The sequence below is a fragment of the Talpa europaea genome (genome assembly GCF_964194135.1).
Source record: "Talpa europaea genome assembly, chromosome: 11".
Lineage (NCBI taxonomy): Eukaryota > Metazoa > Chordata > Mammalia > Eulipotyphla > Talpidae > Talpa > Talpa europaea.
Window position 1 is genome coordinate 41,055,021 of NC_140078.1, and position 144,179 is coordinate 41,199,199.

Genomic DNA, 144,179 nt, shown 5'->3' on the forward strand with positions numbered 1-144,179 from the left:
TTGCATATTTACTCAGAGTCTGCAATTTATTGATAGTATCTTCATGATATTTTTCAGCTTTTTCCTCTGCCCCTGTGCTTCTTATAGACATACAGATGCTTGATCAGATTCAGATTCTTTTTCTGGTTTTGTTTGAAGGTGTCCTTCAGAAGTGATGATGTATGTTTCATCAGAAAGGTCATAAATTGACCGGAAGTTGTACTTGTGTCCAGATAGCCATGCATGATTATTTCCTGGACTCACTAATGTGTGTGTCAGGAGGACACACTCTTTTTTTAAAATTTTGTTTTATATATTTTTATATCATTTTTCATTTTTGCACAATGTAGCATTTTTATCTTGGTTATAGTCCCTATACAATGCCCACCCCACTTGTTTTGATCCTACTTCCTTCTCCCCCACCCCGTAGTGTGTCTCTGGTTTATAGTTGCTTGTTGATTTTGATTTTTACTTTATTATAATTAGTCTTTTTCCTGATCCCTTATTTAGGTTTTCTAAATTCCTGCTCTGAGTGAGACCATCCAATATTTTTCTTTTTCTTTCTGCCTTATTTCACTGAGCATGATCCCTTCCTGCTCCATCCATGTTGCTGCAAATGGCATGAGTTTATGGTTTTTGATTGCTGAGTAATATTCCATTAAATATATGTACCACATCTTCTTGATCCAGTCAGCTATATGGGGGGGGGAGCATTTGGGCTGTTTCCATAGCTTAGCTATTGTACATAGTGCTGCGATAAACATAAAGGTGCAGGTGCCCTTTTGATTTAATGTTTCTGTGAGGACACACTCTTGGCTCTCTTCCTAGCTCTCTGTTACCTTCAAATGGCCCTCTGGACACAGGGCCCCACACGTGTGGGTGACATCAACAAGGGCCTATGAGATCATGATCAATAGGGTTCTGTGTGGTTTTCTCCAGCCATGCTCAAAGGGCAAAACAGGAACCCCTGCATTCCTGTCAAATTCATCATAGGTTGAAACACTCGAAACCATCGTTGTTTCAAAAGGGTACAAAACCACAATATAAAGCTTGTGATCATGATTTAACACTGAGATTTTAGCATATCTTTTGGCTGCTGCTTTGTTCTTTCTGTCTGCTGAGGTTACATGTTGTGATGTCACTTCGCTGCCCATTGTGATGGCTTACCTTCCTTCACTACCCTTGCCTTTTGGTAAGACTTGGAAATAATTTCTCTTTCCATCCTTGACCTTGAAATATCTGTTGCTATCCTTATAGAGTCATGTCTGATTGAATCTGCCCCAAACCCTGTTTCAAGCCATCTTGTCTATAGTAAAATGTGACTGCCAAGCCTATGTGGCTTTTGTCAGGTCAATGGGACAAGTGAATGTGATGATGCTTGTCAAGTGCTTTGCCCCAGTAGCGGTTCGATAAATGATCAATGGTCTTATTATACATAAGAAATGAAATGCACTCAAGTGAGAGCTTCCCCTTGGTACATAAGTTTAACCTGAAAAACATTCAGCAATCATTGCCTCTAAAGAGAACAGTCTCCCTGCATGGCAGGGATTTTGCACTCAGTCATCCAGAGTCCCCAGGCAGACCACAGACTGTGACAAAATGTGTGGAGATTTGTACAGACTGGAATTTTCACAAATTTACAAAGTCAATAATTCTAGATGAAGTGATTCAGTCTTCACCTGCAGATCATGAAAAGTATCGTGGGGGTCCACAACACCCTCCTAAGCAGCATGTTGTTACCAGAACCAAAAGTAGAAGACATCCACAGTGGGGAAAGATGTCTAAAGATGCTTGCATTAGAAAAAGCACCTGACACTCAAAGCTCATAAGAACATCCCTTCAGTGAATGTGAAATTGAAAGCAGTTAATCATTTAATAAGGATCAAACCTCTGAGGATGCCACAAGGACTCCCAGCAGAGGAGGGCTTGGTGACACGCGCTTCCATGGGAACCAGCAGTGGGGTGGCACCTAGACTCTCTGGGCCACAAGGCAATTAAGTCCTAGGGCCAGAGCAGTTTCAGTTTCAGATTAAAAACTGAAAATCATTTTTATTAAAAAAAAAAAAAGGAAATGCACTTAAACGTCTAAACCTATCAAGCGTCTGAGAGCCTAGAATAGAGTGTGAGGATTCAAGTTGCTCTCACCCTTGCGGATGCCTTTGGGAACTTTACCGGTGACTCAGAATATACTAATTCTGAATGAAATACCACATCTCTGGAGGCGCTGGCTGTGGGTTCAGTGTGTGTGTGAAGCTGCAGCCAGCTCTGTGGAGCAGCACCCAACTCCCTGCTGGAGGCCTATGATTCTGGAAGAACAGGGAAGTGAGGCTCAGAGCTTCAGGTTGTGGGAGTTATCAGGGATGGATAGACAGCTTGTTTTTGCAGTCGTAACCCCTTTCCTTTCTCTTCCCTCCTTCCCCAGACACCTGGCTTCTGATTTGCTGATTTCTTAGGTCTGTTCTTCCAAAGACTGGTAGGACAATTGAGAGATTCTGGTATTTTGCAAACACGAAACATTCTTCATTTATTAATTTTTCCACTTGACAAAATAACCAGGCTTTCCATAAGGGACAAAATCACCTAATAATGGTATTAGGTGACAAAATCACCTAATAATGGTATTAGCAAGGTAATTCAAGGTGAGAAAATAAAAAAGACACCAGAGTAGGCCTGAGGGTGTTTAGAATGGCCAACAGCTCACCATTCACTAGCACCTGAATCCATGGGTGACAGCATGAGGTCACGGTGAGGTCAGGGTGTAAAGGGAGAGTGCCGTTCTGTTCTGCCCTCCACATGATGGCTGCCATCGTGGGGCAGCCCGGACACATTGGGAAGGGTCTCAGGAAAATGAAAACCCTCTGCTAGTCCCTGACTCTTCTACCTCCTCCCAAGTTCTGTTGGCCCATTCCCATAAAGAGCAAAATCAAGAGGGGGAAACAATCGCACGTTTTGGGAAGTTCAAAGCAGAGGAATGGGTGACCATGGCTGAGTAGAGGGAGGTAGGTGGGAGGGAGAAGGTGCAGAATGAGCATCCAACAGCCAGGAGGGCAAGAGGTCCCTGCACAGACAGGTCCAGAGAAGTAGACTGGCACACCTAGGGCTCTGGGTGGCAGTGTGGAGCCAGTCAAAGGTCAGGCCCCAGCCGGTCTCCAGATGTCCTCCTGTACCTGCCCAGAAGCCTCATGGCCCCACGCCTCCCCTGCACAACACTGGAGGCTTCTTTTCCAGAGAGTTCTGGACACAAGTTCTAGTTGGGGGTCCAGGCCTGTCTAATGAAGGCTGATTTCCAGCTCACTCTCTTACTCCCTTCTGCCACCTGCGGGTCATCAGCAGAGACTGACAGTCCCAGACGTTAGCCCAGTGTTTTTGCCATTGAAAGAATCAGAGAGATTACCAACACGGACCAGACCCACCGTAGGCCACAACTTCGGTTCCCCTCACGACTTTGCAGCTTTGTGCAACGCATAACTAGAGGGTCTTCTGATATGAAAAACAGAAACTAAAGTTTAAAAAACAAACAAACAAATCAAAAAACCAAAGCAGGAAGAGCAACTCAAAACGATTAAACTAAAATGCAAGCTGAACATAGAGGAATCCACACAAAACCCCAACTGGTTACACTTCTGTTCACGACCCCTGGAGCCCTGCTGCTGTCACCCACACCTGCAGGGCCCTGTGTCCAGAGGGCCATCTGGAGGTACCAGAGAGCCAGGACGAGAGGCAAGAGTGTGTCCTTCTGAAATGTGGATTTCCTAGACCAGCAGCATCAGTAGCACCCCAGACTTGTTAGAAATAAATTCCCAGGTTCCACCCCAGGCCCGCCAGAATCCACATGCCCCCAGCATCCTGCACTCAACACACCTGCAGAGGGATGCCGAACCCCATCCTCCCTGCAGTACTCACTCTCTCTTCTTTCTTCAGATCCAACACCTCCTCCTCCATCTTCAGTCAGCAGATGCTGCCTCGCTTCCTACTTCACTAAGAAAAAGCAGAATCCAGAAGAGAAATTCTGCAGCTCCCTACACTACCACCCGCCTACCAGCATCTGTGCATCCACCACGAAAGTAAGTCTTCCGTTGCCTCTACCTCAGACATCTCTGCCCCATCTCCTCAGCCCCTGTACTCACAGCCCTGTGGCCTCCCCCTTTCCTATCCTTTTTTTTTTTTCACTGCCCTTTGAATCATGCCAACCCATTTACAAAAGCATGCTTTTTTCCCTAAACTTAAGATTTCCCTTCATTTTCTTTCTCTTGCTATGGCACCACATCTTTCCTGTCTTTTGCCACAAAACTCCTTTAAAGTGTAGTCCATACTGCTGACAACTCCACCAATGACCTCCAGGCTGCTGAATCTCATGGTCAATATTCAGGCCTCCTCTTCTCAGAAGCATCTTTAGCTGTGGGTTCCTGCCTTCTCCACACGTTTCCCAGTGACTTCCAGGAAAACGTCCCCCTGCCTCAGTGACTAATCTGACCCTCCTATGTTGATTCTTTCTCTTCTGCACTTCCACTGCTGAAAAAGCTCTGTTGTGCCCCTTCCCTGCCCTGTGCCCTCACTCCCTTGATGAGCTCCATCAAATCTCTTGCTTTCAAATAACATCAATATGTAAATGACACAAGTGACAGGCCCCAGATTTCCCCCCAAACTTCAGATTCTCAGATTTGCCATCTCAAGTCAGTGTGCTTAACACTGAGCCCTGATCTTCCTGCCTCACCCCTCCACCCACAGCACTTTAATATCTCAGCACCTGGCAACCCCCACTTAACACTGTGCATCTATCTCTGTTCAGGAGACCCCTGGACCCAACACACCCCGTCTGCTGCCCTGCTGCCCACTGTACCAGGCGGTGCCCACCACATTTCTCTCCTGAATGAGGCTGCTGCTTTCTCTGCTTCTACCCATGCGCCCAGGATGACCCTGTAAGTCATAAATGAGATAATATCCTTCCTTTGCTCAATGTTCTTCAATTAATTCTACTTCACGTAGAATACAAGCCAAACGTCTTACAACAGCCCTCATGGCCTGTATGATTCCTGGAAGGCCTGGTCTCTCTCCTCTCCTGATCACTCTCTCCACTCTCCATCCCAGCCATGCCCCTGCCTTTGCTTGAACAGAGAAGGTGCTCCCATATGGGCCTTTGCACTGCCATCCTTCTTTCTGATGCTTTTCTACCAATATCCATTTGACCAACTTCACTTTCTTCAATGTTGGCTCAAACTTTACCGTCTAGTCCTACTGTGATCATCCTGTTTAAAACAGAAGCCTATTCTCTCCACCACCACCAGTCTCCTTTCCCCCCTTTTTTTCTGTGTTCCTTGCTGCCTTGTGACGTAAGAGGAAACTGCTTCACCAACATCTGTTGTTCGTCTCTCCCTGGCTATTGCATACTCCATAGGTTATGGCTGTTTGTTTCGTTCCGTGAAGGTTTCCAAGTGCCTAGAATAGTGTCTGCTGTTAGGTAAGCTCTTAATGTTTATTGAAAAAATGAATATCCTTAGAGAGAGAATATACTGAAATCAAGAAATGAAAACAAGATACACACATATGTTAACGTATATTGAGAATAAGAAAAACTCCTAGAAATAAACAGATGAAATACTCAGAAGGAATGGAAAGTAAAGATGAAATCTCTTAGAAAGTAAAGCAGGAAGACAAAAAAAGTGTGAGATAGAAGGAAAAAATTAGGGACAAGGAGGATTAACATCCAAATAATAGGTGTCCAAGAAAAAGACACAAGGACGTCAGAGGGGAAAAACCATTAATAATTCAATAAAATTTCCTAGAATTTCAAGACACAAGTTACCAATCTCTGTGAGGCCAGCCAAGAACCCGGGGTTCAGCCCACTGTCAAGGGTGGGGGAATACCCTGCAGTTTGCAAGTGATCACATACAGGACATGATATTTCTTGCAAAGAACTAATCACAGTGGCTCTGATGTTCTCAGAGGCAACACCAGAAGAAGACAGTACAGTGACACCTTAACATTTTAGTAAGAAAGGGATTTCCAGTCCACATTTCTATAAACAATCTATGAATTAAGTTTCTGGGCAGAACAGAGACATCTGCCATGCATGCAATCTTAGAACATTTAGCTCAGCTGCAATTTAGCTCAGCTGCAAAGAGCGTGTGTGGCTTCCTTCCTGGTCCTGAAGAGCCTCTGGGGACTCCTTGGGACCCATCAGCAGGACTTTCCTTGTTTGTTGTCCCTATTAGTTCTGATCGGCTGAGCATAATGTCTGTGATAGCTTCCCTACAGCCTCCCTAAGGAAATGGCCTGAAAACCTGGTCTCATCAGTTCCTGGAAGGGTTAACAACATTTATATGATGTGGATGGATGTACGGACATGTGAGCAGCACTGAATCTGGTGAATGATCCCATAAAAGCCAGAAAGTCTGCTGGCATAGAACCAGAAAAATCTTTGCTGGATACTAAACCAGGAATAGGTCATAGGAGGAGGAGTGTACCCAACTCCTCCAAACCTTTGTAAGCTTAAAACTGCTGCTTGGTTTGTCCTTGCTCTGTTGTTCTCTTTTCCCCATGAAGGATGCTGGGCGTGGCTAAGCGTGCGTGTTCACACAGACCTGCACATACACAGACACGACTGGCTGAACACCCGGAGCAGTCAGGCTCAAGTGATACCGCATTGTGATGAGGCGTGAGGTTTTGTACCTGGGTCTGTGCTTGTCATTGTCTGAAGACCACACTCCATTCTTCACCCTTGTGGGGTAAATGGTTTTCAGGCTTTTCTGCCCTCTGACCATTGGGATTGCCCTGCCTGATGGGGCACCTGCAGTTGTTACATTGTTGCAAGCTGTCTTACTTTTGTGGGCCAAGGGAGGAGTAAGGAGTCACCAGGAGAAGCAGAAGTAGGAGAAGAGGCAGGAGAGAGAAAGGGAGAAAGAAAGCCAGAAAAGAGAGAGAGAAGCCCAGAGTGAGAACTTGCTGGGGGCCAGGAGGCCTCCTGGCCCCCAGGAACCCCTGCCTGCCATGTACCTGGTTGCTGCACTACATGTAAAAGCTCAATAAAAGCCTGAGAAAGCCACCGAGGGCTCCAGGACCCTCCTTTACCCGTCTGCTCGGATTATAGAAACCTGCTCAGCGGCCTTCCTGCCACTACAACCCTGGAGGCTGCTCATTCCTGTCAGTGTTACTGGAGCCAGTCTGGAGTTGCGTGACAGGATCCACAACTTTTTATCATTTTATTCTCAGCACTTAGCATAATGCCTGGCACATTATAGGTGCACAATAAACATTTACTGCATGAAGGAATCAAACTTCCTGTCTGCAAGTGGGCGAGAGCATGTCAGAGGTATTTGTGCAGAGAAAGGGACTCATTATGTCCCCAGGTGCTTCCAGGATCTAATACCAGTGGCTGAGTCCTGTTAATACTGGACTCTGACTGGGAGGGGCAGTGATGCAACCCACCTTCCGAGCCCCCCACAACGGCAACTGATATGAGGAGGAGGCTGAGAGGCAGCTGGAACGGGGACTGGTTCTCCAGAGAGTGTGATGTGGAAGAAGTGAGATCTGCAGTTAGCATTTCCCTAAGGAACGGGTGTCTGCAGCAGCTATCATGCCCTGGTTCCGCAGCACCCCTGCTCCAAGGCCCTGTTTGCCAACATGTAGCCACAGACTATTTTTGGATCACAAATACTTTTTCTTTTTTACATATTTTTTTTTTACTTTCATTTATATATATATATATATTTATTTATTTATTTACTCATTGTTCATTTTTAAGCAGTACTTGCAATACTTGCTTCCCCCCATCCTCTCAGGTGTAGTTCCTGTAGTTTCCTTCACCAATGCTCCCTTGCACCATCACCTCAGTCCCCTGTGCTCCTCCCTCCCTGCCGCTGATCCCTCTCCGGCCTCCTCCACTGCAGTATGTCTCTGATATATAATTGCCTTTTTTTTTTTTTGCTTTGTTGTGTTTTGTACTTTTTTTTTTTTAAACACTGATGTCTTATGTGGTTCCCCTACACTCCTGCTATAAGTGAAACCATCCAATATTTTTCTTTTTCCTTCTGGCTTATTTCACTGAGTATAATTCCTTCTAGCTCTATCCACGTTGCTGCGAATGCCATGAGTTTATCTTTTTTGATTGCTGAATAATATTCCATTGTGTATATATGCCACATCTTCTTGATCCAGTCATCTATTTTTGGGCAATTGGGTTGTTTCCAGATTTTACCTATTGTAAATAGTGCTGCAATAAACATAGGGGTCCAGGCTCTTTTGAATCAATGTTTTTGTGTCCTTTGGGTAGATCCCTAGGAGTGGAATTGCGAGGTCGTATGGTAGCTCCATTTTTAGTAGACTGAGGAAACTCCACACAGCTTTCCATAGTGGCTGGACCAGTTTGCACTCCCACCAGCAAAGTAGGAGAGTTCCTTTTTCTCCACATCCTCGCCACCATTTGTTGTTGCTTGTTTTTTTGATATGTGCCATTCTCACTGGTGAAAGGTGGTATCTCAGTGTAGTTTTGATTTGCATTTCCCTGATTATAAGGGATGTTGAACATTTTTTATATGCCTGTTGGCCATTTGCATTTCCTCTTTGGAGAAATAGCTTTTAAGTTCTTCTGCCCATTTCTTGACTGGATTGTTTATTTGTTTTTGTTGAGTTCTTTGTATATCTTTGTGATCAGTCCCTTATCAGTTGACTGGGGTGCAAAGACTTTTCCCAATCAGTGTGGTGTCTGTTTTGGTTAATGTCTCTTTTGCTGTGCAGAAGCTTTTTGGTTTGATGTAACCCCAGATGTTTATCTTTTCCTTGATTTTCTTTGCTTTGGGTGATGGGTCTTTAAAGATGTTATTGCAATGTATGTCTTGTAATGTTTTATCTATATTTTCTTCTATATGTTTTATGTTTTCAGGTCTTATGTCCAGTTCTTTTATCCATTTTGAGTTGATTTTTGTGCATGGTGAAAGCTAGTGGTCTAGTTTCACTTTTTTTGCATGTGGTGGTCCTGTTTTTCCAGCACCATTTATTGAATAAACTGTTCATGTTCCATTGCATATTCTTTGCTCCTTTGCCAAAGATCAGTTGTCCATAGAAGTGTGGTTTTATTTCTGGACTCTGTTCGGTTCCATTGGTCTGTGGGTCTGTTTTTGTTCCAATACCAAACTGATTTAATTATTATGACGTTGTAGTATAGCTTGAAGTTTGGAAGTGTGAAACCTCCTTTCTCCTTTGTTTTCATCAGTAGGGCTTTGGTTATTAGTGGTTTTTTAGTTCCATATGAATTTCATCAGTATTTGTTCTATTTCTTTGAAGAATGTCATTGAGATTTTTATTGGAATAGTGTTGGATCTGTATATTGCTTTTGGTAGGATGGCCATTTTAATAATGTTTATTCTTCCAATCCATGAGCAGGGGCTGTCTTTCCATTTCTTTGTGTCTTCCTCAATTTCTTATAACAGTGTTTTATAATTTTCTTTGTATAGGTCTTTCACCTCTTTTGTTAGGTTTATTCCCAAGTATTGATTTTTTTTGGTTTCAATTATAAAAGAGATGGTTTTCTTGATTTATTCTTCAGATTGATTGTGTAAAGGGAGGCTACTGATTTTTGTGTGTTGATTTTGTATCCTGCTACTTTACTGAACTGGTTGATTATTTTGAGTAGTTTTTCTGTGGAGTTTTTAAGATTCTGTATGTATATTATCATATCATCTGCAAATAGTGATAGTTTGACTTCTTCTTTCCCTATTTGGATTCCTTGTATGTCTTTCTCTTGTCTTATTGCTCTGGCTAGGACCTCCAGTATTATATTGAAAAGCAGTGGTGAGAGAGGACATTTTGCTCCTGATCTTAAAGGAAAGCCTTCAGCTTTTCGCCATTGAGAATAATATTGGTTGTGGGTTTGTCATATATGGCGTTTATCACATTAAGGTATGTGCCCCCTATCCCGATAATTTCAAGGGCTTTCATCATAAATGAATATTGGACTTTGTAGAATGCTTTCTCCGCATCTATTGATACTATCATATGGCTTTTATTTTTCTATCTGTTGTTGTGTTGGATTACACTGATCGATTTTTGTATGTTAAACCATCCTTGTGCCTCTGGTATGAATCCCTCTTGATCGTGGTATATTATCCCTTTGATGCATTGTTGGATTTTGTTGGCAAGGATTTTGTTGAGGATTTTTTTTAAAAGATTTATTTATTTATTTATTTATACAAGCACTGGGTACAGTCAGAAGTGTGGGAGGGTGAGAGAACCCACCAGAGCCAGAGTGGGGAACAGAACAGGCAGACCAACGAAATACACTGCTGAGGGAAGCAGCGGGTGCGGCAGGAGAGGCCTGCGCACCATGTAGGACCCTCGCCGGCGGCCAGGGATCGAATCGGCGATGTAGAGGCTGCGGGCAGCCTCGCAGCCCAGCGCTCAACCGTTGCACCACCAGGGGAGACCCTTGTTGAGGATTTTTGCATCAGTGTCCATTAAGAGATTGGCTTGTAATTTTCTTTTTTTGTGCTGTCTTTGTTTGGTTTTGGTATTAGTGTAATATTGGCTTCGTAGAACATATTTGTTAGTATTCCTTCTTTTTCAATTTTTTTAAAGAGTTTCTGTAAGATAGGCACTAATCCATTGCTGCACGTTTGGTAGGATTCATTTGTGAAGCCATCTGGACCTGGGCTTTTGTTTTTGGGGAGTGCTTTGATTACTGCCTCAATTTTGCTGCTTGTAATTGGTCTGTAGGTGTTCTATTTCTTTTTTGCCCAGCTTTGGGTGATCATATCATTCTAGGAATTTGTCCATCTCTTCTAGGTTGTTGAATTTGTTTGCATGTTAAGTGTTCATAGTAATCTCTGATTATTCTTTTGATTTCTACTGAGTCTGTTGTGATTTCTCCTCTTTCATTTATAATCCTATTTATATGTGTTTTCTCCCATTTTTCTTTGTGAGCCTGGCTACAGGTTTGTCTATTTTGTTTATTTTTTTGAAGAACCAGCTCTTGGTTTCATTGATCTTTTGGACTGTTTTTTTTTAAATTTCCATTTCATTTATTTCTGCTTTGATTTTTATTATTTCCTTTCTTCTACTGACTTTAGGATTTTTTGTTCTTTTTCTAGCTCTTGAGATGTGAGATTGTTTCTTTGAGTTCTTTCTTGTTTCTTGGTGTAAGCCTGTATTGCTACGTATTTTCCTCTTATTACTGCTTTTGCTGCATCCCATACATTCTGGAAAGTGGTGTCTTCCTTGTCGTTCAACTCAAAGTTTTTTTTTTTTTTTTAAAGATTTATTTATTTATACAAGCACTGGGTACAGTCAGAAGCACGGGAGGGTGAGAGAATTCACCAGAGACAGAGTGGGGAACAGAGCAGGCAGACTGACGAAATACACTGCTGAGGGGAGCAGCAGGCGAGACAGGAGAGGTCTGTCGTGCCATGTGGGACCCTCGCTGGTGGCCGGGGATCGAACTGGCACTGCAGAGGCTGCGGGCAGCTTTGCAGCCCAGCGCTCAACTGCTGCGCCACCAGGGGAGGCCCTCAAAGTATTTTTTAATTTCTTCTTTGATCTCATTAGTCCAGTGGTTTTCCAGTAGTGTGGATATCAATCTCCATGAAGTGGGAGGGTTCCTTGTTTTCTTTTCTTTTTTCTTTTTAAAGGAAGCTCTCTCTTTTTTTTTTAAAGATTTATTTATACAAGCAATGGGTACAGACAGAAGTCGGGAGGGTGAGAGAATTCACCAGAGCACAGAGCAGAACAGGCAGACAGATGAAGTACACTGCTGAGGGGAGCAGTGGGCGGCAGGAGAGGTCTGCACGCCATGTGGACCCTTGCTGGCGGCCGGGGATCGACCTGGCGCTGCAGAAGCTGTGGGCAGCTTCACAACCTAGCGCTGAACCGCTGCGCCACCGGGGATTCCCGGGTTCCTTGTTTTCTTTTCATGATTTATTTCTAGCTTGATGTCTTTATGATCGGAGAAGATAGTTGGAATGATTTTGTTCTGATCACTAGGTGGCACCAGAGCTCTTTCCTAGTATCTTTCCAGAGCTGTGCTTTTTCCCCCCTGGGTCTTTGGGGAACTGAGTGGGGATGGCGTGGAATGGCTCAACGGTGTGGGGTGCTGCCCTGTGTTGCGTGTCATGGGGATCCCACACCCCAAATTTTGTGCCCTGGGTCTCAGTTCCAAAGCCCTCAGATCCAGGACGTGGGTGGTAGCCCAGTTCAGTGTCCGCAAAAATGGGCGCCTTTTGCACCTCGCTCCCATTCCGGAGCACCTGGCTTTTGGTTACTCAGTGAGGGTCATTCACCTCAGTGATGGTTCCCAAGTGTATCCCCACTAACCTAGATTGCTGGCATGGGGATTTGGGCAGCCGTGACCTGCATATACTTTTTGTGTGGACGCGCTTTTCAACACAAGCTTACAGGTTGGCCTTGGGCTATTTGCAGGTCTCTGCAGAGTCCTTATCCTCCCCTAATGGTGCCCAGAGATGTTCACTCACCTCTGTGGCGACTCCTGCATGGTTCTCCACAGTTCCCGTTCATGGAGTGCGATGCCTGCAACAGTTCCTTTCCACACACTGTCCCACTTGATCTGTAGTTTGTTCTTGTTGTTGCTTTTTTTTCTTTCTGTTGGTTGGTGTTTACCAGCTTTGTGGAGTGGGGGGAGGGTAGCAAGGTTCTGAGCTTTCCTTTCTTTTCATCCTCTTTTATGGCAACTTTCCACTTCGGGCAGTTTGCCAGAGTTGCCGTGTATCTTCCATGTCCTGGTTTTCACAGGGACCTGCTACTTTTCCTATTAACTTTTTTTTTAATGGGAGGACTTACTCCCAGGGTTTCCCCACTGCCATGTTGATCTCCTCTCCCCTGGGTCACAAATACTTTTAAGCTCTAAAGATAAGGACCCCTCTCACCACACAATATCATATACATAGTATTCTGCCACATTTTCCTGGGCTTGCAGCTCCTGAAGCCCACCAGGGCCCTTTCATATTATGTAGCCAGCCTGTGCCAGACTGCAAGGCCAGAAAATAAGGCCCTTAAAGATGTCCCAGCAAAGTGCTTGGGATGGGGAAAGGACAAGTGTGTGATAAACCTGAACTTTAAACTTGGGTCATTGCCATTGTGAATTCAGCATATGAAGTAATAGACATGAAATTGCTTCCCAAAATTAAAATGTCAATCAGTGTTTTTTTAAGGTTTCTCGCAACCAGGAAGGCAGTGAAGCTTGGAGACGACAAGGTAGACACCCTGTGCCAGTCCCTACTCTGCCACCATCTGGTCATGTGCGCAAGTCGCAGGGCCTCTTCCAGCTCTACTCTCTTACCTCTGCATTGGGTTTGTGGGGAAGAGGTGCTAAGAGCAGGTTGGAAGTGTGACCCCAACTGTCCCTCATTCCAGCAGTGACCTTGGGCAAAGTCACTGGCTTTTCTGTTTGTAAAGTAGTGTTAACAGTGTGCCCATCCCCAGTAGTGTTGTAAATACCAAGGGTGGTTGCAGTGCCAGTTCTACACAGCTAGCTGCTCCAGTCACCATCACCTGGGTTTTGGAAGGGCTGGGAATAAGGAAAGGATGCATGTGTGCAGTCCTTCAGCTTCCATCCTGATGGAATGTCTTGTAACTATCATGTGAAAACTCCAACCTGCTTAGGTGCTAAGTGACATCTTCTGGACAGAGACCAATGACTCTGCCCAACATAACTACTGCAGACAGAGAGCATAGAACAAAGGAAGATGCATAAGTTGTTACCACAAAACTGTCTTTTACTAACAAGACCAAAGCACCCAAACACTTTTTGTGCACACCAACTTTTCTTTCAAATTTTAAAATGTGCATACATTTATTTTTAAACTTTAGACACACTTTGGAGAAAAAACCAACCCAGCTATTCTTATAAAGCATGTGAGATGTGAGATTTACATTACTACATTGACTTCTGCACACTTGCTCTTGGGAGTTCAGGCCACTTTCCCTCTGCCTGCAGGGACTGCACACTGGAGGAAGGTTACACAGCTGTCTGTGTAACAGATGCTGGGAAGTGGGTTAAATCAAAGAACTGCACATCTCTTAACATCTGGTAGATAAACAGGAAAGTGTCAACACATCTGGCTTAAGAAAAAACTGTAAATAAAATCTTCCACATTTACCCCGCCAGTACCTTTCTTTCAGAATTAGTAGGAATGCCTGACAAGGACTGTATCGGGGGACTCAGGGTAATTCCTGGGCAGCTGCTCCGGCTTCCCTGAGAAACTACAGTTTACACAAAAGATTTCTGCCAAGCCAGGAGGGCAGCCTGAAGGAAGCAGGCAGACATGGTTGTAAGCTGCTGTGTGATTGGAGAAGGTGGCACAGGAATGAATGGTGCTTTCAGATGAGCTGTGGTTATCAGTGGATCTCTCAGCTCAGTCATGATGGCAGGTCCTGCCTTCAGGTAACAGGGTGCTGAGCTGCCCAAGAAGTCCATTAGCAGCGCCAGGAAGTTGGTAAAAATATAACTATAAGGATCTGTATCCAGAGACATCATCAACCTAACTTGAAAGAAAATAGTAAATTAGAAACAAGAGTGTCTGCAAAGAAAAGGCATCATTTAGCAACAGAATGTCACATGTTTAGGGTGTTAGCCCCACAAGTAAGGTTCAGTAATTGCCTAAGTGATGTATACATATGAAGGGGATTTGTCTTCTGCATCGATATTCTTCTTTCTCCTTTGTGAAAGGAGTAGAAACTAGGGATGATAAATACTTAGACAAGTCCCCGAGTGACCTATCTTATGGTACATGGCACATGCCTGGGCTCACAGGGTAAGTACATAGATGCCTCAGATCACTAACCCCACAACCACAAAACGCTTCTTAAAACCTAAGTCTACATGACAGACTTGAGGGTATGCTAATCCAAATAAATGCCCATTTTTTAAAAAATAAAACGTATCAGACAAATAGCACATATCCCTTGGTTGGAACATTATGTTTCTTATGTGTATAAATGTACACTAGCATTTCTATGCTTAGTACATTTAATCAAATGTGAGATTTTCTTCACCCAAATAGTGGACAAAAAAATGACTATATTTACCCAAATTTGTATTTTGATAACTCACCAAATTTTGAAATAAGTTTAATTGCAGGGACATGGGTTCAGCTGAGTTTCTGTTTCTCACCCATCTGAATTATATCCACTGAACTTACAATAAATTGAGTGAGGGCAGTCTGTTTTTATTATATACACCTGGCCTATGCTCTAGAATTGCCAACCTTAGCCATTGCTACTTGCTTTAATTTGTGCTCATAAAAAGGGACACTTGATTGTCACCCCTGAAGTCATGCAATCCGCTCCCCAGAGCAGGAGCTGCCTCCGACTGCAGGAGCCTTTGGAACTTTACACAAAGTAGTAAAACCTCTGCTGAGAATGGGGGCCATAGAACAGCAATGCACCTGCTCTAGCTTCCTAAAACCACTCAGTGTGCACAAAATATAGAGCGGGTAAATGCACAAGGTCCAACCACTGGTGGAAATGTTGATTCTCCAGGCATTTCAGCAAAGCCCTTACCTATCCTGCTTTTTTTTTCAGTTTTTGGAATGTCTTCCCCCATGTGCATCTGAGAAAATGTGGCAAAATCTGTCACTAGGATTATCACCTTAGAATCTTTCTGACTGATGAGAGGCATCCTTGGTTGGAACTGTCTGTCTTTGTGTGTCAACATGGAAGACACCCACTTTCAATATTATGTACAGAAAAGTGGCTGCCACCAGTGCCATGCAGTCAGCTCTGTTTAGAAAACTTAAACCTACAGACAACAAGCACCAAGAAACATGCAAAAGCTACAGAGGCTCTGGATGTGAAGAATTCATATTTTACATTAGAGAGAGGAAAACTGCTACAAAATGGTGATGGGATGGATCTGTCACTCATGCTCTAACTGGAGGGTCTTTGCAACAAGGGACTGTGAACTTGTTTATTCTTCTTGTTCCTCTTTCAGGATTCACAGTTGGTTCTGTGTCAGGCATCAAGTAACTTGGTGACTTTTGGTCCAAATGGGTTCTTAGTCTTTTTGCTCCTTTTTGTCTCTCTGTGAAGAGCCAAGTTCAAATGCTGGAAACCGTGATGTCTCTGGGACCAGGATATCAGACAGAAAGTGAATTGCACCAGCCATGCCTGCAATGTAAAAATAAATGCTTCATGAAATGGTGAGGGAGGTGGTGATCCCAAAGCAGTGGCATTCAGTCTTTCTTTAAGGCCTGTGAGGATTTGGGACAGGGTGCTGAGGATTTAAAATTGGCTTCATTAGAAAAAAAAAAAGAAATTCTTATATTAGCATCCAGCAGGTTTTCCTCACTCTTATTTTTTAATTTTATTTATTTATTTATTTATTTATTAATTATTTATACAAACACTGGGTACAGTCAGAAGCACAGGCGGGTGAGAGCATTCACCAGAGCCAGAGCGGGGAGCAGAGCAGGCAGAAGGACCGAAGTACACTGCTGAGGGGAGCAGCAGGCAGCAGAAGAGGTCTGCGCGCCATGTGGGACCCTCCTTTGGTGGCCGGGGAGAAGCTGGGGATCAAACCAGCACTGCAGAGGCTGCGGGCAGCTTCGCACCCAGTGCTCAACTGCTGCACCACCAGGGAGGCCCATCACTCTTATTTTTTTAAAGATTGGTTTTCTGGGCTTTAATCTTGTATCTTCAAACTTGAAGATGATCTCACAGATCTGCTACCAAAAAAGTCACCAAACATTTATACCAAAATTAAAACTAATTGTTCCACAAGTTAATACACAATCTTTTCTAGAAAAAAGCAGAGAGGATACTATTTAATATAGTTGATTAGGCTGGTATTACCCTGATAACAAAACCAGACAAAGACAGTACTAAAGGGGAACACTACAGACCAGTATCTCTCATGAATATATACAGATACAAAAAAACCTCAAAAAGGGCGGATCAACATGGCGGCGAGGAAACACTGCGAGTAAGATCTCCCATTAAAAAAAAAGTTAACAGGGAGGAAAAGCGGCAGGTCCCAGTGAGAACTGGGACACGGAAGATAAATGGACAACTCCAGCAAACTACCCGAAGAAGAAAGTTGCCATAAAAGAGGACTATAATAGAGGAAAGCTCAGAACCCTGATACCCTCCCCCACCCACAAAGTCGGCACTCTCCGACCAACAGGAAGGAGGAAAAAACAAAAAAACTAAAACAACCAACAAGAACAAAATACGCATCAAGCAGGACTGAGAGTGGAAAGGAACTATTTCAGCCACCACACGCCGTGAACTGGAGCTGTGGAGAACCCTACAGGATTTGCCAAGGAGGTGAGCAAACGATTCCAGGCACCATTAGAGAAAAACAAAGACTCCCAGAGACCTACACACAGCCCCAGACCAGCTCGTAAGCTTGTGCGGAAAAGCAGCGCGCTTGACAAGGATACGAGGATCACGGCTGCCCAGGTCCCCGCACCTGCAAGGCCCCTTCTGGTCTGCAGTCAGAGCCCAGAGGGGGAGCTGGAACCCACCGCCAGGGCAGACCGGGCACGCAGGGAGTACGTCCTGCATCGCCATTTTAGAACAGGGACATTTCTTCAGTAAAGACTGCCTGAAACCAGCAGAAGGCTCCCGGAGGAGCCAGAGTTGAGCTGGGAAGTTCACCCACGCCAGGCCCCTTCTGGCCTGCAGTCCCAGCCCAGAGGGGGAGTGGGAACCCACCGCCGGGGCAGACCAGGCACGCAGGAAGTGCGTCCTGCATCGCCATTTTAGAACAGGGACATTTCTTCAGTAAAGACTGCCTGAAACCAGCAGAAGGTTCCCAGAGGAGCCAGAGGTGAGCTGGGAAGTTCGCCCACACCAGGCCCCTTCTGGCCTGCAGTCCAAGCCCAGAGGGGGAGCGGGAACCCACTGCCGGGGCAGACTGGGCGTTCAGGGGAGCGTGTCCCCGCATTGGCATTTTAGAATAGGGACCTTTCTTCAGTGAAGACTGGTTGAAACTGACAGATGGCTCCTGGAGGAGCCAGAGGGGAGCAGAGAAGTTCACCCAAGATGCCTGCCAGTCCCAGGAACACAGTATCCCAATGCATATGGCAAATTAGAAAACAGACAGTAGGGAGTAGAAGAACCACACGCAACCTAGCAACTCCTCAGGAAAAAAACACACCACAAAAAGAAAACCACCCCCCAGATTGCAATGACAGTAACTTGGAAGAACTTCTGAGCCTTCCATGATTACAGAACTGACAGAAGTGATAAAGGAAAACAATGATAAGGGAAAAATAATCAACGTTCAGAAGAATGAAATTGAGTCCCTAAAGAGGGAAGTAAAAGAAATACAGGAGATCAAAGAATTAATGGAGGTGCTAAAGAACTCTGGGAAAAGCAATGAAAGCAGAATAGATGAAATGGAAGAACGGATAAGTACTCTTGAAGACACAGAAATAAAAAGAAACAAAACAGAAAAGGAAAGAGAAGTATGAAGGAAAAAGACCGAAGAAAGACTTCGGGAACTATCTGACTCCATGAGGAAAGGAAATATAAGAGTTATAGGAATCCCAGAAGGAGAGGAGAGAGATGTAGGAACAGAGAAAATATTCAAGGAGATAACTGAAGAGAACTTCTCAAACGTGAAGAAGGATCTGAAAATTGATACACAAGAAGCAAGAAGAACACCAAACTTCCACGACGAAAGGAAAAATACAGCAAGACACATAACAGTAAAGCTCCCAAGAATCCAGGACAAGGAAAAAATAATGAAGCTGACAAGAGGGAAGAAACAGATAACATTCAAAGGAAAACCAATCAGACTGACATCAGACTTCTCCTCCACGAAAACAGATGCTAACCAAGAATACTCTATCCCGCAAAGCTCTCCTTCCTCTATGAAGTAAGAATGAGGACCTTCCCAGACAAACAGAAACTCTGGAATTTCATTATGACTAAACCCCCACTCCAAAAAATACTACAAGGAGTCCTAAAGCCAGAACCTCAGAGGGACGAATAACAATGAAAGAAGGCCAAAAAAAAAAGTTATTAAAAGAATAAATAAAATCAAAGGAAAGACAAACACAATGGCAAATACAGATGCTAACATATCAATATTAACTCTAAATGTAAATGGACTAAACTCTTCAATAAAGACACAGAGTCGCAGGCTAGATCAAGAAACAAAACCCAACGTTTTGCTGTCTCCAGGAAACACATTTACCTACAAAAGATAAAAATAGACTCAAAGTTAAAGGATGGAAAACAATCCTACAAGCAAATGGACCAAAAAAGAAAGCAGGAACAGCTATGCTTATATCGAATAAAACAGATTTCAAACTCAAAACAATAAAAAGAGACCCCAACGGCCACTACATTATGATCAAGGGGACAATACTTGATCAAGAAGAAATAACACTCATTAACATATATTCACCAAACGAAGGAGCACCAAAATATATCAGACAACTATTGTCATCTCTGAAACAGACATCAGAGAAAACACATACGTAGTGGGGGACTTCAACACACCACTATCAACAATGGAGAGATCAACAAGACAAAAAATAAGTAAAGACACTAAAGCTCTAAATAAGGATCTAGAGCGCTTGGGCCTAACAGACATCTATAAAACACTAAACCCCCAAAAAACGGAGTACACATTTTTCTCAAGTGCACACGGATCATTCCCCAGGACTGATCACATTCTGGGACACAAGACAAACATCAACAGGTACACCAAGATCGAAATCATACCAACCATCTTTTCTGACCATGAAGGCATCAAACTAGAAATAAAACATAAAAAGAAGGCAAGGAACTCTCCTACCTCATGGAGATTGAAAACCACCCTACTGGAAGACCACTGGACTAATAAGGAGATCAAAGAAGAAATTAAAAATTCTTTGAATTGAATGACAAGGAGGACACCAATATCCTAAATGTATGGGATGCAGCAAAAGCAGTAATAAGAGGAAAATATATAGCAATAGAAGCTCTCATCAAGAAACAAGAAAGAACTCAAAGAAACAACCTAATCTCGAAGCTCAGAGATCTAGAAAAAGAACAAGAGAAAAACCCTAAAACCAGCAGAAGAAAAGAAATTATAAAATCAAAGCAGAAATAAATGAAATTGAAACTAAAAAAACAATCTGAAAGATCAATGAAACCAAGAGCTGGTTCTTGGAAAAAATCAATAAAATAGACAAACCCCTAGCCAGGCTCACAAAGGAAAAAAAGGGAGAAAGCACAAATGAACAGGATCATAAATGAAAGAGGAGAAATCACAATGGACACAGCAGAAATCTAAAGAATAATTAGTAACTACTATGAACAGTTATATGGAAACAATTTCAACAATCTAGAGGAGATGGACAAATTCCTACAACTCTACAATCACCCAAAGCTAGATAAAGAAGAAATAGAACACCTAAACAGACCAATTCCAAGCAGCGAAATTGAAATGGTAATCAAAAACCTCCCCAAAAACAAAAGCCCAGGACCTGATGGATTTACAAAAGAATTCTACTAAACATTCAGAGACGAATTAGTGGTTATCCTTCACAAACTCTTCCAAAAAATTGAGAAGGAAGGGACAATACCAAACACGTTCTATGAAGCCAACATTACACTAATACCAAAACCGAACAAGGACACACAAAAAAGGAAAACTACAGGCCAATCTCCCTAATGAACACTGATGCAAAAAACCTAAATAAAATTTTAGCTACCAGAATCCAACAATGTATCCATAAGATAATTCACTACGACCAAGTAGGATTCATGCCAGGGACACAAGGACGGTTCAGCATCCGAAAATCAATCAACGTTATCCAACACATCAACAAAAAGAAATATAAAAACCATACGATAATATCAATAGATGCTGAGAAAGCTTTCGACAAAGTGCAACACCCATTCATGATAAAAGCCCTTGAAATTCTTGGGATACAAGGAACATAGCTCAACACATCAAAGGCCATCTATGACAAGCCAACAGCCAGTATCATTCTCAATGGTGAAAAGCTGAAAGCATTTCCATTAAGATCTGAAACAAGACAAGGATGTCCACTCTCACCACTGCTTTTCAGTATAATACTGGAAGTCGTAGCCAGAGCAATAAGACAAGAGAAAGTCATACAAGGAATCCAATTAGGAAAAGAAGAAGTCAAACTATCACAATTTGCAGATGATATGATAATATACATAGAGAACCCAAAAAACTCCACAGAAAAACTAATTCAACTCATCAATCAGTTCAGTAAAGTGGCAGGATACAAAATCAACACGCAAAAGTCAGTAGCCTTCCTATACACAAACAATAAATCTGAAGAAGAAGAAATCAAAAAATCCATCCCTTTTATTATCGAAACAAAAAAAATCAAATACTTGGGAATAAATCTAACAAAAGAGGTAAAGGACCTATACAAAGAAAACTATACAAAACTGTTAAAAGAAATAGAAGAAGACACAAAGAAATGGAAAGACATCCCCTGCTCATGGATTGGAAGAATAAACATTATTAAAATGGCCATCCTACCAAAAGCAATCTACAGATTCAATGCTATTCCAATCAAAATCTCAATGTCATTCTTCAAAGAAATAGAACAATTATTGATGAAATTCATATGGAATCACCAAAAACCCCGAAACAAAGCTCTCCTGAAAAAAAAAGAAGGGAATGGAGGCATCACACTCCCAGACTTCAAACTATAGTACAAAGCCATAATCATCAAAACTGCTGGTGTTGGAACAAGAACAGACACACAGACCAATGGAATCGAATAGAAAATCCAGAAATAAACACACAGATTTATGGTCAACTAATCTTTGACAAAGGAGCAAAGACTATGCATTGGAGCAAAGAAAGTTTGTTCAATAAATGGTGCTGGGAAAACTGGGTTGCTACATGCAAAAGAATGAAGTTTGACCACTACCTCACACCATACACAAAAACAAACTCAAATGGATTTAGAACTAGACATAAGACCTGAAACCATAAAATACATAAAAGGAAATATAGACGAAACACTATGTGGTATGCACATCAAGGACATCTTTACAGACACATCACCCAAAGCAGTGATAGTAAAGGCAAAGATAAGCAGCTGGGAATACATCAAATTAAAGAGCTTCTGCACAGCAAAAGAGACAATAACAAAAACAAAGAGAAACCTCACCGACTGGGAGAACATTTTTGCACACAACACTAATGATAAAGGTCTGATCACAAAATCTGCAAAGAGCTGATGAGACTCAACACAAACAAAGAAAATAATCCAGTCAAAAAATGGGCAGAAGAGCTAAAAAGAAACTTCTCTGAAGAGGAAATGCAAATGGCCAACAGGCATATGAAAAAATGTTCAACATCACTTGTAATCAGGGAAATGCATATTAAAACTACCATGAAATACCATCTTACACCAGTGAGAATGGCACATATTAAAAAAACTAGCAACAACAGATGTTGGCGAGGATGTGGTGGGAGTGCAAACTGGTCCAACCACTATGGAGAAGTGTGTGGAGATTTCTGGACCTACTAAACATACAGCTTCCATATGATCCAGCAATTCCACTCCTAGGTATTTACCCAAACGACACAGAAACATCAATTCCAAAGAGCACCTGCATCCCTATGTTTATAGCAGCACTGTTTACAATAGGTAAGCTTTGGAAACAGCCCAAATGCCTAAAAATAGATGACTGGATCAAGCAGATGCGGTACATATACACCATGGAATATTACTCAGCATTCAAAAAAGATAAACACATGCAATTTGCAGCAACAGGGATGGAGCTGGAAGGGATAATGCTCAGCGAAATAAGCCAGAAAGAAAAAGAAAAATACCAGATGGTCTCACTCTTGGCAGGAATCTAGATAACTTAAATAAGGGACCATAAAAAGAATAACTATAAGAAAGAAAAAATCAAAATCAACAAACAACTGTGAACCAGAGACACACAATGGGGGGTGGGGGGCGGAGAGGGGAGGGATTGGGGTCAAAATAAGGGGGTTGCAATTGTATGGGGAATATAAAAATAAATTTTTTAAAAAAAATCATTAATAAATTATTTATTAATCTTGAAAACTAAAAAAAAAACCCCTCAAAATATTAGCTAATACAATTCTGCAATGCATAAAAAGAATTTTCTAACATGACCAAACGAGGTTTATTCCAGAGATGCCAGGTTGAATTAACACTGGAAAATCAACCAATATAATCCACAATATTACTAGGCTAAAATAATAAAGGAAAATAATCACGATCTTATTGATGCCGAAAAAATGTAATGAAATTCACCACCTATTTATTTTTCAAAAAAATTCAATCATTATTATTTCTGAAGTTTATTTTGAATAAGATGTAGCTGGAAATTAAATTATTGCCAATTTAGCCTAACACCATTTAGGCTTTGCACTTTGATTTCTGAGAGTTATGTTACAAATTATCCAATTCATACACACCCCCTAACACACCCCTACACATACAAAATATGAGTCTCAGTAAGACCCCAATGACCCCATCCCCACCAGCAGAGGCCTTGAAACCTTCGCAAGACACTGCCAATGCCCACCCAGACTGGCAGAGGCTTTGTGACTTTCTGTGAGACTCCACCAGCACCTGTGCAGACTGGTAAGACCCCATAGCCATGTTGGGGAGCGTGCCAGAGCAACCAGAGCCCTCACAAGACACTGTTAGTCCCTGCCAGGACTGGCAGAGGCCTTGTGGCCTTCTGAGGGATCCTGCCAGTGCCTGTCTAGACTTAGAGAGACCTTGTTACTTCCCATGAGATTCCTGACAGCCCCTGCACAGAGAGGTGATAACCTAGACCTATGTCAGAGAGAGAACCAGAGTGGCCAGAGGCCTTACAACCTCCTGTGAGACCTTGCTAGCTGCTTGCTCAGATAGGTGAGACCCCTATCTGAGGCAGGGGCAGGGAAGGAGCCGTGTTGGGGCAGGGGAGGAGCCATGTTCAGAGGAAACCCCACATACAGAAGCTGGGTAGGGATATGTATTAGACTGTTGTTGTCATTGTTATTGTCACTGTCAGCTGCCAACAAATGGCAACATGACTCCTCAAGGGAACAGTACAACATAGAATAAATAAATCTTCAGAATCCAATTCATACACATGGAAGTTATGGTCTCCCTATTAAATACAGAATTTAGAATTGTAATGATAAATTCAAAGAAATGGAAGAAAACACAGAAAAACAAATGAATGTACTTAGACATAAAAAATCAAACAATGGAGACAGAAAAGGAAGCCCTAGATAAGATAAAAGTGGAGTTTCAGGATTTCAAAAGAGAAATACAGGAGATTAAAAATTCAGGAGGAAGTCATGGAAGTAGAACAGACCAAGTGGAACAACGAGTCAGTGAAACTGAAGATGAAAATATACAAAGAACCTGGGTGGAGAAGGAAAGACAGTAATTAAGTAAAACAACAACAATAACAACAACAAAAAACCCAAAGAAACACTCTGAAAACAATCTGATTCTATTAGACAAGGCAACAAAAGAATAATGGGAATACCAATGGGGAAAGAGAGAAAGGAATAGAAAATGCACTTAAAGAAATAATGGAGGGAATCTTCCTGAACCTGGAGAAGGGAGTAAATGTATAAATCCAGGAAGCCAAAAGAACCCCTGCCTACCTACATAAAATGAGATCAATACCAAGATATACAGTAGTGAAATTTATAAGAATTCAGGACAAAGAAAGAATATTGAAGCTGGCAAAGGGGAAGAAGCATGTAACCCATAAAGGTACTCCAATCAGGCTAGTATCAGACCTCTCTGACAAAATACTCTAAAGAGAAAAACTGCCAGCTAAGAATATTATCCTACAAAATCCTCCGTCAGATATGAAGGAAGAATAAAGGCCTTTTGAGACACAGAGGTGCTCAAGGAGTTTGCAAACACTAAACCATCACTCCAAGAAATATTTAAAGGTGCTTACATATTGAAACTGAAAAGAGGAATATACAATAGAACTAAATAGGAAAATAGACTGCCCACACAAGTTAAGAATGAAATGACAACAACAGTCTAACATATCTCTTTAATGTAAATGGACTTAATTCAACAATGAAAAGATACAGAGTACTGGTTGGATCAGGAAGCAGAATCCAGCCTTCTGTTATCTCTGGAAGACACACCTAAATTCCAAAGACAAACATAGGCTCAAAGTAAATGGTTGGAAAACAATCCTACAAGCAAATGGGACTCTAAAGAAGGCAGGGACAACCATACTTACATAAGACAAAATAGATTACAGTTAAAAAAGATAACAAAGAGGCAAGGAGGGACACTATATAATGATTAAGGTAATGATACATCCAGAAGACAGAAACATAACAATTATTAAAGTATCTGCACCAAATGAAGGAACACCAAAATATATTAGGCTTCTATTATCAACTCTGAAAAGAAACAATGAAAAAAACACATTTGTGGTAGGACACTTACCTACTCTTACCAGTGGACAGACCAACTAGTCAGAAAATAAACAGGGATACAATAGCTTTAAATATAAAATTAGACCCTATGGACCTCATAGACATATATAGGGCACTGCACCCCAAAAAGCAGAATAGGCATTTTTCTCAAGTGCACATAGGGCATTCTCCAGAATAGACCACATTCTGGGACAAAACGAATATCAACCAATTTACAAAGACTGAAATCACACCCAGCATCTTCTCAGACCATAAAAGTTTCAAACTAGAAACCAACTATCCAAAGAAAGAAAGGAGGGAACTCTTCTAATATATGGAGATTGAACAACACACTACTGAAAGACCACTGGGTTAAAGAAGAAATCAAAGAAGAAATTAAGAAATACCTCAAGACAAATGAAAATAAGCACACAATCATCCAAAATTTATGGAATGCAGAAAAAGCAATAAGAAAAAGGAAATACACAGCAGTACAGGCCCACATCAAGAAACAAGAAGAACTTACACAAATAACTTTCCCTTTCAACTTGAGGAATTAGAAAAAGAAGAACAAATAAATTCTAAAGTCAGTAAAACCTCTAGCAAAACTCACCAAGAAATAAGAGTGAAATCTCAAATAAATAGAATAACAAATCAAAAAGGAAAAATCACAACAAATGCTGCAGAAATTTAGATGATAAGGAGAGATTACAATGAACATCTACATGGGAACAAATACAATAACCTAGAAGAGATGCACAATCTTAAAATTATACAATCATCTGGACTGAATAGGAAGCAACAGAAACCCTGAACAAACCAATCACAAGTAGGGAAATTGAAACAGTAATCAAAACACTCTCAACAATTAGAACCTAGGACCAGATGCCTTCACAAGTGAATTCTACCAAACTTTCAAAGATGAATTAACACCTCTCTTGATTAAACTCTTCCAAAAAAAAAAAAATCAAAAAAGGAATACTTCCAAATATGGAAATATCTTTCATGAAGCTAACATTATTCTAATGCCAAAACAAAGACAACACAATAAAAGAAACTTACAGACCAATCTCCCTAATGAACACAAGACACAAAAATCCTCAATAAAATTCCAGCAAATTGAACACAACAATGCATTAGAAGGTCATACACTATGACCAACTGGAATTCATACCAGGAGCACAAGAGGGAAGGAAGGACAATGGTGTATGGTGGTGGAATATGGGTTAGTTGGTGTACTATGGTGGTAATATCTGATGGGGTACCACAATATTACCTCAGTTAAAGAAAAGGGAAAAAAATCCTCTTTGTAGGATTTCTATTTTGTTTTCCTGAATTACATTCTATTTACTTGCCTGTAGCAAAGTACTAAGATGTATTTGCTGATTTCTTATCATTGTTCTTGTTTTTCAAGAACTTTTAATATTCTTTTATTTGTTCTAGCTACTAATATTTCTAATTACTGATACTTTTAAGTATTTAGACTACTTTATATAACTTAAATAATTAAATATGTAAATAATCATCCAGATCCTGTATATACATCAATATTATCTACGCAACATTACCGATGAAATGCAGATGAGTAAACATTATTTCTCCCATCACTGAGTGCAAACATTCTATGTTCTGTTGCATATGCATAATTTACAAGAGATGAAAAAAACACTTGAAAGACATTCTTCACAGGAGTATGCAATAGGCAAAGAGACTCAATGTAATTTTCAGCAACAAACTAATTTGTTCAGTTATCTTACAATGGTGGAACTGTTACCAAGTCAGATGAAACAGAAGAGCATTCCATCCATAGAGACAGGAGGACCAGACCCATGAGCCAAAACACTTAATTGAGTTTTTCTCTCACTCTTACCTTCAAAGAGCGAATAGGGCCTGTCGGGGATGCGGCAACCATGTGCTCCGTAGTCTAGGCACCACTCTGCAAACTAAGAAGAAAGAGGTTTTTTTTAAGAGTGGTGGTTTCACTTGGTGAAAAGACAACAAATAAAGTCATGGCAAGGATTTCACCAAGAATCCAAGCAAGAAGTTTCTTGCAACAGAGATTAAGTCAGTGGGTTCAACTGGCTGAGACCTGGCAAGTTGTGTCATGCTTTACTCTGTTTCCTCACCTGTAAGGTACCAACAGTTGTAGGGAATACTTGTAGGATCCTATGAGCTGGCCACTCGTGGGTAGTGTGACCTATTTGCTATCTGTAAATCACAGCAGAACATTCCTTGACTACCTATGGGCTATCATATCTTGAGGCAGGCCTGGGAATGCCTAGGCCACCGTTGTCCTGATTTCGTGACTAAATCCATGGCGGTCTTGGGATAACTGCCTGCGATAACATCAGCACACAAACGTCTCGATGTCCCCATCTCTGTTCCTTGTAAACCTTAGTCCCCGGTGCCCTGGACATTGTACCTCATACCACTGTACCTTGCATGATCAACTTTTACTAGCTTGTATGCTTTCAATAAATGGCTTAAAAACTGCTCAGGTAGCAGTCTTGCCTTGCAAACCGGCTCCACGATTGTTGTGTTCCTCATCTACTTCTCCCTGCAAAGCTGCAAAAAAGTTCCTGAGGCAACAAATACAGAAGTAGAAAAATAATGATTCAACAGTCATTCTGGGGCCCTGCCTCCTGTTTCTCCATGCTGAAATTCCAGAACAAATTCCAAACACTTGCTTTGTCCACATTCTGCCTTCTGGGCCTCCCTAACTTGCCTCTGGCATCACTTGACTTCAGCAGGGCCCACCCTTCTCAGCTCCACTACTGGGGAGCTGCACTGTCATTTCATCTCTCCCCAAGCTCCCCCCACCCCTCTGACTCTCCTGCCTGGACACTTCTGCATCTCCTCATCCCTTCACTCTCCTGCTCCTTTCTTTGAGTTTTTTGAATGACCCTGTCCCTTGGACCTCTTCAGTGAGGTTTTTATAACATTTTAATACATCTCCCTTTTTAGCTTAAGCTAACTTTTGTTTTCATTACATATAAAGAATTGTAAGTAATAAACACAAGGAATATCAAATTCGGCACATATAAAATAAAACATATTGTGCTGTACTCTCTGAATCTGCTTCCTACATGTCTGATCTACTTGATTTTCTCAGTAGACTATAGGGAGACACTCAGTAATTTACATTTTCTCCACATTAAAAAAAAAAGAAACCCTACTCAATTCTGTAGTCTTAATATTCTAAGTCCTCTTTGTTATCACAGTCAATACCTTGGTCTATAAATAAACATTTCTTGCATTAATTATTGAACAAGAACTTTGGGAAACTCAATCTCATTGTCTTTTCTAAAGAGTCTGAATTGAACTAAGTGGGGTCCTGCATGAATTTAAGGTTCCCCTTGATCCTAAGGTGTAACCAAGGTTGAGGACTATTGATTAAAAGGAAAGGACTGACTTTCCTGGCATTTGTCTACCCGTCTCACTTGGTCTTTACCAGCTGCTCCTCCACTTGTGTTCCCCAATACCTCCTGCTGATTCAAGAAGCCACTGCTGTCTATGACCACTCTCCCCTCAGGAAAGGCTCCACCTCCCTACACCAGCCCTCCTGGTCTACCTGAAAGGCTTCATCTTTAAAAATTTAGCTTGTGTCTCACTTTCACAAAATCCTCCCCAGCTCCCACAGATTACTTTATCATCTACTATTATAATTATCATCAAAACCAACTGTGCCCAACTCTCCCACTCTCTCCTGCTCTGCCCTGGCCACATGGATATCGCGTGGTTCCACTGAGAGTCTCACACCTCCAGGCCTTAGTAAACAGTTTCTTTGCTTTGGAACATTTCCCCATCCTCCTCTGCCTCGTGTCTAGCTGTCCTCTGGTCCATGCCTACATCACTTTCTGGCCTCCCACTGCCCTCTCTGTGCCCCACAGCACCCTCCTCTGGGCGTAGGTGTCATATCAGGCATGTGTATGTCCCAGACATACTGAGATGGAAGGGGTCTATGTGGATTGCGAAGAGGTTTCATAATATTAACACATACTCACTATACAAAAAATATGCAGACCATGTCATCCATGATGTCTTTATCTATAAAGTGTCACTGTAAACTTTTTGGTATATTTTCTTCTAGTCTTTTTCTGTGTCTGTATAACTATGATTTGCGAAATGTGTATCGTAACAAAACACTAGTAAACATTTCCTGAGTCTTGCTTTGTGCTGCTCATTTTCACATATTTGATTTTTATTAGCATGTTTATTGAGTTTCTACTCATGCCAGGTACTGTTCTGGACACTGGTGTAGAGTAGTGACCTGACGAATAGGATCACAGAATTTACATCCTACAGATGCAATGGTCGGCAGAATCAAGAGGAAATAGGAGTGACAGTGATCTTTTACTTGGGAGACCTCAGAGGCCCTTTCTAAGAATATTACAGTTAAGCTGAGATTGGAATGGCAAGGTGTTGCCCTGCGAATTTTAGGAGAAGAGCATTCTTAGTGGAGGAAACAACAAATAAAAGGTTCAAAGGGAAGAGTGTGGCACATTTCTTCAGAGAGAGTGGGCTGCAGAGTGTCGAGTATTGTGGGCTAGAAGATGGGAGGAGATCAGGAGAAGAGGGTGGGGAAACTGGCAAGCTCTGAGGTGAACAGGGCTCTGTAAACTTGGGGAGTATGATGGAACTACTGGAGGCCTTCAAGAGAGCTATTAGAGATGATGTACATTTTATCTCTATTAATCTTTCTGGAACAAATTTAGGAGGAAGGTCCCATTCCCCCCCCACCCATTTTCACAGATGAGGACATTAACACTGAAGAAGAAACATACCCAAGTCAAAAAATCAATAAAGGGCACAGGTGGAGTTCTAATCAGGTCTTGTGTCCTTGGGACCTCATTTCTATGTCTTGGCTCCATTTTACAGATGGGGTCCCATGGCTCAGAGAGGCGAGGCACAGGCTGTGCCAGCAGAAACAGCAGAGCCACAGCCAGGAGACACAGGTAACAAAGTGAAGAGCTGCACTCATGGGCTTTGTGCATGTTCTGGAGGGTTAAGGAGTGTTTGGATAGCGATATGCTTACCTTGCAAGCACGATACAGGTACTTTTTATCCTGGGTGAGATGGTAAAGGGACAGGAAAGAGTAGCCATTTCCAGCAGTTCCATGGCAGATCCCGTAGCCCTTCCGGAGCAAACCTCGCTGCCAAATCACATCACTACACTCCATGGCATCTTTCAAGTATTTTTCCTCCTTAAAAACCTGGGCAATAAAAAACAAAACCGTATTAACAAGATGTTTTCAATGAGGAGTAAGCACAATATTTTCCCTTTTGGTCAGAGAATTGCATATTAGAAAACGAGAAATGGTAGTGGGGTAAAAAACAAACACCACTATGTTTTTGTAAAAAAACAAACACCTTCATACAGAACCTTACAATTTAATGCTATCTCTTTGCTTTGTCTTTTTTCCTAGCTCATGGTTTTATGAAAGTAATTCTATTTTTCAATTTTCTTCATGAATTTTTTAATTTTTTACATCACTGTTCATTTTTAAATAATATTTGCTTCCCCCACTCCCTCAGGTGTAGTCCCCATAGAGTTTCCTTTGACAATGCACCCGTGCACCATCACCTCAGTCCCCTGTGCTCCTCCCTCCCTTCCTCTGATCCCTCTCCCTCCTCCTCCCCTATAGGATGTCTCTGGTTTATAACTGTCCATTTTTGCTTTGTTGTGTTTTGTACTGTTATCATTTTTTACACTGATATCTTATTTGGTTCCCCTATATTCCTGCTATAAGTGAAACCATCTGATATTTTTCTAGAAAAGTAATTCTAAATTGTTAAAACAATTAAAATTAAAGCTTCCAGATCTCTTTGGTAAGATATCTTGTCACAAATAAGCCATACTATGCTTCCTGAGATATATATCTGAAAAGCTAAAACCTCTGTTCATGTAGAAGGCAACAGAAGGGGAAGTGATGATTCCAAAATTCATCACCTGGGTTAAGAATATTCATGTATCAAGACCCCAGTGACCTGGCACAACCAGGGCTGGGGAGCTCTGTCACAGCTCACCTGAGGCAACCTGCACATGCTTCCTGCAATCCCAGAAGCAGGCACGCCTGGGCTGCAGGATTAAAAGGCACCATCTGCAATGAGTGATTTACACTGACAGTGGCACAGACATAAGAGCTCAGCAAAGAGAAATATGTGGCAGGAGAGAGCTGTCTGTTTTTTCTCTCCAGATCCTTTTAAATTTTCTTCTCTTTCTCCTTACATTTCATTTACTTAATTTCCCTGGTCCATTCCTCATAATTTGTTATTAAAATTCTCTACCTGATCGAATGTTAACTCATTTCATTCTACTACAAATGAGTCTGAGGCGATGAGGTGCTCTCCTCCGGGGTGTCATCTACCTGACTGATTAGTGACCTCCTGGGACCAGGGCCCTGAGAAGGCCTGTGGATGTAAGCAAACAAGAGGCTTGTGTAGGGAGTGGCAGGTGAAAGAGAGTAGCCCCTCCTGCTGATCAGGACCAACTCACTGTCACAAGACTGTTTGTGACAGCCACTGAGATGTGGGTGCTGGGGTCAGACTGCCCAAGTATGATTTCTGCCTTGTCACCTTAAAACTGAAGGCCTTGGATGCATCACTTAATCTCATACATTTGAGCTTTTTCATCTGTGAAGGAGACTATTTCCTTATCTCAGTGACATATTGGAGAATTAAAATGAAATAATGTACAGGAAGCTTATGAACAGTGATTTAGTAGCAGATTCATCTTCTCTATATTGTAGCAATTATACTTAGCCAGAAAATTGATTTAGTTATCCGTAATACTTTTCTCAAATAATAAATTTCCCTCCAAAGTGCCATGACAAAAAGTTTGGAGACACATTATAATACGGAAGAATATAAGGTATTGGGTCAGAAGACATAAGTTGAAATCCTCTTCACAACTACTAATGACAGTTGGGAAGTCACTGTTAACTCCCCTGAACCTGCTGGCTTGATGCTGAGATGACCCAAATATCAAAAATAGAGTAAGTACTTTAAGCAGTTATTAAAATTCTTTAAGGACAAAAAGAAAGTTATATTCATGATCAATGAATGGTTTGGGACTCTCAAAGAAAGTTTCACAATGGAAAAGAAAAATAAATATTCTAACAATGGAAAAATACCAATAGGTGAAATAAAAAGTTTCTGGGAAGGCTTAATAGCTGACTGGACATTAGTGAATATGACTGCGGATAAATAAAAAACTATCCAATCTGAATTACTGAGAAGAAAAAATATTAAAATATAAACCTCAGGGACCTTTTAGAAAGCAGAGGTCAAATGTTTACCAAATGCAGTGAAAGACATAAAGTTACAAGTTCAAGAGACTTAAGAGGGCCAAGCAGGTAAAGTACAGAGAGAGACACATAAGCATGTGATAAGGTATTAAAACCAAAACTAACAAAATCTTGAAACCTTCTTGAGAAAAAAACACACATTATATACAAGGGAATAGAGTAAATTCTTGTGAGAAATAACAGGGTTAGCAAAAAGTATCATTAAGGAATGAACAAATTTAAAATAAATGAGAGTGAATTACTGTCACTAAACTTGGACTATAAGAGACGCTAAAGGAAGTTATTCAGGCTGATGAATAATGCTATATAGAGATTAAGAGAATACTGGGGAATAAAAAGGAAAAACAAGTAAATATCAAGACTATCCTTCATACATTTGTTTTAATTTCTTTAAAAATACATAGGACTATTTAAAAAGCAAAAATTACAATGCTATATTGGGGGTTTTATATAATGTTAAGAAATGGGGTAAATGGAGCTAGATACTTAATATTTTCTTTTCTTACATTTTATGTGGAGTGAAAATGTTAATTCTATGTAGATTGTGAAAAGTTAATGATATATATTGTATTTGGTATGCTGCAGTTATAGATATATATTTAGGAACCACTAAAAAATGTACAAAGTGGTTCAATTAGTGTCAACAGAGAATTAAAATGGAATTCTATAATATATGTAAATGTTATCTCCTACCTCCCTAAGAAGGCAAGAAAGAGATAGGAAAAAAAATTCCAACCTGTAGCCAATAAAAACAAAATGGAAAATAGCAGAGCTAAAATCTAATCATACAAATAATTACATTAAAAATACATGAGGTAAACATTCCAAATTAAAGGCTGAGATTATTAGACTAGATATAAAGAGACATCCTTTAAATTTAAAGACATTAAAAACTATATAAGCCATGTTGATGGAAATTAAGGGAAATACAAGTAAATGAAAAGATATATCAATATCTGAAGATAAAGTGCTCAATATTAAGGTGTCAATTCTACTAAAACTGATTCAGTGCCATCTCACTCATAATCCCAGTAAGACTCTTTTGTACAAGTGACAAACTGATTCTATGTTTTTAATGGGAATACAATAGACTTGGAATATTTGAAGCAATTTGAAAAAGAACATAGTTGAAGTCAAATTTTGAGGCTTCAAAACTTACAATAAAATTATAACAATCCAAACAGCATGGAAGTATCAAATAAACAAACCCAAGTAACAGAAAAGCAGAGAAATAAATCCATGTTTATTTCACCTGATTTTTGATGAATGCACAAGATCAATCAGTGGAGTAAACGAAAGTCTTTTGAACAAACAATGTGGGAACAATCAGGTATCCCTCTGGTTAAAAGGAAAAACCTCACTGCCTCACATACTGTATACAACTTAATTTGAAATGGATCATGAGTCTATATGTAACATCTAAATCCATGAAGCTCATAGGAGAGTATTATCTGTGTATGCTGGGGTAAGTAAAATTTCCTAGCTATGATACAGATAATTACCATAGAAACACTGATAAAATAGATTTGATCATAATTTACAACTCTCTTCATCAAAAGATTCCATAAAGAATATGGCTAAGCCATCCACAGACTGGAATAAATTGTATGTAAAACAGGTATCTGACAAAAGAACTTGTAATCAAAACTTACAAATAATTCTTAAAACTCAAAAAGACAAAAAATAGTATGATTAAATATGAACAGGCCCTCAACAAAGGTGGCTATTCAAATGGGTATAAGCACAAACAAAATTGTTCAACATCATTAATCACCAGAAAGATGCCAATTAAAATGACAATACCCAACAGAAGAAAATGAAAAAAGACTCAACACCAACTGTTGGCAAAGACATGGAGCAACCACAACTATCTTACACAACTGATAGAAAGTAAAAAGGTACAACTGTGTTACTTTTGAAAAAGATCTATTTCTCCTAAAAGCTAAATATATACCTGTCCTCTTATCCAGAAACTCCACCTGAAGGTATTAGCTCCAAAGAGGTAGAAACATTTATATAAAGAGACCTGTACAAGAATGTGCATACTAACTTATTCATACTGGTACAAAAACTAGAAATAACTGAAAAATGTGATAGATAAATTATGGTATATTTATATAAAAGTGCCTAAATTTAGGAAGATGTCCGAAAGATGGAAACAAAGTACAGTTTGAAAAAAAAAAAAATTCTCCAGGTGATTCTGACACAATACTCCTAGAAAAACAGAAGTTCCGCATGCTGAACAATCAACTTAGAAGTGAGTTTTTGGAACATAACTTATATGGAAATTTTATCTGATGTAACAGTCAACAGCTGGCACCAGGGAGCATTTCTAATGTAGTTCTAGTCTAGAATTTTCATAGGTGGTTTGTGGGTGCCAGAGGGCATGTTGTGGTTGTTTCACACATTTGACACAGAATTAAAAAACTGCACTGTCACCACTCTGGTATGAATTACATAGTGTTTTGGGGCAGCATATTTGCCTTTGTAAATGCGTTTTCATTTGATCAATATTAATTTGTTATAGTGGCTGAATCCACACAAACTGCTAATATCATAGAGTCCAAAATGTGTGGTTAAAGAAAGTACAATTTGCTACCACTATTTGTAATTTACTGTCAGATAATCAACAGATGATTGATGGGGCCTGCCTGGTGGCTCATGGGGTTAAGTCTCAGCACTGTGAAGCTAACCGCAGCTACTGCAGCATGAGTTCGATCCCTGGCCAGGGAGCTAACCCCAAATGGCACACCAGACCTCTCCTGTTTCCCCCGCTGCTCCCCTCAGCTGTCTATTTCAGTCAATCCTCCTGATTCCTACTCTGTCTCTGGTGAATCTTCTCACCACCACCCCTCCACATCTGATGTACACCTGGCTCTTGTATGCATAAATAAATAAATCTTTTTAAAAAATCACAGCTGATTGAAATTACTTTTAAAATAGCTTCCAGTTTTGGAGTCCATAAAGGTGACTTTAGAATATCATTTGCAATTAACATAACTCCGAATATGCCAGAGAATATTGACTTTTTTTTCAAGACCATATAAAATAACATATAATTCTAAGTTAAAAATATCCATAGAAAGCTGCCTAGTTTTAAAAGAAAACTTCAATAAATGGAGAGTTGCTTAATTTAACAAAAACTTGAGAGACAATATAGTCTAAAGCTTTGCCACCATGCCCCTGCCTCTGCCTTGTCTAAACACAAACTTTATGCTCCATTCACTGACATATACTATTGCAGACACATTTTTACCCTAAATTGTAAAACTACATTATATATGCTCTTTCAAAATTACTACTGATGACTTTCAGACTCAGAAGATTCTGATATTCCTCCTTTGTCACGTTTGAGAATCTTCATGGAAATGGACAAAATAAAGTATTAGTGACTAAGTATAGGATCTCAAGGTTGTTGATTCCATGCTTTCTGGAAGACAAGAATTTCTGTTTTGTGATTAGCTGTGTAGGGAAATGTATTTGAATAAAAATTTTGAGCAGAAGCCTTGTAGGGAGCTGCTGGCCTGAGTCACTTCTGTGCTTGCTCTTGGCATCCAACAGTAGTAGACAGAAGGTGACAACTATCAGCAGGGCAATGGAAATAAAAGTGCCCAGGGTGAGGGGTCAGTGGAAAGACCCCAGAAGCCAAGATTATCAGTCAGCCACTAGTAGTTCTACAAAATGAAAGGGAAAAGTAGTCTGACAAACAGAAGCTTTTACCTTTTTACAGAGGCCTCCACCTATTCTGAATATCAAGGAGTCCTTATTGGTGCTGTTGATAGTAAGCTCAGATGTCAGGGCTGGATATTTAAAGCATTACAGACTTACTTTGAAGTCACTGAAGTTACATTTGCTCTAAAACATTGAAATATGGGAGGCAGTGTTTTGAACAGATTGTCTTACTTAAAAACTGAGATATTAAGAAGATGAATCATTAAGAAGATGAATCATTAAGTTCTGTTTTCAAAGAGATTTTGCTGTGCTTTGCTCTCATCAAGTATCTAAACTTTCTCAGTTATTTTTTTTTTGATGTTCATACCTACCTACCTGATTTTTGGATTACTGGAATGTTTTTGGTAACACTGTCATAAGAATGCTAAAAAATTCTGTTAGCTTAAACCATGAGAGATTATTTAGAATAATTTATTATAATTAATTACAAGGGAAAATAAAACTAACTCAAGGATTAGTTCTATTACTATTTTGGGGAAGAAATACAACTTTTTCTCCATTAATTCCATCTATTTCTAAAACAATTGGAGACCTTGCCAAGACTAAGCAATCATTGTGGATTTTTAGTTGTATACTTTGATATAGAGTAATAATTTTCAACATCAAATATTACAAATAAAGATGCATTAAATAAAAATAACCAGAATTGCAAAAGAAGCATTGTATGCTTTCAGCTTATAAAATAAAGCTTAGTCCAGAATGGATATCAACAGTATTTTAAAACTGTGCCCAAATAAATCTAAAGTATGCCAGAATTAATCAGTGAAGACACTACCTATTTTCCGATTATATCCCATGTGTTAAATATTTGACACCACATCTGTCATGAATAATTTTAAACTCCAATTTTTAAAAGCTTCTGAATCATCATTATCATCATCTGGCAATAATAGTTTAGTCATGCAAAAAAAAAAAAAAAGATGCTAAGTCCAGTAAACAAAAAGGTATTTTGGTTATAAAACTGCCTACTGCCTTACTGGATATCCATACTCAGTAGAATAATAATCATTACTATGCAGGGGCCTCCCTGGTGGCACAAGGGGTTAAGCACCGCATTATGAAGCAATCTGCAGCCTCTGCAGCACGAGTTCGATCCCAGTCGGCCAGGGAGCAACCCACATGGCGCAGTAGACCTCTCCTGACTCGCTTGCTGCTCCCCTTAGCAGTGTATTTCAGTCAATCTGCCTGTTCTTTTCCCCACTCTGTCCCTGGTGAATCCTCTCACCCCCTGCACCTCTGGCCTGTACCCCAGCTCTTGTATGCATAAATAAATAAATCTTTAAAAAAAATCACTACTATGCAGTCATTAGGTTTTCTTCTATACATGAACACAATCCCTGTTAAAACACAAATACTTCTATCATCAGTTACAGAGTGAAGAGTGAAAAAGAGAACATTTTTTAAAAACATGAATTCTCTAAGGTTTTTAGTTTGTGATAAAATGTGCTTAACAAAATCAAACTGAAAACTTGGTGGTGAAAGCCAGGAATGTGCACACTGGGTGCTCATGACTGGAACCAGTGCACTGACCTTGTGAGCTTGGATCAGCATGTGGATGACACCCGAGGCACCGTGGCACCAGTGGACCAGTCGGTCTGTTTCATTGCTTAGTGATGATGGATAATTCCCAGATCGGAATTTTTTATGGCGTACATAATCAATACTAGGTTTCACCATTTCTGTCAAGGTTTCTTGGTCCACTTTTGCTGCTGGCTTTGGACAATGAAAAGAAAACAAAATCTTTAATTGATTTTTTTTCTCAAGGTGTTTGTTTGTTTGTTTGTTTTTAAAACATCACCATATTGTGGCAGTAGTTACCTGGAGTGGTACATTAATTTTAGTGTAATTAGAATTAATTCTATTGCCTGTTTATTTAAGACTAATACAGACTTCTTTTTTTGTTTCAATTCTTTTTAATGTTTGCAGGGGAAGTCTGACAGTTATTTCTTGGAGTGCCCTCTTGCTCAGGGGCAGCTGAAGCACAGTAGAAAGACATTCTGCTTTACTGACAGGGCATCCATTTAAATGTAACTCTTACCCAAAAACACCCTCACAGAAATACCTAGAATAATGTTTGCCAAATATCTGGGTCCTTTTGCCCAGTCAAATAAACCTCAGAATGAATCACTGCAGACAGCTTTTTGTTCAAATGCCTGATCTTCCTCTACTTGGGAAGGGGTTACGTCCTGATAAACCCACCAGAAGTTGAAAACATCCTAAGTCAAAGACGCATTTAAGGGTCCTTCCTGGTGGCGCAGCGGGTTGAGCTCCGCGCTATGAAGTTGTCAGCAGCCTCCGCAGTGAGGGCTCAATCCCAGCCGGCCGGGGAGAATCCCACATGGCACGGCAGACCTCTCCTGTCGTGCCCACTGCTCTCCTTAGCAGTGTATTTCTGTCATCTGCCTGTTCTGCTCCCTGTTCTGTCTTTGGTGAATCCTCTCACCCTCCTGGGCCTCTGGTCTATACCCCAGCTCTTGTATTAAAAAAAAAAAAAAGACGCATTTAATATACTAACCTACCAAACACTGTGGCTAGGCTCAGCTTAACATACCATTCAAGGGCTGAAAACACATTATTAGCTTATAATCAGGCAAAAATCTACCACAAAGCCTATTTTATAAATAAAGTGTTGACTATTTCAGGCATGGATATTCTGTCGACACCATGGGATGTGGAGTCACAAACTCAGAACAAAGGCCACACTGTACACTGCAGAGTATTGGTTGACATGGTTGTCATATGATTATGTTCCCCTTAAGGGTATTATTACTTAAAAAAGAAAAGGGTCATACCTCATTTTAAAACATTTTTCTGAGAAAATGAAAGAGACACACAATTTCTTAGTTGTCTAGACTAGCAGTACCATTTCAAAATGAGATCTGGAGGGACCTCCCTGTTGGCGCAAAGGGTTAAGATGCAGCACTATGAAGCTATCTGCAGCCACTGCAGCATGAGTTTGATCCCTGGCCAGGGAGCTGCCCATATGGCACAGCAGATCTCTCCTGTCTTGCCCGCTGCTCCCCTCAGCAGTGTATTTCAGTCTGCGTGTTCTGTTCCCCACTCTGTCTCTGGTGAATCCTCTCACCCACCACAACTCTGGCCTGTACCCCAGGTCTTGTATGCATAAATAAATAAGTCTTAAAAAAATAAAATGAGATCTGGAATGCTGTGGTTTTTTTTTTTCTTTTTTAGAAATGTATGCTGTAAAGAAAATTCATGAATTGGAATACATGCTTATTTTATTTTCTACAATGATAAAGACAACAAATTACCAAAAATGGGGTTTTAGTTCTGTTACAGGCTTCCCCACTATCTGAAAGTACAGTGTTCCTATGAAAGTTTTCCTAAGTCAAAGGGCTTAAAGAAACAACTACCATTACTTTATATGGAAAAACTTTTTACTGTTCCTGGACCCCCAAATAATTTACCAAATCATACCAAGTAACATATAAAACCTAAAATCACACTAACATAATATAAAAGCAGCAACGCTATGATATTGCAAATACATAGCCTTTATAAAGTAGTTCCAGGGAAGGAGCTTGGTAGGGTCACTCTAGTGACCTGAGATGCTGCTGTAAAACAAATGCTGAATGCTATTTTATTTTCACTTTTCACCTTTTGTCATAAAAATGGTTTGTGAAAAAAGAAGTACTAGTGTAGGTCTTTCACAAAAGTGGCATAACATGAACTTTCAAAAAAGTGGAGGTATACTGGTATAATTAAATTTTCTATTTTCCTTTAATAAGCAGCAGCAAGATGCAGTGGATAAAAAAAGTAATCTGAAAAACTTTAAAAAGGATATATAGGCTTCACTGTCAAAAAGATCTAAATTCAAATGCATGATTCTTAACTTAGTAGTTTTGTGATTCTGAGGAAGTTATCAAATGCTCCATAATGGTGATAGTAGAATAAAGAAAGTCTTAATTTAAAAAAGGGTCATGAACAGACTAGGGAAGGGAAGCAAGAGCCATAAGGCTAGAAACAGGCTGAAATAAAATTTGGGGTAGGGATTCTAAATGACTCTAAAGAGTCAGTACTAAACCCAGTAAATGTCACGTGTGATTGAGAGGCAAGAACATAGCCCTAACAATGAAATTAGTTAGCAATTTATAGCACAGCTATACGGGGGCATGTGAACATGAAAGTCTGCCCCAGTCTGGATTCTGGAGGCCCTTTTTGTTGACTCCCTGCAGGTTTTTCCCACTAAGTAGTGACAACTCCAATCACCAGGGGTACATGGACTATAGCAAAATGTGGGTAACAGATGCCTATTTTGGTTTAAAACCACAAAAGGAATGTGCTCTTGGGAAAGCACTTCTGGTTCACAAAACAGAACTTAAGCTTCTTGATTCCAAGTAGGAATCATATTTCTTTCTCGTTTGTTGCTTTGAACTACAGTTTCAGTTGCCAGTTCACATTTGATCTAATATCTCATAATATGTGGCTATGCTGGGATTCCAGAGTGCTCTTACTTACTTACCTGCATTAACATGCAGTATATTCCAGCCATGCCATGTGCTGCTCCGACATACTGTTTCCCGTGCCACTGATACAACAGGGGACAGCGCTCAGTCTTCCTCTCTTCCCTTGATAAAGCCTTGCCTGATTCAATAATAGCACTGACTACCTACAGAGATAAAGAGATGGACTTTGTCTAAAATACTTACAGGTATCCTGTTGTATTCTAATTTTTAAGATGGATAACTTGAAAATCTTCCACCTGTTAGTAGTTAACATTATTTTTATTATATATATTAATAAATACAGGCAGGAAAAAATCAGAAGACCATCTCAAAGTAAAAAAGAGCATTAAGAATTTGCGTCAAGGGGCTTCCCTGGTAGCACAGGGGTTAGTCTCAGCACTATAAAGCTATTGCCAGCCACTGCAGCATGAGTTCGATCACTGGCCAGGGAGCTAACCTACACAGGGCAGCAGACCTCTCCTGTCTTGTCTGTTGCTTCCCTCAGCAGTGTATTTTGGTCAATCCGCCTCTTCTGTTCCCCACTCTGTCTCCAGTGAATCCTCTTAGCCCCCACAGCTCTAGCCTATACCCCAGTTCTTGTATGCATAAATAAATAAAAATAAATCTTAAAAAAAAAAGAATTTGAGCCAAGAAATAAAAAAATTCTTTGCATGAACAGTTTACTGGTATCTAGATACTGGTAGCCTATAAAAATTGCCCTGGATTTCTTCGTTTCTTTGTAATTGCAATGGTTTACCCAAAAGACTAGCAAGTACATCTTCCAAGAAAAGCAGGAGGAATTGGATATATTTATGAAGTCTAGAAAAATGAGATCTGTTGTGAAGTGCAGGGTTTTAATTAGGTTAAAATAAAAATATCACTGCTGGAATGATCATGTAGCAAAAACCTTTCCTCATATCTGTTCTCCCCTTGTACTTTTGGTAACAGTGCTCCAGCTACAGATAACTGGACACAGTCATTTGAGTAAATTCTAGTAACAGGATGAGCAGAACTGAGATGGGCAACTTCAAGGCCTTGATTTTAAAAAGAAACCTGCTCATTCTCCATGCCATTACCTGTCCCCCAAACTTGGTGCTCAACTAGCTTTGGTGGTACAGATATGGATGTGGTAGAAGTTAGAAGAACCCGGTCCCTAGACATGCTCACCTGGATTGCCAACTAGCTCAGGCAGCTCACGGAAGAAAATAAAATTTTATCTTTTTGATACTGTTTGTGTTTGGTTCTAGTAAAAACAGTTAATACAGACCTAAGAGAAGACCAAATTTTTAAAAAACATTCCTAGAAAAGAAAATAGGTACGATGTATAATATCATAAGATATTTAAAGAAATTACTCCAACCAGAAGCAGAGTTCAACTACTAGCAGAATTCAGTGCTAACAGACAGGTTCAGGTACAGAGATGAGAGGTGCCCAGAGCTGTGGATAAGTCCACAGTACCTCTTTAATAGCTGACTCACTCACGGTGCCTGGACCTATCTCCGTGTTCAGGTAAAGTAAGGCATACAGATAGCCTGCCCGGCCGTACAGCAGCTCATCAGGAAGGTCTGAATCTCGGCAGACAATGGTTCTCTGGAGCTGTAAAAGTCTACCCAATAAGAAAAATGCTGTTTAGAGAATGTCTGAAATACCTCTTCCTGGAACAGTAAGTGCAACCTTTCATTTTAGGAATTATCTATTATTTATTTTTAACTTAAAACCAGTAACAAAAAACTTCACTAATATATCGCAGATGTCAAAAAAATAATGAAACTTCTTTCTTTTTAAACTTTCTAACTTCATATATATTCTAAACTATTTTGAGTAAATACTCATTTTGAAATCCAGAATTAAGAGAAACTGATTTAAAGGTCACAGAAAAATGATGTTAAAATATAGCCAATGTTGGGGAATTAAGTTGCATTATTCCATTTTCCAAAAACATTAAGGAACCTGACCTGTCTGTGCCTGGTATTCTACCAAATCCTTGTCTTTATCAAGCAAGACCATAAACCAATGGGTGCAAAAAAATTTTATACTTCCTAGTTGTTCTGTAGTAAGCGTCTCTAATCAGTTATTCAGAGATTGAACCTACAGGTAACTTAGTTATTTTAGTGGACTTAAAGCATTTAAGTAAATTTTCATGCAGGAAGACAACCAAAAATTACTTAGGAAAAATTAAGGTAACTCAAAGAAACACGTTTCCCCCAATTAAAGCAAACACATGATTGGACATAGTGGGAGATACGGTCCCACTATTATGCTTAATATTAATAAACAAATCTCTTCACTTATTGGAGAGATCCGTTTGCAAACAATGGATAATTAATAAAAATAAATTTCCTTTTTGAATCTTTCTATAGCAATTCTTTCAACTGAGAATTTGGAGAAAATATTTCCAGTTCTAAAAACTCACTTTGTAATGCATTCCTGGGACTCACAGTCACTTTTGAGTTTATGATACACCACAGCTGCGACGGCAAGGGGCCCAGCATCGCCACAGAGGAAGGTGACCCTGCGGCCACCCAGATTCCGAAGTGTTCGCTTTACGTAATCCAAGGATCGGAGAAGGTAGGTCTGGTCACACGTGACCCGGTATAATTGTAGGTACAAAAGGGCTATGCCTGGAATAATCCCCACCCCAAAAGAAAAATATTACTACCATTTTATTTCAGGACATTATTTTACTTTCAGGATATTATTTTGATTGCATGAAAAACCTTCTTTATATAAACCCTGTTTCTGAAAGGGAAACATCAAACAAATTATATATTATGCATTTTCTGAACAAAAAATTTCTAAAAAAAGAACTTAGGGTAAAAAACCCACAAGTTTAAATATATTGTGTTGCTAACTGTTTTGACAATGATTCAATCCTTAGATGAGGGAAGATAAGCCACTTCCCACTTTTAAAATTCATGTAAAGTTTTTATTCACTCTTATTTTAAGTTAACCTGGGTGTTTTTCTTTTTACTTACATATTATCATTTCTTCCTATCTTATCCCATATTAAATGATTTTTCTAGATTTTATGCCCTTTTCTTTCTCATGACTTTTCAATTTTCTTTGACCAACCCATCCAAATGACAAACTAATCGGTGAATCAACTCAATATTTATGGAAAAGCCATGCTGTGCAGTTAGGGTAATAGAGAAGATATAGCTTATCACCTACACAATCTTCCTACTATATAGCACAGACCTGACACTGAAGTGAACCAGAGGTCCCTTCTGAACCTAATATCCTGATCTTTGTCTAAAATCCTACTCTCACTTGGGGCCTCCCCTGGTGGTACAGTGGTTGAGCGCTGGGCGCGGCAGACCTCTCCTGCCATGCCCACTGTTTCCCTCAGCAGGCATTTCGTTGGTCTGCCTGTTTTGTTCCCCGCTCTGGCGCTGGTGAATTCTCTCACCCTCCCGTGCTTCTGACTGTACCCAGTGCTTGTATAAATAAATAAATCTTTAAAAAAAAAAATCCTACTCTCACTTTTTCTATTCTTCATTTTTTGAAGTTCTCTAATTAGGTAACTGCATCTTCCTTTAATTTCCCTATTTAGGGTATTCCACTTACCTTTCAAATACACCTTTATATATCTTTATCTTTATCCATATTTCCAATACTAAAGTAGTTTAAAGTAAATGACAACATGTAAAGTACTTTAAAAAAATGACATTTTGCTCCTAAACATTTCAGTATGAAAATGCAAAATACATTAAGCTTTTCCTACAAAATCAAAACATCATTATAACTATCAAAATAAATAATTAATGACACTGAGTTGGGGTATTATTTTGGTACATCTTCATTGGTTTTGAATACCAGTATTATCCATGTCTCATAAATAATGGGAAATATTCCTTATTTTCCTGTTTTCTGCAACAGTTCAGAAGTAGCATTAAGATTTTCTTTCTTTTTATTTGCTGCTTTTTTATTAGTTTTGTTTGCTTTTCCCCAGTTTTACAACATACAGCTGACAAATTATACATATTTAAATTGTACAGTGTAATTTGATGTATTTAGATACTGCGAAAACATTACCACAATCAAGCTAATTAACATTTATCAACTCACATAGTAATCTTTTTTTTGTGTGTGGTAAGAACAATTAAAATCTACTCAGCAATCAAAAAAGATAAACTCATGTCATTTCCAGCAACATGGATGGAGCTAGAAGGGCTTATTCTAAGTGAATAAGTCAGAAGGAAAATGATAAATAGCAGATGGTGTCACTTGCATGCAGAATATAGAAAAAAAAAAAACAAACAAAGGGTCAAGGACAAACTTTAAAACCAAACCTTGAAAACTGACCATTGATCTTAGGCTTTCAGAAGGGCAAGGGAATGGGGTGAAAAGGGGTTGAGGGGAGAACACATTGGACTATGGTGGAGGACTATGGATGCTTCTGTGGTGGGAGAGCTAGGGTGTGTGGGGTGGGGGGGAAAGCTTATACAGTTAAAACACTAGCAAGGATGAAAAATAATGGCACTTCAATAACAATAAAAAAATCTACTCTCTATACAATGTAGCATCATTAAGAGTCACCATATTGTATATCAGAGCTATAGAACTTGTATTTCTTACAACTGGAGGTTTGTACCCTTTCAACAGCACCTTCCCATTCTCCCTCTCCCCTCCAGCCCTGATAATCACTATACTGCTTCTGTTTCTATGAGTTTGACTTTTTAAAAGAACACTCCCCCCATATTTGCATCCTAGGGATAAGTTCCACTTGATCATGGTGTATAATCCTTTAAATGTACTGCTGAATTAGTTTTGACAATATTTGGTTGAGGATTTCTGCATCTATACTCACGAGGGATATTGTCCTATAATTTTTTTTTTTCTGATACTGTCTTTGGCATTGGGATTAGAGTAATGCTGGGTTCAAAAAATGAGTTTGGAAGTATTCTCACAACTTCAATTTTTTAGGAGTGTTTGAAAGAGATCGGTATTAATTCTTCTTTAAATATCTAACAGAATTCACCAAGTAAGGTCATCAGGCTTTTATTTGTTGGGAGGATTTTGATTACTAATTCAATCTCCTTACTCATTAATGGTCTATTGAGATTATCTTATCTATTTCTTCATGGCTCAGTTTTGGTAGGCTATCTAAGAAATGATTCATTTATTCTAGATTGTCCAATTTGATGACTGGTCTCTTATGATTCTTCATAATTTCTGTGGTATCAGTTGTAATGTATCCTCTTTCAGATATGAGTCTTGCCATGTTTCCTCAACTAATCTATTCAAACATCTTTTTTTTTTGTTGTTGATCTTTCCCACTGTTTTTTCTGGTCTCCATTTACTTTTGTTCTGATCTTAATTATCTCATTCCTTCTATTATCTTTGGGCTCTGTTTGTTCTTGTTTTCCTAGTTCCTTGAGCTGTGAAGTGAAGTTCTTGATGAAATCTCTCTTTTCTCTTACTGTAGATATTTATCACCATATATTCTTCCTTTTAGAACTGTTTTTTATCTTGCTGAAGTCCACGAGTTTTAGCATATTGTTTTTATTTTCAATAGTTTCAAGATATTTTTTTCAATTTTCCTTTTGATTGCTTCATTGAACTTTGCTTGTTCAAGAGCTTCTGGTTTAGTCTTTACATAATTATGAATTTTTCAGTTTTCCTATTATTACTTATTTCTAGTTTCATGCTACTGGGCATATTTTAAAATGGTTCCCTTTCCCATCCCCTTCCTGGAAGCATGAGAGCATTTTCTCCAGCATTCACAATGAAGCCCTTGTAGAACTCCTGGAGGTAAACCTCAAAAAGTGTGACAGCCCTTCTATGCCTAGATCTCTCTGGAGTATTTAAAGCTCAGATTTGTGTACAATGAGCCTCCAACAATCCATCAATTATAGTTAAATTTCTTATTCCCACACTGGTTCCTGTGGATTTTACTTCTCCTGGGACTTTCCTCCAATAAATTGTACTTTTCTGAATCTTCCTGCTTATCTCTCCAATTTTTGATATAGCCATTTGCCCTGTGAACCATTTCTCTGACAGATCTAAGAAGAGTTTTCATTTTTCAATTTGTTCACTGCTTTTTACTTGTTAGCATGGAATGGTAGTGTTTAAAGCTCCTTATATATCAGACTGGATGGGAAGTGTCTCTTCAACTCATTATTATTATTTTTTTATGTTATTGCTGTGCTTTTTTGGGTGTTGTTTAGCTTCCTGTGATTTGGTCTTCACTTCTAAAATGATTTTTTCTTTTCCTCCAATTTCTTTTTTTTTTCTGTCAATTCTTGTTTCATGTCATCTTATTGTCATCTCTCCTAATTCCTTTACTTCTGTTTTGTGAACTTACTGCTTAAAATTAATGTTAAAAGTTCTTTAGTATTTCTCCACATTGTAGTAGTATTTTTCTGGCGTGCTTTTTTTTTTCCTCTACTGAATATCTTGATTCTTTCACCCCTGATATTATGCATAAAATTGAGTTTTTCCCTTTAATTTGAATTAGTTAATTTTCTTTTAGAAGAAAAGGGTCAGACTGCTTTTCTCAGTGTCTTTAATCTCAGGGCATCTTCTTCTAGCTAAATGTTGAACAATTTACTTAATATAGGGTGACTTTTGGTGCCCGTATTTCTTCTTATTTTCAAATTCTTTCTGGTTTTGGAGAGGGCTTTTATTATTGCTATTTCCCTGCTTCCATTTACCACTAGCCAGTGCCACCAGGGATGGACCTTCTGTCTTATAAGTTAATTCTTCTTTTTTAAAAGAGTATTTTTATTTTTTCACAAGTCTGTAATCTCTGTTCCCTGTATATTCTTCAAACCTGTCTTCTCTGCCTTCCTAGTCTTCTTTGTTTTTAGTCCCTATTCGGGGACCCTATTAAGGTCCACTCTTCTGGGAATCATTATTTGTTGACTTGGGAGAAGGTGGGGCAGGATAGATGCTGCCATTCCTGGGTTCACTGGCTTTCCTCACCTGATACCATATGGTGGCTCTCCATATCACCTGGATGATGTTTCTTTCTCATCCACCAAAACTGTTTTCTCTTTCTTATGCTTCTCCTAAAGGGATGAGTTATGAATGCCTAAACTATCTATCAGGAGAGCTGCTATTGTATACTTTTAGGAGAAGAAATAGGGAGGCATGGGCCTAAATGGATTCTGTATTACTACCTGAACCCCAGTTAAGCCATTCAAACCACTTGACGGTTCTCTCAAGTGACTCTAAAGGATGGCAACGAATGTGGATTTTTAAGAAGTAACTGTTTCTGGAATCTGACCCCAGAATTCCTGATGAAGTTCTTCTGGAGAGGAGGCTGAGTATCTTTGTTCATTATGATCTTATGTAAAGCCAATTTGGGACCTAATAATCATGGAGTTAAAGCCCTTTTCAATATGAAGAAGAAATGTTATTAAGTAAAGGACTTCTTAGAGGGAAACTTGTGTTACCTGTTAATGCTATGTAATTTTTCCTTTCAAAATGTCATTATTTGTATTTTACTACAGGTTAGCCATAATTATCTAAGTTTATATTTAGGATAAATTTCTTTGATCCTGTAAGTGAACTAGCCCCATATCTGCCTGGGTTTTTAAGTTTAAAAATTTAATTCTAATATCACTATGCAAACACTATACTTAGGAAAATAATGAATAAGCAACACAGAAATAAACGTAAATACAAAATTCTCAGGAACATCATATTTAGCTGTGCACTGTAAACCAGATACCAGTTCATGGTTTATATATCACACATGTATTGTGTCTACGATGTTCATTCATTAAACTGTAAAAATTTAGCAAGGCTATAAATTTCTATGTAAGTCACCACTGGCAATAATCTTACTGCAGTCTTATTACTGACAACAAGGTCTGTTTTCTATTTCCTTAAGAGTCCCTGAATAGCTATTATAGTGTTCTTGTTGCATGGTGAAGTAATAAAAATGTAAAGATTATTTAAGGCAAACTAACTTTGAAATTTTGTGTTTTGACATGAAATATATTATTGGTTGCTTATTTAATTATAAACATCAAAATATCAATAAATCTTTATATGTACAAATGATTCAAATGAGCATAAGAAGTAGCTCAAATAGATGCTGTGAAATGGACCAGAACTGGTCACACAACTACAACTGTCAGAGAGAACTGATCAACAAAAACCAAAAAAGCAAAATGACTCTAAGGGAAATTTGCTTTTTTTTTTTTACCTCCCACATTTCAAAAGCACAGGTTTAGGGGAAAAGAAGAAAAGGAAAGGCACTTGAATAGTCTCAGGTGGGCAAGAGAGTTGCCACTGCTGCTTTGCAAAGGGTACACGTTTGTGAAAGGAAAAAAAAAAAATCAAAACACCTGCATAGTCACAGGCAGGCAAGAGAGCTGCTAAAGTTTACTTTTATTACACATGATAATAAACAGCTATATATTAGGTCAAGTAAATAAGGCTGTAAAAATTTAACATACTGCTTTATATTTTTTATTTTTTATTATAAATTTTATTTTTATATTCCCCATACAATCGTGACCCCCTTATTTTGACCCCAATCCCTCCCTTCCCCGCCTCCCACCCCCCATTGTGTGTCTCTGGTTCAAAGTTGTTTGTTGATTTTGATTTTTACATTCTTACAGTTATTCTTTTTCGGTCCCTTATTTAAGTTTTCTAGATTCCTGCTATGAGTGAGACCATACGGTATTTTTCTTTTTCTTTCTGGCTTATTTCACTGAGCATGATCCCTTCCAGTGCCATCCATGTTGCTGCAAAGTACATGTGTTTATCTTTTTTGAATGCTGAGTAATATTCCATGTGTATATGTACCACATCTTCTTGATCCAGTCATCTATTTTTGGGCATTTGGGTTGTTTCCAAAGATTAGCTATTGTAAACAGTGCTGCTATAAACATAGGGGTGCAGGTGCTCTTTGGAATTAATGTTTCTGTGTCCTTTGGGCAAATACCTAGGAGTGGAATTGCTGGATCATATGGAAGCTGTATGTTTAGTAGGTCCAGAAATCTCCACACAGCTCTCCATAGTGGTTGGACCAGTTTGCACTCCCACCAACAGTGCAGGAGAGTTCCTTTTTCTCCACATCCTAGCCAACATTTGTTGTTGCTAGTTTTTTTAATATGTGCCATTCTCACTGGTGTAAGATGGTATCTCATGGTAGTTTTGATTTGCATTTCCCTGATTACAAGTGATGTTGAACATTTTTTCATCTGCCTGTTGGCCATTTGCATTTCCTCTTCAGAGAAGTTTCTTTTTTGCTCTTCTGCCCATTGTTTGACAGCGTTATTTTCTTTGTTGTTGTTGAGTCTCATCATCTCTTTGCAGATTTTTGTGATCCATCCTTTATCATCAGTGTTGTGTGCAAAAATGTTCTCCCAGTCGGTGGGGTTTCTCTTTGTTTTTGTTATTGTCTCTTTTGCTGTGCAGAAGCTCTTTAATTTGATGTAGTCCCAGCTGTTTATCTTTGCCTTCACTATCCCTGCTTTGGGTGATGTGTCTGTAAAGATGTCTTTGATGTGCATATCACATAGTGTTTCGCCTATATTTCCTTCTATGTATTTTATGGTTTCAGGTCTTATGTCTAGTTCTTTAATCCATTTTGAGTTGATTTTTGTGTATGGTGTGAGGTAGTGGTCAAGCTTCATTCTTTTGCATGTAGCGACCCAGTTTTCCCAGCACCATTTATTGAACAAACTTTTTTTGCTCCAATGCATAGTCTTTGCTCCTTTGTCAAAGATTAGTTGACCATAAATCTGTGGGTTTATTTCTGGATTTTCTATTCGATTCCATTGATCTGTATGTCTGCTCTTGTTCCAATACCAAGCAGTTTTGATGATTATGGCTTTGTAGTATGGTTTGAAGTCTGGGAGTGTGATGCCTCCATTCCCTTCTTTCTATTTCAAGAGAGCTTTGGCTATTCGGGGTTTTTGGTGATTCCATATGAATTTCATCAATAATTGTTCTATTTCTTTGAAGAATGACATTGAAATTTTGATTGGAATAGCATTGAATCTGTATATTGCTTTTGGTAGGATGGCCATTTTAATAATGTTTATTCTTCCAATCCATGAGCAGGGGATGTCTTTCCATTTCTTTGCGTCTTCTTCTATTTCTTTTAACAGTGTTTTATAGTTTTCTTTGTATAGGTCCTTTACCTCTTTTGTTAGATTTATTCCCAAGTTTTTGATTTTTTTGTTTCGATAATAAAAGGGATGGATTTTTTGATTTCTTCTTCTTCAGATTTATTGTTTGTGTATAGGAAGGCTACTGACTTTTGCATGTTGATTTTGTATCCTGCCACATTTTACTGAACTGATTGATGAGTTGAATTAGTTTTTCAGTGGAGTTTTTGGGGTTCTCTATGTATATTATCATATCATCTGCAAATAGTGATAGTTTGACTTCTTCTTTTCCTATTTGGATTCCTTGTATGTCTTTCTCTTGTCTTATTGCTCTGGCTAGGACTTCCAGAATTATATTGAAAAGCAGTGGTGAGGCTGGACATCCTTGCCTTGTTCCTGTCTTTACTTACTTTTTGTGTCGTTGATCTATCCATTGTTGATAGTGGTGTGTTGAAAACATGTATGTGTTTTCTCTGATGTCTGTTTTCAGAGATGACAATAGCTGTCTGATATATTTCGGTGCGCCTTCGTTTGGTGAATATATGTTAATGAGTGTTATTTCTCCTTGAAGTATTGTCCACTTGATCATAATGTAGTGACCATTGGGGTCGCTTTTTACCTTTTTGAGTTTGAAATCTATTTTATCTGATATAAGTATGCTGTTCCTGCTTTCTTTTTTGGTCCATTTGCGTGTAGGATTGTTTTCCATCCTTTAACTTTGAGTCTATTTCTATCTTTTGTAGCTAAATGTGTTTCCTGGAGACAGCAAAAGGTTGGTTTTTGTTTCTTAATTCAGTCTGCGACTCTGTGTCTTTTTATTAAAGAGTTTAGTCCATTTACATTTAGAGTTAATATTGATATGTTAGCATCTGTATTTGCCATTGTGTTTGTCTTTCCTTTGATTTTATTTATTTATTCTTTTAATAACTTTTTTTTTTGGCCTTCTTTCGTTTTTATTTTCCCTCTGGGGTTCTGGTTTTAGGACCCCTGTAGTATTTTTTGGAGTGGGGGTTTAGTCGTAATGAAATTCCAGAGTTTCTGTTTGTCTGGGAAGGTCCTTATTCTTACTTCATAGAGGAAGGAGAGCTTTGCGGGATAGAATATTCCTGGTTAGCATCTGTTTTCGTGGAGTCTGTTGACTATGTCCCTCCACTCTCTCCTTGCCCTTAGTGTTTCTTCGGAGAAGTCTGATGTCAGTCTGATTGGTTTTCCTTTGAATGTTATCTGTTTCTTCCCTCTTGTCAGCTTCATTATTTTTTCCTTGTCCTGGATTCTTGGGAGCTTTACTATTATGTGTCTTGCTGTATTTTTCCTTTTGTCGTGGAAGTTTGGTGTTCTTCTTGCTTCTTGTATATCAATTTTCAGCTCCTTCTTCACGTTTGGGAATTTCTCTTCAATCATCTCCTTGAATATTTTCTCTGTTCCTACATGCCTCTCCTCTCCTCCTGGGATTCCTATAACTCTTATATTTCCTTCCCTCATGGAGTCAGATAGTTCCCGAAGTCTTTCTTCGGTCTTTTTCCTTCGTACTTCTCTTTCCTTTTCTGTTTTGGTTCTTTTTATTTCTGTGTCTTCAAGAGTACTTATTCGTTCTTCCATTTCATCTATTTTGCTTTTATTGCCTTTCCAAGAGTTCTTTAGCACCTCCATTAATTCTCTGATCTCCTGCATTTCTTTTACTTCCCTCTTTAGGGATTCAATTTCATTCTTCTGATCGTTGATTACTTTTCCCTTATCATTTTTTTCCTTTATGACTTTTGTCAGTTTTTTTAATCATGGCAATTTTAAATTCTCTTTCTGCAGGCTCAGAAGTTCTTCCCAGTTACTGTTGTTGCAATCTGGGGGTTGGTTTTCTTTTGGTGGTGTGCTTTTTTCCTGAGGAGTTGCTGGGTTGCGTGTGGTTTTTCTACTCCCGACTGTCTGTTTTCTAACTTGCCATATGCATTGGGACACTGTGTTGCTGGTACTGGCCGGCATCTTGGGCGAACTTCCCAGCTCACCTCTGGCTCCTGCGGGAGTCATCTGCCATTTTCAAGCAGGCTTTACTGAAGAAAGGTCCTTGTTCTAAAAAGGCGATGCAGGATGCACTCCCTGCACACCCGATCTGCCCTGGTGGTGGGTTCCTGCTTCCCCTCTGGGCTCGGACTGCAGGCCAGAAGGGGCCTGGTGTGGGTGAACTTCCCAGCTCACCTCTGGCTCCTCCAGGAGCCTTCTCAACATACTGCATTTTGAAGTTCAACTTCAGGCAGAAAGTATTTCTTTTTTAAAAATATTTATTTATTTATTTATTTATTTATTTATACAAGAACTGGGGTATAGGCCAGAGGTACAGGGCGGTGAGAGGATTCACCAGAGACAGGGTGGGGAGCAGAATAGGTAGACTGACAGAAGTACACTGCTGATGGGAGATGTAGGTGAGACAGGAGTGTTCTGGTGGCTAGGGATCAAACTTATGCTGCAAAGGCTGTAGATAGCTTCACAGTGCTGTACTTAACCTCTTGTGCCACCAAAGAGGCCCAGAAAGTATTTCTTTAGAAATAAAATTCTAAAACATCTCATCAACGAGGACAGGTCAGGATTGCAATTAAAATGAAAGAGAATAAACATAGGGGTGCAGGTATCCTTTTGAATTAAATAATTGTATCATTTGGGTAGAGTCCTAGGAGTGGAATTTATGGGTAATATGGTAGCTCCATTTTAGTGGTTTGAGGAACCTCTACACAGCTTTCCATAGTGGATGGACCAGTTTGCATTCCACCAGCAGTGCGGGAGAGTTCCTTTTTATCCACATCCTCGCCAACATTTGCAGTTCCTAGTTTTTTTAATATGTACCATTCTCACTGGTATAAGGTAGTATCTCATTGTGGTTTTGATTTGCATTTCTCTGATATAAGGAACACTGAACATTGTTTCATATACTTGTTGGCCATTTGGATTTCATCTTTGGAGAAGTTTTTTTTTTTTTTTTTTTTTAAGCTCTTCTGTCCACTTTTTGACTGGATTGTTTACTTTGTATTTGTTGAGTCATGTGAGTTTTTTGGAGATCTTTGTGATCAGTCCCTATCAGTTGTATGGAGTGCAAAGATTTTCTCCCAATCAGTAGGTTATCTCTATGTTTTGGTTAGTATCTCTTTTGCTGTACAGAAGCTTTTTAGTTTGATGTAATCCCAGCTGTTTATCTTTTCCTACATTTTTTTTACAGCACTGTTTATAATAGGTAAGATATGGAAACGACCCAAATATCCAAAAATAGATGACTGGATCAAGAAGATGTGGTATATATACACAATGCAATACTGTTAAGCAATCAAAAAAGATAAACTTATGTCATTTTCAGCAACATGGGTGGAGCTAGAAGGGATTATGCTCAGTGAAATAAGTCAGAAGGAAAAAGAAAAATAAGGCATGGTTTCACTTATAGGAGGAAAATAGTGGAACCAAATAAGGGATGGGGGAAAAATAATAACTCTCCCCCAAATTAACAGGGAACTATAAATCAGAGACATTCTGCAAGGGAGGGAGGGAGAGAGACAAAAAAAGGAACAGGTAGCACACAAAGGACTATGGTGATGGTGCACGAGTGAATTGGTGGTGGGAATCCTATAGGGACTACACCTGAGAGGAGAAAGCAAACATCACAAAAAATGAACGATATTGTGTAAAATATATATAAATAAATTATATTAAAAAATAAAATGAAAAGGAAAAAATCTTCAGAGTTAAGTCTGATAATGTCCTAATCCAAACATAAAGCATATCAGTTACTTATACCCACAGTCTCACCTGTCCAACCAGTGTAAGCAGAGCAATCATGCGGATCAGCCGTTTTCAGTCCTTCTTCCATTTGCTGTAGAAGATCTTTGATTTTGGTCTGAATCTGTCTTGTGAAATTATGAATGATCTGAGGACCAAAAGTAGAAATAAATTTAAACTGCATATAAATAGAACAATGTTATTTTATACACACTTACACACAAACACACACATACAGTATAAGTTGCTGGAACATAACTTACATAAATTATTTTATCCAACCCATTTCAATGGTTCATTGGTTGGAATCTACCTTGGTACTTATAAAGTTAGTTTTTTAATGATAATAGTAATGACAGACTAAAAGTTAGAATTAGAATCACAAAATATAAGTTGCAAACACCAAAGGGGGAAAAAAGATTAAAATGGGGAAAAAAAAGATGAATTTTATTATATATTTTCACTTTGTAAGTTAAAAAAAATGTAAGACGGTTTAAATTTAACAAAGAAAAATATTTACAATATGACATTATACATTAAAAAGGCCATAACAACACAGATGTATAACTAAAATTATCAATGTACTATAGAAATAAAAGAAAAAATTAAGTGACAAGCAAGAGTAAAAAATATTCAATCACAGTAGTTCATGAAATGAAATTATGTACATTACTATGGTTTGCCTAGCAGATTAAGAAAGAATGAAAAAAATATTAAGTTCCAAGGCTGCTAAGAATTAAAAAGTATGTATTTTTGACTAAACTCTTCAATAAAAAGACACAGAGTTGCAGCCTGGATTAAGAAACAAAACCCAACCTTTTGCTGTCTCCAGGAAACACATTTAGCTACAAAAGATAAAAATATGCTCAAAGTTAAAGGATGGAAAACAATCCTACAAGCGAATAGACCAAAAAAGAAAGCAGGAACAGCTATACTTATATCAGATAAAACAGACTTCAAACTCAAAAAAATAAAAAGAGACCCCAATGGTCACTACATTATGATGAAGGGGACAATACTTCAAGGAGAAATAACATTCATTAACATATACCCACCAAACGAAGGAGCACCAAAATATATCAGACAACTGTTGTCCTCTCTGAAAACAGACATCAGAGAAAACACATACGTAGTGGGAGACTTCAACACACCACTATCAACAATGGATAGATCAACAAGACAAAAAATAAGTAAAGAAACTAAAGCTCTAAATAAGGACCTAGAGCATTTGGGCTTAACAGACATCTATAGAACACTAAACCAAAAAAAAACAGAGTACACATTTTTCTCAAGCGCACATGTATCATTCTCCAGGATCGATCACATACTGGGGCACAAGACAAACATCAACAGATACACGAAGATTGAAATCATACCAACCATCTTTTCTGACCATGAAGGCATCAAACTAGAAATAAACCATAAAAAGAAGGCAAGGAACTATCCTACCTCATGGAGATTAAAACCACACTACTGGAAGACCACTGGACTAACAAGGAGATCAAAGAAGAAATTAAAAAATTCTTTGAATTGAATGACAAGGAGGACACCAATATACTAAATGTATAGGATGCAGCAAAAGCAGTAATAAGAGGAAAATATATAGCAATAGAAGCTCACATCAAAAAACAAGAAAGAACTCAAAGAAACAACCTAATCTCGAAGCTCAGAGATCTAGAAAAAGAACAACAAAAAACCCCAAAACCAATAGAAGAAAAGAAATAATAAAAACCAAAGCAGAAATAAATGAAATTGAAACTAAAAAAACAATCCAAAAGATCAATGAAACCAAGAGCTGGTTCTTTGAAAAAATCAATAAAGTAGACAAACCCCTAGCTAGGCTCACAAATGAAAAAAGGGAGAAAGCACAAATAAATAGGATCATAAATGAAAGAGGAGAAATCACAACGGACACAGCAGAAATCAAAAGAATAATCAGTAACTACTATGAACAGTTATATGGAAACAAATTCAACAATCTAGAGGAGATGGACAAATTCCTACAACTCTACAATCACCCAAAGCTAGATAAAGAAGAAATAGAACAGGGCCTCCCCGGTGGCGCAGCGGTTGAGCGCTGGGTTGTGAAGCTGCCCGCAGCCTCTGCAGCACCGGTTCGATCCCCGGCTGCTCCCCGGCCACCAGAGGAGGGTCCCACATGGCGCGCAGACCTCTCCTGCCGCCCGCTGCTCCCCTCAGCAGTGTACTTCGGTCCTTCCGCCTGCTCTGCTTCCCGCTCTGGCTCTGGTGAATCCTCTCACCCTCCCGAGCTTCTGACTGTACCCAGTGCTTGCATAAATAAATAAATAAATCTTTTTTTAAAAAAAAAAAAAGAAGAAATAGAACACCTAAACAGACCAATTACAAGCAGCAAAATTGAAATGGTAATCAAAAACCTCCCCAAAAACAAAAGCCCAGGACCTGATGGATTTACAAATGAATTCTACCAAAGACTCAGAGACGAATTAGTGCCTATCCTTCACAAACTCTTCCAAAAAATTGAGAAGGAAGCGACAATACCAAACACGTTCTATGAAGCAAACATTACACTAATACCAAAACTGAATAAGGAAAACACAAAAAAGGAAAACTACAGGCCAATCTCCCTAATGAACACTGATGCAAAAATCCTCAATAAAATTTTAGCTATCAGAATCCAACAATGTATCCATAAGATAATTCACCACGACCAAGTAGGATTCATTCCAGGGACACAAGGATGGTTTAACATCCGAAAATCAATCAACGTTATCCAACATATCAACAAAAAGAAATATAAAAATCATATGATAATATCAATAGATGCTGAGAAAGCTTTCGACAAAGTGCAACACCCATTCATGATAAAAGCCCTTGAAATTCTTGGGATACAAGGAACATACCTCAACATCATAAAGGCCATATATGACAAGCCAACAGCCAGTATCATTCTCAATGGTGAAAAACTGAAAGCAATTCCATTAAGATCTGGAACAAGACAAGGACGTCCACTCTCACCACTGCTTTTCAATATAATAATGGAAGTCCTAGCCAGAGCAATAAGACAAGAGAAAGACATACAAGGAATCCAAATAGGAAAAGAAGAAGTCAAACTATCACTATTTGCAGATGATATGATAATATACATAGAGAACCCTAAAAACTCCACAGAAAAACTAATTCAACTCATCAATCAGTTCAGTAAAGTGGCAGGATACAAAATCAACACGCAAAAGTCAATAGCCTTCCTATACACAAACAATAAATCTGAAGAAGAAGAAATCAAAAGAAACATCCCTTTTAGTATCGAAACAAAAAAAAATCTAATATTTGGGAATAAATCTAACAAAAGAGGTAAAGGACCTATACAAAGAAAACTATAAAACACTGTTAAAAGATATAGAAGAAGACACAAAGAAATGGAAAGACATCCCCTGCTCATGGATTGGAAGAATAAACATTATTAAAATGGCCATCCTACCAAAAGTAATATACAGATTCAATGCTATTCCAATCAAAATTTCAATGTCATTCTTCAAAGAAATAGAACAATTATTGATGAAATTCATATGGAATCACAAAAAACCCCGAATAGCCAACGCTCTACTGAAAAAAAAAAGAAGGAAATGGAGGCAACACACTCCCAGACTTCAAACTATACTACAAAGCCATAATCATCAAAACTGCATGGTATTGGAACAAGAACAGACATACAGACCAATGGAATCGAATAGAAAATCCAGAAATAAACCCACAGATTTATGGTCAACTAATATTTGACAAAGGAGCAAAGACTATGCAATGGAGCAAAGAAAGTTTGTTCAATAAATGGTGCTGGGAAAACTGGGTTGCTACATGCAAAAGAATGAAGCTTGACCACTACCTCACACCATACACAAAAATCAACTCAAAATGGATTAAAGAGCTAGACATAAGACCTGAAACCATAAATTACATAGAAGGAAATATAGGCGAAACACTACGTGATTTGCACATCAAAGACATCTTTACAGACACATCACCCAAAGCAGTGATAGTGAAGGCAAAGATAAGCAGCTGGGACTACATCAAATTAAAGAGCTTCTGCACAGCAAAAGAGACAATAACAAAAACAGAGAGAAACCCCACCAACTGGGAGAACATTTTTGCACACAATACTAATGATAAAGGACTGATCACAAAAATCTGCAAAGAGCTGATGAGACTCAGCAACAACAAAGAAAATAATCTAGTCAAAAAATGGGCAGAAGAGCTAAAAAGAAACTTCTCTGAAGAGGAAATGCAAATGGCCAACAGGCAGATGAAAAAATGTTCAACATCACTTGTCATCAGGGAAATGCAAATCAAAACTACCATGAGATACCATCTCACACCAGTGAGAATGGCACATATTAAAAAAACTAGCAACAGCAAATGTTGGCGAGGTTGTGGAGAAAAAGGAACTCTTCTACACTGTTGGTGGGAGTGCAAACTGGTCCAACCACTATGGAGAGCTGTGTGGAGATTTCTGGACCTACTAAACATAGAGCTTCCATATGATCCAGCAATTCCACTCCTAGGTATTTACCCAAAGGACACAGAAACATCAATTCCAAAGAACACCTGCACCCCTATGTTTTTAACAGCACTGTTTACTATAGGTAAGCTTTGGAAACAGCCCAAATGCCCAAAAATAGATGACTGGATCAAGAAGATGTGGCACATATATACCATGGAATATTACTCAGCATTCAAAAAAGATAAACACATGCAATTTGCAGCAACATGGATGGCGCTGGAAGGGATCATGCTCAGCGAAATAAGCCAAAAACAAAAAGAAAAATACCGGATGGTCTTACTCATAGCAGGAATCTAGAATCCTTAAATAAGGGACCAGGAAAATGAAAAACTATAAGAAAGTGAAAATCAAAATCAACAAAAAACTATGAACCAGAGACACTTTTTGGGGGGTGGGGGGCGGGAGGGGAGGGATTGTGGTCAGAATGGAGGGTTTGCAATTGTATGGGGGAATATAAAAATAAAATTTATTATTTAAAAAATAAATAAAAAATATGTATTTTTCTAAATTGAGGCATCACTGGCTTATAACACTCTATATGACTCAGAGGTATATACCTCTTCGGATATATGTTACCACACCACCAAGGCACCCAGAGTCCTCCACTATAGTTCACTGTGCTCCCTCCATATTTTGCTCCTCAACCCCACCCTCTTTCTCTCTCTCTGGTAGTCTGAACTCTACTGTCAGATTTCTAAGGTTTGCTTTGGTTTAGTTTTGTCTGTTGTTTTGTTTTGTTTCTCTCTATTTCATATATAAGTGAAATCATCCTATTATTTTCTCCTTCTGACTAATTTTGCTTAGCATAATTCTCTCCAGATGCATCCATGTTGTTACATATAGCAAGAGTTCATCTAGTTGTTTTTGTAGATGAGCAGTATGCCATTGTGTATACCACATCTGGATCCATTCATCTGTCATGGCCACTTAGGTTGTTTCCAAACCTTGATTACTATAAATAGTGCTACAATAAACATAGGTGTGCACATATCTCTTCAAATTTGTGTTTTTTGTATTTCTTACCTGTATGTCTTCTTTGGAGATGTGGGAATTTAGCTCTGCCCATTTATTGATTGGGGTGTTTGTTCCCTGTTGAGTTGTATGACTTATTTGTAGGTTTTGGATATTAGTCCCTTCTTAGATCACGAATTGCAAATATTTTCTCCCACTTAGGAGGATGTCTTCATTTTTATGATAGCCTTTTTACTGTGCACAAACATTTTATTTTTATACAGTCCTGTTTATTTTTACTTTTGTTTCCCTTGCTGTTGGAGTCAAGGCCCCAAAGACATCATTGAAGATAATATTGTGAAGTATTTTACCTATGTTTTATTCTATGTAGTTCATGGTTTTGGGTCTTATATCCATGCTTTTAATTCATTTTAATTTTTGTGTGTAGTGCAAGAGAGTGGTCTAATTTCATTTTTCTTTATATGGCTCTCCAGTTTCCCAACACTATTTGTTGAATAGACTTTCCTTTCACCAGTGTATATTCTTGGTTCCTCTGTTTTTGTACATTAACTGTTCATTTAAGTGTGGGTATATTTCTGGACTCTCAATTCTATTTCATTGTTCTATGTGCCTATTTTTATTCCAGTACCATACTGTTTTGACTACAATAACTTTATAGTATGTTTGAAGTCTGGCAGAGTGATACCTCTGTTCTTTTTTGGTAAACAAGTATTCTTACTATTAGCAATTTTTCTCAAAAGAAATTCTGTAATATTCTTAAACATGTACTTTGTAGTACTGTTCAGATATTTTTTGCCTTTGCTGATTAAAAAAAAATCAAGTTGGTATACCAATTGCCAATAATTAATGTTAACATACTCAATTATAATTGTGGAATTGTTTATTCTCCTTTCCATCTGACAAGGTTTTTTCTGCTTTTGTGTATTTTGAACCTCTGATATAAGACACAGACAAGGTATGCCTTCCAAATGAAAGTGCCTTTGTGGGAAAGGAGAGCCTATTTTTGTGTTTCTCCATGGCTAGGGCTTTGAGGGCAAATTTTACTGAAATTTGGAATTTGGAATATAAAAGCAAACTTTAGAAATTAAGTTGCAATTGTATGTACCGTGAAAACTCCAGAGTTTTATTTAACCCTGGAGGTATGTATTTATATTTCAAAAATGGACAAGACTCCAGACCAGGGAGATATCGAATCAGAAAACCAAAGATAATGAGTTTATTTTTATATTCCAAAGACTCAGAGTAAGATGTTTTCAATGAGATTGTCTCAAAAGTGAATTAGATTGTTTCCCCTTTATAAAAAGCACACACAATTTTCTTTCTTTCCTTGCCTACAGTAGAATTTGTATATGTAGAGTATCTGACCTGGCTTTCGCTGCCTTACCTTACAGGTCAGGCTCATTCACTGGTTATTCTCTGTCTGGTAAATAACAAGAAATCTCTGATCTGGAAACCCTGCAGATATTTGGGAAAAAACTAACAAATATAAATACTAGGGTGACATAAATAACAAGGCAGCATGAGATGTCCTGTTTTCATCCTCTCCTTTTAACAATAAAAATTTGGTATCCATCAAGGAATAGCAGTGCCTTTGTGAGAGTTATGGTACCAGAGGAATCTCCTCTCAGAACACTGGTGCAGGGCAACTGCTGCAGTGCAAGAGTCCCTCAGCCTGGTTAGAGGGCATAGGCAGAGCACTGACCTAGGAGTCACCTCCAATCAGAGTCTTTGTGGGGTATGTATAAAGCAGGGAATTCGTACCTTGAACCAAAGGGCTTTTGTGGGAATGTGTGCAGAGCAGTGACATGGGGTCACTTGGGAACAAAGGGCTTTTGTGGGATGTTTGCAGAGCAGTGAGCTGGGAGTACACAAAAGGCTTTCAAGGGCCAGTGCAAAGTAGTGCGCTGGGGGTACTTTGGAACAAAAGACCTTTGTTGAGTTCATGCAGAGCAGTGAGCTGGGGATATCTTGAAACAAAGTTTCTTTGTGGAGTGTGTGCAGAGCAGTGAGGTGGGTGTGACCTGGGAACAAAGGGCTTTTATGGGGGGGGGGCGTGTGCAGAGCAATGACATGGGGACAGCTTGGAACAAAGGGACATGTGGGAATGTGTATGTACAGAAGTGTGTGTGCACAGCAGTGACCTGGGGGCACCCTGGAACAAAGGGTTTCTGTGGGTGTGTGTACAAAGCAGTGACCTGGGTGCCACCTACAAGAAAGGACCTTTGTGGGAGTCCATGTTTCCAGAATAGAAGTAAAAACACTCCATGGAACAAAAATGATAATGATGATGATGATGATGATGATAAAATTTAAACACTGTGAGACTGGCTACATTGATTGGGTAGAAGGAACATTCTATTTTAGTGGCAGCACCTCCTAGAAGCCACAAACTTAGTGTTAAATAGACAATGGTGATGTCTCCTCAGGAAGAAAGGGAAAACAAATTGCCCCTTCCCCCAGCTGTTGAGACTCTACATTCCTTGATACCTAGAGTGCCACAGAAGGGACTCTGTGATGGAATGAGGGCTTTGTGATCTGGGGGTGGTGAGGGCTCCAGGACTAAGGAACTGACTATGGGGAGGGAGCAGAAGGGGAGAGCACATATGATATTTGAGGGTAGTAAAATGCAAGGCTCAGCTGACTATGTCTGGGTTCCATTAGGATCTCCCTCATGAGTCACACAGAAAAGCTAATGATTCCTCTGTACCCCCAGGGCACTGCAGCCAAAATAAAACCCAATCTGGGTCTGTTTCATTTCCCCAAGTGTAGAAGAGTATGCCTTGGTAGTAGGGAGTCTGAACAGAATGCAGGCCAAGGGTGCACTAGTCTAATACAGGAAGGATAGATATAAGACATATAAAATTAAGAATTCTGCAACAAGTAGAATGGATGAGTATTTTTATCCTGAAGGAAGTTAGTAAAAACTGGATGAAGAAACACTAACTTGAGATAAATGGACCCCCATGTTTACTGCAATGTTATTTACTATAGCCAAGATATAGAAACAATTGTAGTGTCTGTTGAAGAACAGATACACAACTTGTGGTACAGATCCATAGTTGACCTTTTCTATACACATGCTTCTGCAACCATGGATTCAACCAACCCACATCTATAGTTGGTTAAATGTGAGCATTTAGAACCCGTGGGTAGAGAAAAAAAATTGTTTAAGTCACAGTTCAAATCTGCATTGTTCAAGGATCAACTGTAGATCACTTTTATTGTTTCTATTTCCCTGCTGACATTTTCTAGTTTTCATTTGTCTAAGGCTTATTTTATTTTGTTGAAGACAGCTGTAACAGTCATAAAAACCACCTCTGTGGCTTCACCATCTGTCTGACCTGTTTATTTTTTTGCTCTTGAGAATGTTTCCATTTTTTGGTTTCTGCATATATCAGATAGCTTCATACTTTGTCTGGAATGCTACTCTGTAGGCCGCTCTCTTGCCTGTAGTGAGTTGTGTTTTCTGGTTCTCATTACATCAGGCAGTTTTGTCTGTATCTGCAATGCTATCTGTGGGATGCTCTCCTACCTGAATTGATTTGACAATTCAATTTCTGGGGCAGGAGCTCTGGTTCCACCTCAGATCTTTGTTTTTACACACAAATCTTTCTCCCATAGCTGTTCTTGGCATGGTCCTTATTTCAAAAGTTGGTTAAATACACATTCAGATGAAATTTAAGGACCATTTCTCTAGTTCAGCTCCCTCCCTTATTGTCTTTAGCAGTCATGGTTGTTCAGTCTCCATTTTGGTTGTCTTGAAAATAGACCTCAAAGGCACCACAGCTGCCACTGAGCGTACCAAGTAATGGCAGTTAGCTTCAGGATAGAAGGAATATAACCTCTCTTGGCTTCCTCCTTTCAATAACAAAATAGAAAAATACATACAATTATCTACTATAGAATTTGGATATAACACAAAATGCAACAACACTCTGGGGTCTGATACTTTTGCACAGTTGCTTTTTATCCAAGTATTATATTCAAGTTTTTATATCCAAGTTTTATACTTGCTTTGTATGGAGTATTCCAATTGTGTCTTATTCCATCACTATCAAAAGTATAAGTTCCTTAAAACTGCTTTTAAAGTAAAAAAAACCTCCCTCTTCCTGTCCACATTTTAAAGTCATTGTAATATTTGAGCATTTAGATGAGTACATCCATTTTAAAACCAACCAATTACTCCAAATAGGTTGAAATGTGAATATTACATATATATGTAAAATATTTGTGTTATGATATGGACATTGAACATGGTTTTACCCCTTAACATTATTTATCACTTGCTCAAGGTTATAATGGGAGGAGGGACAATGGTTTTTATGAACTGACCAAGACATAGCACTAGTTTTCAAAGTTGTATCTTTTGTTAAATGTTATAAAGCAACAGGTAAATTGCAATAATTTTTACTTAAGGAATATTTAAGGGAAAAGTTGAACCAGAGATCTAAAGCTAAGAGTAACTTTATGAAAATATTTATAAATATCATTACTTTTATAATAAAATGATAGATATCATAAAATGGTATCATTCATAAAGAATAAAGTACTAATATTTCAATGGTGTCAGAGATGATATAATGAGTACTATATACAAATAGATTTCATTTTCCCAATCTTTGTTTACTAACGATGCTTTATGGATTTGTCATTCCCAGTTTTTTGATGATGTGTTTGTAAATGTTTTCACCTTACCATTGTTAATGAATATACCCAAAAGGATTATTGTCTGATCCTCCATCTAACTACTTAATGATTTTTGACTCCAAATTAGTAAAATGCCTCCTGAGTCTTGTCTTTTGATTTCCAACATTCATCAAAGAGATGCAGAAAAATATGCATGAGAAGAAAAATACTGGAACAGCATTTTTTAAATATCTAGTACAGCAGAGACTGTGAGGTAGAAACTAGCTTACATCCACTTTCCACACCCTTCTTCCTTGTTATCAGTCCTGATTATATTTGAGCAGCAGTGTCTCCAGTCCCCAAAGAGAGACTTGCTCTCCAAACTCCTGTGTGACCAGTAGCAGCCAGTGACACAGTTCTGACCCATGACACCCAAGAGTGAGTCTTTTAAGAGCTCTGGGAAGGTACTTATTTTTCTTGATAAAACAGAAAGACAAAGGTGACACTCCCCCTTTTCTTCCCATCTTCCTGCTATAAAATTGGATGTGAAGTCTGGAGCTACACCAGTCACCTTACAGTATAAAGCAAAAATCAGGAAAGACATAAAACAATTGAAGATCCTGACCTGATTTTGTTGAAATGAATCAACCCAATAGCTGCCTACCTCTGGAATTCTTACAAGGGAAAAAAAAATTCAAATTAAAATACTTTTTTCCCAAAGATTTATTTATTCATGCATACAAGAACTGGGGTATAGACCAGAGGTGCAGGGGGTGAGAGGATTCACTAGAGAGTGGGAGCATAACAGGTAGATCTACTGAAATACATTGCTGAGGGGAGCAGTGGGTGAGACAGGAGGTCTGCTTCACCATGTGGGTTGCTCCCTGGCTGATGATAGCTTGATAGCACTGTATTTAACCCCTGTGCCACCAGGGAGGCCCCAAATTAAAATACTTTCAAGCTGAGTTTTAATTGTAGCTGAACTCAGGCTTACAGCTCTTTCATGATTTCCTTATTCCAAAGTATATGCTTTGTTTGTTAAAACTGCCACTGGAGTATAGTTTTGTGGCTTGCACTTTAATTCCTTTTAATACCTGCCAAAATTTTATCGTAAAAATAATTTCTTTGCCCTTTCCTTTAAGGTATCTTTCCAAAAACTTCATTTTCTGATTCTCTGATAAGAGACTGCTAATTTGTTTATAATGGAACAAAAGTCTCATGAATAAAGGAAATTTATTATGCTATAATCCTATTTGCATTTATAGAGATTACTGTACCAGGAGAAATTTTTACTGGTTCATCTCATTTATAATTGTATTAAAAAGACAACTAACAATTATTGACTACCTGCCTTTTTCATGATATTTCAATCAATCTTCACATTATCCAATGATTCTCTGGTTTCTAGGTAAGAAAACTTACCATTTACGCTAGGTGAAAGGACAAGGAGAGACCTAGTTTTGGGGGCTAGACAAGACTGTCTAATTGTAACATTCCTGGGTTTCTGTGTTATACAGTTATTGTGAAAATCTATGCTTTATTCTGCATTTAACTTTTACCTTCAGATTTTGAAAACACAACTGTCATTCAGTTATACCAAATGAATACCACACACATCTGCTTCAAACACAGAGACATAAGGGTAAAGAATTTTGGAAGTTTAATCTCTGACTTTGAGACTGAATTTTAATAATTACATTGCAACCAGAAAGAAAAAGTTCTTTCTGCATACTAGACAATTTTCCCAAACAAGGAAATCCAGAAGTGTTGTAAAACAAAGCTATACTGGAGTGAATATTAATCACTGGCTATAAAGCTCTTTGTGAGGTGCCACTGCCCCTCTCCTTCCAAATGATACAAGATGCATGCTTATGACAAGATTGGTTTCTCTTCATTATGCTTTTTGTGATTATAAATCACAGAATAAGGATGACAGATCTCTCTTGAGAGGGTGGATAGGAGGCGGCGGCGGGAGGAGGTGGTGGAGGAAGAAATTAAGGAGGGAGGTGAGACAAGTGGATATAAAGACATTGTGTGATATTTAAGTAAACCAACTACCACAGTTACGTTTTGAAAAAAAAATTAGGAAATTAAATTGCTCTTTAGCTGTGATATTCTTTCTACACATTTTACAAGAATAATTATGGGGAGTAATTTGTTTCCTATCTGTCATTTCTGAAAACATGGAACACTTGCACACGTGCCACACTGCTCTGTCTTCACTAGGTCTCACAGAAGGCGTAGAGCAGGACAGCACATTCATTAAGTTATGTTCTATGATGCATCTTTTAATTTGGTAACAATTAAGATACACATTTCACAATTACAGGTGATTAGAATAGCTCAACTTAAAAATAACTGTTACTGAAGGTAAAGGTCGATGTTCTTTTTAATCTTGGTATAAACTTAACAATCATAATGTACATTATTAACACATTAATATATGTTAATGTTAATAATGTACATTATTAACACATATATTAATGTGTTAATAATGTACATTAATAATGTAACTTATGATGAAATATCCAGCATTACAAATATTTATGTAACTTCTAGACATCTATGAAACAGTTGAGGGAAAAAAATATGGATCATTACTAAATTTTGAATCTAAAGTTAGATTTTATTATTTTTTTAAAAAATAATCAGTTTTCCATGTGCCAGGCACTGCTATTGGAACAAAAGTTGAATAGATTAGATCCCCACCCTCAAGAGTTCCTGGTCTAATGAGATACATTTAAATGTAATAATGGGGCCTCCCCGGTGGCACAGCGGTTGAGTGCTGGGTTGTGAAGCTGCCCGCGGCCTCTGCGGGCTGGTTGGATCCCCGGCTGCTCCCCGGCCACTGAAGGAGGGTCCCACATGGCATGCAGACCTCTCCTGCAGCCCGCTGCTCCCCTCAGCAGTGTACTTCGGTCCTTCTGCCTGCTCTGCTCCCCGCTCTGGCTCTGATGAATTCTCTCACCCTCCCGTGCTTCTGACTGTACCCAGTGCATGCATAAACAAAACAAACAAACAAATAAATAAATAAATAACATGCCTCTATATAAAAAAAAATGTAATAATGATGCCACATACTAGATGGTGAAAAGCAACATGCAATATTGTACATGTGGGAAATGTGTACGTGTATGTAGACTGATATATGCAAATCAGACACATCTGCAGTCTGAAGCTGCTAGGAAAATGACACATCCTGGAAAATGACCTTCATAACACCCTTGCAGAAGACATTCAGGAATTTACTAGGTTTGTTCTCATTCCTCACTTCTGGAGGCAGGCAATTGTGTAGCCTGTTTGGAAAAGTGAAGAAGAAATGTAAAGGACTTAAAAGACCCTGTCTTAACTAGAAAGTAACATCAGGGGTACTCTATGGGGCTAGAAGCCAGGAAAGCTTGTTCTTCTAACAGAAATAGTACAGCTGAGCCCGCTTTGCACAGCTGTCTATATAGGAAATTGTATCTTACACATCATCAGAAGAATGTGCAGACTATATCAGCCTATGGGTACCCTTTCATCCATCACAGTCACTGTCATCCTAACAATCCCATGGCAAAGGTACAATTATTACTCCCATTTTACAGATGACAAACATGAAACACAAGGAGAGAGACAATGTAGTTTGTTGAAAGAGTACCTGGCAGAACTCAAGTCTGAACCTAGGCAGCTATCGTGACTTCAGTATTTAAACCAAAAGGCTAAATTTTTTTATGGCAGCAGAATGGCCCACAAGGATGTCCAAGCACTATCCTAAAACCTGCTACTCTGAATACTATAGGGTCAATGAGGAAATCAAAGGAAAAATTAAAAGACTAATGAAAATGAAGACATAATTTATCAGAACCTATATCCTTATGATGTGAGGTTAGATGGTTTATTTGAATTCTTTCTTGTTTCTTGATGTGGGCCTGTATTTCCCACTAGCAGCATAAGAGGGTTCCTTTTTCTCCACATCTTCACCAGCATTTGTTGTTGCCAGTTTTTTTAATTCTCACTGGTGTGAGTGGTAGTACTTCCCTGATTATAAGTGATGGTGAACACTTTTTCATATGTCTGTTGGCCATTTGCATTTCCTCTTTGAAGAAGTGTCCTTTTAGCTGTTCCGCCCATGCTTTTGACTGTGTTGCTTGCTTTGTTTTTTTGTTGAGTTTTGTATAAGCTCTATGTAGATCTTTGATATTGGTCCCTTATCAGTTCTATCGCATACAAATATTTATTCCCATTCTGTGGGGTGTCTCTTTGTTTTGGTTACAGTCTCTTTTGTTGTACAGAAGCTTTTTAGTTTGATATAGTCATAGCTGCTTATCTTTTCCTTCATTTTCTTTGTTTCTGGGGAGTAGTCCTCAAGGATGTTTATGAGGTGTATGCCATGGAATGTTTTGCCTATATTTTCTTCCACATATTTTGTGATTTCAGTCAAAAGACTTACCCAAGTCTTTTATCCATTGTGAGCTTGTTTTTGTGCATGGTGTGAGGTAGTAGTCTAGTTTCTATCTTTTGTGTGTGGTGGTCCAGTTTTCCCAGCAAGAGACTCTCCTTGTTCCAGTGCACATTCTTTGCTCCTCTGTCATAGATTTGTATAGATGTGTATGTCACTGACCGTATACGAGTGGCTTTATTTCTGGGCTTTTAATTTGATTCCATTGGTCTGTGTGTCTGTTTCTGTTCTAGTACAATGCTGTTTTTATTATTATGCCTTTGCAGTAAAGTTTAAAGTTTGGGAGTGTAATACCTCCATTTACCTTCCTTTTAGTCAGCAGTGCTTTAGCTATATGAGGTTTTTTATAATTCCATATGAATTTTAGCAATATTTGTTCTATTTCTTTGAAGAATGCCATTGATATTTTTATTGGAATTGCACTGAATCTGTAAATTGCTTTGATAGGAAGGCCATTTTGATAATGCTAATTCTTCTGATCCATGAGCAGATAATGTCCTTCCATTTCTTTGTGTCTTTTTTAACAATGCAATTACACTAATTTGAAGGGACATATTCATTCTTATGTTCATTGCAGTACTATTTACAATAACCACATTATGGAAACAACCTAAGTGCCCAAAGACAGATGAGTGAATTAAGGAGATGTGGTATCAATACACAATGGAATACTACTCAGCTACTGGGGGGAAAAAAAAGAAATCTTACGACAACATGGATGGAACTAAATGATATTACACTAAGTAAAATAAGTTAGTAGGAGAAAGACAAATATCAGATGATTTAATTCATATCTGGAATATAGAGAAACTAAACAAAGCAACAGAAAATCAAAACCAAAGCCAACTCTATATACCTGACTGCAAAATTGGAGCTACAAGTGGGTAAGGGCAGGGGGAGGGGAGCAAAAGGGGAGACTATAGTGGAGGATTATGGATGTTTTGGTGGTGGGTGTGGTGGTGTAACATACACCTGAAGAGGTATGATCGTATACCCCAAGATCACATACAATGTTGTAAACCATTGTTAACGCAATAAAAATAATAAAAAGTACTTTACATACACCAGGGGAGTTTATAAATAAAACAATTTACTACACTCCCAATATGTGCTAGGACCTGGGACACTTCATCTATTTTAATCTTTATAATCCTGTAAAAACATTAGCATCCTCACATTACAATGAAAAAAACTGAAGCTAAGAACCACTTGCCCACATTTTTAAGGACAATTAAAATAGCTTTTGACCTACATTTTATATATGTGATAAGATGCAAAAATTATACTAACAGTATTTATGCAAATATATATAAACCAGTAAGTAATTCTTTCTTAGGAAAGGTTTTAACAAACCTTTTTCTCTGGGGTTATGAATTGAGGAAAGTAGCCTAATATTCTTTTGTAAGATGCTCTGTGATGATTTACACATATGAGGGGTGGGGCTTGGGTTTCTAACACAACACAGTGCAAACAAAAGTAAATGAAAAATAGTACCCCAACATTACCTCAAAGGGAAAAGGGGAAAAAAAAAGCTCTATCTTTTGATAGTAAGATGGTAGTGGGTGATGAACATCAGGGATCTAAACTGACACAATAATGCTAATGAGGCACTATCCCTACTAAATGGTGGGGTTTTACAGCAATTGTTGTATACTGACTGCACAGATTGAAGAGCAGAGGAAATACTGTAATGTCTGCTCACCTAACCCATATGGCTATGGCAGCCTAAGTTTTTTTGTGAGATCAATGACTCTTGGTATGTGCTTTCCCATGTCTCAGGAATTCAGGTCAAAACCTAAAGCTTAGGGGAAGAGATGCTGTTTTGGCCTTGTTGACACGTATTTTAATTAGACCTCTCATATTGAGGTTATATGCTAATGTTGAAAATAAATTATTTGAGTAGATCAGCCAATAACATGGTAATAGGAATACTGACCTCCTTTGCAGGCTTGATTTACCTAGTGACTGGATCACTAACTAGGTCACTCAGTGGAGTCAAGTTAGCATAAAAGAAACAGGAAGCTCTTGGTGGTAAAATGTCCACCTTCTTACTCTTCTGATGAAATTAGTTCTAAAGAAGGCAACAGTCCAATTAAAATACTCCTAGTTGCTGCAGGATATGCTTTTGCTTTTTGTATGCTTTTGATGTTATGTAGCAGTCTTACTTACCCATTAATTTAACTTGTTTCTGCCTCTCTCGTGGACTGATTAAATACTTCGGTTTCTAGAGCTGGTTGGCTTTTGAAGAAGAGTACATAGATTATAACACCATAAACCTCCTCACAATGGAAAATGTGTGTGTTTAAACCTAAGCTAAAAAGCTGGTAAACATGAGAATAACTTTTTTTTAAAAAAGATTTATTTATACAAGAACTGGGGTATAGGTCAGATGCGTGGGAGGGTGAGAGGATTCACCAGAGACAGAGCAGGGAGCAGCACAGGCAGATGGACTGAAGACACTTGCTGAGGGGAGCAGCGGGCAAGACAGGAGAGGTCTGCCCCCACATGTGGGAATCTCCCTGGCCGGCCGGGAATCGAACCTGCACTGCAGAGGCTGCGGACAGCTTCACAGTGTGGCGCTCAACCTGCTGTGCCACCGGGGAGGCCAACATGAGAATAACTTAATGATGGATTTCAGTTTAGCTCATTTGTAATTGCAGAATTATATTTTTGTTGCTGTTGTATTAGAATGACTTATAAGTATTATCTTATTATTTTCAGCACCAATGCAAAGGGAAATGAAGAATAATTTTTAATTATGTACAGTATGTTTATTTTCCCCAGAGTAATCATAAATATCAAAATATTATTAATATTATTTATAATACCTATAATGTAGCTGATTAATGATTTATAAGAAAGCTGGTTGGACAAGACGTACACAAACAGTGAGAAACTATGGAATACATTATTGTACTTGTGAAATTCTGCTGTCTAACCTGAATTTACATTCCATGGTGATACATGGTAAATGTGTTATTAAAGTAAATGAACACACACATACACACACACACACAGAAGGTAGTGGAATATCTATCTTCACAGGTAGTATTTTTAGTAAGTTGAGGAAGATTTATAAAATTAGAGTTACGTAAACCAAATCTGTGTCAAAGAAATGCTGTTTGCTTAGATGTTTAAAAATAGTTCATTCTTTTTAAAATAGGCACATATTTACATAATGTGGTCTTTCCCTGTTTTTCTTATTTCAAATTCAGTATTATATTCTAGATTACGTATCTTAAACACCTACAACTATCCAATTTTGATGTATTAATTTTGTGTCATAAAAATTAATTGATAATTGGCTATGTATACTCTTTAGGGGATTAATATAACCAAAACAAAGTTTATAACTGCAATAAAGAACCAAGGACAACTGCTAAGTGTTGGTATATTGATAAACTGATGACAAGGGCTCAAAGTTTCATAATTTTATTTTATTTTTTATTTTTTAAAAAGATTTATTTATGCGTACAAGAACTGGGGTAGGGCCTCCCCTGGTGGCGCAGGCAGCTGAACGCTGTGCTGTGAAGCTGTCCACAGCTTCTGCAGCCCGGTTGGATCCCAGCCAGCTGGCGAGGGTCCCACATAGCGCGGCAGACCTCTCCTGTCGCACCCGCTGCTCCCCTCAGCAGTGTATTTCATCAGTCTGCCTGTTCTGTTCCCCGCTCTGTCTCTGGTGAATCCTCTCACCCACCTACGCATCTGGCCTGGACCCCAGTTCTTGTATAAATAAATCTTTAAAAAAAAAGAACTGGGGTACAAGCCAGAGGAGCAGGGGGCGGGGGAGGGGTGAGAAGATTCACCAAACACAGACTGGGGAACAGAACAGGCAGACTGAGTGAAATAGACTGCTGAGGGGAGCAGCGGGCAAGACAGGAGAGGTGTGCTGCACCATGTAGGTTGCTCCCTGGCTGGCTGAATATCGAACTCATGCTGCAGTGGCTGCGATCATTTCATAGTGCTGTCTCAACCCCTTGTGCCACCAGTATCATAATTTTAGATAAAATAACAATAAGGAATCCATAAGGAAAGTGAAAATTTGTGGTCAGACTATATTTATTGATTAAAAGTTCTCAGATAAGTTAGGTTTCACTTTGATGATACAAATAGCTCTAATGTATTATCTAAAATCTATGGGAGAAATTTTCTGAAAAAGAAACTCAGTTTGTTACACTCAATTATATTCACGTAAAATGCTCAAAACCTATTCTGGGCCTAGTGGATGCTAGCTGTTCCTACAGAGTATGACCCTCACCCAGGGCCTCCATGAAGTATGTTGCACAGCCCTTATTTCACATTAGCTTATAATATTGTTTACTGGAACAAGATCATGATGACAGGCTCGCTTAATGACAGGGTTACGTTCTAAGAAATGCACTGTTAGGTAATTTCATCATCATGTGAATGTCACAGAGTGCACTTATACAGACCTAGATCAACAGCCCACTGTACACCTAGGCTGTATGGTATAATAGCCTATTGGGATCACCAGTGCCTATGAAGGCCATCGTTGACCAATGCAATGGTGTATATAATGTTCTGGATACAGAATGTTAAAAAAAGAAAATTATGCTATTAAATAAAATGTAAAAATGATTCTAGTAAAACAATAAAAACTTTATTTTGATACATTTATTCAACAAATATTCACTAAGTACTATTCCTAGGTCAGTGTCAAGCATGGAGATATTTAAAAATAATTCAAGCAGGCAGCTCTCCTGCCCACTAGTGACTATGCAGGCATTTCTTTTCATAAAACTTTTTCCTTTAAAAAGCATCAGCAGCAGCACTTCTTCTGTCCACCTGTGACTATGCAGGTGGCTCCCTTTCTCCTTTTCCTAAAAATCTGTCCTTTCATATTGTAAAATAACAATAATTATTCAAGCATAAACAAGAAAAATTCCCGTTGTCAAAGAGTAAAGTTAAGAGGGGAACAAAAAAATAATTACAGTAGGTAATCGTGAGGTGACTTGAGGTTTCAGGCATAAACATATGCATCTGAAGATCCATGTCATGATATACAACAATGTTTAGTTTTGCTGAGGCCTGAATGTGAACAGTATGAGCTTGTAGAGTTGTGGGCAGAAATTATGACTTTCCAATATTCACGGCTCCAAGTGGTTTTGTTATTTTTTCATCAGCAGGGTTTTACCATCCCCATTTCAGAACATATGAGGAAAGGGCTTTACAACACTAGGGACTGTTGGCAATCTGAGGGGCCCATCCATATGCACACTGAAAATCCAACTTTATTTTTCCTGGAAGGAAATGGAACCAGAATAAGCATTTCTTTAAGATAAAGAAAGTAAAGGGTATGCAATATTTTTCTATTTCCATTGAAGAAATAAACTTTTAAAGGAAAGTTTTCATTATCACATGTTATACTAAAATAATAAAAAGGACATAGGATGTTAATGGCTATCATTAACTGAACTCTCACTACTTACCTATGTATCTATGTAGCAACTTACTAATTGTATTAGGCACTGGTCTGAATGCTATAAATATATTAACTCAGTTAACCACCATAACAAACTTATGAGGTTATATCACAAGTATACTATCATAAGTTTTAAGCCAATATATTACATTACAATGATAACATATATATATTTTTTATTAAAGATTTTTATTTTATACAAGAACTGGGGTACAGGTCAGAAGCGCAGGAGGGTGAGAGAATTCCCCAGAGCCAGCGGGGAGCAGAACAGGCAGATGGACCAAAGACACTGCTGAGGGGAGCAGCGGGCGAAGCAGGAGAGGCAAGAGAGGTTTGCCGCGCCATGTGGGGTTCTCCCTGGCTGGCGGGGAATCGAACTGGCGCTGCAGAAGTTGCGGACAGCTTCGCAGCGTGGCATGGCACTCAACCGCTGCGCCACCTGGGAGGTCCCACAATGATATTATATTAAGCACTTCAATTAGCTTTTCAATTTAACCCTTTACTACAAGTTGATATTTGTTGTTATCCTATGTTAACGGTCACTCTTCTAAGTTCTTACATGTATTAACTAATTTGTCACAATGGATAAGGAAGTACTATTATTACACTAATTGATATGGAAGAAAACTGAGGTTTCCATGTGGCTAACTAACTTGCCCAACATTGACAGCTAATAAGTGGCAGAAAAGTAGGAGTCAAACAGGTGTATCCAAGTCCCCAGGTGGTCTACTCCCAATTTATTTACAACAGATGGGAAATACTAGTTTGTACTGTTTTGTTAGCCATAACACCATAACCTCCCCATTACTATTCTATGGCAATGTCTTTCCATATCAGGAATTGAAAATAGGTTGGAGATTATGTTCATATTGAACGGAAATTCAACGTAACTGTAGAGCTCTTCTAGCATAACAGGGACGTGGATCCTATGGCCTGGAGATTGTGTTAAAATGCAGATTCTGATTCATTTGACCCAGGGTGGAATCTGCATTGCTAAGACTCTTTCAAGAAATTCTGATGCGCTGGGTCTATAAATCTCACTCTGCAGAAAAGATTGCATTGTCTCCTGCACCCCAACTTCAGTCCATTCCAAATGAAGAAAAAGAATCCTATCTCTATGGATGGTTGAGAAGTGCCTGTATGCTTTCTGTTTTTGAGAGATATTATGCTGTTAAACAAACTTTAAATTGAACAGATATTTTAAACAAAAATATGGAAAATTAAATTATGAAATAAAGCATTTCCAACAACTCAAGATTATGCTAAATTATAGATACCAAGTCAGAAATTTATCTTCATTTTTCAGTACTAAAGATTTTAAAATCCTTAGGATCCATCAAGTCTTTCTGAATTGACTCCTATCTACCTTTTCAGGGTCATTATCACCTAATACATTCAAGCTCTGTCTTCTCCTGTCAAGTTTTACTCCTTGCTATTCTCTTAATGTCTACTTCTTAACTCCTTGCAAATCCCCATGTAATCTCTCAAGGGCCACATAAATGTCACTTTATCTGAAAAGCCTTCACTGGTGCCTGCTGGGGTGAAAAATTTTTTTTTCTTTACACTTCTAAGTTCTTGGCTCAGATTACAGGGGGAAAGTTCTCCTTCCCCTGTAATAAAAAAGATGGATTAACAAGAGAAAACAAACAGAATTTTAATAACCTTATACCTCAATAAATGTATATTTACATGTACCTGGAGATTTAGGGGTATCTACTTAAACCTTAGTCTGTACTTTGCTCAGCTGAACAATGCTGGAAACACAAAATAGAGGGAAACTGACAGAGTTGCTATGAGAACCTGGACATGGATCTACATGATCAATAGGGGGTGTGGGGGAAGAAAAGTATCAGGCTTTTCTGCCCTCTTGCCATTAGGATTGATGATGGATCCCCATGGTCCTGAATGCATGCCTGATGGCGGGGCACCTGGAGTAGGGTGTGGGCATAGGCAGGTGGGTTCACCTGCGCTAGTACTAGGCTTATTAAGGGCGATGTCACGGGGATGCCAGGAGAGCGAAAGAGAGAACCAGCAGAGAAGCAGAAGCAAGGAGAGAGAGAGAGAGAGAGAGAGAGAGAGAGAGAGAGAGAGAGAGAGAGAGAGAGAAGGCCGGAGAGTCCAGAAAGAGTGAAAATTCATCAGGGGCTAGAAGGCTTGCCAGCCGCCTGGCCCTTCGGCACCCCTGCCTGCCGTGTACCTGGTAAACTCAATAAAAGTCTGCAAAAGCCACTAAGGGCTGCAGGACTCTTTACCCTGTCTGCTCCAATCATAGAGATCCTGCTCTGTGACCATCCTGCCTCTACAGGGGGGTTTGGAGAGTTCTCAAGAATTTGGAAACAAGGCAAACAGAACCAGGCAGGACATCTGTTTGGAAGCCCATCCCGACTCCATCCCCACCCCCTCACCTGATGTCTTAACAAAGAGCAACTGGCAAAGATCTACTCATCCAGTCATTAAAACGCCAGTGAAAATAGGTTATAAAATAGAGCCCCAAATCCTTCTGCCCACAGACATACATATTCTGTCTCGCCCCCTCCTCCCTTGCAGGGTATTTCAATAAATCCATCTTTTCTGTTTTCCACTCAGTCTTTGGTGAATTCTTTCACTCCCACACCTATAGGGCACTATAGGTGTGCCCTTTCACTCCCACACCTTATTGCATCCCTACAGGAGATACTCAGGAAAAGAGTACCTCCCAACATGGCTGAAGGCACATCTTAAATACCATTTACACCTAAAAAAAGATATTGGCAGTGGACGGCCATTTACAACCACGAAAAGTGTGGTACGGAAGGGTATGGTCTATTGTGCAGACTGAAGTTGGGCCTTCTCCATTTCTCTGGAGATTTTTGTCCAACTTCTTTTCCTCGGACAGGGGGACATCTTTACAAATGGAGACTTCCTTTGTAACTGCAAATGTTTCTTACAGAAGTGTAAGTGCTACTGTTTTCAGACATTCTGCCTGTTTACATTTTCTTAAAAACAACCAGCTCAAAAGAACCCTCATAACAAAGAGGCATATTTTGAGGTGGCATATTGTATTGTCCTTCCTACAATGGGCATCAATACACTTTCTTCTTTCTTATGTGCCCCTGTCATTCTTTCCATAGTCTCACTTGTTACAACACTCAACACATGGTACTAAAGAGTGCATTACCAGCAAGTTCCATTGTCCTGATATTACAACAAACACTACTCTGCCAACTAGTAAGCTATGGCTCTGCCTTCCCCAACAAATTCAAGAACTCAACACTTGTCTGCATGGCTCCAACAGTTTTGACAGTTATGTTGTTGTATGACCCCTCCCCAGAATGTGAACTGGACTTGTCTTGCTTCTAATGAATACAATATGGCAAAAGTGATGCATGTCTCTTGTAAGATTCCATCTTGGCTACTTTTAAACAGTCTTTGACCATTTGTTCTAGGGGGAGCCAACTGACATATTCACAGGCAGTCTAAGAAGAGGCCCTTGTGGTTGGAGACTCGAGAGCCTGGAGGGTGAATCTTGAGCTCCAACTTCGGATGCCTGCAGCGTCCTGAGACACTGAACCAAAACTACTCAATCCACCTGCAGCTAGTCTGATACTAACATGGGGTGCACTCAAGGACCCGGACCAACGCCAGGCCTAAGGGAGTACCGGCCAGAGGAAGCCACACCGAGGTGGTGGGCGATGGGGGCGCTCACGGGCCCCCCCAGTCAGTAAACCCGCACACTGTCGCCGAGCACAGAGAAGATCGTCCATTCACCCGCCTACGCCGGGCGGCACGCGCCTACCAAGTGGGCTAAGACCACAGGTCCCCGGGCCTGGGGCGCTTCCCCGGTACAGGCGGCGGGCAACCGAGCGCCTCCAGCAGAGGCGCGCCAACCTGAGCCCCCGCAGGGCGCCGGCCACCACCTCCGCGCGCGGCGGGGCGAGTGGCGTCAAGCGGCGCGGTGACGTCGGCGCGCGGCGGGCGGGGCCCGTAGACGCTACCACCGCCGCCACCCCCCGCCCGGCGCGGCCCGCGGCCCCCGGCCCGGCGACGCCGGCCCCGACTCACCTTCCCGTCGTTGTGAAACGGGAGGCCGGGCTGGTCGGTGGGGGGCGGGGGCCTCGCGCAGCCCGTGTCCTCAGCCGCGGCGGCGACCAGCCCGGCGGAGGCGGCGGCCTCGTAGTCCAGGAAAGGGTTGGAGAACGCGCGCTCCTCCATTTCTGCCTCCCCGCCCAGATGCAACTTGAGCCTCTTAGACATGGTCTCGCCCATCTCCGCCGCGCGCCTTCCGCCGGGGCCGCGTACGGCGCGCGCGCGGGGACCAACCTCCGCGAGCGCCACGACCCGCGCGGCGCCTGGGCCTGCGCGCCGGGGCCCCTCCGGACCCCTCAGGAGCGCGGCGGCGCCTCAGGGCGCGCGGGAGCCTCTCCGCCGGGCCCGCCTCGCCGCGGGCGGCCCGCACATCTGGCCGCACAGGCGTTTCCCGCGGGGCCCCGCCCGGCCCGACGCCGTCCGCAGCCTCGTCCGGGGCGGGAGGGCTCGGTCGGACCCGCGGCGCCAGCGGTCAGAGCCCGCGCCGCCGTCCGCACCGGGGGCGGGGTCCGCAGGGCCCCCCGCACCGCGGGACCGAGCCCGGCCCCCGCGCCGACCTTCCCCGATTTCCTCGGGGAAGCGCCGGCCGTTGGGGACCCGCAGAGGAGGCTTGCGGTCACCCCCAGCGGCGGCGGTCGGCCGACCCGGGCGCGCGTCTCCCCGGCTTCTGCATCTCGCCACCGAGGTGCCGGCTGTCGGCCAGCGGAGGCCGTTTGGTAATAAGGAAAAAAATCTCTTATAAAGAAAAGAATTTCAAACAGACTAAAACACTGCAAGGACAGCGTCTCTGGGGGGACGGGAACAGCCTCTCCTATTCATCTCCAGTGGGAGGGGGTGTCTGGAGGAGGAGCCACCGCCTGGTGTGTGTGTGTGTGTGTTTTCATTTTCTTTTTCTGTTTTATTTTCAGGCCCTTTGTTTTGATTAAACGGGCATCTTTGGTAAAAGGAAATAACGTGAAAACAATCATTAAATATTTAACTGACCGGAAAGATCCCTCCAATATTACTCTAATTGCCCGGGGTCATAATGTATAATAAAGGGACACGTGCAAATCCATCTTTGCATTTATATCATCACAATCATATCACTGCAAGTTTAACTTCAGTCTTTATTGGGTCTTTCTGTTCTTGTTTCTTTGGTTATTTGGAAGCGAAGCCATGTGGTGATTTCACCTTGAGGAAAATGTCATTTCAGATTTGTGGGTTTTATTTCCCCCATTTAAACATTAAATGCTAGATGATGACAAATAGATGAAAAAAGATTTCGCCGCCCTCTGAATTTCAAGCTGGTGGGTGAGAAAGGTAAGGGTTCAGCATGATGTGGATACGTTTTTTTTGGAACCAAGCAAGGTATACATTATTAATTTGACACAAAATGTGTCACATAATAATAATGTGTCATTATTAATTGACACACAATGTCAATCACTCCTGCCTTTAAGTCCTGGCTTTCTACTACTGCCCTGACCCAATGTCTCCCCCAACTCCAGGAAGGCCATGAGAAACACCTCCTAGTGAAAGGATGACAGAGAAAGAACTGTGTAGGAGAAAGTCATAGTAAAGTGGTTACTCAGCATGACTGTCCCCAGAGTTCAAGGACACAGGGCTGATGGAACAGGATGCCTGTTCCACTTTGCTGTTTCATTCTCTTGTCTCTGGGTCCATCTTTCTCCCTTCAGTGAAATAAATTCTTCCTTGCTCCAGTTTTCATGCCTACCCCCAATAGAAAATACAATCCACTAAATACTGATGCTCACCTGCTGTAGGAACAATCCTCTGCCACCCAGAGATTTCACTAGACATAATAACCACCGCAGGCTGCCCTAAACCCGGGTTACTTAAACTTCAAGACCCCAGGTGGGTCCACATCCACTGCTAACTGAAAAATAGAAACCCAATTAAACCTAGTGAACTTTTGACCTCTGAATACCCCTTGTGTAAGGTGAAAATAATTTTCTCATTCTTCAAATTTGGTAGTTACCTGTGGACAACTGTTGGCAAATAAAGAAATTTGTCCTAAAGACAACCAATATTTTAAAGACTGAAAAATAGAAACCCAATTTGAGGACGTGGCTTTCTTTTTTTTAAAGATTGATTTATTTATTTATACAAGAACTGGGTACAGTCAGAGGCACGGGAGGGTGAGAGAATTTACCAGAGCCAGAGCAGAACAGGCAGACTGATGAAGTACACTGCTGAGGGGAGCAGTGGGCAGCAGGAGAGGTCTGCGTGCCATGTGGGACCCTCGCCCGGTGGCTGGGGATTGAACTGGTGCTGCAGAGGCTGCGGGCAGCTTCGCAACACAGCGCTCAACTGCTCTGCCACCGGGGAGGCCCTGAGGACATGGCTTGTTTTCTTTTCTTTTTCTTTTTTTAAAGATTTATTTTTTATTTATGCAAGAGCAGAGGTACAGGCCAGATGCATGGGAGGGTGAAAGGATTCACCAGAGAGAGTGGGGAACAGAACAGGCAGACTGACGAAATACACTGCTAAGGGGAGCAGTGGGCGAGACAGGAGAGGTCTGCCACGCCATGTGGGGCCCTCGCCCGTCCAGCCGGGATTGAACTGGCGCTGCAGAGGCTGCACACAGCTTCACAGCTTCGCAGCACTCAACCGCCTGCACCACCAGGAGAGGCCCCATGGCTTGTTTTCTAAAGGCTGTCTGATCTGCAGGTCCTCTGCCCTCCCTGGAGATTTTATTTACATTATTGTACAGAGAAATGACAGGTCTTTCTTCACCCTCCTGTTTCCAGAGGCTTTTTAATGCAGAAAGGAGGGAATCCATTCTACTCCCACTTAAGTGACCACCTGCCTTTGGTGCCCACACTAGTAGTATAAAGACTTGACCAGTGCATTGAAATTAAATCTTTTTACTTACCTATGCCAAAAAGCAAATTCTTAGGGTATCAGTCTCAACTTGTGTAATAAGTGGGAGAAGGTAGTGCCATTATTAACTATATCCCCATCCAAACAAGCCCATAGGGTGGTAAAGTCAATTCACAACTGACTTTCTCATACCTGTCAAAAGAATCTGATTAGAGAGAGGAACGTTTTGTTTACCTCTTGAAAGAATCTGGGCACTCTAAAAAGGCCCAGGGAGTGAGACTTCCTCCTGTAGGAGGTAGTTTTCCTGTGAAGTGAGGTATCATGGCTGAGAAATTTACAGGTGCATGCATGTTGCCAGTTGGTCAGGTGAAGGAGCATCTATATGAGGGTCTGAGATTTTGTTTGTGATCTTTATTAACAAATATTTCTCTTTATTATATCTATTCTTCATATGTGAGTCATCTGACAGGCTTTAGGTTCACCCTTGTTCCTTAGTCACTGGTGAATCCTATGGTCCCCTGTGCTTGCCAAAGTTGCCCAGATCTCCATTATGAACTTTCCCTGGATGGTACAAGGGAATTCAAGGAGGCAAATGACCAGACTGCTCATCCTATACTGCAATTCCTTACTGAGATTGCCCAACATTTTGTTCATCCATGAGGATCAAGGTTATTGGCTTGAGCCCAGATGGATGGGGGAGCGGTACCTTTTTCTCTGTTGATAGACAAAATGACTCCTTTCGGTTGCAAGTCACACACATACACTACATGTGGCAGATAGCCCTGATATAATACAAATAGAAACCCTTAAGCCACCAATTTTTCCAGGATGATCATGGACACTTTTGGGTGGCTAAAACTTTCTATTTTCCCTTGAGAATAATTTAATATGTTAACATAAAACCATATGCTAATTCATTTTAAATTTAAAAATGTGGATCCTTACAAGACCAAAATAACCTACAGGCCATGAAGTTGGGTTTTCCTTTAAAAAAACCCTTTTTTTTTTTTAGGCAAATGTGTATCACAACGGTTCAACAAGTAAGGCAAATGATGTGAGTTTGAAAGCTGCAGTTTGAAATATACCACATGGAACCTGTGAGGGGTGATTGGGCAAAAGCGATAGTCATTGTAATTAACAATCAGGTAACAACATGACAGGTTAGTCTGCAGCACCAAAATTGTCCATTTTAAGATTCTCTTTTCTCACTGATCAGGGGTCGCCTATCTCCCTGTGTTTTCTATGAAATCCATCACAGAATGAGAACTTTTTGAACCTCCAACAATAGCAGTCCAGCTTCATCCTCAAATCTTCCATGTCAAATCATGTACTGTCTTGGGGTTGTCTTTGTGGATGTGAAGGTTTACCATATATCTGCTGCAATGATCTTTTTTTTTTCTTTTATAATTTTTTATTTAAAACAATTGTGCAATTGAAAAATATTTAATTGCGGTAACATGGTTACCGCAAGCTCTATTTGATTCAGAGCTATAGGACAAACCTCTTCAGTGTATGTCACTGCACCAAAGCCACCTGCCTCCACCCTAGGCCATTCAGCCCTTCCATACTTTTCTCGCTGCACTCCCCTCACCCTTTGGTAACCTTAATTCTACAGACAGATTTCTAGGTTTTGTTATTGGTTTGGGTTTCATTCACCTTTAGATTTGTTTCTTTGTAGTCCACACAGAGGTGAAATCAGTCAATATATGTCTTTCTCCTTCTGAGTTTTATTGTTTAACATTATTCCCTCCAGTTGCAGATGACAAGAGTTCATCTGTTTTTGTTTTTTTTTAAACAACTGAGTAGTTTTCTGTTGTGTATCTATTTTTTTATTAAATAATAAATTTTATTTTTATATTCCCCCATACAACTGCACATGCCCCATTCTGACCCCAATCCCTCCCCTCCCGGCCCCCACCCCCCAAAAAGTGTCTCTGGTTCATAGTTTTTTGTTGATTTTGATTTTCACTTTCTTATTCATTTTCCGGGTCCCTTACTTAAGTTTTCTAGATTCCTGGAATGAGTGAGACCATCCGGTATTTTTCTTTTTCTTTCTGGCTTATTTCGCTGAGCATGATCCCTTCCAGCGCCATCCATGTTGCTGCAAATTGCATGTGTTTATCTTTTTTGAATGCTGAGTAATATTCCATGGTGTATATGTACCACATCTTCTTGATCCAGTCATCTATTTTTGGGCATTTGGGCTGTTTCCAAAGCTTAGCTATTGCAAATAGTGCTGTTATAAACATAGGGGTGCAGGTGTTCTTTGGAATTGATGTTTCTGTGTCCTTTGGGTAAATCCCTAGGAGTGGAATTGCTGGATCATATGGAAGCTCTATGTTTAGTAGGTCCAGAAATCTCCACACAGCTCTCCATAGTGGTTGGACCAGTTTGCATTCACACCAACAGTGCAGGAGAGTTCCTTTTTCTCCACAACCTCGCCAACATTTGCTGTTGCTAGTTTTTTTAATATGTGCCATTCTCAGTGGTGTAAGATGGTATCTCATGGTAGTTTTGATTTGCATTTCCCTGATGACAAGTGATGTTGAACATTTTTTCATATGTCTGTTGGCCATTTGCATTTCCTCTTCAGAGAAGTTTCTTTTTAGCTCTTCTGCCCATTTTTTGACTGGGTTATTTTCTTTGTTGTTGTTGAGTTTCATCAGCTCTTTGCAGATTTTTGTGATCAGTCTTTAACATTAGTGTTGGGTGCAAAAATGTTCTCCCAGTAGGTGGGGTTTCTCTTTGTTTTTGTTATTGTCTCTTTTGCTGTGCAGAAGCTCTTTAATTTGATGTAGTCCCAGCTGTTTATCTTTGCCTTCACTATCACTGCTTTGGGTGATGTGTCTGTAAAGATGTCTTTGATATGCAAATCACGTAGTGTTTCACCTATATTTCCTTCTATGTAATTTATGGTTTCAGGTCTTATGTCTAGCTCTTTAATACATTTTGAGTTGATTTTTGTGTATGGTGTGAGGTAGTGGTCAAGCTTCATTCTTTTGCATGTAGCAACCCAGTTTTCCCAGCACCATTTATTGAACAAACTTTCTTTGCTCCAATGCATAGTCTTTGCTCCTTTGTCAAAGATTAGTTGACCATAAATCTGTGGGTTTATTTCTGGATTTTCTATTCGATTCCATTGGTCTGTATGTCTGTTCTTGTTCCAATACCATGCAGTTTTGATGATTATGGCTTTGTAGTATAGTTTGAAGTCTGGGAGTGTGATGCCTCCATTCTCTTCTTTTTTTTTTCAGTAGAGCTTTGGCTATTCGGGGTTTTTGGTGATTCCATATGAATTTCATCAGTAATTGTTCTATTTCTTTGAAGAATGACATTGAAATTTTGATTGGAATAGCATTGAATCTGTATATTGCTTTTGGTAGGATGGCCATTTTAATAATGTTTATTCTTCCAATCCATGAGCAGGGGATGTCTTTCCATTTCTTTGTGTCTTCTTCTATTTCTTTTAAAAGTGTTTTATAATTTTCTTTGTATAGGTCCTTTACCTCTTTTGTTAGATTTATTCCCAAATATTTGATTTTTTTTGTTTCGATAATAAAAGGGATGGTATTTTTTATTTCTACTTCTTCAGATTTATTGTTTGTGTATAGGAAGGCACTGACTTTGGCGTGTTGATTTTGTATCCTGCCACTTTACTGAATTGATTGATAAGTTGAATTAGTTTTTCTGTGGAGTTTTTGGGGTTCTCTATGTATATTATGATATCATCTGCAAATAGTGATAGTTTGAATTCTTCTTTTTCTATTTGGATTCCTTGTATGTCTTTCTCTTGTCTTATTGCTCTGGCTAGGACTTCCAGTATTATATTGAAAAGCAGTGGTGAAAGTGGACATCCTTGTCTTGTTCCAGATCTTAATGGAATTGCTTTCAGCTTTTCACCATTGAGGATGATACTGGCTGTTGGCTTGTCTTATATGGCCTTTATGGTGTTGAGGTATGTTCCTTGTATCTCAAGAATTTCAAGGGCTTTTATCATGAATGGGTGTTGCACTTTGTCGAAAGCTTTCTCAGCATCTATTGATATTATCATATGGTTTTTATATTTCTTTTTGTTGATGTGTTGGATAACGTTGATTGATTTTCGGATGTTAAACCATCCTTATGTCCCTGGAATGAATCCTACTTGGTCGTGGTGAATTATCTTATGGATACATTGTTGGATTCTGATAGCTAAAATTTTATTGAGGATTTTTGCATCAGTGTTCATTAGGGAGATTGGCCTGTAGTTTTCCTTTTTTGTGTTGTCCTTATTCGGTTTTTGGTATTAGTGTAATGTTGGCTTCATAGAACGTGTTTGGTATTGTCCCTTCCTTCTCAATTTTTTGGAAGAGTTTGTGAAGGATAGGCACTAATTCGTCTCTGAATCTTTGGTAGAATTCATTTGTAAATCCATCAGGTCCTGGGCTTTTATTTTTGGGAAGGTTTTTGATTACCATTTCAATTTCGCTGCTTGTAATTGGTCTCTTTAGGTGTTCTATTTCTTCTTTATCTAGCTTTGGGTGATTGTAGAGTTGTAGGAATTTGTCCATCCCCTCTAGATTGTTGAACTTGTTTCCATATAACTGTTCATAGTAGTTACTGATTATTCTTTTGATTTCTGCTGTGTCCGTTGTGATTTCTCCTCTTTCATTTATGATCCTGTTTATTTGTGCTTTCTCCCTTTTTTCATTTGTGACCCTGGCTAGGGGTTTGTCTATTTTATTGATTTTTTCAAAGAGCCAGCTCTTGGTTTCATTGATCTTTTGGATTGTTTTTTTAGTTTCAATTTCATTTATTTCTGCTTTGGTTTTTATTATTTCTTTTCTTCTACTGGTTTTGGGGTTTTTTTGTTGTTCTTTTTCTAGATCTCTGAGCTTCGAGATTAGGTTGTTTCTTTGAGTTCTTTCTTGTTTTTTGATGTGAGCTTCTATTGCTATATATTTTCCTCTTATTGCTGCTTTTGCTGCATCCCATACATTTAGGATATTAATATCGTCCTTGTCATTCAATTCAAAGAATTTTTTAATTTCTTCTTGGATCTCCTCGTTAGTCCATTGGTCTTCCAGTAGTGTGGTTTTTAATCTCCATGTGGTAGGATAGTTCCTTGTCTTCTTTTTATGGTTTATTTCTAGTTTGATGCCTTCATGGTCAGAAAAAATGGTTGGTATGATTTCAATCTTGGTGTATCTGTTGATGTTTGTCTTGTGCCCCAGTATGTGATCGATCCTGGAGAATGATCCATGTGCGCTTGAGAAAAATGTGTTCTCCGTTTTTTTTGGGTTTAGTGTTCTATAGATGTCTGTTAAGCCCAAATGCTCTAGGTCCTTATTTAGAGCTTCAGTTTCTTTACTTATTTTTTGTCTTGTTGATCTATCCATTGTTGATAGTGGTGTGTTGAAGTCTCCCACTACGTATGTGTTTTCTCTGATGTCTGTTTTCAGAGAGGACAACAGTTGTCTGATATATTTTGGTGCTCCTTCGTTTGGTGAGTATATGTTAATGAGTGTTATTTCTTCTTGAAGTATTGTCCCCTTGATCATAATGTAGTGACCATTGGGGTCTCTTTTTATTTTTTTGAGTTTGAAGTATATTTTATCTGATATAAGTATAGCTGTTCCTGCTTTCTTTTTTGGTCCATTTGCTTGTAGGATTGTTTTACATCCTTTAACTTTAAGCCTATTTTTATCTTTTGTAGCTAAATGTGTTTCCTGGAGACAGCAAAAGGTTGGGTTTTGTTTCTTAATCCAGGCTGCAACTCTGTGTATTTTTATTGAAGAGTTTAGTCCATTTACATTTAGAGTTAATATTGATATGTTAGCATCTATATTTGCCATTGTGTTTGTCTTTCCTTTGATTTTATTTATTTATTCTTTTAATAACTTTTTTTTTTTTTGGTCTTCTTTCGTTGTTATTCGTCCCTCTGAGGTTCTGGCTTTAGGATTCCTTATAGTATTTTTTGGAGTGGGGGTTTAGTCGTAATGAAATTCCGGCGTTTCTCTTTGTCTGGGAAGGTCCATATTCTTTCTTCAAAGAGGAAGGAGAGCTTTGTGGGATAGAGTATTCTTGGTTGGCATCTGTTTTCTTGGAGTCTGTTGACTATGTCCCTCCACTCTCTCCTTGCCCGTAGTGTTTCTTCAGAGAAGTCTGATGTCAGCCTGATTGGTTTTCCTTTGAATGTTATCTGTTTCTTCCCTCTTGTCAGCTTCATTATTTTTTCCTTGTCCTGGATTCTTGGGAGCTTTACTATTATGTGTCTTGCTGTATTTTTCCTTTCGTCGTGGAAGTTTGGTGTTCTTCTTGCTTCTTGTATATCAATTTTCAGCTCCTTCTTCGCATTTGGGAAGTTCTCTTCAATTATCTCCTGGAATATTTTCTCTGTCCCTACATCTCTCTCCTCTCCTTCTGGAATTCCTATAACTCTTATATTTCCTTTCCTCATGGAGTCAGATAGTTCCCGAAGTCTTTCTTCATTCTTTTTCCTTCGTACTTCTCTTTCCTTTTCTGTTTTGGTTCTTTTTATTTCTGTGTCTTCAAGAGTACTTATTCGTTCTTCCATTTCATCTATTCTGCTTTCATTGCTTTTCCCAGAGTTCTTTAGTTCCTCCATTAATTCTTTGATCTCTTGCATTTCTTTTACTTCCCTCTTTAGGGACTCAATTTCATTCTTCTGACCATTGTTTTCCCTTGTTAGGGACTCAATTTCATTCTTCTGACCATTGTTTTCCCTCTTTAGGGACTCAATTTCCTTCTTCTGATCATTGTTTTCCTTTATGACTTCTGCCACTTTTTTAATCAGGGCAATTTTAAATTCTCTTTCTGGAAGGCTCAGATGTTCTTCCATGTTACTGTCGTTGCAATCTGGAGGGTGGTTTTCTTTTTGTGGTGTGCTTCTTTCCTGAGGCGTTGTTAGGTTGCGTGTGGTTCTTCTACTCCCTACTGTCTGTTTTCTAATTTGTCGTATGCATTGTGACACTGTGTTGCTCGGACTGGCCGTCATCTTGGGTGAACTTCTCCGCTCCCCTCTGGCTCCTCCAGGAACCATCTCTGGCTTCTGGGGGGGGCTTTCTGCCAGTTTCAGGAAGTCTTTACTGAAGAATTGTCCCTTTTCTAAACTGGCGAAGCGGGACGCAGTCCCTGTACATCTGGTCTCAGGCACACACTTCTGCGTGCCTGGTCTGCCCCGGATGTGGGTGCCTGCTCCCTCTGTGGGCTCAGACTGCTGGTTGGAAGGGGCCTGGCGTGGGCTAACTTCCCAGCTGGCCACTGGGTCCCCCAGAAGCTTTCTGCCCTTTTCAAGAAGTCTTAAGAAATTTCCCTGTTCTATGGGGTGTTAGTGACTTTTTTTCTGGTAGCTAGGTGGTGCCAGAGATCTCTCCTATTGTCCTTGGGGGGCTGTTTTTCAACCCCCCCACCCCCGTGAGACAGGGAACAGAGAGCGAGAATGGTAGGGTAAACTTCAACGGCTTTGGGGTGCTGTGTCTGCCTTGTGCCCCACCGTCGTGGAGAACCCACGCCCAGAATTTCGTGCCCCGGGTCTCAGTTCAAAGCCCTCATGTCCAGGACGCGGGCTGTAGCCCAGTTCAGGGACGCGGGAATGGCGCCTTTTGCACCCAGCTCCCGTGCCTGGGCGCCTGGTTCCTGCTTACTCAGGGAGGGACTTTCACCCCCGTGAGGGCCTCAGCGTGTCTCCCCGCAAGCCTAGGTCACAGGCGCGGGGACCTGGGCAGCCGGGATCCCGGTCTGAGTTTGCTTTTCAAGCGCGCCAAGCGCGCCGCTTTTCCGCGCAAGCTTACCGGCAGCCCGGGCTGTGTGAGCGTCTCCCGGGGTCTTTGTTCTTCTCTAATGGCGCCCGGAGCCGTTTGCTCACCGCCGCTGTGGATCCTGCAGGGTTCTCCACAGCTCCTGTTCACGGGGTGTGGTGGCTGCAATAGTTCCTTTCCACTCACAGTCCCGCTTGCTGCGTCGTTTGTTCTTGTTGGTCGTTTTAGTTTGTTGTTTTCCTCCTCTCTGCCGGTGGGAGAGTGCTGACTCTGTGGGCGGGGGAGGGGAGCAGGGTTCTGTGCTTCCCTCCCTTCTAGTCCTCTTTTATGGCCACTTTCTTCTTCGGGCAGTTTGCTGGCTTCACCCGTTTATCTTCCGTGTCCCAGTTCTCACTGGGACCTGCCGCTTTTCCTCCCTATTAACTTTTTTTAATGGGAGATCTTACTCGCAGCGTCTCCTCTCCGCCATGTTGTTCCGCCCCCCCCACACCCATTGTGTCTGCAATGATCTTTAATGTAAAATCTGTTGTAAGCTAGCTAAGCATTTGCAGCTGTCACAGCAGCAATGGTAAAGTGGTCTATCCAACTGGTACACGAATCATACTCATGAGACCATCTCCTGCAAGACGGGCTCATTTGGACAGCTGAAGTCGAGGTGCAAGAGGCACCCTACTGCATTATTTGCCTTTTTCAGAAGAATTCTCTCATTAGTATAGTGGGATTTTCCAGAGGCAACATGATATGGGATGTCATAAGAGATTAAATACAGAAGCAGATGTAATGAATTCAGCTCAGGTGGGGAAAGATTTGGAAGAATATAAAACAATGCCATTGTTCTTATAACATTTTGGTTTTGAAAAGTTATTTTTTATAAAAATGTGTCTATGTGTTGTCAACCTGTAGCATGTAATATAGTAAAAAAATGTGTTGTGAACCCATAGCATGTAATTTATGCTGACATGTTGATAAATTAATACATGTTTTTAAATTTTCTAGTTTTAATTTCTGATTGGTACATATTAATAGATAGCACCCATACAAATTTTTTGATGTCTTCAATTTTTTTAAATGTAAGGGATTCCTGGCCTCCTGGTGGCTCAGCGGGTTGAGTGCAGCGCTGTGAAGCTGTCCACAGCCTCTTCAGTGCAGGTTTGATTCCCGGTCGGCCAGGGAGAAACTCGCATGGAGTGGCAGACCTTTCCTGCCTCGCCCGCTGCTCCCTTCAGCAGTGTCTTCAGTCCGTCTGCCTGTTCTGCTCCCTGCTCTGTCTCTGGTGAATTCTCTCACCTTCTCGTGCCTCTGACTGTACCCCAGTTCTTGTATAAATAAATAAAACTTTAAAAAAAATGTAAGGGATTCTGAGACCAAAGATTTGAGAACTATTGCCTTCAGTCAGCTATTTCATCAGGCAGATAATAGCATTTCAGAAACATGGAAATTTCAAATCAGCCCAGTGTATAGATGAGTCCTGCAAAGTGTGCCTGTGAAGAGACCAGCACCTCTCTCTCCTGTGTATGTTTCCTGTTGTCTTTTTTACTAGGTCTTCCTGGGACAACTCTTATATTTTTTATGTCATTTGTATAATTTCCTGCTTTGTGGAACTTGATTTATTATTGGAAAGTGATGGACAAAAGAAGGCCAGGTGTCTATTCACAGTCATAAAAAGTGAGTTCTGAGGGTCTGATGCAAATCTTGTGTCTAGTTATGGATGCTTCAGCAGACTGAAAGTGTGCGCCAAAATTCAGAATGTGGACTGGATGCTGGTGCGTACAGGATAGCCATGGGAACCTGCAGTAGTTTAGATGTAACCAAATTTCAGCTCCGTAAGGATTGCCAGGAAGAGTTGCCAGTGGATGGAGAGCATCTTTTGCAGCATTTGTCTCTGACTGCACTCAGCACCCATTCTCAGGGGCAGTGCCCCTGCTTGTTGTGGTCAGCACCTCTTCTTCATAGGACTTGTGAGGATCACCTAAGTGGCTCTTGCCAGAGGAGGGCATGGTTATCCTGGACAGTCTGAGTCAAAACAGGTAGTTGTATACTTATCTATTCTCTGTTTCTTCATAGGATCAAAATCTACCATCACTGCCCAAAATATTTTGTTTGATTTCTAAATCTCCATAGGAACCAGTGGGAGGATTTAACTTAATGTAAATTAACAGAGAGATAAGAAAGCATAAAGGATTCAGAAATTGGTTAGATTACAGGAGCAAGAGGCACAAGCCCTGTAGGACTAGCTCTGCAGGAGCCACCTCACATGAGTTCCCATGGGTGAATGGGACCTAGGGGTGGCATGGAACTGAACTGAAAAGATTGTGTTTATGAAATATATGTAACTACAGTTCCTAGGAGGGACTTAGTTCCTAGGAGGGACTTAGAGGCTGTGGTAATGTCACCACCCTCACTCCAGTCTCCAGTCTGGGGGGTGGGGCCTATCTGGGGGTAGTGTTCCATCTCATGTCAAGATCATTTTGAGTGCCCTTAACTATGAGGCATTGAGATTTACTCAGATGGGAAATCAGAGGTAGTAGTTCAGCAAGGATCTAACTACTGGGTTTCAGCCATCTCTGGAAAGGTCTGGGTTCTTGCAGGCAGCCCCCAAACCAGTTTTCTCTTTGTCCTCTGTGAGCCAGGCATAACCATCTGGTCCAGGAACAAAGCCTCAGCTGTTTGTAGACATGATGTGATTTTGGGAACAAAGTGGGTTGGGTCTGGCCTTTATCCCCAGCTCAACCCTTTGTGGGTGGGAGAAAAAGAGAAAACCACCACATTGCCTCCCCCCTCCTTACTGCAGACTGCAGCAAGGCGCAGCTCATCAGGATGGCAGACAGAGTGGCTTCCTGGGAGTAGACCTACTTGTGAACATTGCAGACACACAGTGAAGACTCGTTACTATTTGGGAGAGGTGTGGTTTGCAGGTAATGGATGAGTGTAGTAAGCATTCCTACCCTTCCTGTGACTGTATTCATAAACTGGGATGATTTGCCTTTCCCAGTACAGAGCACAATTGCAGAGTTAAGATATTTCAGGAAAAAATAAGAGTATTTTCTGCTAACAGGGTAACTTTTCTACTCAGATGACTGCTTTGCCTCCATCTAGATAATTATTTCCTTAGCTCTTGTCCGTACAAAGAAATAAGCCTCTTCTGATATAGCCTGAAATTCATTTGGGGCAGCCTCTCCCCTGGAGGAAGAGTTGAGTAATTAACACCTGACTTCTTTAGCAGATAATGGTGCAGAAACATCTCCCTTCTGCTCTCTATACTGTATAATTCCATAGATATGAAATTTCCAGAATAGGATAATCTACAAAGAGAGAAAGTAGATTAGTAGTTTGGGGCTGAGAGAAGGGGAGATTGGGATGTGATGGTTAGGCAGTATGGGACTTCGTTTTGTGGTGATGAAAATGCTCTAAAATTGATAGTGGTGATAGTTGCACAGCTCTATGATATACTAAAAACCACAAAACCATTAAGTTGTACACTTTGAATGACTGCATTATATGATATATGAATTAGATCTCAATAAGGCTGTTACACACAAAAACCATTGAAAGGTTGATGGCCAATACCTAGATAGAGTGCTATGACCCATCTTCCAACATTTCAGGTGGAAGAAAGGAAGGTTATAATTGGCTCTGTGTGACGTAGAGACACTCAGGCATCTGGGTTCCATGTTGGGAAACTGATTTATTAGTGATTATTGGCCAAAAAGAAGGTTTTGGAAGTTGGCATTGCATGTTATCACTTGGAAATGCTCTCCTTTGGCACCGCGAGACATAGGATGTGACCAGAGGAAGAGAGGGAGAAGGATAAAGAGAAAAATTCAGAAAGGATCTGACACCTCCCCAGGTCCTTCTCAGAATTCCCCGTGTTTCTCTCCAGTGCTAAGGAATGGTGAAGCTGGGAAGTGCCACTTGGATGGGGTGCCCCAAGCCCTGACAGCTCATATAAAAGCCTGTTCTCATCTCTTCTCTTTGGAACACTCAACTCCTGCAGAGTACAAACCAGATGCCCCAGGTCCTACAGAACTTGAACAACTGACTGTCCTGGGTTCTAGGAAAGCAACCTGATGAGAGATTAGGTTACAAAATTGGAGTTGATACACTAGTTTGGGGTGATTCAAATTACATATGTAAATAGTGGCCCTGCAAAATATCATTTGCCCTGGGCCCTACATACCCTAGCTTCAGAGATGTTAGCGGAGAAGGAGGGACAGCATATTTACCCCTAGGACTCTGTTAGAATCAATATATAGGGTCACGTTAAGCTGATGTTTAATGTGGGTGCCAATATATAGTGGGGAATGGATATTCTTTTCAATAAATGCTGTTAGAAAACTGTATGCAAACGAATGGAATTGGAATAGTGTTGAATCTATATATTGCTTTTGGTAGGATGGCTATTTTAATAATGTTAATTCTTCCAATCCATGAGCAGGGGATGTCTTTCCATTTCTTTGTGTCTTTTTCTATTTCTTTTAACAGTGTTTTATAATTTTCTTTGTATAGGTCTTTCACCTCTTTTGTTAGGTTTATTCCCAAGTATTTGATTTTTTTGTTTCAATTATAAAAGGGATGGTTTTCTTGATTTCTTCTTCAGATTGATTGTTTGTGTATAGGAAGGCTACTGATTTTTGTGTGTTGATTTTGTATCCTGCTACTTTACTGAACTGGTTGATTATTTTGAGTATTTTTTCTGTGGAGTTTTTAGGATTCTCTATGTATATTATCATATTGTCTGCAAATAGTGATAGTTTTACTTTTTCTTTCCCTATTTGGATTCCTTGTATGTCTTTCTCTTGTCTTACTGGCTTGGCTAGGACCTCCAGTATTATATTGAAGAGCAATGGTAAGATAGGATATCCTTGTCATGTTCCTGATCTTAAAGGAAAGGCCTTCAGCTTTTCGCCATTGAGAATAATATTGGCTATGGGTTTGTCATATATGGCTTTTATCATGTTAAGGTATGTTCCTTTTATCCCGAGAATTTCAAGGGCCTTCATCATAAGTGGATGTTGGACTTTGTCAAATGCTTTCTCAACATATATTGACATCATCATATGGTTTTTCTTTTTTGTTGTTGTTGTTGTTGTGTTGGATTACACTGATCGATTTTTGTATGTTGAACCATCCTTGTGCCCCTGGGATAAATCCCACTTGACCATGGTGTATTATCCCTTGATGCATTGTTGGTTTCTGTTGGCAAGGGTTTTGTTGAGGATTTTGCATCAGTGTCCATTAGAGAGATTGGCCTGTAATTTTCTTTTTTTGTGCTGTCTTTGTTTGGTTTTGCTATTAGTGTAATGTTGGCTTCGTAGAACATACTTGGTAGTATTCCTTCTTTTTCAATTTTTTGAAAGCGTTTGTATAGAATAAGCACTAATTCATTGCTGTATGTTTGGTAGAATTCATTTGTGAAGCCATCTGGGCCTGGGCTTTTATTTTTGGGGAGTGCTTTGATTACTGTTTCAATTTCACTGCTTGTAATTGGGCTGTTTAGGTGTTCCATTTCTTCTTTATCTAGCTTTGGATGATTGCATAGTTCGGAATTTGTCTATCTCTTCTAGATTGTTGAATTTGTTTTGCAAACGTATGGAATTGAACCTACACCACACACACAAACCAACTCAAAATTGACTAAAGACCTACACAGAAGGCCCAAAACTGTAAAACTACTCAGAGAAAACAGAGAGAAAATACATCATAACATGGGTGTTGGAAGTGATTTCACTGAAAGCACAAGCAACTAAAACCAAAATAAACAGGTAGGAGTACATCAGTCTGAAAAGTTTTTGCACAGTAAAGGAATCAACAGAGCAAAAAGATAAAAGGGGAGATATTTGTAAACCATGTATCTGATAATGGGTCCATCTCCAAAATGTATAAAGAACTTCTACAATTCAGCAATAAGAAAAGCTAATAACCTGGTTAAAAAAGGGGTTAAAGACTTGAATGAAACACTCAAATTCATAGAATCAAAAAATATTAGGGACTGTGGGAACAGGAGAGTCCCTATAATTTGTTTTTGTTAGCACATATATGTTATCCACATATATCATGAACACCATAGTTCAGTGTTGTAGAAGAAAATCAGCAGCTTCGGGCACAGAAGGATCCTGCAGAAACCCTTTAGCCATAAACAAAGCAATTTGACTGTAAATATGTCCTATAACCTGCCCCAACACCCACCCCAAAAATGTATCACACCATTATTCTAAGCCCTCCTCCCCACCTGCCACACACACACTCTTCTGGCACCACCAGCAGGGAATAAACGATGGAAAGCTTGACTAGACTCACATGTCCTCGAAAAGGACAATCTTGAAGATATATTTTTTGACCTATGTGCATTTCTTACACATAGATGGCATATGACCACAGAAATCACAATCTCCTAAATGTGTACAATGTACTTCCTACGCTTATCTGGGTGTTAGAAGATTACTAGATACTTGCTTCTAAGACAAAAACTTTGCTACATAATAATTAGGTGATTTTTCTATTGTACTCAGCCACTTTTTATAATGTATATAAAATGTAACCTAGCTCAGAAGCGGGGTGCACAGCTGAACAGAACTCTTTCTGATTTTGCACCCTGGATTGGCCCTCATCTTTGACTCCGAAAATAAAGTTCATTTACTAACCATTGTTTCATTACAATGTTAATTATTATTTCAGTTGACAGTGTTAATTTTCAGTTTAAACATGTGTCATCTATAAAAATTAACAAAATTCAAAGAGAAATTTAAACTCCACCTTTCCTGCAATGGGTAGCAGTTGAAATCTCAGCCTATTCTTTTGGTTTTCAGTTGTTTCAGTTTTCTACTGGACCACTGGTGGTCTCCCCCATGGATGTGTAGTTTAGCAAATCAACCAGGACTTTTGTGCTGAGTTTACATTAGATTTTGGGGATTATCCCTTCTGTTGCTTCCTCTTTTTCAGGATTTCTTTCTTAATTTTCTGTCTGCTTTGCCAGCCCATAATTTTGTCTTCTGAAATTTCAAACCACTAAGATTGAAGCTTCCAAATTCCTGCTATGAGTGAGACCATCAGGTATTTTCTTTTTCTTTCTGGATTATTTCACTGAGCATGATCCCTTCCAGCTCCATCTATGTTGCTGCAAATGGCATGAGTTTATCTCTTTTGATTGCTGAGTAATATTCCATTGTGTAGATGTACCACAACTTCTTAATCCAGTCATCTATTTTTTGGCATTTGGGTTGTTTCCATAGCTTACCTATTTTAAATAGTGCTGCAATAAACATAGGTGTGCAGGAAAAAGACTACTTATAATAAAGTGAAAATCAAAATCAATAGACTATAAACCAGAGACACACTATGGGGCGGGGGGGCAAGGAGAAGGGAGTAGGATCAAAACCAGGGTGGTGGGAATTTTATGGGGACTATAACCAAGATGAAAATGCATACATTGTACAAAAATGGAAAATGATGTACAAAATATATTAAAAAAACTTAAAATAATATTAAAGCTTCCATGATTGGGGAGAATCTTCAGACCCAAAGCTGCATAATTATAAATCTTACCAAAGGAGTGCTCCACTCTACCAGTGTCTTCCTGCTTCTGGACATACTCCAGTGCCTACACAGTACTGTCTTTTTAACTTTTTCATTTAGATTTTATAATTGTTATCTTCAGAAAGGTTTGATCTCCTGCAAGATAGTTTGACTATATTGTTCTTCTAGCACAGAAGCTAGAACTCGTGTGTGTGTGTGTGTGTGTGGTGTGTGTGTGTGTGTATACCCAACAATAAATTATAAATATTTACCATTGTCATTAAGTATTTTCTATAACATGATTTCATTGACTACATAGCTTGCCACTGGGTGATCTTCTCGAACTTATCAATCCATTAGATATTTAGTTGTTTATGTTTATTTTTATAAATAATGAATAACAAGAAGATATTAATGGGCACTGAGTGACACCAAATTGATTGTGTGGCAGCACCACTCACTGCACTTAGTAGGTGGGACCATTCCCGCTGCATCACTGGAAGCAGAGTCTGCCAGCTTTCACTGTGTCTGGTACATGCTAGGGCTGCAGTAGGAGCCTCTGTTGTCCTATCAGGGAAAAGAATACAAGTGAAAGTGTGAGTTGAAAGCCTGGAAGAAAATGATATCATGCCCTTATTTGTCCAAATCAGGTTGCTGCTGCTGTAGGAAGTGTGGATACCATATATCACCAAACTCATTGGCTCCATCTTTTTTTACTTGTGCCCAGGTACTTTGAAGTCTGAATCGTTCTCTCCTTCTGTGACCCTCCTAACTCCTTCTTTCTCCAATGTTCATAATACAAAGTTCCAGGAGTTAGTGTGGGTCTATACGAGCCTGGATACATAGTGTGGCCCTTTGATAACATAGCATTTGCAAAGGCTTGCTTAGGTAATGGGAAATATTCCTTATTGCTGAGTTAACATAGGAACTCTTTTGGACAAAGCATGGATGAGAAGAGAAATAATCTTCACAAAAATGATATAATTATGGTTTCTTCAATGACCTGGATATTTAAAAGATTCTTATTTGCTTGATACAACTTTGGATACAATGAGACTTAGAATTATGTTTACTTTCCTTTGTTACTTCCCAGGGTAATATCTTGACTCTATGAACATTCTGTAAAATGTTTTGACTGGTTTAGCAGTGAAGAGAGCAAAGTCAAATGCATAGACTTAGAGCCTGTGAAACTATGCAAAATCTGCTGCCTGCAGGTAAAGCCAGCTTTTCCAAACCCCATTAATTACCAAGGAGCTGGATTAAGAAGACTTAGACAATGGGTACTCAGCCTTGGGATCTCCACAGTGAGTTGAGAGAGGAAAAAAAAAAGAGGATAAACCCTGATATTGCCTTCCTTTGAACTTAGTATTGGCATGACTTTAGGTCAAAACACCTTAGTATCAACATAGATAGTACCAACATAACTTTAGGTCAAAATAACTTAGAACCAGAATCCCCCTCATCACACATAATTACATCAGTTGTAATTGTTGGTGATTGGCTATTCCTACCTCTATAAACTAAATTGAAACTAGTGATTGTTGTAATGGTTCTTACAGAGTAAAATCTGTTAGACTGCTCCTGGTTTTGAGTTCTCACTTTGATTAACTAATAAACGCTTGTCTAACTACCATTGAGATCTTTATTATGGTTAATAACTAGCATTCTATTTTTTGAATGCTGAGTAATATTCCATTGTGTATATGTACCACATATTCTTGATCCAGTCAACTGTTTTTGGGCATTTGGGTTGTTTCCAAAGCTTAGCTATTGTAAATAGTGCTGCTATAAACATAGGGGTGCAGGTGCTCTTTGGAATTAATGTTTCTGTGTCCTTTGGGTAAATACCTAGGAGTGGAATTGCTGGATCATATGGAAGCTCTATCTTTAGTAGATTGAGGAACCTCCACACAGCTTTCCATAGTGGCTGGACCAGTTTTCACACACACTAGCAGTGCAGGAGAGCTCCTTTTTCTCCACATCCTCGCCAACATTTGTTGTTGCTAGTTTTTTTAATATGTGCCATTCTCACTGGTGTGAGATGGTATCTCATTGTAGTTTTAATTTGCATTTCCCTGATTGCAAGTGATGTTGAACATTTTTGTTAAGCCTGTTGGCCATTTGTATTTCCTCTTTGGAGAAGTGTCTTTTTAGTTCTTCTGCCCGTTTTTTGACTGGATTATTTTCTTTGTTTTTGTTGAGTCTCAGCAGCAACATGGATGGAGCTGGAAGGGATCATGCTCAGCGAAATAACCCAGAAAGAAAAAGAAATATACTGGATGGTCTCACTCATAGCAGAAATCTAGAAACCTAAATAAGGGACCAGGAAAAAGAATAACTATAGGAAAGAAAAAATCAAATTCAACAAACAACTATGAACCAGAGACACACTATGAGGGGTGGGGGGTGGGGAAAGAAGGGATTGGGGTCAAAATAAGGGGGTTGCAATTGTATGGGGAATATAAAAATAAAAGAAATAAAATAAATGGCAAAAAAACCCCACTAGAATTCTAGACATAGTGCTAAAAAATAAGATAATGAAATACTATCTACAGCCAAACAAATATAAAGAGAGAAAGAAAGGAAGGGAAAGGGATCAAAATAAAGAAGAAAGTAGAAGAAAAGTAATGGAAGGGAGGAAGAAGTGAGATAAAAAAGGAGAAAGGAAAAAAGACAAAAGAAGTATAGAGTGAGGGAATGAAAGAGGAGGATGTGTCTTGCAAGGGTTTCTTAATCTTTAAGTTTCTTCTTTTAGGTGAGGCCAGGTGGGGTTCCATAAACAAAATCCTTGCTATGATCTCTTTTCAAGTGTGTATTAATATTATATTCCTACTATTGACTAATTCTAAAATGTTAATCCTACTATATACATGATTTTATCTTCTATCTCTCCATCTGTCAGGGAAAGAATTGGCAAGAGTAGGGGTGACTCATATGATGTTAACTTCTAGTTTTATATTGTTTCCCTGGCAATATGAATATCATGGACATTATATCTGTTTGGGAAGAAAGTTCTCTATGTTCTTTTATTATTATTTTTAGTCAACTATACATATTCAGAATTGATATCATCAGTGTAGTCTTTAGTTCTTAAAAAGAAATTGAGGATTAACTATGATTATTTCCATCTGCACTAGTCTTTGTCAAAAGTGAGATTCCTTCTCCTAGAACTGTTTACAAAAGCAAAGATTTTGAGACAGCTTAACACAACCAACCTGATTACTAAATCAACATGCAAAAAAAAAGTTATAGATTGCCTGTTAGGGATCTCATTAATGTAAAGTTTATTGTTACTACCACCGAAGGGATATCCATGGATATTTGAGGTTCACAAAATTTTCAACATTTTATTGACAAATAAGGACATGATACCTGCCATATAATCAGTGCTAACAACAAAGGCCAGACTAAAATGTACTTTCTGACAAGGACTTATTTAAATATAAAAAATATTTTCCCTTAAAATTTAAAAAGTCTCTTACAAAATCAACATAGTTAAGATGACCATCCTACCCAAAGCAATATACAGATTCAAAACAATCCCTATCAAAATCTCAATGGCATTCTTCAAAGAAATTGAACAAACATTACTGAAATTCATATGGAACCACCAAAGATCCCAGATAGCCAAAATATACTGGCAAAAAAGAAAAAAAATGCTGTTATTACACCTCCAGGCTTCAAACTATACTATAAAGCTGTAATAATTAAAACAGCATGGTACTGTGACAAAAACAGACACAGAGACCAGTGGATTAGAATTGAGACCCCAGAAATAAAATCTCACTGTGCAGGACAATTAATATATGACAAAGGAGCAAAGGAAATGCATTGGAGCAAGGAAATCATCTTCAATAAATGGTGTTAGGAAAATTGGACAGCCACATGTGAACTAGATCTAGTGAACCAGATCACTATCTCATACCATCAAAAATCAACTCAAAATGTATAAAGACTTGGATATAAGACCTGACACATTAAAATACATAGAAGAAAATATAGTCAAACACTCCATGACATAAACTTCAGTGATGTCTTTAGGGATTCATCACTGTCATCAAGGAAAACAAAATGAATATAAACAATTGGGACTATGTCTAATTCAAATTTATAAGTTTCTGCACAGCAAAAGAAATGATAACTAAGACAAAAGATACCTCACTGAATGAGAAAAAATATTCATATGCCATCTATCTGACAGGGATTGATATCAAAAACACACAAAAACTCATACAACTCAACAAAAAGAAAACAAATAACCCTATAAAAAAAGGAACAGAACTAAACAGACCCAGTTCTCAAAAAATGGGCATACATATGGCCACAATCACATAAAAATTTTTAGTCAGTTTTTATCATTAGGGAACTGTAAATCAAAATCGCAATGAGATACCACCTTACTCCATGTCAAAAAGACCCAAAACAAGTACTTTTGAGGGTTTGGAGAAAAAGGAGCTCCTTTACACAGGTGGTAGGAAGGTAGATTGGTCCATCACCTGTGGAAAGCAGTGTAGATGTTTCTCAAAAGACTAAAAACGGATCTGCCATATGACACAAAAAAACTAATTTGAAAGGCAACCTGCACAACTTTGTGATAACAGCACTATTTACAATAGCCAAATATCAAAACAACCTAAGTCCCCCAAAACAGATGGGTGGATCAAGAAGATGTGAGATACACACACATTCACACACACAGGGATACTATTCAGTGATCAAAAATGATAAAGTCATGTTATTTGCAACAACATGGATGGAACTGGAAGGGATTATGCTAAGTGAAATAATCCAGAAAAAGAAAGATAAATGCTGAATAGTGTTACTTATAGGTAGAACATAGAAAAACCAAAGGGTAAGAAAAAAAAAACACCAACACACCAAACCTTTAAAAACAAACCTTGAAGTCTGACCATAGATCTGTGGCTTTCAGAGTGGGGAGGTCAGGGTGAGAATTTAGAAGGGGGGAAGGGGCAGGGACCATAATAGACTTTGGTGGAGGGTTATGGGTGCTTTAGTGGTGGGAGTGCTATAGTGACTACACCTGAAGGGGAAGTCCTATACTCTCAAAACACTGGCAAGGCTGTAAAACAATGGTACTTCAATAGCAATATATAAATTAAATTAAAAAATACTTATATATAATCAGAGACATTCTGAGAGGGAGGGAGAGAAAAAAGGGATCAAAATAGGGGAGAGAAGAGCACAAGGGACTATGGCGATGGTTCACGGTTCATGAATGAATTGCTAGTGGGAATTTTATGGGGAATACACAATGATGTTAAAGATATAAATAAAAAATAAATTAATAAAAACATTTATATACACAAGAAGGATTCAGTAATACATTTCATGTTTATCAGTGATAGACATGTTTTTGAAGACTCAACGCCTATGGCAAGGGAAATAAAACAAAAATAAATAATTGGGATAACCTCAAATTATTTTACATAGCAAAAGAAAATACAAGTAGATTAAGAGACATCCTATTCAATAGGAGAAAATAGTCATACATTACACAATGGACAAGTTTAGTATCCAAGATATATGAAAAACTTAATTTAACTATAACTCCCACCATTCCCCCACAACCTAATTAATAAATGGACAGCAGATCTAAGCAGACAATTCACCAAAAAGTATATAATGAAATCCAATATTTCATGGAAAGATGTTCATCACCACTTTTTTTTTTTTTTTTTTTTGTGGGACCCTCGCCAGTGGCCGGGGATCGAACTGGCGCTGCAGAGGCTGTGGGCAGCCTCTCAACCCAGCGCTCAGCCGCTGCGCCACCAGGGGAGGCCCCATAACCAGTTTTAATAAGGGAGACACTGGTCAAAACCACAAGGAAATATCATCTCACTGTAAAGATGAGAATGGCACGTATTAAAAAGACCTCCAACAATAAGTACTGGAGGGCCTGCCTCCCTTGGCAGTGCAGGGGGTTAAGATGCAGCACTATTAGGCTATCTGCAGCCATTGCAGTACAAGTTTGGTCCCTGGCCAGGGAAATGACCCACATGGTGCAGCAGACCTCTCCTCACTACCTGCTGCTCCCCTCAGCAGTGTATTTCAGTAGATCTGCCTGTTCTGCTCCCCACTCTGTCTTTGGTGAATTCTCTCACACACACCCCTCCCCATCTCTGGCCTGCATCTCAGTTCTTGTATGCATAAATAAATCTTTTTAAAAAAAAGGACAAGTGCTGGAGAGGATGTGGAGACAGATGAACCCCATTAGACTAATTGTGGGTATGTAAACTGGCTCAGCCATTTTGGAAAGAGATCTGGATTTCCCTTTAAAAATTAAAAATGGGGACTCCCTGGTGGTGCAGTGAGTTGAGCACAGTGCTGTCAAGCTGTCAATCTGTCCATAGAACAGCCTCTGCAGCATGGGTTCGATTCCTGGCCAGCCAGGGAGATGCCCACATGGTGTGGCAGACCTCTCCTGCCTTGCCCGCTGTTCCCCTCAGCAGTGTCTTTGGTCCGTCTGCCTGTTCTGTCTCTGGTGAATTCTCTAACCCTCCCACGCCTCTGGCCTATACCCTAGTTCTTGTATAAATAAAAATATAAATCCTTAAAAAAAATAAAAATTAAAAATGGAAATAATATATGACTCAGCAATCCCACTTTTCCATTTCTATCTGAAGAACATACATCAACTCAGAAAGTTATTTGCCTTAAAAAATATTGCAGCATTATTTAATTAATGAGAACATGGAAAAAGCCTAAATGCCCACTGACAGAGGGCTGGATTTAGAAAATGTGGTATGTCCATACACTGGAATAGTACTCAGCCATAATAAGGAAATACAAAATGCTATTATTACAACAAAAATCTTCAGATTCCTACAACTTGTCCAGAGGTATAGGTGTGGGTTGTTATGTTAATGAGAGGAAATTTTTTTTTTAAATTTACTTTATTTTATTCTGACCACAATCTCTTTTATCCTTTTAACTCTTTTACCATCCCCTCCCTCTTAACTTCAGAAAACTCACTTTATTAGTGTCCATTAGTTTTTTTTTTTTTAGATTTATTTATTTAAGCATACAAGAGCTGGGGTACAGGCCAGAGATGTGGGGGGTGAGAGGATTCACAGAGACGGAGTGGGGAACATAACAGGCAGACTGAATGAGATACACTGCTGAGGGAATAGCAGGCAAGACAGGAGAGGTGTGCTGTGCCATGTGGGCTGCTCTCTGGCCGGCTGGGATTGAAGTCATGCTGCAGAGGCTTCGGATTGCTTCACAGTGCAGAGCTTAACCCCTTGTGCCACCAGAAAGGCCCCTGTCCATTAGTTTTTTTTTTTATAATAAATTTTATTTTTATATTCCCCATACAATTTCAACCCCCCCATTTTGACCCCAATCCCTCCCCTCCCTCCACCCACCCCCCCAAAAGTGTCTCTGTTTCATAGATTTTTGTTTTTAATAAGTATTTTGCTTTGTTGAATTGTCCACTATGTAAATGTCCAATATTTGTCTTTGTAATTCTGACTTGCTTTATTACTTTCTTTACAGCACTGGTCAACACTGTCACCAGGAGGCTGTGTCGGGGACACCAATATTACAGCTCTTTGTGAGCTATTGGTGTGAAAACATAGCCAATAGCTCTTTGAGACACTACCTGAGGCTGACAGTGCTCTTTGCAGGTGATTTAAGAGGCACAGCCGGGCAGGTGCAGCGGCTCAGTCTCTGTGTTGATCTATGGAGGTCTATAGGTCTGCAGAGCTCTTGGTGTCTGTGGAGGTCTGCTGAATCCCATGGAGGGTGTCTCCTCAATGTTCTTTTGGAGGCCATCTGCTGAATCCATTTCTCTTTTCAGGCTGGCTGCTGAGTCCTCTCTTTGGAGGCCTGCTGCTAAGTGAACCCCAAGCTGGGCTCCTCCCCTGCTTGCATCCTCTTCAGTGTCCCTATACACAACCCACACTGAGGTCAGGGTAGGCTCTGGATTAGTGGGCTCTGGGAAGTCACAGCTGGAGCTGGCCTAAGTGGGGCTAGGGGCATACTACAGCCAGTACCCCTCAACAGAACTTGTTGTGACAATGATGGCAGGGGAAAGGTGTGCTCTGAGGCAGTACTATGTCATGGCTCCCAGCAGTTGCAGGGCAGATGGCCACTGGAACCCCACCATGTTGGCCCAGCATGCAGTGGGCCTCTGTGCTGGCAGCTCCAGGGAGCCACAGCACTTGAGCTTCCCTAGAGGGGGCCAACACTCCTCCCCATGACCCAGCACCAAGAGTTTTGGGGTTTAGGGTTGCCCCAAGGCTGGTCTGCTCTGGGGTGGGGAAACTTTGCTGCTGCAGACTGGTGGGGCTGTAGGTACTGAGGGGGGTGGGGGATGTTGTTGCCTTCTATAGCTACCAGCCGCTTTTAGCATGGCCTGAGCTCTGAGCTGCTGGAGTCCCAGCCAAGATGCTCACACTGGGGCCAGCAGACCATGAAATGCCTGCTGCTGCTGCTTTCACAGTGGCATGTGTTGGCAACCTGCACACACTGAGGGCATGGCTGCCACTCAGTCTCAGGTGCTGTCACTAAGACAGAGGTCCTAGTAAAGCCATTCACTTCCCACAGACTGTAGGTGCCGCAGGTTCCCTGCTACAGTAACATTAGTTTTCAATGCAGTAAATGATTCATAAATAAAAGATCCCACCTCTTCAGGTGCATGCTATGACACCACACCCCTGACCAAAGCTCTCCTTGTCTTCCACCACAGTCCAGTAGACTCCTTTTTTCTTTTTCACCCTTCCCATTCCTCCCTGGTAACCTCAGTTTTACAGACAGATTTCTAGGGTTTGTTATTTTTTGGTGTTATCTGACTCTTTTGTTTCTCTATATTCCACATAGAAGTGAAACCATCTATTATTGGTCTTTCTCCTGGCTAACTTCACTTAGCATAATCCCTGACAGTTCCATCCATGTCATGAGAATATTTTCATATATTAACATTTGAAGGCTTTATCCTTTCACTTTTCACTAAGAGTATAAAGTTAAGCTATACACAATGAGAAGATATTTGTAGCACTTTAAGCTGACAAGGAGTGTATCTTTATATCTATTCTGTATCTATATATTTATTTTATACTGAAGGAAAATCAGTACAATGGAAAATAGCTTGAATCTTTTCAGGAGAAAACCATCAAATGCAGAGTATAATTAATTTATTAGACAGCTGGCCTGAATTTTTAAAAAACAATCATTTATGAAAAAGAAGAAAAGAGGAAAGCTCTTAACTAAAAGAAACTAACATCAATCAGCTTCAATGTGTGAACGTAATTGGATGAAGGGTGTGGAAGAAATTTAAATGACATCTATGAAATAATTGGGGAATTTAAATATGGTTTTTCTCTTAGATGAGTGTATTGAATTATTTTTGTAACTATGAGAATTGATTGTGGTTGTGTAAGAGAATGTCATTCTTTAAAACAATTAAATTATGGTAATATTGCTTTCTAACTTCATATAGGTTTCAGGTGTACAGTCATTTAAGTAAGTATCTGTATATACTTATGTTCACCACCAGAATTCTAATTTTCATCCATAATCATATATTTGACTCTTTTTACTTGATTTACCCACCCCCTTTCCTTCTGGTAAGTACTATTTTGTTCTTTCAGTCTAAAAGTTTCTTTTTGTTTCATTTAGTTCATTAACTTGTTTTGTTTCTCTCTGTACCACATATAAGTGAAATCATGGAGTATATGTCTTTCTCTGTCTGAATTATTTCATTTTGCATAATATACTCTAGGCCCATCCATCTTGTTAAAGTGGCAGGATTTCATCTTTTTATGAGCGATATCCCATTGTGTTTGTATACCTCACCTTCTTTATCCAATTATCTGTTAATGGACACTTAGGTTGTTTATAACCACCACTGGCTATTGTCAATAACAGTTGCAGTGAACAGGGTGGTGATTGTAATTCTTTCATTTTAATGTACCTGTGTTATTGGATAAATACCCAGTAATGGGAGAATGTCATTCTTAGTAGAAGCATGCTGAAGAACTTAGGAGTGAAGTAGCACATTGTTTGCAAATTGCTTTCAAATTATTTGTCATTCTATATACATGTTTATACATATATATAAATAGATTCATGTATATAGCTAATGAAAATGTGGCAAAATATTAATAGCAGATGAAGTTAGATCATTGTTATGTAGACGTTTGATGCTATCTAGAAATATTTAAATGTTGAGCACTACTGGGAAACACAATGAGTCCCATAGTTCTTGTGAGAACAAAGTAAAGAAAACAAAAGATACATAACAGATTATCTCTGGGACACTTCCCACTTCCCAGACTAGCACTTGCCCTGGGGCTTTGGCTCTGCTCCATAAATTTCCAGTGTAAACTCCAGTACTTTCTGCAGAAACTCAGTCCCTAATGGTAGCAGTTGCCTATGGAGCCCAACACCACATGAAGTCTAGACTCACCATATTTCAACCAGCAGAGTTTTTATCAATGGTGTCTAAAATAAATGCTCAGACTCATCATTTGCACATGGTACTTGGTCTGAGGCCCCTCAGTTTTCATCACAGATGGTCTTGTAATGGGGACATACCTATGTGAATAGCTCCATACATGGCTTGGTCTTCAAGATTCAAGTGAGATTTCCCAGATGGAGGGTGAGAGATTCTGTGGTTTGCAAATAGAGAGTTAGCAGCAGAAGGATTCAGTAACTTGTGCTTGACCTCTTTAACCTTCTTGCACTGGAATTTTTGTTGTAATAAACTTTAAACATGAGTATAGTTTTATGTTGAGTCAGGTGAGTCCTGCCAGCAAAAACCTTAACTAGTGAATGGCGATGGGCCCCTTGAAACAGAAGGGATAAGAGGAGATGTTTCTTAGAAAAGATTATTTCCATTGTTTTCAAAGAAGCAAAGAGACTTCCCTTTGCATAGACATTTTCTTTAGAAAATTTGTAATGTTTTTCTATTCCTGTGAGTTGTAAGCAATTTTTTAAAGCTGGATAAGCTTTTTTTCCAGTTTTATAACCAAGGAATATTTTTCTTAAGGGCTGGCAATCATCTCTTTGAAACATAACCATCAAAGAAGCTTCCATGGGAAAGTTGGAATCTAATTTAAGTGAGGACCTAATATGTAGGTGAATATAGGATGAAACATGTGTGACAAATGGTCTTGTTAAGTACTTACTTGGGGACAAATTATCTTGAGAACAAGTATGTAAAGAGTGTATCTGCATGGTTATGTAAGAGGTTGAGATTTCTTTCTGACTTTGCAGTCTCTTTTGTGGAGTGTCTCTGATGTGGATCACATTCTGTAAGAGGAAAAGTGAGAAACAGCCTCAGAGCCAACTTGATGGTAGAGGTAGAGCTTTCCAGACTCCACTCCCTGGAGAGCAGATGGAAAAAGGGGAGGAACTGACACTTTTGGGCAGTTGAGCTGCTGGGGCTTTTGGGCAATTAAATTGCTGAGACTTTTGGCAGTTAAACTGCTGGACTTCTGGCAATTAAACTGCTGGCATGTTGTCAGTTTCTTTGTCTGAGGCTTGAACAGTTAAAACACTGTGAGGAGGAGTGTCTATGGAGAAGCTTCCATCTTGCCATATATGCTATCAGTTTGGACCTATGTTTCTCCACAGCAGATGTTACCTGGGGTAGGACAGATGGCATCTGGTCATGTGCCAACCTATAAATACTCTCTTTTCTCATGTTGGATAAATTAATTCTGTTATTCCTGTTTCACTCCATGTGTCCATATTTGTGTCATATCCTACAGTTGTAAGCATGTGGGTGAGTACTCATGAACAGGGTCAAACCCAGTTCCCTGGGTTTTTCCTGTTTTAGTCTTAGGTTTATGGAGTAGTTTCTTAGGTTGGCAGGAGATTTTGTTGTTTCTATCTATTTCCCCATCACTGGAAATGCTCTGTATCTTGATATAGGTGTTTGAGTACAAACATGTAAATATTCTTCAAGTTTTGTGTACCTTACCATATATGGATGGAATCTCTGTTATTTGTGGGGCACCATTAAGAGGACCAATATATGTATTGTGGGTGTCCCATAGAAGGAGAAAATATTTGAAAGAGTGATGGGTGAAACTTCCCAAATTTAATGGAAGACCATTTCACATCCAAGAAGTTTAATGAACTCCAAATAAGAGGAATTCAGAGACCTACATCAAGATACATTGACAGAAATAAGTTCTTCTTTATCAGTAATTACCTTAAATGCAAAAAGATTAAAATCTGCAATCAAAAGGCAGAGATTAATAGAATGGGTAAATATATATACAATTCAACAATATGCAGTCTACAAGAAACTCACATGATATGCAAAGACACAAACAGATTGAAAGTGAAAAAATGGAAAATGGTATCCCCCACAAATAATGACCAGAAGTAAGGTTGGTACTAGGGTGTCTACACTAGTACTAGACAGAGTGGATTTTAAATTAAAAAGATTATAAGATATAATAAAAAACACTATATATAAATAAAATGTTAAATTCCACAAGAAGATATGATCATAAGCAGTTAAAATAGATCATCAAAATATTTGAAGCAAAAATTGACAGAATTGAAAAGAATTATAGACTGCTATACAATAATAGTTGAATACTTTAATACTCCACTCACAATAAGAGAAAATAATTAGACAGATATGAATAAGAAAATTGAGGACTTGAACAAGACAATTAGCCGACTAGATCTAATAGCTATATACACACAGAACTATCTGTCCAACAACAACACCACTAACATACTCTTCTCAACTGCACCTGGGGCATTTTCCAGGATGGACTTTATGTTAAGACAAGAGTTTAGTATCAGTAGTTTTTTTTTTTAAGATTTATTTATTTATACAAGCACTGGGTACAGTCAGAAGTGTGGGAGGGTGAGAGAATTCACGAGAGTCAGAGCAGGGAGCAGAGCAGGCAGTAGGACCGAAGTGCACTGCTGAGAAGAGCAGCAGGTGGCAGGAGAGATCTGCGCGCCATGTGGGACCCTTCTCCTGTGGCCGGGGATCAAACCAGTGCTGCAGAGGCTGTGGGTAGCTTTGCAACCCAGCGCTCAACCGCTGCGCCACCAGGGGGGCCCTAGTATCAGTAGATTTTTAAAAGATGTATATCATAAAAAGTATGTGCTCCAACCACAAAATGATGCAATTAAAAATCAATAACAGAAGGAAAACTGAAAAATTCACAGAATTGTGGAAAGTAGTTAGGACACTTTTAAACAATTAATGGATCAAAGAAGAAAACACAGAAGTTAGAAAATACTTACATACTTAGAGGTGAATGAAAATGAAGACACAGCATAGCAAAATTTATTGAACACAGAGAAAACAGTGTCAAGGATAAAATTTACAGTTATAATCACTTAGATTGAAAGTTGACAATCTACCTTTACTTATTAAGGTAGTAGGGAAAAAAAGAACAAGCTAAACCTGTGGCTAGCAGAAAGAAGAAAATAAAACAGATATGAACAGAGAAATGAGAGGGAGCAGAAAAGCAATATAGGAAATTAACAAAAACTAAAAGTGGTTTTTCAAAAAGACACACAAAATTGACAAATCTTTACCTAAATGGACTATCAAAACAAACAGAAAACTCATATTAATTAAAATTAGTATGGAAGTGGAGAAAGTACTACAAATTCTCCAGAAATAAAAATGTCATTAAGAGTATAATCAACAATTACACACAAAAAATTTAGATAATTTGAAGAAATGGACAAATTACTAGAAACACAAAAAACTAGGACTAACTTTAAAAAATAGAAAATCTGAATAGACCTATAAATAGTAAAGAAATTGAATTAGTAATGGGAAATCTGCTCAAGATGAGACCTGAACCTGATGACTTCTCTACTAAATATTTATCAAGAACACCAGTCCTCCAAGTCTTCCAAAAATTGAAGTGGAGAAAACACTCCCTAACTTACTACATGAGGCTTGCAATACTGTGATACCAAAGCAGTACAGAGAACCTACAAGAAAAGAAATATACAGACCAATATCCTTTATAAATATTGATGAAAAAATTCCCAACAAAATGTTAGCATACAGAATTTAGCAGTATATTAAAGGAGTTATTTGCCATGATCTGGTAAGATTTGTTACTGAAATGCAAAGATAGTCCAACATATGACCATCAATTACTGTAATACACACATCTAAAGAATAAAGAAGAAAACCACATGATCATTTCAATTGATGCAGTTGACAAAAAAATCATTTCAGAAAATTCAACACCCTTTCATGATAAAAACTCCCAGTACTAGGAATAAAAAAGAAACGGTTTCAACATAATAAAACCATATATGAAAACCCCATAGTTAACGTCATACTCAATGGTGACTGACTGAAAGCTTTTCCTCTAGGATCAGGAACAAAGCAGGGATGCCTGCTTTCATCACTTCTATTCAACCCTTTCATGCAATTCTTAACCAGAGCAAATGGACAAGAAAAAGAAATCAAAGGCAAAGGAGGAAATAAAATTATTGTTGTTTGATGTGTAGAAAATCATAAAGATTTTGCCCAACCCCCCTATTAATACGAATAAAAAAGTAAGTAAAATAGCATGATACAAAGTCAACACACACACACACACACACATACACGTAGGTATTGCATTTCTACATGAACAATGAATAATCTGACAATAAAATTTCAAAACTTCAATTACAATAGCATCAAAAAGAGGAAAATATATAAGAATTAACATAAGTAAGGAAGTGAAAAACTCCTACTATGGAAACTGCAAAACAATACTGAAAGAAACTAAAGAGGACGTAAATAAGTGAAAAGATATCCCATTTTCATGATTGGAAGACAATATTGTTAAGGTATCAATATTTCTAAATAATCTGTGAAATTTATATAATACCTATCTAAACTCCTATGACTTTTTTTGAGTGTACAAATAGAAAAAAAAAATCTATCCTAGAATGTCAAGGCACCTTGAATAACCAATATTATCTTGAAAAAGAACAAAGCTGAAGACTCACACATCTGACTCTACAAACTGCCACAAAGCTACAGTAATGAATGGTTGGTATTGGCATAAGGACAGATTTATAGGAAGAGAAATAAACTCGCATATATAGCCAAATGATTTTCAACAAGGTGCCAAGACTAATTAGTGGGCAATAGTAAAATGTCATAAAGCTTTCACTCTTACATTTAGGTTACAAATCCATCCTGAGTTGGGAAATGCAAATCAAAACTACCATGAGATACCATCTTACACCAGTGAGAATGGCACATATTAAAAAAACTAGCAACAACAAATGTTGGCAAGGGTGTGGAGAAAAAGGAACTCTTCTGCACTGTTGGTGGGAGTGCAAACTGGTCCAACCACTATGGAGAGCTGTGTGGAGATTTCTGGACCTACTAAACATAGAGCTTCCATATGATCCAGCAATTCCACTCCTAGGTATCTACCCAAAGGACACAGAAACATCAATTCCAAAGAGCACCTGCACCCCTATGTTTATAGCAGCACTGTTTACAATAGCTAAGCTTTGGAAACAACCCAAATGCCCAAAAATAGATGACTGGATCAAGAAGATGTGGTACATATACACCATGGAATATTACTCAGCCTTCAAAAAAGATAAACACATGCAATTTGCAGCAACATGGATGGCGCTGGAAGGGATCATGCTCAGCGAAATAAGCCAAAAAGAAAAAGAAAAATACCGGATGGTCTCACTCATAGCAGGAATCTAGAAAACTTAAATAAGGGACCAGTAAAATGAATAACTATAAGAAAGTGAAAATCAGAATCAACAAAAAACTATGAAACAGAGACACTTTTGGGGGGTGGGGGGCGGGAGTGGAGGGATTGGGATCAGAAAGGGGGGGTTGCAACTGTAAAAAAAATTAAAAAAAATTCTTTACGAAAACAAAACAAAACAAAACAAAACAAAAACAAGTCCATCCTGAGTTAATTTTTGTTATGGTGCTAAGTAAAGTTTCAACATTTTTTTCTTTTTGCATGAAGATATCTAGTTTCTCCATTATTATTTGTTGAAAAGACTATGTTATTGCCCACCTTCCCTTGCAGAGGCTCCAGATGGGCCTATATTGCAAAACCATTGTTAATATTTAGAGATTGGTTTCATTTAAAAAATATATATATAAACTTTGTCTATGGTTTTACCCCAATGTCTACACTCAATGTCACATGGATGCTTTACGTTATAAGTGTCCATGTGCATGTTTTCCTGGAAACAGAAATTACAGGAGAGCAGAAGCACTAGAAGAGGAAGACCATGGTGGGAGCAGACTTAGAGGTGTCTCCACACTCCTGTTTTGTTGTGAGGAAGTTGAACATATAGGAGACTGTCAGGCAGGGGTGTCCAACTGCAGGTTGTCTACTCTAACTTGCACCTCTTTTAGAATAATGGTGAAATGTTCTGTATGGCAGGTAGCATAAAGTTAGGAAAATCATCATTAAGGGAATCCTCTTTGATAATGAATGAGGATCCTCTATGAAATTCATGCTTGGAGAATTATTAAGAGTAGCAAAATAACATGGCCTACCCTCAATCCAGATTGTTTGTCTTGGAAAAATTCCTTCTTCATCTTGTGTTATGCTATGTATATCAAATCCAGAGGAAAATAATATTTTCATTTTATTCTCAGGACTGACTTTATTGGCTCAAACTCAGTGGTGGATCTAGAACAGATGTACTGTTGGGCCCTTAGTCACCAGCTTCATGCTGTCTGTCTTTAACCCTTGTACCCTAGCTTAAGTTATAGGTGATAATATATAGATGGCCACCTGACATTTGTTTTAGCAGGACAGTTTTGGATGAAGGAAACCCCACTAACTACTGTTTCACATTTCCAGCAGCTTGAAGTTTTGTAAGTACATTCTTTTCTTGGTCGCTGGTCTAAGAAAGGACAAAAGAGCAAAAAGGAATGAATCACCCTTTCTTCGGTAACAAAAAAGGCAATTATTGGAATTCCAGGCTTTCCTTCTGCTATCATTTTTGTTTTTTCTGGTGAAGCAAGAGGAGATGTGTTTGGAACCATAAACTTTCTTGTGATGACCCGAAAGTGTTTTAGCATGCCTAGATGTCTGCTTATGGTTATGGTCTGGGATTTTCTGCCAACACTGATGGAACTAAAATCTGCCACCGGTGTGTGCCAAATGCCTGCTTTTGTTCCCACTGGTACCTGTGGATGGTGTACACTCTATTTGAACAGCAAAGCTGGTCTGAACAAAAAGAAAAATCAGAGCATGCCAGCTTGGTCTCCAGGTCACCATTCACACACCTGATGGCACTCTGCTCAGCTGCTACATGGGCTGAGCATGATGCTCTATTCCCTTGGGAAAGATCTTGTGTGTTGAATTGTGAAGAGTACAGTTAGAAATTTTCATACAACACCTAGCTAATACAGTAATAGAGTCAGATGTGTCTCAATCATCAGGGAAAGCCCAGTGTGGTTTTCTTAGCTTGTCAAGTGCTCACCACTCTGTTTATTCCATTGCTGTGGTCATGCTTTCTGCCACGACTACATGCTTGTCTGAGAAATTTTGATTCACATTGGTTGAGGAAGTGCTTTCAAATGATGTTTGTTGTAGGTGCCTCCAAGGTGTAAATGACACTTGAAAAGCATGTTAAATGTTATTTTCATAGTACCTTTAATGAATTACTAGAGTAACAATCTGGTATAAAATCAGAAATAGGATTGCTAGAAGATATTTTGCTTTTGGGAGGGAGTCTCATCTATCATACAACCAGTGAGGAAGTTGAATAGATGGTAACTGGAAGAAGCTACTGGAATAGGTCCTGACTGCAGGACATTTTAAGGGAAGATCTTGGAGAAGCACCTGAGCACTTTTGACCAATTCAGGGAGGACTCTTTCTTCTAGTTGAGCAACCCTGGCTTAAAAGCAACCCTGGCTTAAAAATCACATCGCCTCACCCTACTGTGAGTCTGGTCTACTAAGTGAGCATAACCTTTGCCAGGCACGACCCCAGACCCTCTGAATGTTCTTAGACCAGGGACCTTCCTCCAATTTTTCCTTTCTTTCATACTGCCATAAAACAGTTTAAAAAATTTCTTCCATACCTTTAAGTTGACATCAAATGTTTATCAATTTAGGTCTAAATATTTGCAAAAAAGTAATTTCCTATGAATCACAAATAGACATTACTCTTTGGATGGATATCAAATACTGACATCTACTCTTTGATCCATGAGTTAAATAAGTGTGCTGCTAATTTCCCAATTGTATGAATTTTTTTGTTGTTTATTTTTAACTAAATTTCAAAGAATGGTATCAGTTTTTTGAATTTGTTGATATTTGTTTTCTTTTTATATAGCTGTTTGTCTTGAATGTTACAAATTGATTGTGAAAAAAGTGTATTTTCAGGCAAATACATAGAGACAAAATGTCAAGGGTTGGGGTCAAGAGTAGAGAATGAACTATACTACTAATGTGTATAGCATTTCTTTAGGGCTTATAGAAATGTTCTGAATAGTTTTGTGCATGTACTAAAAATTTCTGAATTGTACACTTAAAAAGGATAAATTTTATGGTATGTGAATCTATCATTGTTTCTTAAAAAAATTTAGGATGTATAAACAGAAACAAATTAAAAAAATGTTTCTTCAGTTATTGATGAAAATATGTTAATTATGTTTCAAATCTTTTATAGCTGTCTAATTTCATGACTCCTTGATTTATCAAATATGTGTAAATTCATAATTACCAAGACATATGCCAAAGAAAGTTACTGTTGGAGAATATTAATGAATCAACTTATTTTGAAAACTAGTATATTGAAGAGGGCTACACATGGAAAGAATAATATATTGAATCTACCTTTCTTCTGTGATTTAACCAATGAGTAACCAGATAGAAGAGGGGAGTTTCTTTTTATACATGTACTTTAGCTAACAAGTGGAGAAGGAAAGAAAAAGCAGAAGACAGAGAACTATGAAATATGACACTTCAGGGATTCAATCAGAACAATTCATACCATCGTAAATGCAAAAGGAAAAAAAACACAAGCAGATTTCAAGAAAAGAATAATAGGGAGGGCATCGCATACATTTAAAAGCACTGATCTGAACTGATCTGAATATAAAGATTTTAATTGAATCTTAATTCAACACCTCCAAAAAATGTATGATATTTATGGCATCATTGCACATTTGAACCCTGGCTTTCTTACTAAACCATTTCTGGATGAAACGACATAATGATTAAGATTTGCTTTAAAATGGTATGGAAGAGTGTTATGTGGGTTATGAAATAGGATGGGCCATGAAATGATAATTGTTGTAGTTGAGTGATGGTTCTATGGGGTTCACTATAGTATTTTCTCTATTTGATATATATTTAGACTTTTGAAAACACTTCTTTAAAAATTCAGAAAACAGGGCATCCCCTGGTGGTGCAGCGGTTGAGCGCTGGGCTGCGAAGCTGCTCGCAGCCTCTGCAGCACCCGTTCCATCACCGGCCTCTGGCGAGGATCCCACATGGTGTGACACTCCTCTCCTGACGCTCCTGCTGCTCCCCTCAGCAGTATGTTTCAGTCAGTGCCTGTTCTGTTCCCCGCTCTGGCTCTGGTGAATTCTCTCACCCTCCCACTCTTCTGACTATACCCAGTGCTTGTATAAATAAATAAACAAACAAACAAACAAATAAATAAATCTTTTAAAAAAATTAAAAATCAGAAAACATTTTTACCTAAGAGTGTTACTACTCCTCTCCAATCTGATTTGATATAAACTTAGTGCACCTCTTTATTATAAAAAGAAAGATAAAATTTACACACATATACATCATTGATGTGAATCACAGAACATATTCATGTGATAATACCCTGGAAGGGTTCTGAGTCATCTAGAGCTCGCAGGGCAAATGACGTCTATACTTACTCAGATTTTCTAAATAATGACTAAGGATGACATTCTTGGAATTGAACTTGGCTCTAGATCTTAGGCCATAGTCTGGGTCAGATGTTGTGGGCAGGTGCCTCTAAAATCCTGCCCTGTCTGCTCTTCATGGCCCTGCCTCTCTCTCTTCCCAGCAAGACCAGGTGGAGGTGAGGCCTGAAAAGAAAGCTTTCATTGACTTTACCCATTAAGTTCAACCAGTTTCTGAACTTTGAAAAGGCTAAGCCTCGGGGTAGGGACAGCGTGTTTTGAGGATGAGCATGTTGGAATTCAGCAGTCAACCTCTCTCCCCTATCCCCATCTCTCTGCCATTTTCACACATCTCTAAAGTTCTCATGATAGTCTACACAGCTGTCATGATGATTTATAACTTTTAAAAAGATGCCACTTTAAGAATCTCCTTCCCATTTTCTACTACTGACTTAAACAGAATCAACTCAGTTTTCTGGTTCTGGTCTACACTTCCACATCTGACAGGACCCTGGCCTTTGAGGGACAACTCCTGTTGACTCACCAGGAACCATCATCAGGGGTTAGAGCGATGGGAGGCATTTGGGAAATCAGAGGCTTGGCTTTCCCTGGGAGTGACAGAAGGGAAGGAGGAAGGCTCCTTGGCTTTGCGTTTGTGATCAGATTCAATACTTCCATCTCCATCATGGAAAAGTTGCTTTCCTGAGTAGAAAGGTGCCAGATGCAAGGATACTTGGGAACTGTTTGAGGCTGTCACTGACATCTCCCACCTGGGCCCTGCTGCAAATGTCTGGGGGAGAGAGAACCACCATGCACATCTGAGGACAATCTCTTTTTTCAACCTGAAGAATAAAAGAGAATAAAAGAATAAAAGAGCCATAACTGGCAACTGAGTCACCTAGAAGATACAAGTTTACCCAGATACCACAAATCTTCTATGTGATATAGACTTATTGAAGTCAATAAACGCATTTAAAATATATCTTACAGAGCTGAAAGTTAAATTTCAGACTGCTCTATTCTAGGGTTGCCAGATTTAGTAAGAAAAATATAAGCAATTAAATTTGAATTTCATATAAACAATGTATTTTTTAGTGTAACTATGTCTTATGCAGTATTTGGGACATACTTATATAAAAATGTGTTTTGTTTATCTGATATTTAAATTTAACTGGGTGCCTGTATTCTACCTGGTAACCCTACTCCATGCATACCTTTTGAATTAAATCATGACTGAGTGACAGAAGAGACAGTAAATGAGTCATAACACCAGTTTTTACTTTGATGGACATGGCTGGGATATACTCTTGGTTACGAAGAAGGAAGAGCAAGCTGAATTTTTCTTAAAATTAAAAAATAAGTTTTCAGGGCCTGGTGGTGCAGGGGGTTGAGCACAGTACTGTGAGGCTCTCTGTGGCCTTTGTGGTGCAAGTTCGATCCCCGGCCGGCTGTGGAGCAACCCACATGGCACACAGACCTCTCCTGTCTTGCCCACTGCTCCCCTCAGCAGTGTGTTTCGGTACATCTGCCTGTTCTGCCCCCCGCTCTCTCTGGTGAATCTTCTCACTCCCTCCTGCCCCCGACTCTGTCCTGTACACCACTTTAAAAAAAAAAAAAAATTAAAAGTAAGTTTTCAAACTGATCAATTGCATCTCCGTTTTACAAACGATGCCATTGTGCATAATTTTACCATTTTTTTTTCATTCAAGGAAACACCATGAATAATGTGCATAAAGTAAGGGGTTCCCAGGAATTTGAAGAATCACGTTGGTACTGAGCATGCTGTCAAGTTCTACTGAACTGCTGTGAAATCTGCCCTGGTGCACACAGAAGAGAAATGGTAGTGCTGCAAGGCTTGGGTGCACATTTGTGAGTGTGCGTAAGCTCCCCTGGACACCACCTGGTTAGTGAAATTTCAAGATCCCCCTTGAGAGGAGGTGACTTCCGTTCAGCGTGCCGACTGGGTGTGGCCATGATGAAGTACAGCAGAGACCATCACAGAATGCTGAACCCAGTAGGTGAAAGAGGAAGGTTGCTCACAGGACCACGGTGGGCTCAGACTTCTCTGACTTCTAGGAGCCTAGGTCCAGCGTGTCTCACACCTTTCAGACTCACTTTTCATAATTAGTTATATCTTCCCACCAAATTAAGTTCTCACCCTGAATCTCCATTTAGGTGTATGGTCCCCTATTTACCTGAACACATGGTTTCATAAAACACTAGGCATATGCCAGGGTATTCCCTGTGCCCTGTCAAAGGTCAGCCTTGGGTAGACCCTCTGCTGTCCCTGGAACCAGCCACTCTTCATGTCCTGGGAGCCAACTTCAAGACAGTGGTTCACCCTGATTCCATTTTCACTTTTAACTGAACTCCTTACTTCAACTGTTCTTATGTTTCCTGAATATATTATGCCACTTTATGCTGCACATATTTTTCACATTTGCTTTCCCTTTCCCCTACTTCATTTCCACCCAGTTTATTTTAATTCAGCCTTTAAAAACCAAATATAGCCATCAGGTCCTCTGAGAAGCCATCCTTGGTTTTCTTTTACAATGATGTCTGGTTGCCTGTCTGTGTGCCCAGCTCACCTGAGCACAGACAACAGTCTAGCCCAGTGTGCTAAAATCACTGGTGTGTTTGTCAGTGTCTCCTTCTAGACTATATATCCCAGGAAGACAGGGATCTTCATGATATAGAAAGAAAATTACATATTCCTCCCTGCCTTGGAGAGAGAGACACTCTGTCTTCCCCCTCTAAGTTTAACAAACCTTGATTTATAGGTTTAACTAACATCTTGGTTTTTCCTTGCATTCCAAAGACAAAGGACCTTGCTGCAGAAAAACTTCAAAACAAACCTGAGGATGGAACCTTGAAAAAATTACATCAGAATTGTTGACCACCGGACGCTCATGTTGCAAGGACAGGTGTGTCGGCCTTAACCCATTCCTACTTTTTCATTCCCTTGATGCTAGTTGAATACATACCCCTACTCTCTGCTAGTGAGTGGGGTGGTCTTCTTTTAGACTTTAGTCTGTCACCCTCCTTATTTGTCTACAAATAAAACTGATTTTTTATTGCAAAAAGTCTCGGGAACCGAGACTGGAAATTCTGGTATCATATATTTTTTCTTTATATATCTTGGAGGTTCTTAAAGGGCACTATAAACTTCACATGCCTCAAGTGGAAATCTCCTTCTTTCCCTTCAAATCTGGGCTTCCATTGTTTTTTTCAGTGGAAGATCATGCCATCCATCTGTAGCTCCAGTAGTCACCCCTGACCCAAGGGCCTCCACCTGTTTTCAAATACATCATTCATTTCTTATTCTAGCTTGAAGGTCAGCACTGATCTTTCCACATCTCCTCACCTCTCGTGTCTCCACTTAGTCTGAACCAGTGGTTTTCAGCTGTGGGTAATTTTGCCCCCTCCCCCACCAAGGGACACTGGCAATATCTGGACACATTTTTGGTGCCAGCACTTGGCATCTAGTAACTAGAAGCCAGGATGCTTCTGCACAATGCACAGGACAGCCACAAACATGTTAGTGGTGCTGCAGTTGTTGCCTGTGACTTAGTGCAGTCACTCATTTCTGTATCTGGTCTTGCCACATCTTTAGCCTTTCTTCATTTAGTGGAGCATCGAACTTCAAGAATGCCAATTTGATCATACCACTACCCTACTTAAAATCCTATTCGTCTCCCAATGCTTTTAGGATAAACCACAAAATTCTTAGAACGTTCACTAGTCCTACATGGTGTGTCCTCTGCAAAGGTCACTTGTAACCTCAGGGACTTCTGTGCACATGTTGACTAACTACCAGCCCTTTACGGTCCTTGAAATCAAGGGATCCTTCCCTCCTAGGTCCTTGACACTTCTGTTCCCTTTGCCTGGAAGTCTCTCCCCTTTCCCTTACTCCACTTCACCTAACTGTTCCAACTAACACACTGCCTTTTCTTTCTGCCACAGTTGTGATGGTGATTAATGAGCTGTGTTGTGGAACTGGTTGTTGAAAATCTGACTCTCCTGCTGATACATGAGCTCCAAAATCTTCATGCCATCTCCAGAGTCTACTGTGACACTTGCACTTAGTAGGCCTGCAGGTGAATATAGTGAGTGATGAAACCTTTGATACCTCCTGAGTATAGCAGCTGACATGAGCAGACACTTAGTAAATATGTAGTGAATGGCTTTTGAATCAAATACCATAGGCTTAAAGGTGTGTGTGTGTGTGTTTGTGTGTGTGTGTGTGTGTGTAGTGGGTAGCAATGGGTATTCAGGGTAGTGATTCAGGTCAAAGGGCTTATGCTCTTCTGAAAGGTGTTTCTTCAATTTCCTTCAATTTCAAGTTTATTTATAGTGACAAGTAAAAGTGCTAAAACCACTTTCTCACTAGCAGGTTGCAACTCGTGATCCTCTAGGCTCTGACTTCAGAGAGTAAATTTAGGCACTCTGACTCATAGAAATAATTCTTTTTCTCATCCACACTTCACTTCTCTATACCGCTTATGTTGGCTTTTTTGGGTAATCTTATTCTTAAGTATTAGGTGAATCCAACACAAGGACCAAATCTTGTGTAACAGAGAAGCCCTCAAAGGATAGCAGCTGAGAAGTCACGTGGGAGTTACATGCCAATGAACTCCAGTGGGCAAATAACACAGGCGAGGAGGGAACAGCCCTCATAGAGCTAAGGGGATAGTGTCTGAGGATTCAAGTCCAATCCCAAGTCCTGAGGCTACTTTAAAAATGTGAGATCAAGAAAATAAGCATTGCTTCAGTAAAGACTGCTTGAAACTGGCAGAAGACTCCCAGAGGAGTCAGAGCTGAGCTGGGAAGTTTGTCCAAGCCAGGCCACCGCAGCCATGGCAGATCAAGTGTGCGGGAGAGTGTGCCTTTCTCTGAATCACCATTTTAGAATAGGGACCTTTCTTCAATAAAGAATGCTTGAAACCAGCAGAAGGCTCCTGAAGGAGCCAGAGGTGAGCTGGGAGGTTTGCCCACGCCAGGCCCCTTCAGGCCAGCAGTCCGAACCCAGAGAGGGAGCAGGCACCCACATCCAGGGCAGACCCGGTGCGTGGAAGAGTGTGCCTCTCTCCAAAGCACCATTTTAGAACAGGGACCTTTCTTCAATAAAGACTGCTTGAATCTGGCAGAAGGCTCCCTGTGGAGCCAGAGGGAGAAGGTTCCCTGTGCAGTCAGAGGTGAGCTGAAGGCCCCCACAAGCCCGGTCCCACCTGGGAAGAAGTCGAAGCCCAGAGGAGGATCCAGAGATTCGGAACCCAGAGTGCAATCCAGTTGCCCAACCTCCAGGGAAGTCTGTGGGACTTCAAGACGCACCTTTGTAGCTAAACACAGAAGGAGGAGAGATTCTGTGACAGTGACCATTAACACACTCAAAGTACCACTGCCTCACTAGACTTCTGGCATAACAGTTTTTGACTCATTTGGATTGTCAGTTTCTGAAACTCCCTAAAGAACACACCAAAAAGATGCCAGCCAGTACAAGCAGCACAGTGTCCCAACACATAAGGCAAATTAGAAGACAGGCAGCAGGGAAAAGAAAAACTACAAGCAAAGTAGCAATGCCTCAGAAAAAAGACACACCACAAAAAACAAAACAAAACAAAACCACTCACCAGCTTGCAACTACGGTGACTTGGGAGAACTTCTGAGCCTTCCAGAAAAAGAATTTAAAATTGCCGTGATGAAAAAACTGATGGAAGTCATTAAGGAAAACAATGCTCAGAAGAATGAAATTGAGTCCCTAAAAGGGGAAATGAAGGAAATGCAGGAAATCAAAGGATTAACAGAAGAGCTAAAGAATGCTGGGAAAAGCACTGATAACAGAATAGAGGAAATGGAAGAATGAATAAGCACTCTTGAAAACACAGAAATAAAAAGAATCAAAACAGAAAAGGAAAGAGAAGTGCGAATGAAAAAGACTGAAGAAAGACTTTGGGAAATATCTGACTCCATGAGGAAAGGAAATATAAGAGTTACAGGAATCCCAGAAGGAGAGGAGAGAGACCTAGGAACAGAGAAAATGTACAAGGAAATAATTGAAGAGAACTTCCCAAACATGAAGGAGGAGCTGAAAATTGATATACAAGAAGTAAGAACACCAAATTTCCATGATGAATGGAAAAATACAGCAAGACACATAATAGCAAATCTCCCAAGAATCCAAGACAAGGAAAAAATAATGAAGCTGACAAGAGAGAAGAAACACACAACATACAAAGGAAAACCAATCAGACTGACATAAGACTTCTCTGAAGAAACACTATGGACCAGGAGAGAGTGGAGGGACATAGTCAACAGACTTCAAGACAACATATGCCAATGAAGAATGCTCTATCCTGCAAAGGTTTCCTTCCTCTGTAAGAAAGAATAATGGACGTTCCCAGACAAACAGAAATTCTGGAATTTCATTATGACTAAAACCCCACTCCAAAAAATACTACAAGGAGTCCTAAAGCCAGACCCTCAGTGGGATGAAAAACAATGGAAGAAGGCCAAAAAAAAAATTATTAAAAGAATAAATAAATAAAATCAAAGGAAAGACAAACACAATGGCAAATAGAGATGCTAGCATATAAATATTAACTCTAAATGTAAATGGAGTAAACTCTTCAATAAAAAGACACAGAGTAGCAGGCTGAATTAAGAAACAAAACCCAACCTTTTGCTGTCTCCAGGAAAAACATTTACCTACAAAAGATAAAAATAGACTCAAAGATAAAGGATGGAAAACAATCCTACAAGCAAATGGACCAAAAAAGAAAGAAGCAACAGCTATACTTATATCAGATAAAACAGATTTCAAACTCAAAAAGGTAAAAAGAGACCCCAACAGTCACTACATTATGATCAAGGGGACAATACTTCAAGAAGAAATAACACTCATTAACATATACTCACCAAATGAAGGAGCACCAAAATATATCAGACAACTATTGTCATCTCTGAAAACAGACATCAGAGAAAACACATATGTAGTGGGAGACATCAACACACCACTATCAACAATGGATAGATCAACGAGACAAAAAGTAAGTAAAGACACTAAAGCTCTAAATAAGGATCTAGAGTGCTTGGGCTTAACAGACATTTGTAGAACACTAAACCCAAAAAAAATCTGAGTACACATTTTTTTCAAGTGCATGGATCATTCTCCAGGATCGATCAAATACTGGGACACAAGACAAACATCAACAGATACACCAAGATTGAAATCATACCAACCATCTTTTCTGACCATGAAGGCATCAAACTAGAAATAAACCATAAAAAGAAGGCAAGGAACTCTCCTACCTCATGGAGATTGAAACCCACACTACTGGAAGACCACTGGACTAATGAGGAGATCAAAAAAGAAATTTAAAAATTCTTTCAATTGAATGACAAGGAGGACACCAATTTCCTAAATGTATGGGATGCAGCAAAAGCAGTAATAAGAGGAAAATATATAGCAATAGAGGCTCACATCAAGAAACAAGAAAGAAGTCAAAGAAACAACCTAATCTCAAACCTCAAAGAACTAGAAAAAGAACAACAACAACAACAAAAAAACCCAAAACCAGTAGAAGAAAAGAAATAATAAAAACCAAAGCAGAAATAAATGAAGTTGAAACTAAAAAAACAATCCAAAAGATCAATGAAACCAAGAGCTGGTTCTTTGAAAAAATAAATAAAATGATAAACCCCTAACCAGGCTCACAAAAGAAAAAAGGGAGAAAGCACATATAAACAGGATCACAAATGAAAGACGAGAAATCACAACAGACACATCAGAAATCAAAAGAATAATCAGAAACTACTATGAACAGTTACTTGGAAACAAGTTCAACAATCTAGAGGAGATGGACAAATTCCTACAACTCTACAATCACCCAAAGCTAGATAAAGAAGAAATAGAACACCTAAACAGACCAATTACAAGCAGCGAAATTGAAATGGTAATCAAAAACCTCCCCAAAAACAAAAGCCCAGGACCTGATGGATTTACAAATGAATTCTACCAAACATTCAGAGATGAATTAGTGCCTATCCTTCACAAACTCTTCCAAAAAATTGAGGAGGAAGGGACAATACCAAACACGTTCTAAGAAGCCAACATTACACTAATACCAAAACCGAACAAGGACAACACATAAAAAGAAAACTACAGGCCAATCTCCCTAATGAACACTGATGCAAAAATCCTCAATAAAATTTTAGCTATCAGAATCCAACAATGTACGCATAAGATAATTCACCACCACCAAGTAGGATTCATTCCAGGGACACAAGGATGGTTCCAAAAATCAATCAACGTTATCCAACACATCAACAAAAAGAAATATTAAAACCATATGATAATATCAAGAGATACCAAGAAAGCTTTCAACAAAGTGCAACACCCATTCATGATAAAAGCCCTTGAAATTCTTGAGATACAAGCAACATACATCAACATCATAAAGGCCATATATGACAAGCCAACGGTCAGTATCATTCTCAATGGTGAAAAGCTGAAAGCATTTCCATTAAGATCTGGAACAAGACAAGGATGTCCACTCTCACCACTGCTTTCAATATAATACTGGAAGTCCTAGCCAGAGCAATAAGACAAGAGAAAGAGATACAAGGAATCCAAATAGGAAAAGAAGGAGTCCAACTATCACTATTTGCAGATGATATGATAAGATACATAGAGAACCCCAAAAACTCCACAGAAAAACTAATTCAACTCATCAACCAGTTCAGTAAATTGGCAGGATACAAAATCAACACGCAGAAGTCAGTAGCCTTCCTATACACAAACAATAAATCTGAAGAAGAAGAAATCAAAAAAACCATCCCTTTTATTATCAAAACAAAAAAAATCAAATATTTGGGAATAAATCTAACAAAAGAGGTAAAGGACCTATACAAAGAAAACTATAAAACACTGTTAAAAGAAATAGAAGAAGACACAAATAAAAGGAAAGACATCCCCTGCTCATGGATTGGAAGAATAAACATTATTAAAATGGCCATCCTACCAAAAGCAATCTACAGATTCAATGCTATTCCAATCAAAATTTCAATGTCATTCTTCAAAGAAATAGAACAATTATTGATGAAATTCATATGGAATCACCAAAAACCCCAATAGCCAAAGCTATACTGAAAAAAAAAAAGAAGGAAATGGAGGCATCACACTCTCAGACTTCAAACTATACTACAAAGCCATAATCATCAAAACTGCTTGGTATTGGAACAAGCACAGACATACAGACCAATGGAATCGAATAGAAAATCCAGAAATAAACCCACAGATTTATGGTCAACTAATCTTTGACAAAGGAGCAAAGACTATGCATTGGAGCAAAGAAAGTTTGTTCAATAAATGGTGCTGGGAAAACTGGGTTGCTACATGCAAAAGAATGAAGCTTGACCACTACCTCACACCATACACAAAAATCAACTCAAAATGGATTAAAGAACTAGACATAAGACCTGAAACCATAAAATACATAGAAGGAAATATAGGCGAAACACTACGTGATTTGCACATCAAAGATATCTTTACAGATACATCACCCAAAGCAGTGATAGTGAAGGCAAAGATAAACAGCTGGGACTACATCAAATTAAAGAGCTTCTGCACAGCAAAAGAGACAATAACAAAAACAAAGAGAAACCCCACTGACTGGGAGAACATTTTTGCACCCAACACTAATGATAAAGGACTGATCACAAAAATCTGCAAAGAGCTGATGAGACTCAACAAAAACAAAGAAAATAACCCAGTCAAAAAATGGGCAGAAGAGCTAAAAAGAAACTTCTCTGAAGAGGAAATGCAAATGGCCAACAGGCATATGAAAAAATGTTCAACATCACTTGTAATCAGGGAAATGCAAATCAAAACTACCATGAGATACCATCTTACACCAGTGAGAATGGCACATATTAAAAAAACTAGCAACAACAAATATTGGCGAGGTTGTGGAGAAAAAGGAACTCTCCTGCACTGTTGGTGGGAGTGCAAACTGGTCCAACCACTATGGAGAGCTGTGTGGAGATTTCTGGACCTACTAAACATAGAGCTTCCATATGATCCAGCAATGCCACTCCTAGGTATTTACCCAAAGGACACAGAAACATAATTCCAAAGAGCACCTGCACACCTATGTTTATAGCAGCACTGTTTACAATAGCTAAGCTTTGGAAGCAACCCAAATGCCCAAAAATAGATGACTGGATCAAGAAGATGTGGTACATATACACCATGGAATATTACTCAGCCTTCAAAAAAGATAAACACATGCAATTTGCAGCAACATGGATGGCGCTGGAAGGGATCATGCTCAGTGAAATAAACCTAAAAGAAAAAGAAAAATACCGGATGGTCTCACTCATAGCAGGAATCTAGAAAACTTAAATAAGGGACCAGGAAAATGAATAACTATAAGAAAGTGAAAATCAAAATCAACATAAAACTATGAACCAGAGACACTTTTGGGGGGGGGGTGGCGGCGGGAGGGGCGGGATTGGGGTCAGAATGGGGGCGTTGCAATTGTATGGGGAATATAAAAATAAAATTTATTATAAAAAAACAAAACAAAAAAAAAACAACATCAAAAAAAAGGGACCAGGAAAAAGACTAACTAATACAAAGTAAAAATCAAAATCAACAAGTAATATAAACCAGAGACACACTATGAGGGTGGGGGAGGGAAGGGAAGAAGAAGGACTAGGGTCAAAATAAGGGGTGTGCAATTGTATGGGGAATATAACCAAAATGATTACGCATACATTGTGCAAAAATGAAAAAAAGATGTAAGAATTATATAAAATAAAATATTAATTAAAAAAAGAAAATAAGTATTATGAACATTGGGTTCAAAGCAGAGAAGATCCAGATACGTCTGTGTTAATTGAACAGAAGGTGGATCTTACCTTTGGGACAGTTGACTAACTGCTTGGAGCCTTAGCACATTCACCTGTAAATGGGGCAATGACCACACCTCCCACCAGTGTGTTCATTGAGTGTGAAGTGAATCATTGGCATTTGCTATTACTCTAACTTATATTTTGCATCCTGCTTCTCATTTGGTGAGTATTAACTTCAGAGTAGGAAGGTTATGGCTAGAAGGAGAAAACTGTGTCTATGTAAAATGATAAACTCTAAATCAGGGATCCCAAATCCTCACCAAAGAGGCCAAGCAGTTGATAGAAAGTGGTCAGTGGGCCGGGTGGGGCCAGGCAAGCTAGACATGCATGGTCCCAGGATGCCTGACTCCCACTGGGGGGTGGGGTCTAGGAGTCTCACAACTCCCAAATTTCAAGAGTGCTGGAATCCTGATTTTATGGGATGTCTTCAAAGTTTTTAAAACATTTTTTGAGTGAAACAGAACATAGTTGTGGTCTGGCTATAGTCAAGTTGGTGACTTTTACTGAGAGCTTATCTGCTTACTCTATAGGTCTGGACCAAGGAACTTCAGACAGTGAGTAGTTGAACTCACCAAGTGATGACCAGTAGTTTTTCAAAGTCACAGGTATTTGGGGGAATGTAAGAAGATTAAAGATGAGCAAATGATTCTATTTTCTCTAAGAGGAGTAAGCTACATCCTATGTAGTAGAGACTGTAGGCTTAAAGAATAGTTAAACAAATCACTTGTCTGTATTTGCATAGTAAGAGATGATTAGAATTTGGCACAAGATTCAATTAAAAACTATATGTGAGTATTTAGTTATAAAATTGAGAGATTGGCCCACTGGTCAATAGTGCTACTAAAATTCAACAAGGTATTGGAACTTCTTTTTCATATTATCCTTTTGGAAATGCAGGTTAAATGATAATGCAATGAGGTCTAAGTGTTGAGAATTGGTGTCTGATGCCTATTTATTGAAATATCTGTAGTGCCAGCAACCAGGTGCAGAGCAGGCAGGCAGAGGGACAAAGGAGAGTCCTGGAGCCCTCAGTGGGTTTTTCAGGCTTTAATGATATTTCTACACCAATTGTTATGGGTCAAGCCCATAGGCTGGCAAGGCAAGGAGGCCAGGGGGCCAGGAGGCTGGCATACCTCCCAGTCCCTGGCAAATTTTTACACTTCTCTCTCTCTCTCTCTCTCTCTTTTTTTTAAAGATTTATTTATTTATGCATACAAGAACTGGTGTACAGATCAGAGGTGCGGGGATGAGAGGATTCACCAGAGACAGAGTGGGGAGCGGAACAGGCAGATCTACTTAAATACACTGCTGAGGGGAGCAGCGGGCAAGACAGGAGAGATCTGCTGTGCCATGTGGGTAGCTCCCCGGAGGACTGGGGATCGAACTCATGCTGCAGTGACTGCAGATAGCTTCACAGTGCTGTGTTTAACCCCTTGCGCCACCAGGGAGGCCCTACACGTTTCTCTTTGGGCTTTCCCTCTCATAGCTGTTCAACTACTGTTCTCGGCTGCACTATCTCTAGGTAACACTGCCCTTATATCCCTGACCTCCTAGGCACAGGTGTGCACACTTATACATGTCTACCATCAGGCATGTGTGCCCTGAGCCTACACTCCCATGAGCCTTCTGCATTCAAGGCCACGGAGGCCTATGGCGTAAAAGTCTGACCATCACTTACCCTACAATATCCATCTGTTTATTTAAGGTACAAGAAACATCAGGAAGAAATCACAGGGATATTTTCTATTTATGAAATCACACTTTAGAGAGAAATGGAGAAAAATATACACAAAAGGAATCAAATGAAGAGGCTAGAGTCAGCGTCATAACCCTGTCTCAGCTGGTTCCTCTTCTCTCAGCAGGGACTGCAATGATGGGCACATCTCCATGACTCCCAGCTGCTTCCTTCTGGACCCATCTCGGCACCACGTCCTCTCATCCCAGCCTCCAAACCAATCCTGTCCAGGTAAATTTGCCAAAATGTTGTCAACCCTAGACTGGGATCAGGAATTGCTCCCTGTGCCCCATGACTTTGTCCTGGCTTCCCAGGCTCATTTGCCAAGACTGGGTTTCCATTGTGCTTTCTGTCCTGTTTTGCTAGCTCCTCTTTGATCGATAAAGTCTTTTCTTTGCACACTACAAATAATTGTAGCCCTTGGGTGAGCAACCCTAGATCTTGTCTCTTGTCTCCTATCTTGTCTCAGATTCTTCCATCACAACCTCTCAGAGGACTCCACGATCTTCATTTGGAAACACTAAGGCTATTTGTGACCAGAGTCATGGCTAAGTTGGTCATGTCCTTTGGAGAGTGTACCCTGCTTCTCCCCCCAGGCAGAGCATTCCTCTGGGCACCTACTCTCCTGGGAATGGTCGTTTCAGGTCGTAACTCTCTCTTTAACTCCACCTGCTCCAGGGTGCTATAAGAAAGCCTTGTGCCTCATATTCCAGTTCTGAGATGTGACAAAACAGAAGGCATGGTTTTCACACTTATATATTACATTGAATTATTGGACCAATAGGGATTCAGAAAGGTCTTGAGAAGTAGAAGTTAGCAGGAAAAACCTTGATCATGATCTACATACCCTCTTGCTCACATGCAGAATGAGGACAATGTAACTTTGTGCAGCTCTTGTTAGACTTCTGAATTTATGAAAGTTATCTCAGTATGAGTCATTGGTTTGCGAGGTGACTGCCAAAAAAAGCTAGAATGAGTTTAGATTGCATTGATGCAAGTATAGAAGTTAGAAGGCGGAGAGTGAGAGCCCCCCATTATTCTGTGCTGGTCAACAGTGCCTGGAATAGTATGTTTATTTCTGGAACCACATGTTTAGAGATCTATAAATAATCTGGAACTTAGAAGCAAAAGTCAGAATGGTGATGTGACTTAAAATGTGCCAAAATGAATTTACTGAAGGTTTAGAGACTGCTTAGCTTACAGGAGAAAAGGCTTGGGAAGTTTAAAATGTGTCTTCAAATGTATGGAGAGCTAAAATGTGGAAGACTTATTCGCATGACCTTAAGGAGTTGACACTAAGACACTAGCACTTTCCCAAAGTCAGACTGGTTCCCGAATTAAAACACTGCTCTTATAGATAGAATCTCTGTCATTTGGAGATGTTGAAACAAAGGGCAGAGGGCCACTAAGTCACCATATGGGGTTTTGGGATTTGAGTTTGTGTGATCTTCACAATGCCTTTTGAACTCAGACATTCTAGGTATGTCTTTTAAAATCCTCTATTTGAAGAGAAGGAATGAATATCAACTCCAAAAAGACACTTGAAATGTATTAATTCATCTATTATGAACAACAATCCTATGGGATCGATATTATTATGCCACTGATCACAGTAGGATATTTTGGTTAAGAAAATTAAATATTTAAATATATAAATAAATTAATTAAAAAATTAAAACTAAATTGAAAAGAAAATTAAATATTTTGCTTCAGATTTCACTTATAAGAATGGGGATCTGTGATGAGGTCTGCAGGACTCAAGAGTCCATAGTTATTCAATAAAAAGACCAGTAAGTAAAACATTTTAAGATTTTGAAGACATATGAAGGTCATTTTGTTGACTTTTTTTTTTTCATTCTGTTGACTTTGTCCTTGAATTATCCTGAAAAGAAAGCTCTGTCCTGGAGTTTTTTTTTTTTTTTAATTTTCCAAGAATTTTATTGCTTATGTGGGCTGATAAACAAAAATTTAAAAAAAGAAGCTGATGACCTTCAGTCTGAACACCTGCTGCCATAAATTGATTCATTTTTTGTTTTTGGTTTTCCACTAATTTCTACAGCCTGGGTATATCAGAGCTATTTCTTTTCCCAGCTTATCAAATTGTCTGCTATGGGAAAAAGAGGAGTTAAAAGACCCAGAAGTAAGAAGTAGTCACAGACCTTGAAGCCTACTTGACCTGGAGCTACAGGCTCATAACCAAGATGAAAATGCATACATTGTGTAAAAATGAAAAATGATGTAAAAATATATAAAATAAAAAATAAGATTGAAAAGAGAACTCCAGACACTAGTGAGGGGAAGCAAAAAATCTGGGTTTACTGATTAGCAAAAGCACAAGAAAAGACTGCTGTGGGGAGTTCTCTCTGAGTATGAGACTCCAGGAGGCGCAGGGGTTAGGGGTCTATTAGGCTTTAGGAATGGGGTTTTAGAACAAAAGTATTAAATTTTATTGGCTGAGAAAGCAAGGAGAGTGGACTTGGCTAAAGTCAATTATTGTTGCTGACTGGATACCAGTCAGCTAGAGCCAGCCACATGCAGGGCTCTTGGCTGTCGCCACTTGAGCATCTGCCATGGAGTTTTGAGAGCTATGAAAAACATGGCATGTTGCCCACCCTTGGTTTCTTGATGATAAAATTGGAGAAAAATTGAGTTATGTGATCTGAAAAGGTCTGTCTACATTTAATATTTTATAGTTTTGAAGTGGTATTTATTAATAGTTAGAATAAGTAATTCAGGTGCATATCTTTTATATCCACAAGTTTCCAAAGTTTGGGTCTTTATCCCCACTGGAATTTTATCATAACTTTGGAAGATTCCAAAGAAAATCTTTTATATATCAAAGAAAAAATAATAAACCAGTATTTATTTATGCTATTTGAAAAATGGTTTTGTTTTCCTCCTAGTTTGAGGAAATTATTATTGGCGTTGTATCAGTCTCTCTTTCGCTTCAAACTCCTAATAAGCCACAGAGAGTTTTGCAGCTATAGATCTTGGCCTCTAACCCACCTTGATCAAGCCTCCCGTTTCTGGGGCCTCCCCGGTGGCGCAGCGGTTGAGCGCTGGGCTGTGAAGCTCTGCTGCACCGGCTCAATCCCGGACCGGTGGGCGAGGGTCCCACATGGCACGCAGACCTCTCCTGCCACCAGACCTCTCCTGCCACCAGACCTCTCCTGCCACCCGCTGCTCCCCTCAGCAGTGTACTTCGTCACTCTGCCTATTCTGCTCTCCTTTCTGGCTCTGGTGAATTTTCTCACCCTCTCGCCGTTCTGACTTTACCCAGTGCTTGCATAAATAAATAAATAAATCTTTAAAAAAAAAGCCCCCCGTTTCCTTTTTGAGCCAATTAATAGTAATGAACACAGCTAAGTGGGAGAATCACCGCTATTGGCCATCACATTTTTATTCTCCTAGGCAACTCTCCTGCCCTTTGTCTTGTCTCTTCAACTACCCCACACATTTATTGCTACCTACTGTGGGTGGGAAGAAACTGTGCTTGAGCTTTTGCAAGCAATTTTGTTCATTTTAAAAGTTGGTAAGTTGAATATCTATGGTAAGTGGAATTCTGAGATATAGGAGTCTTACGAAAGAGGCAATATTATAAATAAAACAAAAGCTCACTCAATTCCTAATAATATTTCAAACTAAGAAAATCAGAGATATGTGTCAGAAACGTAAGGCCCACATCCCTCAAATACCTTCCCTTTTCAAAGGATTACATTTAAAGTTTAACATTTTGATTTAAAAGTTTTTTGTCTCTTTCTTTAATATACATGTAAGGTATGAGATGGTTATATCTAGATGTGTGTAGGTAATTTTTATTTTTGTAAATATGGACTTTTAAAATCTGATTATAATGAGCAGACAGTTCACCAAAGAGGATATCCAGAAGGCTAATAGATATATGAAAAAAAGTTCATTGCTTTCAATAAGAGAGATACAGGTTAAAATCACAATGAGATGTCATCTCTTACCCACATATTAAAAAAGACCCCTAACAATAAGTGCTGGAGAGGATGTGGGAAAGGAGGAACTCGATTACATTGTTGTTGGGAATATAAGCTGGTGTAACATTATGGAAAGTGATCTAGGTTTACCTTTAAAAAATAAAAATGGAAATACAGTATGACCCAGCAATCCACTCTTGGGCATCTGTCCAGAGAACATGAAGCCATGAGTCAAAAAAAAAAAATGATAGCTATAATGTTGATTGTGGTACTATTTATAAGAGCCAAGCTATGGGAGCAAACTAAATATCCATAAATAGACTACTGGATCAAGAAGATGTGGTATATCTACACAATGGAGTATTATTTGGCCACAAGAAAAGGTGAAACAGCCATTTTCAGCAAAATTGAGGGAATTTGAGGGGATTATGTGTAGTAAAGCAAGTGAGAATGACAAAAACTAACACTGGACATTTACACAGCAAGTAATTTGATAAAGTAAGATAATTATAAAAACTAGTGGATATTAATAAACACCATGAGGGCTCTATGGTTAAGAGGAAGGAGGGAGAAAGAGACATGCACATAGGAGAGATGGTGGTGGGGAAAAATCTGATTATACATAAGTTGTAACAATTAAAGATTACTTATAATACCTCAAACTAGAATTAATTAATATTGACATTTTTGCTTAGTGAAGTTCTTGTTTCCTCCCACTCTTCCTCCCTCCCCCACCATTCCCTGCCTTTAAATAATGAAAAATATGATGTCAGAATACATACTCCTGTGATCTGCTTTTTGACTTACCCACATAGTTTAGAAATCTTACCATGGGAATACAGTCTTCCTCAAGATAATTTTTATAAATCTTTTTTTTTATTTTATTTATTTTTTTTATAGAGGCATGCTTATTTATTTATTTGTTTGTTTGTTTGTTTTGTTTATACATGCACTGGGTACAGTCAGAAGCGTGGGAGGGTGAGAGAATTCACCAGAGCCAGAGCGGGGAGCAGAGCAGGCAGAAGGACCGAAGCACACTGCTTAGGGGAGCAGCGGGCGGCAGGAGAGGTCTGCGTGCCATGTGGGACCCTCCTCAGGTGGCCGGGGAGCAGCCGGGGATCGAACCGGCGCCGCAGAGGCCGCGGGCAGCTTCGTAACCCAGTGCTCAACCACTGCGCCACCGGGGAGGCCCCCTCAAGATAATTTTTAACGGCTGTGTAGTATTTCATTATGTAATTCATATAATTTATTACCAAAATCTATTATAAATAACTCTAAGATGAATATCTTTAAACATATTCCTATTGACATGTTCACTTATTTTCTTTAACTCCTGCAACTGATGTTGATGACAGACAGATGTTTGAAGACTTTTTAAAATACCACTTAATTGGGCCTCCCCTGTGGCACAGCAGGTTGAGAAGAGCGCTGTGAAGCTCTCCGCAGCCTCTGCAGTGCGGGTTTGATTCCCGGCCAGCCAGGGAGATACCCACATGGCATGGCAGACCTCTCCTGTCTTTCCTGCTGCTCCCCTCAGCAGTGTTTCCAGTCTGTCTGCCTGTTCTGTTCCCTGCTCTGTCTCTGGTGAATCCTCTTACCCTCGTGTGCCTCTGGCCTGTACCCCAGTTCTTGCATAAAGAAATAAATCTTTTTTTTTAAAGACCACTTAATTGAGCTATCATTTGATATGAAAAAGGTCATATACATTTAATGCATGCAGTTTTTGATTATAATTGACCAGTTTCATTTCCTAAAGAGTTCCCCTCCTGAGAGTAGGTGGGTGTGGTGGGGGGCAGGACAAGTTCCTAAAATTTTGCTGAGACCACATTTGGTTCCTTGTTTCTTTTGGAAGCTTCAGCTTGAGGGGCGGGGAAGCTATTGTGTAAGGGTTCCTCAGGGTGACCTGTCTGAGGCACTTGGATGGGCACTTGAAACACTTGCTTCATCCTTCTCCTGTCTCAATTTTCACATATTTCCTTTCTCCTCCTTCCCCAGGCCAGATCTGAAGCATGGAGATTGGCATCCTGGATTCTTTCCTACCTCCCAAACTGAGTTTGACAACCTGTTTCAAAATCTAGGAATAATTAGGAACCACTGCCATCTGCCGTTAGCAGTGCTAGGAAGATTTAAATCCTAATCAAAATTCAACTCCCAGCCCAGAAGAGCACTTTATCCACGTGCATTCCCACGGATGGAGAACCTCAGACTAGGCTGTACTGAAATTTTCACTGCTAATTAGGAGAATTAAGTACCCAGGAAAGGTGTATCAGTTGCATTCCTAGGTTCAACCAGAGAGAATTTGGAGAGTCCAGAGAAAGAACTGAGGAGAAATATACTTGAAAGGATCAATCACAAAATATAGGAAACAGAATCAGAACCTAAGACCGAGGGAGGGGCAATTATCTGGGGAACATTTGTAGACTTTGAAACCCATCCAGATATGCCAACAGCTGAATGTGATCCCCTCTGAGTCTCACAACAGCCCAAGGCCTGGAGAACTAAAGGAGCCTACGAGGCCATGAAGCTGTCACAAGGGAGGACCCAGCCTGTGGCCTCAACCTCACCCCCAACACCTGCCTGTGTTCCAGCCCAGGCCAGTCCCACCTGAGGCCAACTCCTGGGCCACTGAGAAGAGACAGCATTCAGCATGTCCTCCTGCTTGGGGCTACTGGAGTGATATTGAAAATTGTTTGTTCCTCATACCATTGTGTCAGAGCAACACGGCCTGTTATTTGCCTCGTGCAACTGAAGGCACTGAAGCCAGAGAAAGTTAGCAACTTGCCTGAGGCAGAAGTTAAACATGGACAGAACCCAGGTAGAGGCCGAGGATGGACCTGCCCCCACTGGCTTCTGGGGCCCCGGAAACATGCTGAGACAGCAAGGGGAAGGCAGAGAACTTGTGAAAGGGCCATCAGCTTCCTACAAACCCTGTCTCTGCTTAGGAAAGTCAATAGCTTTGAATACAAAAAGCAGGTCTTTATGGTCTTTATTCCTTTGAATCCTTTACTATTTTTAGTTCTTGTTTTCTGTTAATGTGCTATGTGTTATAGTAGGAAGCCTTTGGACCAAAGAAGAACCATTTATAGTCCGGGACATGCCTGCCTTTTGTCCACACATTTCCGTTCAGCTCAGTAACATCAAGGAGAATGTCATCAGACTCCAGGCTGACATGGAGTACCTCAAAGGCCAGAGAGCTTCCCTGGAGGCTGCTGCTATGCTGATGCTATGGACTCAGGGGCTGATATTAGGATGCCAACTCCCAATTGGAGGCTGCCCTGCAGGATGCCAAACAGGACATTGTACAGCAGGTGTGTGAGTACCAGGAGCTCATGAATGAGAAGCTGGCTCAGGACACAGATTGCTCTCTGCTGCAAGCTGCTGGAGGGCAAGGAGAGCTGGCTGCAGCCTGTGAAGCAGAACATGAGTGTCCTCCTAAGACTGTAGAGGCAACTCAGGTGTGCTGAGCTTGGCCTGTGGGGACCTCTCGTGCCCTGACTTCAACTACAGCTCCATCCAGTCCAGCTTTGGCTCTAGCGAGAGAGCTGCAGTTACTTCAGCCTCATCAACTCTTCCAATGCTGAGTTTGTGAAGAAGAAGATGGAGACCATTGATGGGAAGCTAGTCACTGCTGAGTCATCTAATGTCCTGTCCAAGTAAATGGTCACTGTAGTCCCCCCAGTCTCAGCCCTCCTCATGGCTGCTTTAGAGCTGTGGGGAAAGTTGCTGTGCAGGGGGGCTTTGGGATCAGGAGACCTACCTGAGGCTCAGCCCACCCTCGGGAAGTCTACTACCTGGGGTACCCACTCTTGTCTATAACACCCCAAACTTGGGTCTTTGTGACTGCCTTGGTGATAAATCATGGTGACCTGCATGAAATCCAAGTCTGGATTAGAAAAGATCCTATAGATTCTGATGGTTTCCCTTGGGATGCTTACTAGTCCCCGTGCTATGAGCAGACACAGGCCATGTGGAAAGTCTGCATGTAGATGTCCCACCAATAGCCTCACACAAGACCCAGACAATAGCCATCATCAACAGCATACATGTGTGAAGAAGCCTCAGCAAGAACTCCAGCCTCAGCCACTGTGTTGTTACATGAAAGAGTCCAAATAAGAACCCTTTAACTGAGTTCTGTCAAACCCCCAAATCAAGAGTGATAATTACTGTGGCTTATGTCAATAGCTATGGAAAACTGGTATACAGTCTTTACTGGCTCTTTGTTCAATTATTGCCCTTGTAAACTGAATTTAGGGCACCTGGTCCCAGCATCCTGTGCACTGGTAACATTAAAACTAATGCACATAGTTTTCAGCTGACCCTGGCCACATACACATTCAGTCTAGCTGTGGTCAGATATTGAAGTTCTTTGTCAATACCAATGGTTATCAACCAGAGCTGTGTATGAGAATAACCTAAGGAGATTTTAAGACTTCCCAGGCCCAGGGCATGGCCCAGACCAGTGATACCAGAATCTTGGGGAGGTGACCAGCAATCAACATTTTTAAAGTTCTCTGGGTGTCCTTAATGTGCAGCTCAGCTTGGAGAAAAGGACAGTGTCCATGAGGCTCCAGGCTTGCTTGCTGTAAAAGTTCTGCCTTCCTGTGCTTGGTGCCAGCCGTCCTGTCCCTGGAGGAACACTGCACTTTCACTGGAGAAACACAATAAACTTGCCACAGGGATGAATGTACAGCTCTCTATTTCACTTTCTGTGAAATGTATCATTTCTGATCTAAGTTATTCTTCTACCAAATGCCTTCCCTTCTTATTTCCTCCATGAAGTGTCCCTGATAATTCCAGGTATATTAATTTTTTTCTTGCTTAAAAATCACCTCAAAACACAGGAGATTAAAACAACAGTCAACATTTATTTTTGCATTCTGTTTTGTGAACCAGAAATTCAGTAGTAGGCTTTGTTGTGTGCTTTCAACTTGGAGTCTTTCAAGAAAAGTCAGTATGTCAGGGAGGGCTGCAGATGTCTAAAGTGCCACTGGACTGCTACTCATTTCCAAGATGGTGCCCTCGTGGGGCTGGCATGTTGATGTTGGCTGTTGGTAGAGGCCTGACTTCTTTCCATGTGAGCTTCTCCACAGGGTGCAGTGTCCTCATGACATTGTCTGTCATATCATCTAGAGAGAAAATGAGGAAAGCTTGATGTCTTTTATGACCTAGTTATAAAACACACATCATTACTCCTGCAACATCCTCCTGATCACAAAGGCTTGTGGACAGGGATTTTGTAGGACATGTAATTCAGAAGACAGCTGAGAATCAGCTGAGAATCTGGCTATCAAGCAGGCCTCAATCATCTCCTTCGCCCACTCTATACCACAGTTCTCAAATTTGGACAATCTGTAGGATTCCTCAAGAAGCTTCTAAAAGTAAAGATTCCTAGATGCCATCCAAGATGTTTTGATTCAGTTGGGTCTAGAAACCTGTATGTTAGGTGCCCCAAATCATTCTGGTGATCACAACGAGAACTTATGCCTACTAAATTTGGGCATGTGGTAATGGCCCAGGTGATTTTTAGATGTTGTTCCCAAGGCTCAGACCAAAGAAGAAGACCCTGTAATCCAGTAAGAAGTTCTATGTTGGTTCAGGAACTGCCTCTGTGCATCTTGTCCCTCTTCTGGTCTCTCCTATATTTCCTGCCTCCTGATCCCTTATCCCACTGGATTAATTGCCCAATTGGCCATTTTCTTGCATATACAAATTTTACTGCTCTCTTGTGCAGTAAAAATGGCCTTGTTACCTGCACAGCATGTATGTACAACCTATGACCATGAGAGTGGATGGTGGGGGAGTGGAGGTAACGGAATATGCCCAACCCTCTCCATCCTGACAATGAAGATTTTATTAGTCAGGAGGCAATCCTTCAGGTGTTCCACACAGTCGGACTTCTCAGGTTCAAGTCCTGTCTCTTCTACGTATTCTTGTGTGATTTGGGGGAGGTTCTGATGGTTGGGCCCTTTTTCTGCAGGCTGGTTTTGATGCTAGTGGGAAAGTTTCTTGTCTCTGATGCTTCTGCATCCTCTGCCCTGCCCCAGGGTCTGTGGTGTTCCCAGTGCAGGCAGCAGTCTGTGCCAGAGCAAGAAATGGGCCTTGGTAATAAGGGGTTGGATTCAGGATTCATGAAAGCAAAAGAAGCATGACCCTCTGATGAATTTCATGGTAAATGGGAAAGAGGAGTTAATGAAGAATAGGAAAGACACTGGTACCCTAGTAGAAATGGAGACGGTTGCTGACACCGAAAGTTTGGGGGGAGTTGGTAAGAGTTTTATTTTCATTTTATTGAACTGAGGTATTTGAATTCAGATCTCAGGCAATTTACTGGGGTTGGAAATAGACATTTAGTAATCATGAACATTTTGATGTCATTAAAACCATGGAATGGATGAGTGGGCCTTGGGTATGGCTAAGCTAGGTGAGACAAGAGAACTGAGATTGGGCCCTGGGATCACTTTACTGGGTAAGGGGCCAGCAAAGGGCCCTTTGAATGAGCCATCACTGAGGGAAGAAACAGCTCAAGGGGGATCATAGGTTTTAGAGAATTTTTTAAAAGGACATGTTAGAACATGTTTATAGTGATAATCCAGGAGAGTGGGTAAATAGACACCACGTAGGCAGGGAGATGATGGAGGAGCAAAGTCTTTGAGTTGAGAGAAGAGATGGGCTCCAGGTTGCAAAGGGGGGCTCTGCACAGGAAGGTGAAAGGACAGTTCACCAACTGCCATGGAGAGCATGGTGCCTGCAGCTTCAGGCACAGGGGGTTCGCCATGCAGTGGTGGGGGACTGTTACCCCTGCACACTCAGCGAAGTTGGTGGGATGCTGTGGAGGGTCAAAAAAGGGAGGAGGTTTAGGTGTCAGAGCAGAGAGAAGTGGGACGTCATCTTCAGAGGAGTGAGAGAGTAAAGGAATTCTGGAAGTGTGGAGAGGTGCAGGGTGGAGAGGGGCACTGTGGGATTGGTGGCTATAAAGCAGAAAGGTTGCAGCCCAGCACCAGGTCAAGTCACACATCTGACTTGATGAACTTCATTTGTTGTTCCACCAGCTCCCTGGTGGCACTTTACAGGGAATTAACAGTCTCACAGAGGCAGAAAATTTGCCTCCATTCAAAGAACACAGGAAGTGAGCTCCAGGAGGGAATGCCATGCAGGTCTCCAGGACAGAAGACCTTGCAGTATGGGAACAATTTGAGGATTCCTATCACGGTTGCTTGGAACCAGTGGCAGTGATGGCGATGAGTAGAGGGCATTAGGAATTGCTGAGGGCCCTGGATATCCCCTCATCAGCAGGCAGCCACCTGGCCGGGCTGTTCCATCTCAGCACGAGGATGGCAACAGCTAGCAGAGCAGACACAGCTCATTACTGGGGCTTGGAGTCCAAGGAGGCGGATTTCCATGAACTTGTCCAGTGTGACGACTCTGCTGCTAATGCACAGAAGCCTGGAGCGCTTACTATGGAATACACTTTCCATCTTGCCCACCTGACACCCTAGCTACTGCCCCTGTTGTCCAGGTGCCCTCACCAGGACTTTGCCTGACCCTTTATTTCCCAAGGTTTATGGAAGTGATCCTGACTTCCTTGGTGATGAGACAGAGCCCTGGCCGCAAGGCCACCCTGCAAGTTCACAGACCTTATGGTCTTCCTCAGCACTGTCATGAACTCTGGGCTATACAGGAGTGTCAATGGGAGGGCGGGGGGTCAGGGAAAATAGGCCAGAGTCCTAGGGAGGGAGGCTGGGCCTGAGGAGGCAGTTGGAACCCTGGGGAGGAATGTCAGGCTCAGCTGCAACTCAGTGGTACAGGATTCTGAGTGAGGTCCAGCGAGACCAGGGTAGATGGCACATTTACAGGGCCCAGGACTGTGGGTGTCTTAGCAGGTCAGTTCTAGCATGGTGGGGTATAAACAACAGAGACAAGACCCTTGAGGAACCTAAGGAATACTTAGGCATACTGTGAGGCTCATTAATTTCTGAAAAGAAATGTCTGAGAAGAAAAAGCCCTGTGATGTGGACCAGATTTGTCTGAGCTGCCATGCTGACCATTCTCTGGTTTTTCTCTTTAATCCTTCTGTTCTGGCAGTCACTGTATTTCTTGGGCTACCGAATTATAGCTTTGCTTCCTGAACCCTAGCACAGTCTTCCCCAAATCTGGTTACTGCTGTAGTTTGCCTTGTCAGTTTGGCTCTGCTGGGCCAGCGGGGCCCCTGGGGCTCACCTCACCTACCCACCCAGACTTTCCACTGCTTGCCGAAATGCCATCCTCTAGACATTTCTCCTAGTATGTGCTGTAATTTTATTTTTTTTTTTTTTGCCTTCAGGAGTTGTTGGCTTTGCTCTGCTGCAACCTAGCTGTGACTATGTGGAGGAAGTGAACATAGTATGTTCATACTGCCTCCATCTTGCTGCTCTTACCAGAATCTAATTTTCATTCATTATCGTATATTTGACTCTTTTTACCTTATTTACCCATCCTCTACTTTCCTTCCCACTATTTTGTTCTTATAATCTAGAGTTTCTTTTCATTTTTCTTTTGTTATTTAGTTCATTTGTCTTTGTTTTTTTTTGTGTGTGTACCACATCAGTGAAATCATGGTGTTTGTCTTTTTCTGATTACACTAAGCACAATCCCTTCCAATTCCATCCATGTTGTGGCAAATGACTAGATTTCACCTTTTTTTTCTATAGCTGAGTAATATTCCATTGTGTGTGTTTGTATTTGCTCTCTCTCTCTCTCTATATATATATATATATATGTATATATATATATATATTTATCATTACCAAAACTCCCCCCACCCACATCTGAGAACATTATTAGACACAGCTCAGTGGCCTGTGGACCTAGCCTGTGGTCCTGCTGCACCAAGCAGCTCAGGGCTGGAGAAGGGTGGTTAAGTACAAGAAATCTCAGAGCAAATGGTGACCCCAAAATACAACACTCTCCTTAAGATTGCCCTAAAGTTAGGATATGAGGGCTGCTCTTCAGATACAAGAACATGCCAATCTTTATAAATGCCATTGAAGAGAAAATGACACATGTAATCATTGTTACACACAGAGTACTCTAAGGAAGATGGGGTGGAGGGGGTAATGAAAGACTCCATTCTTACTGGTCAGGGCTCAGGAAGGTGAAAAGTGGGTCCAGATGTCCATGGAAGGGGGAAGATGGAGAAATACCTGGTGCAACAGACATTTGGCACTAAGATACTATGTATTCACAAGACCAGCTGCTGGGGAAGAGAGGCGGCTGCCATGTGTATGTATATCAGGTTATTCATTTTCTGGAGCAAGGTGGTCTCTACATCATATTCTGGGACTGTCAGGCTAGGATAATGACTACTCTGTGAAGAGGATAAGGGCAATAATGAGACTGGTGATGTCCAGTACCTCGGCAAAGATGAAGATCAGGATCACACCCATGAAGAGTTGGGGTAAGCACTAAGTTCCCCCATAATGTTGAAGGCAAAGCCAATTACCAGCCCACTCAGACTCATACTCAGGCCAGTGCCCAGTTGCAGGAAACTCCTAGAGAGGGCAAGGCTATCATCCAGGGAGTTGGACACGAGGCCTGCCAGGTGGCAGGTGGTGTTGATGCTAGCCCTGTCTTCTGGATGATGGACTTCACAATCAGACTGCACCACATAATGAACATGGTGGTTATGCTGGTGCCGCTCTTGCCCATCCCTCGGAAGCACCCAGGGTGCTGTAGACCATGGTGCTTGAGGCTCCTGTGACTGTGAAAACTGAGGCATACCTGGGGCTATTCTTGGTCTCTCACATATTACTTATTTACTCATCTGTGGATGGATACTTAGGCTCTTTCCAATTCTTGGTTATTGTAAATAATAATCCTGCCATGAACATGGGGGTGCATACACCTCCTTGTATGAGTGCTTTTGTATCCTTCAGGATAGCTACTCAGAAATGGGGTAGCAGGATTGTGTGATTTCTAGTCTATTTTTTTTTTTTTTAGGAATCTCCATCCTGCTTTCCATAATGACCACATCAATCAACATTCCCACAGTGTACAAGGGGTTTTTCTCTTCACATCATCTCCAGCACTTGTTGTTCCTTGTCTTTTGGATAATAGCCATTCTCACAGGTGTGAGGTGTTACCTTGGTGATGTTATTGATTTGAATTTCCCCTAATTACAAGAAGTGATCAGGATCTTTTCATGTATCTGTTGGCCTGTATGTTTTCTTTGGAGAAATGTCTATTCAGATCCTCTGCCCATTTTTCAAAGGAATTGTCTGTTTTTGTTTTTGTTTTGTTTTGTTTTTTATTTTTAGTTTTGAGTTCTTTATTTTGTATATAAACCATTTATCTGATATATGATTTGCAAATATCTTCTCCCATTCAGCTGGTTGCCTTTTCATTTTAATGATGGCTTCTATTGCTTTGCAGAAAAATTTTAATTTTTATTTATATATTTTTATGCTATTGTTCATTTTTGTACAATATTTGATTTCTCCTCTCAGGTGTAATACCCATAAAATTACCACCAGTATGACATTCATGAATTGTTACCATATTCTCTTGTGCTCTTGCCTCCCCTGTTTTGTGTCTTCTTTCTCCCCTCCCCTGCAGAATGTCTCTGATTTATAGTTTCCCTGTGAGTTTTGTCTTTTTTATTTTTTTCCTGATCCCTTATATGATTTATCTATGTTCCTCTTATAAGTGAAGCACTCCAATATTTATCTTTTTCCTTCTGACTTATTTCACTGAGCATAATCCCTTCCAGCTCCACCCATGTTGCTGCAAATGGCAGGAGTTTATCTTTTTTTTTTTTTTAAGATTTTTATTTATTTATACAAGAGCTGGGTTACAGGCCAGAGGCACGGCGGGGTTGGGGGGTGAGAGGATTCACCAGAG

General features: G+C 39.8%; 1 protein-coding gene across 1 annotated transcript; it reads right to left on the reverse strand.

The window, feature by feature from the left end:
* Positions 1 to 15,977: 15,977 nt before the first annotated feature.
* LANCL2 (LanC like glutathione S-transferase 2) lies at positions 15,978 to 79,177 on the reverse strand (the record flags this gene model as incomplete). The annotated part of the gene is made up of 9 exons (XM_084247474.1): positions 78,738 to 79,177; positions 54,708 to 54,825; positions 43,265 to 43,472; positions 42,310 to 42,457; positions 40,869 to 41,015; positions 37,916 to 38,098; positions 30,383 to 30,559; positions 27,217 to 27,289; positions 15,978 to 16,090 (listed from the first exon to the last, which is right to left on the reverse strand). The coding sequence occupies exons 1-9, from the start codon at positions 78,939 to 78,941 to the stop codon at positions 15,978 to 15,980; spliced, it is 1,371 nt and encodes a 456-aa protein (XP_084103600.1). The 5' UTR covers positions 78,942 to 79,177.
* Between the last annotated feature and the right edge of the window lie 65,002 nt (positions 79,178 to 144,179).